A 112,399-nucleotide genomic window follows, 5' to 3' on the forward strand; every position below is an offset into this window, starting at 1 on the left:
TTGAAGGCCATCAAGATGGAATTTTGTCCCAAAAAATAGGGGCTTCTTAAGCCCACCTTGCTTTATAGAACTGAGGTGCAAGGAAGGGAAGTGCATTACCAGGGTTGTCACCCACAGCACCTTTGCTTTGTGAGGGCTCTCCCATCCTTCCCCCAGCAGACTCCTCTCACCTGCCTGACTTACCCCTCCTGGCACTTGACTAACAGTCTCCCCTGGGAAAGCACTGGATCCAAACCTGGTGCCAGTGGAATGAAACTGTCTACTCTGGGGCCTCTAAAATGCAGGACCAGGGCTGTAAAGGTGAAAGCACCTCTCACTTGTCCCAGTTCAGGTGTAACTGCAGGATATGCTCAAAGTTTCTCCCACTTTTTATTTAAAACCCTTCCATAAATATTTGTATTGAACCATATGCAAACATTCTCATCCAAAATAAGACTAAAAGAACATGCTGCTATAGTGTATGGGTGGGGGGTGGCTGTTGCCATTTCCCTTGCAGCCAGCTAGCGCTTGTTCATCTGTGACCGGGTAGGAAGACAGGAAAAGCAGCAGCCTTGTGGGGTGAAATTTTGAGCAGGTGACATCTGATATAACCAAGGAAAGCCTTGCCTACTTTCCCTTTGCAGTTTTTCTTTGTTCTGTTTTTAAATTTTTGATCATCATTCATCTCTCTCTTCCCCTTCCCTTCCACAGACTGTACATTTCAAAGTGGAACTTTTCAATTGGTATCCGCATCCTCTTTATTCTTTTCCCTCCCAAGGTTTATTCCAGAGATGTAATATCTTCATTTCTCCAAGTTTTCCTAATGGCACCCATCACTGAAATACAGTAACTCAGTCATCCTGAAATCTGGCTGCGTAGTTTCCAGTATTTGGGGCAATGATTACATGCTTCAGCTTAGATCACTGTAAGCTTCTCAAGCAGATGGGCCCAACAGTTTGATTGCAGCAGTTGGAATAGTGTGCTGTGAGCCACGTCCCCTTTCCCACCTCCTGCACACTCACAGTTTAACTGATTGGCATAACTGGAACAGACCCAACACTTCCTGACAGTCACCATTTTATGAAGTCATTTGCCTTTTTTTCTTCTGAAAACAGGGTGATTCTCAGTTCACCTAAGAAGGAGCCCGAGGTGCAAAGACAAAATAGACTGTATGCAAACAAGTGTTACAGCCTGAATGACAGGAACCTATTTCCAGGTATTTTCTCTATTGTATCCCAGATTAAACTGACCCGTAGTTTAGAGAAAAGCAGTAGCTTAGTGATGGTATAAGCACACTAGCAATTAACCTTCACATAAAGCACTACTGAAGATACTACAGGATAGACTCAGAGGGACAAGAACGAAGGAAAACAGAGCACCTGCAAAGCTCAGCTATTACGTGATGAAAGGTAAATAAAAGATACTGCCAACTGTAACCACAGCTCCAGTTTGCTGCCCTGTAAGAGATAAAGCATAATCTCTGTAATGCAGCTCAAAAAGTTCAGCTGTTGCCAGTTTCCATCTGATGCAGAGAAGGGAAGGCTTCCTCTCACCTCCCTCCATCTCTTTCCCTAACATTATTCCAACACAGGTAATGGAGGCAAGTGACTCATGAACGCAGGAAAGAGCAGGCTCAGGCAAGGCAATTCTCCCACTTCAGCAGAGGCAGGAAGAAAGGGGAAAGAAAGAAAGAAGAAAAAAAAAAAAAAAAAAGAGAGAAGCCTGATCTGTGCTGGCAGAAAAAGGACAATCCAAGCCTCTGCAGAAATTGGATCTTCACAGTTGGCACCAATAAGCACATCTCATTCCCAACCCAAGACTGCTAAAAAACCAGGAGAATCCTCCTCATTTCTCTACTACACCTAGTCAGGCAAGAGGGAGGAAGACACCAAAACAGTCTCCTATAAACTAACAAAGGTACACAAGTTCAGATATAGCAGAAAGAGAACGTCATGGTATGACTAGGAAAGTATGCTGTGACAACTGATGCCTATAAAAAAAAAATTGAGTTGTTTTGTTTGTGAGATCTTGTTCAAACTCTACAATTTGTGGTAGTCAGACAAATACCAGTAGCTCCATTGGAGGCTTTTGGCTTTCTTTGCTGTCACTGAGTTGGTGGTGTCTCATAAAAACCTCAAGAAGCCAATTTTATTTAAAAATTCATTACTTTGAATAATTACAAGTTAATAAACTGGCATAAACCCCTGCCATCCTAAATCCATTAACACAATGTGAATCTTAAACTCCCAGGGAAGTTCTACAAACTGATTCGCTACAGAATCCACTTCTTCCTTTCAATGCACTTAACTAGTTCAGGTGAGTTGTTAGTTAATTCAAGGTTGAGAACCCAATTGGGAGTTTAAAACAGAGGACACAAACACATGTTCTCAAGTAAAAATTACATGGGGGAAAAAAAACTCTAAAAACACGTCAGCAAAACAAAAACAGATACACCATTGGGAAGTTTAAGTGAAGATGCAGGGGCTTAAGTTTGAAGGTTCCCCCCCCGCCCCCCCCCCCATCTTTGAATGGCATATTCGTTAGTATGTAGCACATTTAAAATAAATAAAACCAGCAACATTTGGCCTTATGAAGCCACTTCCATTCTGTGACTGGTCAATGAACCCCTTCAATGGAAGGCAGCTCCGAGAAATACAGGCAAGGATGGTGTGCTCATGAAGCTCAGAAAAGAACCTAGGCAGTGACCACAGCTGTCACCAAAGAAACTGATCTCAACACCAAGGGGACCAGAGATAGTCTTTGCAGTAAACAAACAGCTGTATCAGTTGAGTGGGTCAACTGGTTACGTAGCTGGCCTTCCCCAAAATCATCAACAGGAAGTATCATCTTCCTGAGCCAGCCACACCAACATGGGGGTACGTGGAGGTGGCCCAGCCCAACAGAGTGAAAAACTGAACATCCAGTAAAACCAGCTCCGAGGAGAGCAATGGGCTTGAGCTGGCTTCACCCCGTGTGTTCCTTCCTGGCAACTGGGACCATCCAACACTGATGGTGAGCATGGCACAGAGATCGGTAAAGGGAATGACGTTCGTATTGCGATTCAGCTATATATACACAATTGCCATGTTGTTTGTGTTGTGATTTCTTCAGCATAATGCTGTATCACTTCTCTAAATCAAAATCCCACATAAATTATCTTCAACTAAGTGCGTTTGTACTGAAGCATTAAGCCTTCCTCATGTGGAATATCTAAAACCACCTCACCAGGGAGTACTGGACTAACACACTCACTTTGCCAGCTGATTCAGTTAGCCCATCGCCTATTTTTTCTAAGCGACTGCAAAAGGGTTATGCAAGAGTTTCATAGACCTGAACAAGTATGTTAAAGTTCTTACTCGCAAACATTCAGCCAGCATGACTGAATGCAAGACTTGTGAAGGGCCAATATTTATAAGCTAGGTTACTTGAAACTATTAAATGAAAATACTATAAAATTATCTGCTATGTGGGTTTATGAGACAACGACACCTCAAAAGAGAGGTTTGATTCTGTAACTTTGGTTCTGAAGTACACGCTTACTTAGGGCGGTGTTTAAGGTTACTCACCCAGCATAAGAATTAGTATACACCAGTGCCGTGCAATTAGCAGAAACACAACTTTTAACCCAGCAGAAATAATTCTCAGCTAGATGTACGTACAGCTAAGCGTTCTTGTTATCAACCAGCTTCTCCCACCGTAACCAACCCTCCTTTTAAGGCATTACTCAGACCCACTGCTTGCTCTCTGTAATTGTTTAGGCTCCCACATTTCAAGCACTACGAGTGGAATTATCTTTGATACAGTAACATTAAACTGAAAAAAAATTAAGGAACAGCAACCGATTCCCCAAGGCACACCGTCTCTTTTACTTCAAGAACTTGACGTGCCCCATTACCTGAAAGTGGAATCAACCACATCTCTTGTTCTTTCAGCAAAAAACAACATTGAAAAGCAAAAGCCTACATGAGGAGGCAAAGCATGGACCTGAAACAGAACAGGCTGGCTGCATGCGTTACGTCTTCCAGTACGTGCTACACGACATGAAGGAACCAGTCTTCATTGCGTGGGCTGTCCTCCGGGTGACCAATAAGCCCACGTACCTTGGGGGTGCAGAACACCCACACTTACACCTCAGACACAAGGATCCAGAGCAGGCTACGTAAGTGTAGACTCAGTGTGCTCTAGTGTCACGGAAGAGTTAGCACTGGAAGGGACCTGTGGCCATCTAGTTCAATATACCTGCTCAAAAGGAAGGTAAAATACAGCAAGCTAGTCAGAAATTATTTCCCCTTCATAAATCCAGGCTGCCTGCTTCCAACCAGCTTCTTAATCCTAGAAACCGCTTCCAAACACAGAACGGCTATCTGCTCTATCACCTTCCCAGGGATCGAGGTGAGGTTGACTGGCCTACAGCACCCCGCATTCTCCTTGCCCTTCTTGAAGGAAGGGGTGACATCTTCCACTCCTCAGGAAACTATCCTGTCACCACGGCCAGTCAAAGATAATGAGAGCAGCCTCGCGATGACAGCAGTCAGCTCCCTCAGCACCGGTGGGTGCACCTTAACAGGTCCTCCAAAGTTCTTTATGCCCAATTTGTTTGTATGTTCCTAACCTGAACCTCTGCTACCAAGGATAAGTCTTCCTTATTCCGGACTGTCCTCAGACCTGGAATTCCAGAAGGCAAGTCTTAAGAGTAAAAGCTAAAGCAAAGGCGGCATTGAGGACCTTGACCTTTCTCACGTCCTTTGTCACTACATCTCCTGCTGCCATTCAGCAGTGGTCTCACATTTTATCTTTCCTTGCTCCTGGTGTCCCTGTAGAAGCTTTTCTTATTGCTCCCTCACCAGATTCAACTCCAGGTAGACTCTGGTTTTCTTAACCTTCAGTGACAGTGTCATCTGTCCGTGCTTCCATCTTCCGTACACTTTTCCTGTGTTTCACTTTAGTCAAAAGCTCCTTGTTCATCAATGCAGCCTTCTTCCCACTTCTGTTTGATTTCCTGCGTGAGGGAATTAAGCATTCTTGAGCTTGGAGCAACCAGTCAGATTTGGTTAGAGAAAGTTCTTGGATGTCAGAGGTTATAGGTCATCCCCAAATTCATACGGGGAAAAGCCTCAAATACTCTGAATGTTCCAGCCTTATTTTCTTCCATCTCAAAAGATCCTTCTTGCCTAATTTCAATGAGCAAAGGGATTAAATGCTTACGCATCTGACTCCAAAAGCCAAAAATACAAATAACTAAAAAAAAAATAAATAAAAATCACAGGTTTTGATACTGCCTTTCTTCTGACAAACCTACTCAAAACAACAATGTATTTTAAACGGATTGGAAAGAGCAGAGGCCTGGAAAGAGTATTCTTGTCTGAACAGAAAAAGGTACATATCTAGACAGCTGGAACTGTGCACGCACATTTATTTTTGCAAAAGCAATTAAAGCTGTCCACTTTGGAAACAGATTTCAGGCTCTGCAGTTTACAAGTAACAGTCCTACACATAAGAAGTTACTTTTTTCATAATCTCTACAGTTTACCATTTAAATCACTCCCTAATGGAAACTAAATTAATTTTGCCACGGAAACTGAATGATGCACATATGTCCCCCCAGCTGTAAGCAACTCTCAACAGATTACATTGATCAGACTAAGAGCTCTCACACAGAATAAAGCATAATCTTAGTTTCACACTGATCAGTGGCTTTTGAGAAAATCTTTTCTCACATGAATTACACTAAAGAGTAGAATAAAAGTCAAATGCCTCATGAGAATTTTAGGCTAGGGCTTAAGCAAACTCAGCCTGATCCTGCAGACTGCATGCTCATTAGCAGCGGGGACAAGAGACACACACCTGTTGTGCATCTTTGGGTTTAGCTTCCTCCCAAAGGAGTCCAAGCTCTGAAATATTCATGACTGGAAGCACAGAGAAGCATAGCACGGCACATGGGATGCTCAGCAGTCACTTCAAAAGCACATGCCACTCTGAACTAAAACTTAGTGTAGGCACACATTTAGAAGCCTCTAAACACTTCCTTTCATCCACAACTAAAAAGTTACTTAAAAACAAAACCCCAAAGTTCTTCGAAGAGTCATTCCCTTCAGAAGTTCCCCACAGACAGCTGCATCTGTATGTTTTAGGCAAAGCTACTAAACTTTAAAGCAAATGCATCGAAACTTCAGGGGTTCTTCATTCCACGCGTATGCAATTTTTCCACATAAGCCACAAAAAGAATCCATCCTGTTTTCCAGTTAAGGTAGTCCCAATGTTACCAAAGCCAAAGATAACCAAAGCTAAAGCCAGTCACCATCATCTAATGGATAATGGTATTAAAACAATTTACTAATGGGATCTGGATGCCTCAGTTGTACATTATAATTACCACTCTTGCAACTCAGGTCAGTAGGAATGAAGTGATGGGAAACACAGGTACGGAATTCTGCTCTGGAAGTGGAATCAGCCAGCGAGCAGCAAGTTCAGTCATTTTATAAGGACCTGGAAGAGAACTACCACGCCTAAACAAAACAGAATACAGAACTGAATTGGCTAAATACACACATTCCTGGAAAAATTTTGCAACAAAACCACCAGTCTGTTGTTATGTAAGAAAACATTTCTTAGGCCTTTATTTACAAAAGCTTTAAAAACAAATACCCTCTGTTATGCAAATTATTTGTTGTTTAAAAAGGACCACCCGGTTACATCGTTGTAACTCAATGAAAAAAGGTGTTTGATTTTTTGTTGTTAAGTACAAGGTAGAACAGAGTAATTTGGTGAACACTCGGGAGATTTGTCTACTATTGATTTCCATGTCAAACACGCACACACATACACGCACGCACACACAGGCACACAATGTTGCACATTCCATCATTTCAGGCTAGCATTTTAGCTATTCAATACCAAAAATCCTTCCTGCACAACTGCTCTGTACACATGCTATGCAGAGTTAAGAACATACTTTAGGGTCCTTTAAAACAATATATCTAAAATATATTGCTAAGATATACTCAAAAATAAACTAGCATTACACTCCTCAGGTAACTTTATTAGCTATAAGTTATTTATATGTTGTTGTTTTACAACAAATATCTGTAACATCTGTCTTCGTAGCAACTACAAAACCCCATGATTTAATTGTCCTTCTAATTCAATCAAATAGTAATTTTTTCAGATCTTTGGGTTTTATCTTCAACTAAACTTACTTTCAAAAATCATGAAATCAAGTACATAATAAATATGACTTCATAAAAAACATCTGAGGTGTACATTACTAGAATAAAAGCTAGCAAGTTAATCAAGGGAAGTGTGCCATTACAAAACTCCTACTATTCCAATACCCTTTGATGCTTATTGGCAAAAATGCTAAAGTCATAGCTGTTCTTTTCCTGAAGGGTGTAAAGCTGTTTTTTCAAGCTTCTTTCCCCCATCACAGAGCGGTTTTAAAGCAGCAAGCCAACCAGAAGTTGACATGTGCAGGATGCGTCTGAAGATGACTTGAACACTAGTAAAATAACAGTAGTTACTATGATTTCAGTAGTCTGTTGTGCTTCAACAAACGGAGGTTGTGCAGCAAGTCGTGGTCTGTGGGTTGAGATACCAAGGAAATACAGCATGAAGCTGTTTAACTTGGCAGATGATTGTTTTCTAGCTGAGGGCAAAAGAAAAACCAAACCAAAACTTCAAATAAAACAGAGGATCCGAGTCAGAGTCACTCTCTAAAGTGCAAATTTGATGGTCCACAATCTTGAATAGCTAAAACGCCTGCATACTGGAAGGAACAGACATGAAAGTGGAAGTTAGTTACAATCAGTGCCAGTTCATTTGGAGGCGGGAGGGGAAAGAGACAAAAACTAGATCATCAATATAGTTAAGTTTACCAGACTATTCATTATGATTTAACTTTCTCCTCTCTGCCACACTGATTCTATACATGCTTCTTTACAAATGGGCTAGTTATGAGGCCAAAACGTAATCCAGAAAATTTTACATATCAATATTAAGATCAAAATCTGTGATAAGAACAGTCAGGTTTAGTATGTAGAAAGGCAGAAAAGAAAGTGTGCTGAGAAAAGGGGAAAAAAAGCCTTATTGTCCAAGGGGTTCAACCAGAGATAAAACCTATATACAAGCATGTGGAGGTCAAAAAGATGGCCTTTCATTTCATGTCATGACTGTTTGTTGGCTTCTTCTTCATATGCATTTCCTGTGCCGTTTTGTACGTAAGATGACCCCGAACCAAGGCCATATAAGTGGCCACAATATTTGGCATCGTCAATGTGATCTTCAAAGAACATCTAAAAAGTTAAGACAGACACAAATTATTGGCAAAGAAAAGGCTCAGTTTAAACAACTATAGAAAAGCTTTAAAATGTTACTTTCTTTTTAACATCAGACACCAAATCCCAAGGCGCAAAAGATAATATAATTAACACAGTAACGCACTTAATCTCAACACATTACCAAAATGTGCTACATGACATGATTCTTTAAAGTAAATCTGCCAAGGAATACAATCAGCCCTCCTGTGCACCTTTCCTGATGAAATGGCCAAATGCAATGTGTTGGTAATTTTGTATTATCAGTTATCACTTTTCTGCAAGTTCAACAAAGATATTTCTCCAACTGATTTCTGCGGAGTTTCTTGCAACAGGCATGTGCTTGGCACTCATCTGTGCCCATACCCTACCTACACCTCAGCGCTGCGATTTTCGTCATGCTCTGTCTTTAAATGGAGGTATGCCCTGACGTATACTATAGAGGTTTGGGGGCAGGGACAATGTTTGATCACAACACCCATTACAGAGTTTAGAGAAATGCAGAAAGATGCATTTCCAGCTAGCTCCTCACAGAGGGTGACTTTATTTAATAAGGTACAGCAAAATTAAAGTAAATGCCATACTAAGACTGCATTTACACCTCGCAAGTCTTAACTGCAAACAGAACCTTTCAGTGGAAGACACATGAAACCCCGTAATATTCTGATATTGTGTGAAGACACACATGTACGCAAAAATTTTTTACCCTAAAAACTTGACAGCAACCCTGGATATCCCAGTGGTTAACATTCTGAGTCATCGCCAGAATCATGCAGAAGCAGGGTGAATGCAATACACAGTCTAAATGCAGAGGACTGCATATACCACACAAGCTGAAAACTTCCTTCAAGCTTTGCTCTTAGCAGCATGGTCTGAACGGAAAGTTCTGTACTGCAGGAATTGGAGACCTCAATCAAAAGTTTTAAAGCCCCTAGCAGTTCTCGAAGAAATAAACAGGTAGGAAAACCCTAGAACAACAGCTCTACTGTAGTAGTATCAGTATTTAAGTATTTCTGAGGGGGGGGGTGCGGGGAATCAGTAACTTTTTGGCTGGCCCTCCAATACCCAGCAAGTTGCAACTCCAGCACAGCAAGTAGTAACAACATTTTATACCTCCAAAAGCATTGAAATGAAACTTTTTCACTCAAACTTATTGTTAAACAATGAGCTCTACTGAAGAGGCTTTAAAAATACACATTAAATCTATTTCCTCTGCTGACTGCTGTACCCTTATTTAGAAATGCTGTATTTGCAAAGAATCTCTGAAAGTACCGAAAAAAATCATCATCGTTAATCTATCTCTGTTGGCTTATTTAAACAAGTGTTTTGCACTAAAACCCCCTCAGATTTCTACTGTTCCCAATAACAGCTTTTGGTGAACAAATTCAAGCAGCTAATCTGCCATCTAACACAAATGGCACCTCATTAAAGAAACAATCACAGGTTTCAACCTTTTCCTCTCCAAGCCTAAGATACTGCCTTTCCAGTTAGTTATGTTTATCATACACACATTTCCCCTTCCCCTTTATTTGCTCTGGATTTTGTTTCAAATTAAAGAGTGAAAGATTAACAATACCAGGCAGATGGCAGCGAGCCACGCTGGGCTTGGACTGCACCAGAAACGCAGTCCTCTCTATTGCATCTGCAGCCCATGGCCCGCTTGTAACTGTGGGTCCCAGCTGAGGCAGAACAGCGTGTTAAGATGAGCACACCAGCTTCAGTCACAGCATTTATTTTTTACCTGTTCTCTCACCAGTATTTGTCAGAAACTTGTGGTCATTTTCTCCTTTATACAGAAGGTAGGTACCACAGCATACAATACTAAACCTTATTAAAAGATGACATTTGCTATTGCCATCTGTTTTGACATGGTAAATGACGCTGAATGCTGGCAGAATGCCACGTTCAGATGCACTGGCATTTGTCCAGTGCAACTGCTTTCCAGAAGAGGCCTGTTCAACATTTGTTTGCTCTGCTAAAGGAGAATATCTTCCTGCTGTATGCGGACAAGTAGCAAGGAAATATGAAACTTTCAAGACCCGATTTCCCTTGCTGCAAACCTTGAATTGAGCAAAGCACAGATTAACTGAGGTTCTAAAAGATTATACTTCAGTCAATAGTAAAGGAACAAATGCATGGACATCTTCCACAGCAGCCTGAAAGTCAGTATTTAATATACCTGCAGCCTGGCACAGTCTAGAAACGGGAAGCAATACTCACTCAGAGCAGCTAAGCTGGGAATCAGCAGGGCTGGTTCACACTTACTCTGGGGAAAGCACAGGTGGTCTTATTTTTGTCAAGAGAAGTGGAACCCCTGAAGCCTTTCAGAGACCTCCCTAAAATATTGCAGACTTATCGGAATCAGCAATTCCATCTGACTATCACAGCACGTTACTATCATGGAGATAAACCCAATACATCCACCTACTTCTCTCATTTTGAAAAAGGCCATTCCTGTGAGTAAAGAATCAGATCCTGCCTGATGCTGTGGTCCTATCCTTTCCAGCTCTAACTGCTCAGCCACTTCTTGTAATCCACCCTGAAAAAGAAAACGTTCTTGTTAACTGCTGAAAAAAAAATAAATCAGAAAACTGAACAGCTATATTTGGGAAAAAATCCGTTACACAAGTCATACAACCTCAGGTATATTATAACAATTGCACAGTAGCTGAAACAGTCATCATAGTAGATAAATACACACCTGGATAATCAGACTTTCAGTATCAATAGAAGCATTAGAATTCTGTATCAGTATTGATTAAATAAAGCCACATCTGTGACCAACAGAACCACTACTCTCTCATGTTCCATCCTCTCCAGTAACCAGTTGTCATTACTTAGAGAAAACAATTTCTTCAAGATGCTGAAAAGAATGGCAACACTGAAGAAAACATGGTGTTCCTGCGCTCCTTCTATTCGAATGAAAATTTAGAAGGTAAAAACCTTGTTCTACAAACAGAAGGATTCAAGTGCTTAGAAACAAAGCACCCATATTGCCTCCATGTGTTAGTATCGAGGTTTCCTTTGCAACAGACATTTTTCTTTCCACTTACCTTTCAACAATTGAGGCATTTTCAATTTCCCTTCACAAAAACTGAGAATATCTTAAAGTATCTAGAAGACTACAGGGAGTCCACAAAAATGGTTTCTAAACACCTGCTCTGTAACAAGTGGTTAAGTCAAAAGAGGCAAAAAGTGCCCACTCCATCTCTACAAGACATTCTATCCCTCTTTAAAGTTTGTTTCATTAGCTGCCATAAGAGGACAGGGATAAAAACATGGGGGAGAATCCATCGCCTGCAACTATTTTCCAAGATACTGCAAATTCCATGGCCTAGCCAGCTTTTCTGTTAGAGATGTATATTTAGTAGTCATACATATAATGAAACCTACTGCTTAAAAAGTATATAAACATCTCACATAAAAAAAAAAAGGGAACAGTTTAAAACAGTCATTGCCTACTTTGAATGTTAATACATCGTTTAAAAGGACAGGCTGTGAAGCTGTAGACATCACTCCAAAGCTGCAAACCTACCTGCTCTTAAAAGTAAAACTTCTCCAGTTTTGAAGCAAATATTCCTCCCAACAAGCTTATGTCCCCTTAACTGCAGCGACTATATACACCTCTTTTAGTGCTCCCCAAACGGTAACGAAGCAAACCCATCAGAAGTTGATTTGGTTTTACACAGGTAACAGATCAGTTGCAGGAGAGACATGTTATACTGTAACTGCAATCTTTTAATGCTCTAAGTACATAATTTTGTACATCAATTCTTTCTGTCAATCATTAAGCCATAAAGCTACTGGAAATAAGACTAAAGCACATGCACATTCTTTAAGATCTAGGAAGATCAAAAAAACAAAGACAAAATCATTAGCGCTGCCACGATCTTTGCAACGTGAAAATGTTGCACAGAGGCAATGCTTTGAAAGACAGGCTGCCTAATATCCAAGTTCAACTTTCCTTGTACTCTTAACCTGTTTCAAGTACAGGAAGGAAAGCAGTAAGAGGCAAAAGCGTTACAGTCAAAGTTAAAACTTACAGAACAATAAAAGTAAAGTCTGCCCTCTAAATCAGATCAGACGCTATTAAAATTCCTGTGAATCTTACGGCAACAGGTTTGGGTCCAGGTTTTTTTTTTTGTTTAAGAAGAGGGAAGCTTCAGCAATGATGTTTCTAAGCAATGTCAACAAACCAACATGAAAACCTCGTACTGGTAAAGCTAGTTTTATTCTAGCTTGAGCAGCAGCAATAGTTTACGGAAGTTTAAAATAAGAGTGAGTCTATACACCACATAGTTAAGCACTGAAGCTAGCTTGTTTTCTTTATGAGCTTGGATACAACATTTCAACACTGCAAACATGCTCAAGTTAGTTAACTGACATTGTCCAAAACGCGCTGCAGGTTGGTGGGCAGCACAGAAAGGTGCAACTCAGATACAAGTACGTTCTCTGCTTTCTAACTTCAATAATGAGCTGTTAAGAGGTTAGCACCAGCAGTTAGGCCCACACCCTTCCAAGGCACCATTTCCTACACCTAAACCATCTACTTCTACAAGCTATGAAGCAGCAGTGCCATCAGGTTCTGCTAGCTGAAAGAACATCTATAGCTTCAAATAACTTTGAAGAAAAAGCACTTAAGAATAAAAATCAGTAGCATCTACACAGCAGCTGCAAGCTCTGGAATGTAGACTTAGTAATTAAAAATTTACATTAACAGCAGCCTATAGAAAAATGCTCTGAAAATAGTGCTTTTAATGGTACATATCTATTTGTAAATACATCACACACCACTTGTGTGTGGAACTTAGTCTGTAACTGGAATAACTATGGAATAAAATTTGGTTGCCTCTGAAAATTAGTAGGCTATTGAAATTCTTTCAGACAAGACTTCTGCACTCCAGATAGAACATTTTACTCTTGGAGGAAGAGGACTATTTCCTAATTTTCAGAGCATCGGTCTTTCAAGGAAAGGCCACAGAATGATTTACACAATCACACAACCACAGTCAACACAAGACCCGTTCAAACTCTTGCTTCATGGCACTGGTAACAGAGTTCATTGTTCTGTACAAACCCCCGTATTAAAATCTAGTTTCCAACAAGGTCTGTAAGTCTACGTTACTTAGAGTTGCCATTACCATCAAAAAGTTTGCAGCTTTTCAGAGAAAAAGCAAGAGTTTAACCTATACTACGTTACTATCTCAAGTCAATTCCCAGTCTGCATGCCCGTAGAGTACATTCACACTCATGCAAGTTAAAGAGTAACATACTATAAATTCACAGACTACCTAATTCCACAATAACAGCATCAAACAGCTTCCCAATCCAGAAAGGTATTTCTGTTCTCAATGCCAAAAATTCTTTTTGGGGTCTGTGGGGGCAGGGAGTAGGTAGGGGACCTACAGCAGGTCAGTGACTTTCATATGAAAAGTTAAGACAAGTCAATAAAGGACAACTGCACAGCAGTTCAATTCACTGCAATTTAATAGAGATTGAAAGTGACACACATTAGGAGACAGTGCATGCATTTTTAGAGTCACAACACTGAACGTTTAGCCATTTGTTTCAGACAGCTACGCAGTATAGTACAAGTCCACCATCATTTCCCTGCTGGTAAATATGGAGGGGTAGGACAATTCACATCCCTTCCCCTGCTGATTACCAGCCTGCAGGTTAGGTGACAGGATCAAGATTTATTGCAGGAAAGCTGACCTTTTCAGCTCTGAAAAAGCAAAACGCTTATTCTTAAGCTTTGTTGAAATAAGACCTGTGAAGGCTTTTTTTTTTTCCCCCCCAAAAAAAAAAAAATTAGTGTCCTAAACAATACAGGCCACACACAACTGTTTTAATGAAATGACAGGAATTACAATCTCCTCCTTCCCAACCCCCCTGGGACTGTCACTCTGGAATGTTGACACAAAACATCATTCTGTCACCTTTCCTACATGGCTAAAGTTGGATTATGCTTTCTGTTCCTGTTAAGTGTGTTGCCATCACTAAGACACCAGATGCTTCATTCAGAGTAAGAAAGCGAAGGTGTGTTTTGTTTGGTGTTCCCCCCAATCCTCCCTTAAGACTTCTGAAGTTTATGAACATTTCATTTTTTCTTCTGGCCTCTGTACAAAAAAACCCAACAACTTGTTTCTACAACATGTTCTCTAATACTCAGCCATTTCCCCAGCTGATTACACCAATAACAACTCTAGATGAACACAGGTAGGTGTATTTTTCTTACTAACTGGAAGGGAGGTCTTAATTTTCAACATTAATTTGATTAACAACAGGATCCACACAATTTACTTCCCACATGAGTAGGCTGCTACTTAGAAGTAATACACTATTAGTTTATCTCAAAACCAAAGAGGACTACAAACCCCACACAGATCACTAGTTCAGCATGACACAGTGACAAGCGATGCCTTAGTTCGGATTTGGTTGTACTACAGTCAGTGTTCTCTTTTTCCTGCACGTTCTCATTAAGAAAGCCTAGAGAATTGAGTTACTTTCCATAAAAGCAGCAAGTCATTAATTGCCTCTGATGAACGACGCACCTCATTCCAGTAGCAGTCCAGACTGTTAAAAGTTCTTTGGCAAGTAAAGCTGTTAACAATCCCTGCAGCATCTTTCTTTCACTTGCTGTCTTCCCCTTCACAACCTTAAGTTCCAGTTTCCATTCCTCCTCCAGTCCAATAAAGCATCCAAATTTTATGTCTGATACAGTAAGCCAATTAGTAGCCCCGCTGGCCTGACACGAGAGATTAGTTTCTAGTACTGCATTTTTTTCTCCTAGAAGTCACATGTTGTCCCTGAACATAGGCTGTTGTTTATCTTTCCTTACGGGGCCATCTGAAACATTCTTCGCTCCATTCCTCTTCCCAAGACACTTCCACAGCATCATCGTTGCAATTACCTTTGCCAAGGCGACTGCAGTCCTTTAGTGGACTGCACAATGAGGAAATAAGATTACATGAAACCCATCAATTCTTATAGCTTAAGAAGTGAAAGATTAATTCCAAACATGGGTTTATCATCTGTCAGCAAAAACCTGGCACTGCAAATATAGTATCAACATGTTATTTTTAACGGGTAAGAAGTTACAAAAATTGCTCCTGCCTCCTTCTATCAATAGCCTTTAATATTAAATATACAAAGCTTCAGACAGTGGTTAATAGGTATTACCAAAACAAAACCAGAAAACAAAAATATAAAACCTAAGTATTTTTAAGCACGAAGTACTCTGTCTTCAAACCCAAAATTTGTTCTGAGCCATTAATAAATTACCTACCTTCAGATTTTTGCAGCTCTTCATGAGATATTTTACATCGTAAATGACGGGGAAAAACAATCGCAGTATCTCAAAGAAGTCCAGCTCTTCTTCAGGTAAATTAGAGTTTGTCAGGATTTTGATTAGATAGCCGAAGTCATATCCGCTGCAAATTAATATCAAAAACAATATAAGCACATAACTTAGAAGCATCCTTCTCACTTCCTACAAGACTTTATTACACATTAACCGGCCATTTTGCTTAATTTTGATGCAATTAAGACTGACTCTCACAAAAGACTAAACCTCAGTGCAAATGGCCCCATTGCACATTCCAGAGAAAACATTTTAATTTAGTCTTAATGAGGCCAAGTGAAACAGCAAACAGATCTGCCTAGAGGAGTTTCTCTAAATCCTGAAACAAGGTAGTGCTGCTGGGGCTTCATCTGGTAACAAAAACTTACAGAAAGACTCCTAGCTGTTTCCTTTGACACAGACTAGAATTTCTCACTACAAACTGAGCAACGACAGAGACTTCTGCAGTTTTTGAAAACTGAAAGATTCAAGAGTTTCCAGAGCAAACCCATGTTTATGTCTGGAGGCAAGTTTCACCCTCAGCAGCTAAGAAGAGGTGACTGTCTTTCAACTTCCCCAGTTAAATCAGCACAGTCAGACAACTGAAACCTTTAATAGCTTGTAAATGATTACTCTTTTTGGAGGCAAGGACAGAGTAAATTGAAAAAATTTTGTGTGCATGCGTAAGTCAGCAGAAAGCAGCAAGATAACAGAGCATTACAAGTTTGGTAGAAGAAGCTGAGTGTGTGCGTGGTGGAGAGAAGAGTTTGGAAAGACCTTCTCAATAGCTTGACTGAGGAAGGAGGAGGACACAGGAATGAGGTATGGCAGTAAAAGGGGAAAATATACTTTTACAAAGGGTTATGAGAGGAAACAAAGGATTTAAAGCACAGGAAAGACAGATGCTAAATATTAAGCTGGACTGAACACCCCAACAAAAAGCAGTGATAACTAGTTATCTTTTTTCCCTAGGAAGGCAGAAATTACACAACAGATTATTCACGATCTGATCGTGAATCAGACTGGTTCTGATCCCTTGTACTTGCAGGACTGCTCATGCACAAACGCACAGAGATAGACAGGGGACTGATGTTCTCTTGGTTATTAGGTCTGCATCGAACCAAATCAGTTCCTAGACTTCGCTAACATGGAATTTTAAAAATGCCCATACTAACAAAAATTGAGACATGCAGTGTGGCTGCCTCTACTGAAGGCTGCATCAGTTTTGCTGCTTGAAGTTTAGCATATAGCTGAGAGAATTCAAGTGAACTGGTGGTCACCACAGACTCCGAATTCCCAGTTTAAGACTTCATGTTTGTTCTTGGTTATAGGAGGATCATACTTAAACCCAAGAATTTAGCAACGTGGTGAATACTGACCTAGATCACTGCGATGAACTAGAACTCTGAGATCAGCAATACAGAACACAAATCAGTTAAGAGCCCTGTACTACTGATACCGTGGATATTTAGCACGCACAAAGAATGGTGACTTCTGATGTAGCTCAAGGCTTTAGCTTGCCTACTCAATGTGAAGAGGATTGTTTTTTCTACCTTTTGTATACAATGGGATTCTCTGCGTTATCTCTATCTTAAGAATTTCTAGACAAAGGGTAGGAAGTCTTGAATATACTGGGAATGAATGGTTTGCTAGAAGTCCATTAATGCAAAATATACAAAAAGTACAAACTATTGCAGTTCTCCCATGGGGGTTTCCAGTGCTCTGAACAGGAATTTCATGTCAAATGAATTCTGCACTGCATCTGGTGCTTTGAAGCTGTACTGGCAGCACTCCAATCTCCACAGCAGCAGCCACTGGCCAGGGAGCAAAGGAGTCAAAGATAAAGAAGGATTTCAGCCGAGTCTCACAAAGTAAAAACCTGTAGTATACTTGCAAAACAGTAGTTCAGAAGGTTAATTTTATTAGATCACCTATTGGGCCGGGAGGGAGGAAGAGATAGGGAAGCCTGTATCAGCATAAAGCCCTCTATAGAAAAAGAAAATAAAAGTGCCACATGAGCAAAAAAGACTGTTCAGGATTAAGGACACATATGACATGCTCCTCTAGAGATTAGAGAGTTTATTAACTCCCTGAGTTCCTGACACCAGTCATCCTTGTGGCTCAAGTGTAACAGCCATATTAAAACCTTTACACTGAAGAAACAGTGTTCGTGCTCCTTTTCTTAAAAAAGTTATGTTTTTTACTCCCCTCCTCTTCCAAAAAACAAACACACACACAAAAAGATTAATTTACTATTTGTATTGAGAGGGAGCAGGCTATCACAAATTTGCAATTTCTACGAATAATTTCCCCCCTCCCTCCCCTGGAGATTGTAACAGATTCTTTCATTCTGGGTCTGCATGCAGAAAGAGGGAACAGTGGATTTAACAGGTATGACTACCCTTGCATGACAGCATTCAGTCAGGTATCTGTTCCTGGATCCCAAGCATGGGTTAGTTTTAGTGAGCTCAGCCAAATGATGTCTCACATTCTTTAAGTTCCACCTGCTGACACTTAGTTCCATTGTGCTCCTCCCTACAATCATCACAAACCACACTTTACTATCACAATGCAGTATCAAGGCATTTGCTTAATCTTTTTAGTATACTTTTCAGGGGTAGTATGCTACAGTCATCCAAGTTTACACAAACATAAGAACTGTTACCCCAATTCAAGACTAATACATACCTAGTTCAAAAATCTTTGAGTGACCACTGCTGAAAGCTAACAGAAGGGTAAGAAAGTCCAGCGAGCAATTACGGAATTACCTGCTCATTAAAGAAGTTTTCTTCTGATCCTTGAACAGGCAATTAGCAGTTGGTTTACACCCTGAAGCACATAGGCTTCCTTTCCTTGAAAAGCTTTCACCATTTCCACTATGATCACCTAAAGTTACTTAGTGCAGCTTGCCACAATCCCTGGAGCTACACATCAACTTAAACACCCTTACAGCCACGTTTCACTCTTTTTTTACTGAACAGGAACCGCTGTAGGCAACAAGGCCATAGAAAAGATCAAACATATCTGTATTTCTTTCCCTTACTATACGGAAATAATTCAGATAGCCCATTAACAATGACTTCTACTCAAGCACCAACCATCTCTGACATAAATCAAAACCTGACAGAGCTGAGAAAGCTTTACTTCATTTTATAACTGGCTAACAGAAATGAGCCAACAGATCAAATTTTTCTGAATTCAGTTAGACACACATGATTATTGAAGTAGAATAGCTTGGAACTTTCCAGATTCCCAAAACCCTCTGGGTTAAGAGACATGTTTGCGCAGAGCCTCCAAAGGTAGACTGAGGAGGCTGCACACAGGTGAACACTCAAAGCTTCAGCAGACCAATCAACTGAACAGCCACAAAAGCAGCATCTGAGCTGTTCTGTTTTATAATTCGTTAAGACTGCCAAAACACTGAAGCTCTCTTGACTGTGACAAGAATCAGGAATCCTGGGCTTTTCCCTTCTCTTCCATCAACTCAAATACATTTTAAACACACACAAAAAAAATTGTTATATACGGCAACTGCATCAACCTGTGACAGTGCAAATGTTTCTTTGCTCATGCCTGGCAGAACTGCAGGTCCACACAGATTTGCCAATAGGTCAGGATGCCAAGGGAGCTACATCAAACACAGAGATGAAATGCGCACAAATGAAATTATCTGAGAACCTAAAAGCTTAGAAGCAAGCTATGTAAGAGTTCAAGGAAATCAAAGACTGGGAAATGAAACTAAAACATAACCTCACAATGAGAAGGAAGTAATTCCCCTCTGCCCACTTCCTAAGAAACTCATAAATTTTGAGGGTTAGTAGAGATTAAAGCATTTTAAGGAAATAGCTGCTGACTGTGCTATTGCTGCTATCAAGCACAGTTTTTCCAGTAGTCAAAGAAATATTGCCAGGAAAGTCTACATGAAAAATTTTCAAATGAGCTCTCCCCCTGTTTAACTTTCCAATGGTAGAACATAATCAGCCCAAGACACATTTAGAAACAGCTGTTTACTGTTCTTTGTGGCACATTTTATGTGACCCAAACTCATTTATAGCTTTGTGCCATCTTAGCTTCCTCAGAACGTAACCCACCACCCCAGGGTTTTGTGCTGCAGATGGTAACAACATGCTCTGTCAAGCACAAAAGCCTTTAAAACACTCTCTGACTTGAAGCAGGCTTGCAGATAATCAATGTTTGACAAACACTTGCTGGAATAGCTGTCTTCAGAGGATTTCTGAAGACATTTTCAGTCAAGTACACAACAGAAACTCATTTTAATACAGACGACACTGGACTTTTAATAAAGCCATCCCAAAAACCCTCCACAAGCAGCACTAGCTAAAATGGTATTATTGCACATAGTATACACTACACTTCAACCAGCATACTAGTTGGGAATCACGCACAATCAATATAATTATGCTTTAAAAAGAATCTCTAGTGTAGAAATGGCTCAAGTATTCTTTTGCTAGGATAGCTTACCCTGGGCCCTTAAAGCTATCATGCAATATTCAAAAACCACCACTTTGTAGCTGTAGCTGCTTCTACGTGGCAGTGTCTGTTGATGTACCGGTCACACACCTAACATGCCTCTGCGCCCCTTCTCCTGAACCATCCAAGTTACTTTACTGTAGTCAAGTGTAAATCACAAATACACATGTAAGAGCCTATAATAATGGGTTTAAGAAGTTGAAAGGAACTTAATTCACTAATTTAGCCTTTGTAGTTATTTTTGACACAGTTCATGGCATTCTTGTTCCAGTACTTTTCCCCAGGGTGCTACCCTAGTAGCAAGAGAGCAAGAGTAAGATTATTTTGGAGTCATATTGTGAGTTGAAACAGCTGCAAGTGGAAGATCTAGGCAGATTAGGTGACAAGCATACTCAAAAGAGGATTCTCTTTTTTTTTTTTTTTTAACTGTCTCTTCTTTTTTTCTCCCCTCCCTGTGGGAAGGTAGTCTAACACTTTCTACAGAGCAAGTCAAAATGATGACTTCTGCAACAGGCTGTTATATGCACTTTCTACTACTATTTTACATTCCTTGCTGAAGCAATCCTTATTTTTCAGTTGGTTAGTAACATAAACATTTCTCTAATTCCATGTGACTTTCTCTCCTCCAAACCCCCCTCCAAGATTTAATACTTAAAGATGAAGAATTTGAGTTTTTTCTAATTTAGTCATCTCCATATTACCACCTACTACCAATGTAGCATGCATGATAGGAATAAGGCTGTAAGGAAACGGCTAGTCTCAACTAGAGATTCAACTACCTTTGTTGACTTGCTTGGCAGCCAGCATTTAAGATGTCAACTTGATGTCACTACATAGCAACAAGCCTTTAAAGACACTGTTGCTTGCAAAAAGTGCAAAATACCTCTGGCATATAGTTGACTATACAATGACTACTGCCTGAGTTTTAAAGTGTTAGATCTTACTAACACCCAAAGATCTTTTGCAACTTGATAGATTAGCATTCGCATTTCTGTTTCTACTTGGAAGATGAGTTCCTGTGATGGAATAAATAGTAAAATATATTAATTACTGCAGCTAGAATTAAGGCTTATCAGAGCTCTCCTTCCAAACAGTAATTTTCAGCTGTCCAGATTATCAGGAGATTAAAAACAAATTTAAAAGTGCTTTATAAAACTCTTCACTGATAAGTCTGCAGTCTCTCCCATGAGACAAACAATATTTGCTCACGAATCACTTAGGAATAGTTTGCTTTTATCGTTGTTATTATTACTTGCACGTGTGATACTAAAACTTACAGTGCCACCTGCTGGGTTAGGAGTTTCATGGTTTTCTGGTTTACTGTTCCCTGGTTCCAGCATAAACACCAAAAACAAAACACCAGTATAACCCTGCATGGCCTATACTTCTGATACAGAATGGTGCTATAGGTATTACAGCAGAAATATTTTCTAAGTCTTGCCAACCAAGATATACCACTCAACACAATATGCGAAATGCAAGCTCTCGAACTCAATAGTCAAAATTGAAAACACAAATACTTAACATGCAGAATTTACCTGTGAAAGGAAAGCCACTTGACTCCTTCACACAGTACAACTCCTGATGTCATAAGCAGTTCCGCAAAGTACTGTGTCTCAATTCCTTCTTCTTCATGCTTTTTAAACTGAATACCAGATGTCGTCAACAGTTCGATAGAGTCCTGGGCATACATATCTTCTCTAGAGAAAGAGAAAGGAAAAGTAAAAAGCTCAAGTAATTACAAACCTAGCAATATTTCTTTTTTGCTGTTCATTCCACAGACTTCACCAGGATAGAGCAGGAACAATTTGACTTTGTTCTGTGATAACTGCAGAACCAACCAACTAGCATTTCACCATTCCCAGCACCTCCATTCTCACCCTCTTCATAATTATCTAGTTCCTTCTACTCTTCCAGTTACCTAGAATTTCCCTTTCACAAATTCACAGAGAAAAGTGAACATATGAATGCAGCTATTTCAGCTAATAAGATCCATTACTTGAACTACACCAAATGTAAATGTTTAGACACATGCTCATCAAAGTTTCCTTCTCCCTGCAACTGGAAACTGAGTACCTGCTCCATTTAGTCGATCCTTAAAATTCAGATAGCCTAACGTTTTCTTTCTAAACAACCAACCTCAATTTTAATAGCCATGTTTTGGACCTGAAATTTAACAGAATAGAAAAAAATTCCTCCATGCCTTGTATGATCCCCTCTTATCCCTGTATTTATTCCCTTTACCACTAACATTTTTGAAAAGTCTTAAGGATTCTGTGATGAAATGGATGGTGGTCTTTCCCCCCGCCCCCCCCCCCTAAGGTTTTATCTATAGCATCATAACAGATACACAGAATGGTTAACTGAAAAAACAAATGCAAAAGTGGGTCTATTTAGAAGATTATTTGCATTACTGTTCACAACATACTATTCCACAAAGTCTCTTCAGTGTAGTTTTCAGTTCTAATAAAAAAACAACCAAAACAAAACACAAATAACATAACATAGACAAAACAACCAATATATCAAACAAATATTAGATTCGGTCATAAACTTAATATTCCTTATTCCTAATAGCAAGTCATCATTCAACAGAACACAGCTATGTTCTCAAGATGTGTTGTATTTTTTGCCTTCCCTCCCACACAGCTGCTCATTCCGTCTCCAGCTTTAAAGAAATTAGATTCCCAACACCTGTCTATCTCCATAACATATTAAAGAATTCATCCAAAACAAACATGCCTGTTTTACAAAACAAAATTTTAATTCTAGTTTGTTGCTCTGCACTAATCAGGTGGATAGTTAGTTTAGAGAAATATTTATGCTCTTTAAGAAGCACACTTGAACAAGATCTGGCTGGAACCACACAAAAAAAAAAAACCTTCTAGGAACAGCCAACAGCTGTTTTGCTTTAGGAGCAGAACACTTGGCATAGTGCCACTTCCCAAAAGGAAGTTTAGAAACAGACAAAAATAAGTCATTTCTTCACCCACGTGAAAAAAAGCAAACCCTCATGTTCCATGCAGCACTTACCTGGTTTACCTTTTTGTAAAAAATGCCCCCAGTGAACTAGTACCAAGTTAGTTAGGCGACTACCTGTATCTTGCCTTACTGAGCTGTCCTATCTATGCAGCATCTAGCACAAACAGATGGAAAACGACTTTTGTTTTCAGTTGCTTGACATTAAGTAGACCTTTGAAGGTCACTCAGAAAATAAAACATAACAGAGGCTCTTCTTCCCAGATCACAGTCTGGAATTTATTCATTCCTCCTCCTTCTCTGTAGTTAGCAGAGTTAGTGTATTCTTCTATCGAGACAGACAATAGATAACGTCTACCCAGCATTTATATGGCCAGGTAAGTTTAGAGATACCAAAATATCCAATTTGCACTTCCTTTTAAGAGGTGCTTCAAACAAAACTAAAAAGACTATGACATTCTTCAGACAAAATTGATTTGTGACAAGCCACAGGAATGCTTATTTCAACAAGCAGAAAGATCAAGGGAGCGCGCAGCAGATTTTTTCCTTTTAAGAACCCTGATTACTTTGAAAACAAGTCTTTTTATCTGCAGAAAATAAAAGGTCTGTTCTCTAAACCTCCTTTGTAGACTGCAGTTTTAACTCATGTATCTCAAGCTGTCCAGTGATCAGCTTGTAACACAACTGCCAAAAACCTAAAGCCTTCAACACATTTAGGTTTGAGAAGTGTTTGCACTGATAGGCAGGCCCTATGAAAACCAATTATGTTTACTTTGGGCAAAAAATTCAAGATACTACTAACCTCGTCAACTACCTGCTAAAGATATGATTAGAACTCCACCCCACATTAGAACTGTCTCATTCCGCTGGAACAGTTAAGTTGATCACTGATAAAAACCACATTGTGAAATAAGGTTCACAATACTATTCCCACAGATAGCAAAAATCTTTTTTTAAACGGGAAATATCAACTTTTAATTAATTTTGAGTTTCAATTAACCAACACAATGCAGAACAAAAGTCTCCACAGGAGTTATGCTACAGAATCAATAATCCCTTTCAACCTATTATGGAAGAAAATTAAAATAAAGCAGCTTAATAGCATCAGTTGGTTTGAAAACACAAGAAAAGCTGCTGCAGTATTAAAAGGTTGGCAGTATTTTACCTAGAATATTATCTAGAACTTGATGTGAGTCTTTTAACAAGAACAATGTTATTTTAAAGAGAACAGAGCACAGTTTGGAACTTGCTGATAGCATTTGTAACACTCAGTAACTTTACTTTTTTTTCTTCACAAGTTGATATTTCCGATTTATAAAATATTCAAAGAAACAAGTGACTTCTGTAACAACTAGTAAGAGTTAAACCAAGTTAAGGTAGAAGCGCTCTGAAACATTAAATATGAGAAGACAGAGCTAAATCTTGCGCTAAGTATAAATGCCTTTTTAAAACTTCTATTGAAATTGCTTCGCATCGTTTTACCAAATTACCAACAGTAAGAGACTACACAGAAGTGAGGGAAGAAAACACATGTTCGGCTGACACAAGTTTTCCTCACATAAAGAATCTATGGTATTCCAATCAGACAGAAAGAGTTGTTATAGCTTTCACAACTTGTAATACATTTCAGTAAGCCAGAAACATACATTCAACAGCACAGACATTTAACACTTACGTTAAATTAAATTTAAAATTAAACTGCCAAGTTGAAGTTCCTGGAGGGTATTCTCCTTGCTCGTTCATAAATGTCAGTCCTAGTTGAATTATTTTTAGCAAGTCTACATTGCAGCGTAGTAACTGGTACTGATAGTCTGCATTGCTCCTGAATTCTCCAATAGGCCTTGCAACTACTCCTGGGAATTCTGTATCCTGTAAGAACAGAATTAAAACTTCAACTTCAATAAAAAATTACCTTGACCATTTTTAATAAAACATATTTTAAGCATCTAACAGTTTAATAGCTGAGGAGCACTGTGTGTAGATTTAGCTTTCAAAAAGGCAATCGATTAGGCTACTCATGCTCCTACAGCATTAGTTCAACATTAAGAATCCATTATTCTTTCAATGAAAAGTGATGAACAAGTTTATAGCTTCGTTTTACTAACATAAGATTAAGTAAACACTTTTTTTCCAGTAACGTGCCAGATAAACATGAAGTGCCCACCTACCATAGCTACATAGTTATACTTCCGTATAACTTGGCGAATTTTCTTCATCTCTTCATCCAAGTTACAAGCCCAAACTTCACAGATTCTTTGGCTATGGTCTACGGTAGCTGCTGGCATAGTGGGGGGCTTTAGAGACCATACATCAAAAGTTACACTTGACCGAGGATCAGTTTCATAAAGAGAACTTTATATTTTTAACCTAAGACACAAAGAAAGTATCAAAGCGTAAATTTTTATTCTTCATAAATCCTAAACGATACTTAAAACACCAGGATCGAGCTTTACTCTTCAGAATTTCATAAAAGCAACACAACATCACCACCGATACGACGTCAACTTTAGTTGGGGGAGCTCAGATTACTATCAGGATCTAAAACCCTACGATTTTGTTACTAACTTTATCTCTCGCACAAGGCCAGGCAAACCAGCAAGGCGCACTAGTTCAACAGACAACAGCGATACCTGAGCCCACAAGCGTTAACTCCCCCCCGGCTTCGAAGAGCAGCACGTTCCTGCGGATCCCGCGGCTGCGCGCAACATGAAACGAAGCGGCAAAGCGACTGTTAGCGCCACGCCAGGCTGGGGGGCACTGCGGACGAGAAACGGCCGCCCAAGCGTGCGCCTCCCCGGGCAACAGGGGCTCTTCCAGCTCGTTACGGGCCGCACCAAACCGGCGAGGGGAGCCAAGGGCCCGAACCGCAGCGCGAACGCCTCGGACCCGCGCCCCGCCTGGGCTCCCGGGCGCCTCCCTGCGCGTACGGGGCCTCAAGAGCGCCCGCGGCGCCGCGGAGCCCGCCCCGCACGGCGGCGCCCCTCCACGGGGGCAACTGGGGCGAGGCCGGCCCGGCTCACGCCCCCCGGCCCCGACCCAGCGCGGACAGGCTCCGCTCCCGCCCCCGCCGGCAGCCGCGCGGCCCGCCAAGCCATCCCCCCGCGGGCCGTAGCGGCTGCCGGCCGGGCCGCAGGGCCTCCGCGGGGCTGCCTCGGGCCCGAGCGGGGCACGGCTAGGCCGAAGGGAGAGGGGTACCGGGCAGCTCTCGGGCCGCTCCCCCCGCCCACCCCCGCCCCCCGCTCACTCACGCTGTCGGCCGGGCCGGGCCGGGCCGCGGCGGGTCTGGCGAGGCCCCGCGGCGGCCCCCGACGCCCCACAGCCGCCAGTCGCCGCGCGAGACGCAGGAAGCGCTGCCCCCGCCGCACAAAGCCATTACATCATCGCCGCGCCGCGGCCTTTCCCCCCTCACCTCTGACCGGCGGCGGGGGCGCCAATCACCGGCCGCAGCGCCCTCCCTCCGCCCCGCCCCCTCTCCTCCGCCCCGCCACGGCGCGGGTCACGGGCGCGCGGCGCTGACGCTGCCCGCGTGCCACCGGGGGCGGGGCGCCGCTGCCCGGCTGCGGGGCGGGGCGGGGCGGGGCGCCGCCGCGCGTGCGCCAGCACCGGAGCGAGGCCGGGCCGCGGTGCCGCCGGTGCCCCCGCGCCCGCCGGGCGCCGCCGCGGCGAGGATGAACTGGCTGTTCCCCTTCGCTAAGGGCGGCGGCTCCTCCTCGCCCGCCGCGCCGCTGCCCGCCCGCACCAGCCTGCAGCAGCAGAAGCAGCGGCAGATCGAGTCCCTGCGCGGCGCCCACGCCTCGTGAGTGGCCGCGGCCGCGGACGGGGGGGACAGGGCGGGACTCGGTGGCGGCCTGTGAGCCCCGACCCGGGCCCGGCGCCCCCTGCGCCGCCGGGCCTCGGTGCCCCGCAGGCACTGCCGGGAGCGGTGCCGCCCCTTCCCCTCCCGGTGCGGCCCGGCTGGGTCCCGCCGGCCATCGGCCGCGGCGGCGCCTCCGGGTAAACAGGAAGCGGAGTCGCTCCGGTGCGGCCGGGGCCGGCCGAGCCCCGCGGCGCTTCGGGGGCCAGGGGCCCGGCGGGGCGGGTGCTGCGCTGGGAAGCGGGCGGGGCGGGCCGGCCTCACCGGCGGGGCTGCGGCGGAGCCGTGCTCGGCTGCGCCGGCCGCCGCTCCGGGAAGGCAGCGTGGGTAGTTGATGGGGTTTAACGCCCGCAGAGAGCTGCGGAGCGCGTGTGCGGCGGTACCGCCCGCTTTGCGGGAGCTGGCGGTAGGAGCGCGGTTCTTCCAAGGCTAAGGATGAACCGGGCGGGGGGGGGGGGGCGTGTGTCGCGGCGCTCTCGCCGGCAGTGGCACAGCAGCGCTGCCGGCTCTGCAAACTGGTTTTCCATGTGCAGTGCGAATTTGCTCGTGCCTGACTGTTCCACAGAAACTGGTGCGATTTAGAGGCTCACCGGAGGGTTTTTGACGCCTGTTCAACAGCCACGCTTTTTACGGCAAAACACTTTCCTTTATCCCGAGACGCCCCAGCTGGGCAGCATGCTGGCCAGTTTTGCCTACTTCTCAGTCTTCTTAAAAGTGTTCATATTTTAAAAGGTGATCCACCCTTCATGTATTTCGAGGTATATTTTCAGTGAGCGTGTAAGCGTTCATCGTGCTTCCTAGGAGGTCTGTTGAGGTGTGATGTTTATGTCTGTCTAGGATGTCTGTTGTAGTGGAATGGTAGATGCCTTCAAAATGGTCCAGAAAAAGGAAGGAGAATGTTCTCTGGTATGTCAGACTGAGACTAGGAGTGGAAGAGATACTTACTGTATTTCCAAGGTTAGTAATTGCAGGTGGCTAGATATCCTAATATTCTGAATTATCACACAGGGCACGTAAGTATGGCACTACTGCCAAGTATTGTTGCTCGCTTAATCTGTTTGGAGCCGGTTTCACAAATGGTTTTGAAACACAGCTCACTTTTTGAGGGAGCTGTCTTTGGAGATGCAGCAGCCTAACTAAGAAAGTTTTGCTGTACTGGCCTTACTTGGCCTTTTATTTCTCTTTTTTTTTTTTTTTTTTTTTTTTTTTTTGTAACAGGGAGTTTAGCTCACCTCAAGCTAAGTCCTCACAAAAGGTGATTGGTTTTTTGTCAGTCGGCTTGCTGAACTGGGTTACTAACTGTTTGTGTAGGCGCCAGTTCAAGCACAGACAGAGAGCGAATGGACCCTGCAGCCAGGAATGGAGAGCAGTCTTGGGGAGACAGTAGCTGCTCAAATGTGACTTTGCAGCTGTGTTTTCTAGCATACCTGATCTCTCTTGACAGTAGGTATAGAACACCCAAAAATTAGGCAAGGGAAGGAATACATTCTGGCAGAGTGTACTCTTCTCTTAAGAGAAACTTATTACTGAATAAATCTGAGTAACAGCGCCTCAAATGCTGGTGCTTTTTTAAAGGTGTGGCTATTTGTGCAAGTTTTCAGAAGTGCAAAGGTTTTTTGGGGTGGGACCCATGTGCTTGCTTATGGACTCCATAGCAACACAGACCTATAGGATAAGAATATGCATTAAGCATTGCAATACAGTTGTTTCCTAAGCAATGATTGAATAATTGTCATTCTAGGGTTTGTTTTGTCCGATAAGTATATTTAGTCATTCATTTATGTGTATGCCAGCTGTTACTCATGAAATGCTCAAAATAAAATTCTTAGCATGGTGTGTTACCTGAGTTAGGTAAGTTTGTTTTGTGTTGTCTTAAGTCATAAAAGCCCAGTTATATGTGATCTTAATTTTGTTAATGTAGCTAGTCTTCCTTTTCAGGATCTGTTATGGGTTAGAAGCTTGATACCAAGTTTTTGTGAAAAAACTGTTTTCTTGCGATTGCTGCTGTTTTAGCCAAAGTTAAAATGTGTGATTTTTCCAGTGTATCCATTCCCACTTGGGGAAGGGACGACTAACTTGATCGGTTCAAGGTTTTGCTTAAATGAGGTTAGAACAGTTCGAACAGTTCTGGAGATTCTCGATTTCTTGTTTCTCTCTCCTTGTTCTCTCCCCAGTTCCTACAGGTTTTGCACATGAGTGGAACATAATTATATACCCTTCTCTAAAGGATTTTGTAGCAGGCTATTAAAATGCATAACAGATGATTACAGGGCAGGAATGTGCTTGAGAGATTCCAGGAGAATCCTTCAGTTAATAATGAGGAGGTGGTGATTTCAGTGGGTGGTGTATCACAGTAGAGCCCTGAACTCCGATTTGAATGGTCCTGTGCTGAAGATACCTGATAGTTTCTTCAAACAGCGAGTCGTTTCACAGGGAAAGAGCAGATGCTGAGTTGCCTGTGAGAGGAGTAAGGTCAGGCTGCAGAAAGCAAGGTGCATAGCTACGTTTGTGTCTTATTCCATTTATTCTCAAAATCCTGAAAACCACAGTTTTAAATTCTGTGCATAAATAATGCTTTGGAGGGGTACAGAATACTACTAGCACTACGCTTAACACACATTTGCAGGTAATGTGTTTGGGGTTTCTTGAAGAAGTAATTGTATGGAGGGGCATTTCTGAAGCTGGGTGCAAAGAGGCTTTCTGGGAACACCAGGCTGCCATTATTGCCTTTTGGAGCTCTGTTCCCTCCATTTATAAGGCGGCCTTAGAGAGGTGAGGGAGGAGAATATTATTGACCAGGTACAGGCAGGAAATATATATGGAAGGGGAATCGATCTGCTTTTTAAGTTTGTTTTGGTTGAGGCATTGTAAGATGAAGCTAATTTTCTGTTCTCCTTTCTCTCCCAGTCCCAGCTTAGGTATGTCTGTATTGTTCAGAAATTCTGCTTCAGAGCTAAGTCTCCTCCTCCCCCTCCTCCTCCTTCTCCTCCTCTTCATTCTTTGGGATGCCATCTTTCAGAACAGTCTTGCTGTGCGTACAAATTGTAGAGTGCTTTGAGTATTGAAACAACTTCCTATTAATGCAGCTGATTTAAAGATTTTTCTCAATAACTATCTTGTTCCAGGAGAAGCAAATTTGGATTTGATCTTACCAGATTTCATAAGATACATGTTTCTTCACTTGGTGCTTTTCAGGGGGGTCTTTGTTTTGAGTGTCACTGGATTACAGAGTTTTACATTCTTTCAAGTAGCTCTTCTCCAGATTATTTATTCTTGAAAATGTCTGTGCAAGTGCATAGAACTTGGTGCATGTGGAAAAAACTACTATTAAATAGTAAGCTAATCTGTTAAGGCAGAAGGCCTAGTGTGATGTATGTTCTAAGTACTGATCTGTAGGCAGTGTTGCAGGACAATAGTTGTGAACCACGTGTAATGCCTTGGCAAAGTAAATGTTTTATCAGAAAAAGTCAGTATATGAAAAAAAATCACTGATCTGGTGGCTTAAATTAAGCCACTAAGTGGAGATATATAAGTTGAGATTGTTGTCAGATCAGCAAGTAGCACAATTTCTCGTACTGTATTTCTATTGCTTGGGATCATGTATACGGTCTGAAAGTTGAATCTACTATTTTTTTGTTTTAATCTCAATATTCAGTGTAGCATTCTGAGGCATATTAACCAGGCTTATAAATTTTCTTCTCACAAGGCTTTTCAAAACTAAACTAACTACGAAGGTCTGAGGTGATGCCCTTTTTCAGACTTCGGGCTGTTACATTGACCATGAATCGGACGCTAACAATTTCTTCTTTGACAGCATTGCAGAAATTCAGAAAGATGTGGAATATCGACTGCCGTTCACTGTAAACAACTTGACAATTAATATTAACATGTAAGTAGAGTGAAATGCACATCTTGAAAATTAAAATCGTTCTCAAAAATAAGTAATAATAGAACATAAGTGGCTCCCATCTCATAATTAATTTCAGGAACTGTAACCTGGATTTGCATTAATAGTTGTAGTGATACGGGTGAAACTAGTTCTGTAAAAGATGAAGATGCTCAGCTTAAAGCAAAACTATATTTTGCTGTGCTCAGCTCCTAAGATACCTGTGTGGTTTTAGTTGAAAATAAGTAGGAGAAAAACACTCGAGGGTTTCTGATGACTTTGAATCCCCCTAAAACTGAAACTAACCTTAATTAGTAATTTACTAATCTGCTGTAACTCCTAGCTCTTAACGCAGTGAAGCTTCTGGATCGTAAGAAGTGATTTACTGTAACATTTCCTATTAATTTACTTTGGGTGGTGCTTTTTCTCTGGCAAATATTAATGGTATTCCAGTCACAAGTTTTTTGTTACTTTAGCTTGATAACTTGCCTGATATTCTTACAGATTATGCTGCATTGTCATTGCAGTAGTAACATTTGTATTAGAAAATAGTTTCGTTATGCTACAGCTTTTTCTTTGTCTGTGTACATAATTGCTTCATTGTTATACTACAATATTGTAGTAAATGCTCTCTTCAGTTCCATGGAAGCCCAGTATTCTAATATGTCTGACTTCCAGTTTTGTAATTGAATAATCCTTTTGTGTGCTTCATTGACTGTATTTCAGAGAATCTAGAACGGTTTGGGTTGGAAGGAACCTTAAAGATCATGTAGTTCTAACACCCCTGCCATGGGCAGGGACATTGCTCCTTAACTCTTATCACAGAAAAGTAATTTTATGTAATTAGTAGTACTTTTTCTTTGCATAAGAAGCCTTCTTGTGCAAACTTCAGCATGGGATGTAGCTGTAGTAATGATTATTCTTGTATTTGCAGCTTGCTTCCACCTCAGTTTCCTCAGGAAAAACCAGTTATCAGTGTTTTCCCACCTGTGAGACATCATTTAATGGACAAGCAGGGAGTGTATGTGACCAGTCCATTAATAAGTAATGTATGTATAATCTGTAGTTTCACATATGTCTGCTGTTAATAGCAACTTTAATACATGTCACACTACAGTATTGCTAATACTTCTGGTAAAAAAAGACTAGTGCAGATCCTTATCCCTCTCAAACTGTATTTTGAATGGTCTGAAAACAAAAATCCAGTAGTGTTCAGTATACTGCTATTTAATCTCCTTCTGCTACTGAGTATTCCATGTATTTAAAACTGTTTTAAGTTATGATGGCTTAGAAAGTTTCTATCACTTTTCTTGTTAGTACCAGTAGCACAGTTCTTGTTTCTGTACAGTGTATTCCAAATAAGGAAGAAGGATGCTTTAAGACTGTTTTGTAATTTAGTTCTTTCTATGCTATTAGAAATAGCGTAGTTCTTTCTATGCTATGCTATCTATTAGAAAGATGTCAAGGTTTTGGCTCTAATACTCAGGATTTTAATGTGCTGTTCTTCCTTTTTTTTTTCTTCCTCTTTTCTCTGCCAACAAGGATGTAGTAGTTTGGTGGGGTGGGGTGAGGTTATGATTTTTTCAGAGTGCAATTAATGCTTTTTGTCTCAAATCTTGATTTCTCCCCTCCTCCGCCTTTGTTTTCACAAATGTAATTTGGTCAGTAAGGTGGGGGGTTTGGGTTGTTTATTGGAAATGTAATTGATTAATTCTTGATTGGTAATAGAATATACAAAAGTCTCTTAGTTTCTGTTCAGTTCTATGTGGTTTTATCGTTTTATTTGGAGCTGATGTATACACAGTTTACATTAGCTGATATGTCTCTGAAATAGCTTCCAGCACTGCCTTGTGGATATAATAAACAGTCAAGTTCAGCACATTTGGAACTGTTGGATTCCAGGTGTAATTTTTCTTTCGCATTGTTTTTTTTTTTACCAGTTTACAATGCACTCAGATCTTGGAAAAATTATTCAAAGTTTACTGGACGAGTTTTGGAAGAATCCTCCAGTTCTGGCTTCTAGTTCAACATCATTTCCATAGTAAGTATCTATAAACACGATGAATGGAACTATGTGTATTAACTTACTTTTTTTCAAAAGAGATGAAATCAAGTATTAGGAGGGCAGGAACAGACATAATGTAGTGGATGTATTGGGAGATGTAGATTCCCTGCTCTTGTAGCATTTCATGTACGTGCTTGATGGAATGATTACTTTGAGAAGAAACACTAGATTCCGTTGGAGTTACTGTATTAACATGCTGATGTAACTTCGTGCTTCTGTTTTCTTGAAAAAGAATAAATGCATATGTTATCAGATGAAATCTTGAACTTGCTGTAGACCATGATCTGAGCCATTGTGTGTCTTCATGCTCTGGTCATATTCTCCTGGGCTTAACAGCTTCTGTTGCACAACTACGCAAGAGAAATTGTGCAATTTAAAGAACTGTATGAAATACACAAAAGTGGTCTGAGACATTACAGCTTTATCAGTAGAATTATGGTTCTCATGGCTGACAATGATACTGGGTTTAGATGCAGCTGCAGTTGTGAATGTAAAAAAAGAAGTAATTTGTGTTATTTAGAAGTAATTGTGTGTTGCCCAAGCTGTTAAATGCTATACCATAAATAAGAACTAATGTATGACACAGATGCATTTTTCAGGACTTTTACATGGAAACACTTTGTATTTAAGTTCTCATAATTTTTTGAGAAGTAGTTTTCGTTTTAATTAAGAGTGTGAGTGTGTATTTGGCTGCTCTATAAGAGTATAGTTTGATGAAGCTGTGTATTATGTTGCAGTTTAAGACATAAAGTAGACTTACTACATTGGAAGTAACTGGAAACAGACAATGCAAAGTTTATGGTTGTTTAAAAATTCAATCCTGTGTCATGTATGTGGTGTAGTGATTATAATTCAAATGGTAGGATGTGCTGTAAGCAGTTGGTTGCTCATGGTTGTGGTTTTTTATTTGTTTTTAGCCTTTTCAACAAACCGGCTGGAATGCCTCCTTATGCTCCTCAGGGGTTTCCATTTCTTCCTCCATACCCACCTCAAGAAACAAACAGAACAATGGCAGCCGTGCCTGTTGCTGAATCAGTTTCTTCAAGCTACACTACAGACAAGCCTGCTGCTCCCTCTTACGGCTTGATCCCTGATCTGCCGCTACCTGTTCCGACAGCAGAAGCAGTGCTTCAGGTCTGTATGCCGAGTTTTGGTGCTTAAGCTAAAGCTGTCAGACACTGGGGATAATGGCACACAGGGCATTGCTGCAAAACTCAAGGGAACATTCAGAGTGACTGCACTTCATTGTTTTGCTGGTGCTAGGAAAAAACCTGTTATTTTGGCTTTGATGAAAAGTTTTTTAGGGCAAACTTGAACTCAGATTTGTCTTTCTGAGCTTTAATGAAACATGTTATGGTAAATATCTTCGAATATACTTTTTTTTTGGAGCTGCAGTCCCCCATAGTGCAGCTGTAACTGTTTCTTCAGTCATAGAAAATGAGATTCTTTTCTCTATATGGCATTTCCTGCCCAGAACCTATCAGGTGAGAATGATGTGCAGTCTCAAGCCTTTATGTGAATTTATTTCTCATTTTCATGCTTGAAATAGCTTCGCTTCATGGATCTTGTATGTGTGTACTCACAAATTCCCTTTCACTGATGCACTCTGGAAGGATTTTTTTGAATATCCTCTGTAAAAACTTTACAGCTAAATGTTTGGTTTTTATAAAGTCTTTTCTTTAGAAATGAAAACTTTCTTAATCTTGGAAGATGCTTTTGTGGCTTTGTAGAATTTAAAATTTCTACATTCTGTGAAGACAGACTTTCTTTTCCTTGTCTGAAAACTTTTTCCCATGGGATTATAACTTTAAAACCACATGATAGAGATCAAAATGTCAGTCTCTTTCTCTGTGCTCACTTCCTTGAGTTATAGTCCTCCTATGTGTTTCATGGCTCGTTCAGCTGTTACCAAATGGAGGACGTAGCAAGACAGGTTATTTTCCTCCAAAAGTGACTCGTCTTTTGTGACATGCCACCTCAAACATCCCCAAGTATTTTGTTGCCGTGGTTGAGTTGAGACATCTTTTTGGAGGCTAGTGCTACTATTCTTTCTGCTTTTCCTACTTTTCTTGTTGCTGGCAAATACTCATCTCCAGTTTTGGATTAATCAGGTTAAATATCACAAAATTGCTCTTTGAAAATCTGCTAAGCATTTCTAAACTTCTGTTTAGGTTGGCCAGAATGGATTTACTTACAAGATGCCTGATGTTCCTGAGACATTTCCAGAACTCTCAGAATTAAGGTAAATTTTCAGAAGGTGCCAAAACATTCCGTAGTCATTAAAAGGCAATTACCACTGGTCTGTATCTGATTTTTGTCAAAAGTCTGTATACATCGCTGAAATGTTTTTGTAGATAACATCAATAGGAGAACTACGACTTAACCAAAATTGTAGAGTTAGGAAGTAAGCCAGCCCTGCATTCAACTGTGCTGCTTGTTTAGGATTTTCTCAACAGGAACAATACTTCAGGATTCAACACCAGGTAAAAGAGCATTTATTTTTATATTTCCTAACATACTAGTGTTCTGTTGTCTTCCAGTGACTTAATTTCTGCTAATATGGTAAGCATACCTTTTGAAGGAGGAAAGGGGACAAGGAAATGGACTTGAGACTGGTTTACAGATTGCATTCTCTTAATTCACAAGGACTTTGTGAGCAGCTCAGCATGTGCAGGGCGGTTGGGTCAGGTAAATCCAGGTGGTAAACATGCCAGGTGTCCCAGTGCAAATCACTTCCACATCTAAATACTTCATACACATATTACACAAATACTTTAATCAAAAGCATGTCCTGTCACAATTCAAAAAAATTGTATTAGTTACTGTTCCCAGCAATTTTTTCAGGTCTAATGAGACAGCCTCCTGGATCATTTATCTGGGATTAAATAGATTATACAGATTAGCTATTAATTCTGAAAGGATCTTAGGAAATTGGTTGCTTTCTGATCTCACATATTTATGGTGTTGTCATAGTTCAGCACTTGAAAACTCCTTTCAAAAAAGAAAAAGACCTTTGTTGAGAAGGTCTTCTGTTTTTTGGGGTATTTTTTGTTTACCTTGACACCTTCCTAAGAGCCTATTTCATTTAGCTAAATCAACTGTAAGTTCTGTTGTGTAGAAGAAAGCTAGGGGTTTGGGGAGGAACTGTAATTTGTTTTAACAAAACATTCAAACCAAGTTTGGTTTTTTCAAGACGACTGGATTAAAATTCCATGAATCTTCTGGTGGTGGTTAATCACAAATGGTAATGCAGCTGTTCTGCATAGCTCTGTTGTGTCTAGGTGGCAAAGGTTTTGGTAGTTGGGGGTGCTGCATGGGTGGCTTTTGTGAGAAGGGGCTAGGGGCTGCCCCTGTGCTAGGCACAGCCAGCTTGGCAGCAGACCCACTGCAGGACAGCCGAGTCCGTTGGTGAAGTGAGTGGTGCCCCTATGAAAACACATTTAAAGAAGAGCAAATCCTGCAGAGGCAGTGAGGATTGAGGGGAGGGAGTGGAAAATTGTGAGAATCCTGCAAACGACAAGGTCAGAGAAGAAGGGGAAGGAGGTGATCCAAGTGCCAGAGCAGATATTCATCTGCAGCCCATGGAAGTTTTGGAAAAGACCAGAGTAGAACAGGTGTTTCCCTGTAGCCCACGCTAGAGCAGGCTGTCCTGCCAGGAACTGCAGCCTGTGATGGAGAGGGACCCGTGCTGGAGTAGGGGAAGAGAGCGAGGAGGCAGGAGCGGCAGAGACAAACCGTTACAGATGGGGACGGCCACACCGGCAATTCCCCTTCCTCCCTGCACTGATGGGGAATGAGAGTGAAGTTGAGCCTGGGGTCAAAGGGGGTGAGGTGTTTTAGTTTTTGTCTTTCTTTTTCATCATCTTAATATAATGGCAATATAATTAATTTTTCCCAACCTGAGTGTGTTTTGCCTGTCGTTGTATAATTGGTAAGTGATCTCGCTGTCTTTATCTTGACCTACAAGCTTTTCCCCTATATCCTGTTGAGGAGGGAGACTGAGAAAGCAGGTGGGCGGACATCTGGTAAATGGCCACGGTCAACCCACTGCAGTAGCATCAAAAAACACTTCATAGGAAGTAAGGCTTGAAATGAGAGGTACTTTTTAACATTAAAGCTCACTGCTGCAGATAGTAGAACCCACGGTCCAGGAGAAAGGGGAAAAATAAGCTCTGGTCATGTTGTATATCTGTAAAGTCCCAATAAATGCCTCAAACTTTTGACTTTTGGCAGAAATTAGTAACTCTACACGTAATGTTTGCTGTTAGCTTTAAATGTGCTTTCTTTCTGTTTGAATGTAGTATATCGCAGCTGACCAGTATGAACGAGCAAGGAGAAGTGCTACTGGAACAGTTTGCAGCTTTACCACAACTGAAGCAAGTCATTACTGATAGAAATGAGTTAGTGAAAAGCATTGAAGAGCTGGCAAGTAAGATGTTAAAACATTAGCATCTGTGTCTGTTCTGCACATTGAATCCTCTAAAAAAAGGCAGTAATAGTGATTTTGTTTTACAGAAAAAAACTTGTTGCTGGAGCCTACTCTCGAGGCAAAAAGACAGATGGTGTTGGATAAAGTAAGTGGACAATAAAATCTTTTTCAAAAATACTAGCTGTAACATTCTGTTTTTTTCAGGGGGAAAACATTCTTTTTCTTCTTCCTTCCAGTATGAGCAACTGACACAGATGAAAGCAGCCTTTGAAAAAAAGATGCAGAGACAGCATGAACTTAGTGAGGTATGATCTCTATATCATATTATCCTTTAAGACTACTTCAATAAAACTGAAGTTTTGATTTGGGTCTTTAACCATAAAGAATATTCTTCTAGTTAAGCCCTTAATTTTGTATGAAATAGATTCACATCAAGTATGAAATGAAATGGAATGAAGTACCAAACAGTTGGAAAGCAAAACAGTGTTATGGTTGCACAACTGGGGTTTTGGGTTGTGGTTTGGTGTTTTTTCTTTAATGCTACAATACAAGCAAAGTTGGAAGAGTGTGATGAGCTTTTAGAGCTGTTCATAAGTACAATCCTGGGTCAGACCAGTTTTAAGAATAGAAGGCTTTTTAAAGAAGGTTTGTTTAAGTAATGATAACCATTTAACGTAATGAGTTTGTAAAACCGTACCAGATTAAAATGATTCAAACGATTGCTTCAGAAACTTAAATTCTGTGATTCACTGGGTATGCTTACTGTGGGCAACATGTTATATGTGCTGTCAAACTTTGTACATTCTAAAGAGCAAATAGGGTAAAGTCATAACTTCAGAAAGCAATTTGGGGAAGGAGAATGATTTCTTAGCTTGTTTACCAGAATATGTCTTAGAAGATGTAACTTCTCATAAACAATTTCTGTGCTGAAATCATCCTTATTTGCAAGATTTGTCACCTGAGAATACAACCGTCCATCAAAATATAACATGCATAGTACCTGAATATCAAAATGTCCACAAAGTAGCAAAATAACAAACAGAAAGTTACGTGACAGCAAACTGACTGATTTCATAGGTGATCTAAATGAATTAAATGATCCCTCACTTGAAAATCAGAATAGTCTGACTCCTATTGCCTCCTTTCTGTGTGATGTAAGTTGGCTTTAAAGTGGGTGGAGGTAGTTGGCATTGAGAAACTTTCTGTTTCTGTAAGAAGCCACTTAAAAACAGGACATATTACCCCACTGCTACATTACCTTTTCTTTTGTCTAAGTTAGATTTGCTGGTTGAATTTAACGATTGTTAGGAGACTGTGAGTTGAGGAGTTGCAGATGGATTTTTCTGCTGTTTTTCCACATATGTGCTGTATCTTCATGTATTGATGTTCACTGTGCGCTACCTGGTATCTCTTGTTATCTCCCCTTAAAAGTTCCAGACAAGTCTTTTTACTTGTACTGTAGATGAATTTTAGTCATCTTCTATTAAAGCAAACAGTCCTTATTTTGCACAAGATTAATTTAACAGGAAATTTCTGATTGCAGTTTTATAGTACCTAAGTAAAATATTTTTCATGGGGTAGATGGACGGTAGTCCGAGCAACTAAAATCCATAAATACCTTAATTTTGCAGTTCTGGCTCTGTACAGACTCCTACTGAAGACGTGAATCATGTTCTGATTAACTGCCCAAACATATTAGAGGAAAAATAATGAAATTACATGCAATAAACACAAGTAAGGTTTGAGGAACAGAAGAATGAGTATACTGGTTTAGATTAGCAGGCCATCTACTTCTTGAGTAGGTGCTTTTTCCTTTCCTGTCTTCCTCTCCACAGTCATTTCAAGGGTATTTAAAAGCTGAACGGTAAGTGCTATTTTACATTTTTATACTTCTCAGGGTCGCTACTGAGTTTCAAAAGTAGACCCTATGTATTGAAGTCACTTGAAACACTAGTTCTATTCAGAAGTCACATTTCCAAGCTCTCTGCTGTCTGACAGTATAGGGTAAAAGTTGAAAAGCTTTATACATCTTTTAGAATGACTGTGCATGAAGACCTAAACTAGCAATGCTTTTCTCACATTGGATCCTTTCTAGTTTAACAAGCTGTGCTGTTTCTTGGACGTTAAGCTTCCATCTGGTCACTTAGGCTTTTATGTAATAATAATGCTCTTCACATAGTTCATGTTTAGTCATTTATCTTTCTTACCGGAAATGTAGGTTTTGATGGACAGTTTAATATTACATAGGAGTTTTTATTTTCATAGAGTTGCAGTCCAAGTGCTTTGCAAGCCAGACTTAAAGTAGCTGCTCATGAAGCTGAAGAGGAATCTGACACTATTGCAGAAGACTTCTTGGAAGGCAAAACAGAAATAGATGACTTCCTTAGTAGTTTCATGGAAAAAAGAACAGTACGTAATATACAAATTATTCTAATCTGAGAGATCTACAACACATAGTGAATAAATTTAAGACCTAAGAGTTTGAGCAGTTCTGTGGTACACAACAGTGCTTTAATAAGCTCCAACAGAAGAAAATATCCCTAAGTGGCTTCAGTCTGTTTAGAATATAATCTGTGTTGTGAAGGCACATATTTTTTAAGGCAGAAGTGCAAAGGTCTCCCGCATTAGACCCTTGTCATGTGTTGTAGGTTTTTTTGTGCCACTGTCTTCTATAACCTGTATAGAGATACAAGGAAGGTAGCCACATGGACAAGTTTAAATTTGGTAAGTTGACATAGAATGACACATTATATTAAGCAACCTTTATGTTTAATTTATTAAACTTCTTAAACTAATTATTCTGTTGATGGCTATCACCAAATAAGTAACTGAGGTTCAAAACCCACTGTTCTTGCTCATGCTGTGACAAGAGCAATTTACTGGGTAGCATACCTTTCTTTAGAGGTGCCTATAAATGCATTTCATAACATAGGAAACAATTCTCTTGTAAGCAATTGTGAATGGAATTATCTTACCAATACAGACCGTTGTTCGGCCTGAAGCTTGGAAGGGAGGGGGTTCACAGGGCTTTCTTTTTTTAAAGAGCCTGCAAGGTAGCTAAATTATTAAAGAGAAAACATAGTATGCATTATAGAAATATGCCTTTCAGGATTCACTCTTGCTATGTCTTGTTTTGTAGCTCTGCCACTGTAGAAGAGCCAAAGAGGAAAAACTTCAACAGGCAATAGCAATGCACAGCCAATTTCATGCTCCGCTATAGGTAAACTGCTGCTTTAATATTTGCCGTTAAGCTTTCTGTTTTTTAAATAATTCACCTCATCGTCACACACCTACAAACTGCTAACTGCAAATGAATTTGTTGCAATGCTCAGTGTTCTAATAATGCTTTCTGTGCAAATCAAGTATGTACTGCATCTGTTGTTATGTTTTAAATAGAACTAACTTCTGGAGAAATTAAAATATCTAATTATAGAAATTTGTCTTTACAGACTTCCTGCAAACTACACCTGCCAAGAGAACAAGTGAAAAACCCAATAAAGCACACTTTTTAATAACTATTATTTGCAAATAAGCATTTCATCTTATATGGTTGTATTTATAGAAGAGATTGTATACAGAGTTGGGATGGTTTTTGTACAAATTAGAATGTCTCTTTATATTCTCATTGTACTCAAGAATCCTTCTATTGCAATCTTTGCACTAATTTCTTGTATTTATTGTTGATAGTTCCTACTATATTTAAGTTCCTGCTGCTATACTCCATTCTTCAGAGACTGATTATCTAAACATGTAATTTTGACTAGCTTTTTACATTTTTATAAAAACATAATTCATATCTTTTTTGTATTTTGAATTTTAAGCGTAGATTTGGCTTGATCTGTGGAAGAGTTTGAGATAAGTGGTGATAGGGCTTTGGAAACTGAAGAAGTTCATAATTTGAGATTGTTAGTGGATTTGATTCACAAGCTGTCTTTTCTTGAAGCCAAAATGTTTAAGAACAAGTTTTTTACTTTTAAGTAATATTACAGAACTGAGTATAGCCTGTATTGTGTTTTGGATAAGTAGATTTGGATTAAGCAAAGGATGTGTTAGAACAAATTATATTGGAATCAAAACAGAATAAATGATCTCTGTGTAGATTTGGTATGTTGCTCAGTAGCACTGAAGCGCTTGATTTCAGGAGTGGCTTGGTACCTACTATAATTAAACACAATTTTCATCTCACAATTTCATTTTCACATTTGTTTTTGCTTATAGGAGAATAATCAGATCACCTCACAGTTTCTGTTTTATGCAATATGAGTATGTTCATCATGTGAGGAACTCAAAAGCACTTTACAAAAACTAGTTCTGAAGTTCTTTGAAGTAGCAGTTATTTTTTTCCTAATTTTAAGCAGCAAAGAAACTAATTTGGCTGGAGTTGCATAGTGTGTTATGTTAAGGCCAGTGATTAAATTTGGAAGTGAGACTTAATTCTGCCCTTTAATCACTGAACCTTTCTTCTGGTGAGCTGTCTTTTTTTAGGGTGGGGGTATATCTGGTGAGAATGGATAGGACCAAGTGCAGTATTCTATAGGAGAAAAATACAGCCCCTACAGAGATGCATGTGTGGTCTCTCTTGCTGTTGCAAAAAGACTCATTCTTTTTCTTAACCTTGTCAGCGCATTAGGTTTTCATGGAGACAGTCAAGTTCCAGAAGAACAGAAGTCGTCGTACAGTTCTGAGACATAAATAAGATAAAGCACTGATTAAGTAATGTATCAGGAATCCTGCTTCTTTCTGATCAGGAAGCAGTCTGGAGATAAACCTCTTAGCCAAGACACTGGCTCGGTGTTACCTAGATAGGGTCACAGAACATCACGGCTTCAAGTCTTAAACTAAAGCACGTCAATCCAAGCGAACACTTTTCTGTATCACTAATCTTCAGTCAGCCCTAAACTTGATGCTCTTCTAGCAAAACACAATAAGGTATTTTTTCTGACTTGGCGAAAAGCAAGTAAATTTTGGAGCTGGGAAAATCACTTTAAGTGCAAGAAGTCTGTTCCACAGGCTAGTGAATCTTCAAATGGGGCTTTAGTTCTCAGCCTTATCATACTCTACAGTACTGTGGTTGTCTGTCTTAAGCTACTGCCTTTCAGGGTGAGTAAACTATTCACTGGTACTTGATGGGATTTTTCTTTGTAGAGCTGGTCCAAGTTCTGAGATTAGATGTTCCAAGAAAACAGAACTGTGGTCCACATCAAAGAAGATACTTGGGTGCCTGAAAAAATCAACAGGTTGTATGTGCCATGGTTAAGCAATAATTTTAGACTATCTTCCAAAAAACGTTTCTCCTGACGGTGCATAGTACTGCATGAATATTGACATAGCACTTTTGCTAATGTGCTAACTAAAGCCCTAATTAAAAATGAGATTGCTAAGGTTTCCAAGCAGTTCTGGACTTGGGTCTCTGAGTAGTGGGACTTCAGCAGCTCTGGAGAAAAGTTAGATTTAAGTCATCAGTGTTGCCTTCTTGGCAAACTCCGTCTGGCTTTGCGCGCAGTGTACAAGTTGGTTTGGGTCTTACTCAGAGTATCTAGCTAACAGTCTTTATTAAAGACTAGATACAAATTCTCTACAGGGCTGGCTTTCTGTTGCAGTTTCTTCACTGTAAGGAGAGAAAGGTACAGGTGACCAAACGTCTGGTGCTCTTCCTGAGTTGGGCTAGTATCTTTATACATTCTATAATGGCATGAAATGACAGACTTCTGTCCTCATCTGCTGCCTCCTGTTGAATGTTGTGTGGTGTATTATGGTGCTCTACTGTGACTGAACTCTCCAGCCAGGTCACCTACAGGAGATTTGCTTCCCAAACCAGTACAAGTTCTCAACACTTCAGCTTTTCCTTACACTTTTGTGAGCAAGTTTACAAATACAGAACTTCTCCCTGCAGTCCTGATGATAGTGGAGGACAGTCTAGAATAAAATGTCACGATTCAGGGCAAGTTCTTAGTACAGTGTTTCTTGTTCAGGGATATGAAAGTTTAAGGTCTTCTCTTTTCTCCCTTTCTATTCTCTCTCCTATCGTTCCTATTCATAAGATTACTTTTTTCCCATATTTTTTTAGCCCCTTCTGCGGTCACAAACCCATCCTCTAGAAAAGCAGCACAGAAGTCTGTATTCAGTGGTGTGCTAGGTTAGCTACAGCTATCCTGTCGCACACAGGAGCAGCCAGCCGGTTTTCTGGCCTTTAAAGGACAAGCCAACCTGCTGCTGGTTTGAGGTTGGTTGGTTTGTTTGTTTGTTTTTCTTTTAGTCCTACACTGGTTGTGCCAATGGGAACATTTTTCTTCATAGGTAATCATCATGCTTTTACCAGAAGACTCAGTAGAACACTGATAATGCTCTGTCAAAGTTTTAGGGGGGGGTTGGCTTCTAGCAAGTGAAGCGCATTCCTTGCCTTGTTTTGCTGAAACATGGTGAGTAGGTGTGTACCCAGCTTTATAAACAATATCCTATGAAGTGTAACAGAACAGCAGCTGCTGCTAGATGCATATTCTACAATCTTTTAAAATGTGTCAAGCGAACTCTTAAGCAATCTGGAATGGTAGGCCACATACAGTGACTGGTTTCCCGAGAGCCTTGCACTGTGTCGTACTTAGGCTGAGGTGTTCTGCCAAGTAGAAAAGTGAAATAAATGAGCGAGAAATTAAAAAGTAAGGAGGTGGGTTGTCTCTTGCGTTGCAGTAGTTTGGGATGGGGTGAGGGTACATTCTGTATTGTAACTGCTAATTGAGTCTGGGGTTTGCCTAATTTTAATATCTGATCTTACTGCTAAATATTTTCTGTGGCTGAGTTTAGGCCTCTCGTTTCTTCCCTTAGTCTTAAATCCAGTACTGAGTTCTCCATGTAACAGGTGTAACTGATGCTGTTGCAGACCAGAGAAATTTTAAAATGTAAGTCTGAAATCAAGTAGGTTTTGTTTTGGGGTGATCTTGTATACAACTAGTGTTAATGGTACATTCTGCTGAGGCTTACGGAAGAAAGGTTTCCTGGATTTCAGAGTGTAATGGCATGCTAACCTTTCTGAAAGATGGGGATTATCAGGCACGTACAGCTATGCTAGCCACTACTACAAGCCAAGAGACTATAATAAAGTTCTAAGCAGTATCTAATGATCTACTGTAGTTCTGTTTGCTCTGTACATACTCCTGCAGTTTTGCCACTTTGGACCTTGACCAGATGTGGACGTTAGAAATCTTTCAGTTTTTTGTCCAAGTTCCTAGTCCTGCTCCCTTCAAAGACTTAAGATAAATCTTTAAAAAAAAAAAAAAAAAAGAGAGAGACCTTCAAGTAAAACTGAATCAAAACGCTGGCAAAAAAGTCCGTTATCACAACCTTACTGTGTACATTATTCTGAACAGTAAATACTGTAATGTGTTAAACTTAGAAATAAAGGCTTTGGGGTTTTTAATATGTCTTGTAATTGTCTAACTTAAAGATAGAGTTGGTCATTGCAGGATACAGAATTGTGTAGGAAATGGATGCAGTAAGCTACTCAAGGACAAACTTCTACTCTTTGTGTGTAGTGATTTGAGCTTTTCCTGTTTAACTCTTCTAAAAGCAGTAATTCTTGGAGCCACCTCCACCAAAATGGGCTTTGAAAACTCTTATTCATCTCTGGCTACTGCTTTTCTAAATGCCTTGTTTTGGTCAGATGCCTGTAGAGATCAAATTTATATGTAGTAATAAGCTATAAAGAAAGTTTGTGTATCAATTATAAGGGAATACCTTAACATAAAGAATTGTGTTCTTTAGTCTTCAGAAACAGAATAAATTAATCTGAATAACCATGGCAACCAGCAGACTTAAAAATGAGTCCTTCCCTGATTTCAGTCACAACAGTTCTGGTGGACCTGTAAGAGTTCATTAGCATCTTGCCAGAATGATTTATATTGAAAGACCACTAAATGTTACTTTAAGATTTAACGTGATTTGATTTGCTGGCTCCAGGTGCTTTACTGGCAATATAAATAATATAAATAAAGTTGAATGCTTATTTTACCTTTCCTTCGCATCACCCCAATCTCTGGCACGTTTCTGGCTTCTCTGAAATTGGGGTCTGCTGTATGCTTGGCCGGAGATCTTCGGCAGGGTTTTCACTAGTTTTGGTAATGTGATAAGTTTACCTACTTTTAACTTATCCCACTACACGTTCCTCTCTTCCCAAATAAATTGTCAGTGACTTCACTGTCCTTGGACAATTTTTCAGTCACTGCGGCATTTCCCTGTCTCTGCACTACAGCGTGTAAGGGTGACTAGCTAACCTAACGGCTACACTCAGCCTTCAGCCCATGCAACCTTTAGCCCAACCCTGTTGCCTTGACTGTGGTGTTTGTGATATACTTGAGGACTCCTGCGTGTAGATCAGGGCAGCGTCCACATAAAATCATCAAGTTAGCTGGTCAACAGTGGTGAAATGCTTATCTTCATTGCAAAGGCTGCCTCCTTGTTGCTGGATTTTAATTGTTACTAGCTTGTATCATCAGACGTCTTGCATGCTATGCAAACTGGTGCTCTGGCTTGCCACAGGCTTCAAAGAATGTGGTTCCCTGCCTTACTGCTAAGGAAGTTTACTTAGAACTTAAAAGTTCTTTACTTACTTAAAAAACTTTACTTAAAAAACTTTAAAGTTCACAAAGAACTTTACTTCCCTGCCTCTCTCCTTTTACTTACTTTTTTCTTTTTCTCTCCTTACTTTTAATGATATTCTTCAGTCTGGGTTGTGCCCTCCAACTTCTTTATTTTTCATCTTTTCAGAATCCATTACCAGTTTACCAGCTTCATCTATGTCTTATATAGAGCTACCTAGAAAGAAAGCTTTACTAGCTGCTTTTATGTTCTTTAGATGGTGACCTTTTGTAGAGGAAACTTCAACTGTTCTATCCCATTGCCATCAGTGTCCTTTAGATGCCCATTTTCATGCTAAAGAACAGCCTGAAGCTATTGAGGCTAAAATGACACCATTGATATCTGTAATGCTCTTTAGTCCTTTCTTCCCAGCAGTTAGGTTCCTGTGTGTCCTATTGCAAATTACAGTCAGCTTATGCCAAATTTGCAAGGATTTGCAGCAGAGGGGAGACCCCACAAGGCTATGAGAAATCAATGTAGTTTATAGTGTGGTTTTCTCATGCTTCTTGTTTTGCATTCCCTAAAAAAAACAAACACAAAAAACCAACCCCCCCAAAAAAATAATAAAATAAAATTAACTAAATTGACAGTTTTCTTAGTTAGATTTCTCTACAGCTTAAACTAAAGGATTCAAGTATTGAAGGAAGGAAGATACAAAAATCCCTTGATCTCAGTGACAAAGTCACTGGAGTAAATGAACTGTATTACAAAAGTTGGGAAAGCAAACCTTTGTTTCATTCACTGGTGTGAAATAACATACACTAAATGACCCAAGTGTTTATTTGGAAGTGTTTCTCAGCAGGCTAATAATGGCACACATACATACATTACAATGAAAACAGTAGTAGCTAATGCTAAATTCCAAGGACTGAAAGACACATCACAGAGAGCTGCTAAGTAAAGGCATAATATAAAATGTTAACATGTTAATATTGTAGTTGTACAGCTAATTACGAGGAGTTGCATAAGCGACATGAAGACAGTGCTTTGAATCTGCATATATTGCTGTTCTGCATTTATTTCTGGACATGTCTAATAAGGACATAATACAATCATACAGAATTTTACATTTTGAAGATATGCAATAATATTGCCCATTTTCAAACTCATTTTTAGGCAGAATATTTGTGAGGTTGTTTTCGTTGCTGACTTTGCAGCATGTTTCTTTAGTTTGAGAAAACCCATTTAAAATCTCCTTTAATACGATAAATTTTACAGGCTGTGTTCAAAATACGAAACATTTTTAAAAGTACGATTAAAATCGGGGCTTCGTTTATTAAAAATTCATAAAGATTAAAAAACAGAAGGCTAGATTCTCAACAGAGTATAAATTATAGCTGTATTTATTTCAGCTAAGCTACAGTGATTCATCAAATTGAGTATCTGACCTTTCCAGTATAATACTAAGATAAATTTTGTTGTTAGGTATTGAATTCTTTGTTCAAAGGCAGCAGCTCCCTTAAGAGGGATTTTAATAATACTGAAGTTTACCTAGTCATTTTTAATAACATCAAGTTCATAGAACAGAATGAAAAGCTATTCCATAAAAGCAGACTGAATAATAAAATCTAGAACTTCTGAACTGAGGTATATTTATATAATTTAGTTCTGCCTGTAAGTCCATATTTGATGGACTAGTATGAAATGCAATCAAATTAAACTTACATTACTACTGCTTTATTTTACTAGAATTCAGTACCACATTGTCTCCAAGCAGGTAAGAGCAGCCATATGAATTATATTTTTAGCTGTGTGCTTTAATTAGAAACAAACAAACAAACAAAAAACCCCCCACCAAACACTTGGAATAATTACATCCCAATATGGAAGCCTTTTTAGTGAATTTCAAAACATCCCAAATCTTAAACATTTTTCAGCGGTTTACTTCCATACCTATGATTATGAAAGCTATTACTCCCACTCTTAAAAAAATACAAAAATTCTTAAACCAAACCAGATTAACCTTTCTGTTATGGTGAATCAGTCTTCTTAAGTTAGCATTGCCATGCTCTGTTCAGGTTGGCAAATGCTAAAAGAGAAATCTTGTGTGAAGATAAAGAAAAACCCCTTGACTGTAGTTAGTTTATTTTGAACAGTAAAATTTGGAAGAAATAATTGTTTAGAACAGTTCCTTTATGGGCATAACCTTTCTGTCGTTCTGAAAGTGACACTTTTGTAAGTGATTTCTGTAAGTGATTTTTGGATTCCTTGTTCTCTCTACTGTGTATGTACCTCAGTCACACTTAAATAAAACATTTCTAAGTAGGCATCAAATAGGCTGGAGAATTGGGGGGTTTCTTACTTTAAAATTTTACCTTTATATCTTATGTAGGCTGTTTGGAACAAGGGTAAGTTACAAACAATCAAACTTGAGAACAAACCATAAAAGAGGCTAGAGTATACTGCCTAACACACCTTTCATTGTAAGGGATGCTTTATCACAAAGGCTGTGAGTATCGTTATGTTCCTTGAAGTTTTGCTCACAGAAACTACTGAACTTGCAGCACAGGTTGAGAGTTGAGTACACACGGGATGCATTCATGTGCAGCAGCAACAGCTTACTAAAGGCTATTTTTGCAGGATCAAAGCTTCATTTGTCCCCTAAGAAAGCATGTCCATTTGTTAGTTTTACTTTGCTGTAAAGGATTCTAGTAGGAGAATATGCAAAATAATGGTTGGAATTCAAAATGTAACACTTCCCACAAAAAAAAAAAAATAGGTGAGGAATATACACAATATGTCTGAAGGCAAAAGAACTCTACAAAAGTAAGTTTTGACTGATTCACCAGTAAGGCTAACACTAATGAATCTTCAACCTCGTCCCTGTGTGTAAGAGAGTACTTTGGAATTTCACGTCTTTGGAGAAGAACTATTATTTTGTACAATAAATAATTATGGAAATGTACAAAGGAATAATTATGTACAGCACTGATAAAACAAATACTACATTGGCTTGACTACTATATATAACAGCAGTTATTACCTTCCTTTAGCATTATGCCCTAAAACTAATAATGGCTTGTTCTGCTTAGATCTTTACTTACACAATTGCACAGTAGTTCCCTTTCTTTGGGTTATTTCTTTAGGCCACATACCGCTCCCATTCTTCACCCCATGAAAAGATGTTGTTCCAGACTGTGAGGGACTCGGCTTCACCTGGATCCTTGCTGTTGCGAAGGTATTTCAGACCGCCAGAAACACAGCCTCATCTGAATCCTTGCCACTGTCTTCACTAGGCAAGCAGCCACCCCCGCTTGGGGACCTACAACTTAAGTCCTCCACGCCAGACTCCTGATCACTGTTAGCCGAGAGGTCAGGATCCGAGCTTTTCAGGTTGTCCTGTGTCAAAATCAGGGCTGAATCTTCTTCATCCCCTTGCGAAGGGCTCCACGATGGGAATGATTTTAGGTCGCTGCTATACTCCTGCGGAGTGTTAGCTAAGCTGTTGCTGGAATTAAAAAGCCCTAACTGTTTGCTTTGGTCTTGTTGCTTACTCTTGTCTTTATCATTGTCTAATTGTGATTTCTGAAGATTCGCCAACCTCTGAAATAAAGGAAACGGTGTATATATTACAGGGATACATTTAGGGCCCAGAAATCCTCCTATGTGTCTTTGCCTTTTAAAAAAAAGAAGTAATAATCTGAGTTCAGAGCCCAACCCAGTTAGCAGCCTTTAAAACTGCCTGTTTGCATTTATGGAGTATGAGAAGTGCACAGTTTGTCACAAACTAATGCCAAATTACAGCATCACAGTTCCCTCTGAGCTACAGACAGATATAAAACTTCTTCCAGGAGCAGTACTTGGTGCACTGACAGAGGAGAAATTTTATCTCTAAAGAAAAAAAGAAACCACCCCACTGTTGTGTCTAAAATGCAAAATGTTCATACTAATTTGTGTGAGAACAAAGATGATGGCCGAACATCCTCATGGCAGAAAAGAATGTAGCGTGTAGGGGACTCCACAGAGTACAGAGTTGGGTTTCAATTTACCATCAGTTGAGTCTGGGACATTTGAGATCAAATGTTTATTACCTCTTGTAAGATCCCCAGCTCTTCTTCCAGCTGCTGAGTTTCTTCCTTCACTGCCATCAGGTAATCAGTAACTGACTGTCGAGGATGCAGCCCCTTTTCAAAGCGGTTGTACATACCGCTCCAGAACCTGGAATTGACAGGCAGGTCAGCAGCTTTCTCATTTGGGGAGGTGGCCTCAGGAGACTGAAATACACACTTATTTTCTCTTCAGACACACATTTTCCTAAATGATCCATCCATGGATTATTTATCATTAGAGTGCATACACGTAAGTTCATTGAATATTTGGTAAGATTTTATGGTTCATTTGCATTAATTCTGTCCTGAAGGTGCAACTCTATAGACTTACACAGCTTAAACAAATTCTGATACACAATGGAAAGAAAGGTGAATGCCCCTTTGACTTAGATCATGTGGCTGAGGGTGGTTCACCACTGAACACAAACTTCTGCTGTATTATTTTCTTGTCCTACGCTATGGGCTTTAGAGCAACGGTACCTATAGAGCAGCCAAGGTTAAAGACAGCTTTTTGCAATCCCAGTTCTCAGCTGTTGTTGAGCTTGCCACGAAATCAACCTTGAAATTCTGCATGCGTGTTTTTGTCTGGGGCTGGGGGGTGAGATGCAGCTAGTTAACAGGTGTTTTCCCCCCTGTAAAGAGTTAAAAATTGGGAGTAAAAAACAGTATGGTGTCCTGTTCTCTTAAAATTTAAACTGACATTTTAAACTGGCCTATGGGAAAAGCATATACATTGGCAAGTTGTCTTCCTGTTCTATGGAATTATTTGACAAACCTTTAGTTAAACAGCTGAGTTGATTTTTCATTTTCAGGAGGAAAGTACTCAAACTGTAAGTCCATAGCTTACTCTAGCACTCCTGCTGTCTCCTATCTTTGTGGTAATACATGGCCGCAGCCAGACCCTGAGTATGTAATGAGTTGACCAGACAGGATAAGTAACAGAGAGACCCGCTGCCAGCTGCAGCTGTCCAGCCAAGTAGCTGGCAGATACTTTCAGAGCACATACATGCGCCTTGGTGGTTTATTATTCCTACCCCATTAGTATACTATTTAAGTCACATTCCCTCTTAAGTTTATAATTTGATAGCTCATGCTTGGAAACCTTTGTGCCCCCAAGTATTAACAGGATTACTCATCCGATGGAGGATCAGTACTTCTTTTATAAATCCCACTATCTTAAAGATTACAATTAATGACTGTTTTTAAATTGTTCTAAAGTGAATGTGACCTGGAATAGTAGAGGTGAAAGGATTCTATTTCTGTCATTCAGGATATTTATTGATTTTTTAACAGGTGCTTTTACTTGCAACTGGAAAACAAACTCATCAGTTTTACTTACATCACAGTTTTCATGAGTTTCTATTCAAGGTCTCCTGAAGTTTGTTAAGATTAATGGCACAATTAATTACTCAAGTCAGAATGAAAATAGTAACATTTCTAAAATTACGGTATTTTGTAACATTTTGAAAAAATTACCAAGTAAAATTCACTGTGTATACTTTGAGGTATAACAACATGGGAAAAGTCTGCTTTTGCTTTTACTAAACGCTTGTTTTAGCAATGAAACCATATGATTTCGTGACATGCCCCTTGTTTTTTACACCAAATGATCCAAATGAATATCACAAAATCTTGGAGTGGAAGATGAAGCAACTCTACATTTAGAAACCACAGATGTATACAGAACTGAAAGAGACATTTCTCAGTGGAAGAAATGAGTAACCATGAAATTAGGACACACAACTATCAATATAGCTTTAATCTTAAGCTTCTTTTCAGACTAATACGCTGTTGTGGAATGGCACAGAGGTGTTGACTGACTATGAGCACACAAAGAACAAACACATCTGAGACTGATTTTATTCTCTGTAAGCTACTTCATGGAATGAGAAATAGTTAAATACAAAGACATTCTGTTCTGTACTAACACATCCTACAATTCTCAGTAGCAAGTGATACCACCTACTTGTACAAGAAGTTGCATGGGGCCATCTGTGGGTGCAGGGTCCCTTGGGTTTGACTGTGGTCTGATCTGTACAAAGGATTCAGGTAATCGGCACGGTTCTTCCACAAGTGAGCCCACAGTGAATATGTTCGTTCTTGGATTCTGGGGGGGGGAAATAATAGAAATATAAATTCTCTACTACAATTCAGGTATAGCTAAAGCTTAGACGCAACATTCTAGTGCTCTGTACTACTCATTCACAATCAGTTTTGTAATTCTTTAACAGAATTAGCCTTAAGTTATAAATGTAGAAAAACACAGACCCATATTCCTTTGTTGGTCACTTAAAGGCAAAATCCAATCAACTTCCCATAACGCCAGAACAGCTGGAGAGAGGAGGTGGAGGGGAGGCTCCTTGGCGAGATGGGGAGGGTCGCTTCCATAAAACTGGTTTTCAGACCAATCTCTACACCAAGGGGATCCCTCCATCTGAAAGCACTCCTACACCATCGAGCTGCAATTTCTCATGGAATTAGGTCTTGAGATATGATGGCCTGTGAAGGTTTTGATTTTTAATGGACTATGGCACTGAGGTTGCCCTGCATCTGAGCAGTGAAAAGGACCAAATGGCAGCAGCAAGCAGTAACTCCCACCTTCCTCCCGTTACTACTGCTGACACGGTCAGCTTGCACCAGAAAAGTGGTGGGTACCGTGATGTACCTGAAGAGCCAGGGCCCTAGGAACCAGACATGAACATCAGCACTGCCAGGAATTACATTAATTGTCTCCGTTTGGGCCTGAGGGCAGGTAGGTTAATTCATAACTGCTTTGGGGCCAGACAGCAGAGGGATAGTTTGCTGACTCAGTCCTGGGGAGGGCTACTAGACAAAAAGGCTGTTCGTAAGAAAGCATCCCAGAGATCAGGGCTACAGTGTCCTCGCGTGAGATCCAAAGCTAAAACAGAACAGCAGTGACTCTAAACTGAGAACTTACCTAGAGTAAGTATTAGAGCTACAGTGACAGCTTGCCTCGTATGCTGTTAATGCTGCAATAAAAGCAGGGCCACAGCGCTGAAGGACTAATGCTCTTGTCAGTTTTCACTAATCCCTGTCATGCACACCGTGGATTACACTCCCAGCACAGCCACACTGCAGAGGATCAACTTTTTTTGGTATTAATCTGTGTGGCCAGAAGACAACAGCCAAGAAGCCTACACTGCACCCTGCGCCTTACAAAAGGCACGTACGTGTAGACTGGGAAATGCCTCGACTCTTCAATACACCGCCACCCACAGATCCCACACGTAAATATGCGACTAAATAAAAGACTTCCATACTTCAGCTCTCTTCTCTCCTTTTGGCTGTTACACAGGAAATTCCCAAACTGGCAAGAATAGATATGATGCTGTATGTGGATGAGGAATCTCTCGTTGAATTCAAAGGCACAAGGTAACTGCTCCATTAATTGCCAAACACACTCAATGAACTGGTCAATAACAGGGGATATCTCCTTTGGATCTCCATCTAAATTGCCATACCTGAAACAAAACAAGATACATTCAGTTATAACCTGAAATCCTGTAGGAAGTTAACACTAATGAAAACAAACCCCTTGCTTTTAGCATGCAAGTTATATCGTAGGCATTAATTTCTAAAGTCTCAACCGCTAGTATTTTTTACTTACAAAAACGATGCAAGATTCATAAAGTAGAATGAGGGCAGAATTTATCCAATACAAACAACAACAAAACCCCTTTTACTGGTGTCTTGTTGCCTTACAGCTACTAACATCTGGCTGCTGCTTAGCCATATGTTAATGCTATTAAGTTATACCACAGGAACAGAAGTTATCGTAAGAAAGACTGCAATGACTTAATAGCAAAAATGTATCTTTGACAGTTTCTTAATGGCAGACCATTCCCCAAACCAGAAAACTGAGCAGGAGAGGAACAGAATAACCAGAAAACTTTTTCAGCTGCCCGCTCTTCGTGAAATTTTTAAAAAGTGGGAAGTGTTTACATGCTACTATAACTCAGGTGAACATCAAACTTTCTGTCTATAAAGATGTCCTGTGGAACCACTTACAATGAAGAAAGGAGCCTGAAAATATAAACCACATAGAAGTAAAAAATATTTTATAAGTCTACATAACAGGAAAAAGCTTTTTGAATTAATCTGCTTGTCTAGTGTGTGTGTACATATATATGTGCATATATATATCTATCTATATATGTCAACAGAGTGGAATCCCAGGAACGCCTAAAATTGAAACTTCTAATTCTACTATGAGTATGCATCAAAGAAAATATAGCAATATGGAACTGCAAACCACAGCTATCCGTGGTGATTACATTGCATTATATCTTTCACCACTGATAATAACAGACATCTGACAGTATCATATTAAATGTAGTAATTCCTGATGGAATTTCACAGGTGGCGTGGAGCTGCACAGGTTTCCTGAAAGTTTTGTTGTGTTTTTTGAAACTAGAACAAATTTATATTCAAATCAAGCAATATGATGTAATTAAATACAAAACCTGATTTTTTTTTACTTTTACAGAAACTAGAAGGAAATACAACAAAGAAAGAAAGCGTGGATATTTATCCATGTTTAAAGAAATGAAGTCTTCAAAGATTTTCATTATATTATAGCATTTATATAATGGATGTACAAAATAACTTGTCCAAATAGACGCCTTTCTGCTTTGCTTTACCTGATGTTTCTGAACATATTCTACTGGTTTTTTTAGAACAGAGTGAAATAGGAATGGCATATTTTATGTAATAGATAACTCACAGACAAGCCTAAGATTAAGTACCATCCTGGAAGTTGCAGACTTTACTGAACAGAGACCTACATGAGGAGTCTTGGCACTACTGGAAGATCTGTTGGAGTCCAAAGCGATTTTGCAGGCCGCATACACGCTACTTCTCTCTCACATGGATCTCTCCATGCTCGTAGCAACTGCAAGACCAGCACTCAAGATTCCCAACACCAGTCTTGGAGTGGAATTATAAGAAAAAACTGATACAAAAATATTTCACTTTGATTTTTCCCGTCAGCTCAATTATAGAATAGGAGAAAAGGGTATGGCGGTTTCCTGAGGGCATTCTGTTGATACGCTTGTAAAGCAACAAGGAAATAATACTGGAATGGCAGCAGATACTAACTACATAAAAACATCTATAGGAAAACCGTAGCACTGCCTTACCTGTGGTTAAATTTGTGACCAAAGGAAACCCAGTCTTTTTCAATCAACACCTAAAATGAGAATATTGCATTCAACGCTGTGGAGCAGAGCTGACACGTGTTGAAGCAGGCAGAAGAGTAGTGTAAACAAGCAGTATTGGAATCCCAGTTAATTCTCAGAATAAGCAGAAAAGTGACAAGCAGGAATGATGCAAGCAAGCAATATTAGAATAAGCAGAAAAATAATGAATGATTAGCACTGCCACCAGCTCAAGGGAAAGTGGCACTCTTCATGGATGCAGATAGGATGCTGTTATTTCAGCACATCTTCAATTAGCTTGATTCATCATTTTCCAAAACAGAACCTAAAAACATCTCAAACATCTCTTTAACACATGACCAGTAACTAGATAAGCATTCCTAGATGCTTTACTAATGCTGATTTGCTTGGGAAAGGAACAGATTTTCCAACACAGCTGGTCATCGCAATCTAATATCTAGGGAGCACACACTACTGACACTCAAAACTTCACTGACCCTGAAAATGGAATACACAATCTTGCTTGCATGAAAGCTCCTTGGGCTGCAAGAAAGTTTCTTGGTCAAGGTTAGGGAAAAAAAAAAAAATGGGTGCCCAACTGACCCCCATCTTTGATAACATTTCATACAGAAACTGGGAGACTGTAACTTGGATAGAAAAAAACCCCTTCTGACAGGGGAAAAAAAAAAGGTATATTGAAGGAAAATTTCTTTTCCATTAAACCCAAAGATATTAACCTTAAATAATGCCATAATACTTTATTTACTCTGTGAAAAAGAACCTGCTTACCATGAATCCCTTCACAGTTCTGTAATACGGATCCAAAAGAAGGCTTGCTACAGAGCAAACCTGGGCTGTTCTATCCCAGCCATCAGAGCAGTGAACAAGCACACTCACACCTTCCTCAGCCACAGCCTAAGGATACAGAAAAAGTCAGAAATTTCACAAGCAGGGAGAAAAGCAGTGGTAAGAGAGGGACAGTGAGACAGTGCAATATAGAGAATATTAATTTGGGAACAGGGAAACCTTGTTCATTTTTGATTCTGCCACAGAGTTCTTGAATTAAGCTGAGTGTATTCCTCTCCTTTGAAAGGGCTTCATTTCATTTCATCTCATCCCATCCCATCCCATACAATATGGTGGTTGCAGCCTCACCTGTTTATGCTCCGCTACTGGAGCGTGTGGGATCCATTTCAATTAACACCCATCAATCTGTCAGAGCAGACAACTACCTAAAGCAGATTCAGATGCGGTGAATCTTCTAACTCACATAGCAGTAACAGAACAGCCATACTTGCAATATGGCTTGTAATTTCTCATCTTGATGGTAGTGTCAGTAACAGCAATGCCTGCTTCTGATGCCAGCAGTAGCACGGATATTGTTACAGCACGCTGCATTGCACGCTGATGACATACTTGTAAGGGTTTGTGGGGAAGCCTGTGGCAGTGGCAAACTTCCACATCTAATAAACAAGATTATAACAGTATCTTTAATGTAAATAACTGGGGAGAAAGGTTCCCATTTTATATATAAACACATAAAGAAGAGATATACAAAGTTCTCTAAAGTCTGGTGTGGCATTATTTTTGGAACTTGAGGGCTTTTTTTTAATTCTAAGGGTTTTGGCCTTTGTCATTTCTAAAGAGAACTGGATTTAGAATGCAGAGAAATAAAATAGGTTAGGAAAGATATTTCTTAGGAAAACAAACATTTAAGTTAAGTTTGGGCTTAATAGGGAACAAGGAATATTAATAAATTATCTGTTTACCTCAAGAGACAAGTAATTTCTACCAAAATAGAATCCCTGTGGGCAGGAGACCAACAACTGGGAACTGTACAAATAAGAACGGGTCAAAATGCATGTGTAAGGAGGCACAAGGCTAGCAAGCACATGGACAAAGGATAAATTTTTTTGGACAGTATTTTAAGACTAGCCACTGGGGAAAAGTTGGCAAGAGCTAATGTAAATGACCTGACTTCTATAAGCTAATTAAAGCTCGTAGGGCTGGGAGAAATAATAACATGTGCATTCATCCTACAGCTGCTTTTCTGGTAAGAAACTACAGTTGCCTGCTGAGCAGGAAGAAGCAAAGCAAGAGAAGCAGCTACTGAAGAGGGAAACCCATGAAGTTTTATCCATATAGTCATACGTAGCAGTCATGTGAATAAAATGGTCTAGGAGAAATTGTAATACTAATCTCAAAAATAAAAACTGAAATAGTAAAAGGCAGAGCACAAGGAAGGGGGTAATAAAATCAAAACTACTGTTGGTAGATGACAAATACCTGCATTACTCTGGGTGGGATTAGGAGAAATAATTTCTCATCAAAGCCAACAACTGTTTTCTGAAACAGTTTTTGAGTATATAAGAGTAGAAGCTTCTAGAGAGTTTGGGTGTGGTGATACACAGGAGTTAGTTTAGGGGGTGAATTTCGCTGGTCGCTGAATAACTGAGAGGGGATACCACAGCAGGCAATATTCCTATATGACAACGACCATGCAAAGAAGTAGTCCTCAAACAGAAATCCTCAACAAAGAAAACGTCCAGAAACCAGTTTAGGAGGCAGGGAAAATAGGGAAAGAAACAGTGACAATCACTGCTGGGGAGTAAAGATGGGACAATCAAACATCTTGTATAACAAGATACAGGCTAGTAGAGGCTTTAGTACATTTGAATTCTTCGGTGAAAAGAACAAACTTTTTTTTTTTTACCATATTAGCAAAATGTCCACATGACAGCATCTAGGAATCATCTCTCCTCGTGTATGAAAGCATTGCAAGATGGGATTTTTCAGATACAACATAACTGAAGATAGCAGAAGTTACCCACAAATGGAATTTGGGCCTCACTTTCTGTATCTGGTTAGTCCAAGTTTTGGTCTCATTTTACACACTTTACCTTTGCAATGAAAATGCCAGCATCCATAATGGCTTTGATGTGCTTCAGCCAGCCAGAATTTTCTAGGCCCCACAGAAAGTCACTCATTGAAGGTGATTTCAGCTCACAAACTGTAAAATAAATTACATCTGAAACGTACAGTAATTGTAGTCCCTTAAGCTTTCACTGACTGTTGAACCTAGGAGTTATCTCTTCAGATAACCCCTGTATAAAACATTTGTCTTTTGAAAAGAATGGCTGCTTCACAGTCAAATTTTACCACTGAAAAAAAGTATAGATTTAAGAAATGGGGCTGGGTCAAATTTTACCCAACATGTTGATTTAAGTTAAAAGGAGAAGCTGTTACAAAGGCTTTTGCAATCAGTTTACCAAATACATCCTTCTGTGCAGCACAGATTTTCCAAAATTGTGTTGGGAGCAAAGTCTTCAAACCCCTGAGAGGATAACGAGGGCTTGGAAACAGAAAGCACACGATTTCTGCTGTCAGCCAGGCGCTGAACGGTGCCACCGCCTCCCGTCACCAGCCGCGTTCGCTGGTGACGCTCTGTGAGAGCAGGCCCACCAACCCCAGCCTCAGCATCCCCGCCGATGATGGTGTTTGAGTTAAAGCAATTCACTCAACAATTCTCCATCCCTGAATGAAACCTTACTAAAATTTCACTAGTAGTCAGAAAGTATTCTGATGGTGAGGAAAAGCCATTGTTCATCAAGGAAAATATTTTCCTGAAGACTTTCCAAGCTCTGTGCCATGTCTAAACAAAAAAATTAATTTCCCAGTTTTTACAACATTAAGTTTCTATCCTCTTGTGCCCCAGTGTCTATTTTTTATTATTTCAGCGTTTGTGACATCAGAGGGAAAAAAAGGCAATCAGAATCTAAACCATATACCTCAATTCAGCAGCAAAGAAAGTACAGCGTTTGGTGCAATCTGTTTTCAACAGTGAGATACTAAATTCACCCCATAAATAGACTATGCATATATTTTGATCTATGTAGAATTATACTATCTTTTAAGTAAAAAAGATACTAACCAGTGAAACTCCTTCAAAGAATACAGTGAAAAATGTCACAGTTTTTACTGACTTAATGTATGATCTGTGAATTAACAATGTCTTAGTAGGTGTCTTGTCCTGTGGAAATCTTCTAAAAGACTCAGTTAATTATGGCCCTTATGACCAGTGGTGTAACTTTAGTTTCCTTCAGTGTAATAGGAATTTAATTTTACAAACCAAAATCAGAGTTTATACCGCATCTGAACGTATCTGACTGTCTTAACTCCATTCAATTCGGAGGCATAATAGCCTAACGCGTCCATACAAAATTTTGCAATCTTTGTATATAGAGCCTCTTCCAGATGGTTATTTTAAAAGTAATTTTTGAAGGATATTTATAAAAATGCATAGGCAGCAGCACTGAGAACAAACAGCTTTTCACATGATTAATGCCCCTGTGCAGATGGAAGCATGACCAATTAGCAGATGAAGCTGCTGTCTCTGTTTACCAAAGCCCAAGGTAAGGCTGAAATAGTGCTTCGCTCATTCCCACTACCAAATTAGAGTCAATATTTACTGACTACTTCACTGAGCAAAGTTCAGACTGTCCTAAAGGCATACACTGTATATTTCACATGATTTTGGCTACCAATCTGGACCTTAATACTGAGTTCAATTATTACTTCAATCATGAGGCTTATTCTAAGGAGAAAAGGCATTTCCATCTCAGCAGAAAATGTACCAAAATCTTGGAGAAATAAGGTCTGATGCACCTGCTGGGTGAGCACAGGAAAATCAAGAGCCCTGGGGCAGAGCTCATAGCAATCCAGTGGTGCTCCCTTCCCCAGGAGGGGAGGAACAAACAAGACCTGGTGGAAACTGCCTCTTCCACCAGCAAACGTGCCAGAGGGGGATGCTGTACCGGTTCCCTATTTCTGGCAGGATGGCCGTAGGTAGAGGAAGGAGTAAATGCTGTGGGCCCAACCCTTATGCTCTCTTTCTGGATGATCCATCACCGAAGTCCAAGGATCAGAGGGCTGCTCTTACATCAGCACCTACTGCTTCTGGTATGAGAGGAGGAGAAGCTCGTATTTGCTGTTTAAATACAGACAGGAGCACCTGGGGTCGTCATCTCAATGCACAATGAAAGGGGGTCAAGTCTTGGTTGGCCCTGGATGTATGGCAAAGCTCACCCCATCAAAAATGCCAAACAGCAGCCTCAGTCAGCCCTCGAATCTTTACTGAGAAAAGTCCTTGTCCAACATTTCCTTCTAATATTAAAAATTGTTTCAAGGAGGTTGTGTGCAGGATCAAAAATATCACAAGGATCTTCATATACACCTCTCTTTAAATAATAAAAAAAAAAAAACCAAACCAAAAACCAACAAAAACCCAAACCCCAATACTTCACTAAAGTAATATGAGGCAGCAGAGAGAAAAGTAAAACAATTTTTTTTTTCCTGGCAGGAAATTCCAGCATGTTGAAATGCATTTTACTTCCAGAGTACAGTCAAATCTCAACATTCTTTGCATATTCTGAGAAAATTCTCACTATCCTACAAATGTAATCACTTCATAATGCTGATATATTTTGCCAAAATATATTATACAAGAGTAAATACATGTTAAATTTAAAATAAATAAAATTGCTAGAATTACTGTAAAATAAAAAAGCTGAAACCCATTTTTTTTTACCTACTCAAATAACTTATTGACAGTATTATAAGTATGAATTAATTTCTTCAGCTTTTCCCTGCAGAAACATCATCGAAAAGAACACATTCCTAATATAAGTGCATTTTCCAATGGAAAACTGAATAGTTACTTTTTGTTCACCTTTCCTCAGCACTGGAAGTTATTGACAATTATATATTGAAAATAATCTGCAGTCTCTCATGTGAAAAAGATTATCCAAACTTCACTTCTGCTTAATTCCAGTAAGTTAAACAAAATCGCCCTTGCACTCCTGCAACACATCCAACCTGTTATGTCTGGATGTCCTCTTTTCCATGATGCACGCTTTCAAGCAATAACACAACACACATTAAATTAAAATCAGTTTTCATCAGCCTCATTTTTCTTTCCAAAGGTTGTTATGTACCTTATAACATCTCACAACAGATCACGAGCAGCAGACATATTTTGTAATGTTTGTAATGTAACGCAATGCTTTACCTTATTCACCTAGATATGGTTGAGTACTCCTTGATAAAAAATTAAAGCCATGTTAAATATGTTATCGACATCCTTAACAGCCTTTTTGGTTCTGGTCCCCTTTGTATGTGCACATCAGGTAATAAATACCCATTTAAAGGCCACCAAAGAAACAGATGAAGGGACACTGATACCAATGGAAAAATAGAAAAACAGTGCAGCACCTTACATGAGAAAACGCCTGCTCTTACACTGAAAGTCATAAGATTAAAAAAAGAAAAAGTACTTGAAAGCCTCAAGTGCTTGAAATCACAGATTTAACTTCTCTAATTTCTAATCATAACAGCCAGGTCACTAAATACGGGATTTCAACAAAGCAGATACAAAAACTATGGAAAAAGCAGATGTTTTGAGCATATGGCTAAGTCACGCTTCCCAAGCAGCCTGAAGTGTTAAATGCTTTAGAAATCACTTTGTTACATGTCAGTTTGGGCCATGGGCCTGTCTCATGAAATCTGGCTCAAAAATAATACACAGCACTGTTCCATGCACCCAGGCTGGTTGTTTACATTTTAACTTTGATGGTCCGAAGCCAAACAAATGAAGGGACAGGTTTACTCACTCAGCCTCTCTCCTAGCCAAACAATTCTTTGCAGTGAACTAAAATTCCTTCTATTTTCCTTCCTGAGACCCTTAGACTAAGGAGTTAAGTACAAATACATCATGAAGGGAGTGTTTTACCTGCATCACACTTTACTTCTAGTTTTCATAAAGTGCTCTTATTGGAAAATAGAACACAGATCTCCCATCATGGAAAATTTAAGCCCTTCTTAAATCTAAAATTCACATTTGCATACAGTTGATGGGAGACAGATGAAGAACAAAAGAGCTTGGGCAGAGCGTCAAATCAGGAATAGCTAGATGAAGACAGAAGGTGGTGATTCTATACATGAAGAAAACACTGAGACATTGTGGAGTGAGCACTATTTACTATTTGCCTATTAAAAATCAACAAGCTTTTGAGGGTCAAGGATGGCTTATTTATCCTTAACCTTCTCCCAGAAGGCCTCTAAACAGTACTATGCTCCAAATATTAAATGGCAGTAGAGATGTGCTGGTTTATACACTGCTAAGTATCTATAAAGAAATTAATTTCCATGGGATTATGAAGCTGCTGAACGGTTACACATATTGACTGTGAGTTTCAATAAATGGACCTGATGCGACGTGCTCTGTACAGGGCATGAATAACTTTCTATTAAAATTCACAGTCTAAAATGCACGACTACCTTACTGAACACATACAAGAATCAAACCATAGATTTTCTGAGCTTAAAAAAAATTCCCTGGCATCAAAGCCAGCTGTAAGTATTTTTTTTCATTAAACAATCGAAGTGGAAACTGCAATAGAAGATGTAGTAGCAGTAAGATGTATTGAAGTCAAATGAATTTTGTCATTAAAGTAAATGATATCTGGGTTTCACCTATGAAACAAGTGTTTGCACAATTAGGAAATCATCTCTAGTTGCGATGATGCTCCATTGCGCAAGCCCCATTAGCCAGCAGGCAGCTGCATGCAGCTGCAACAGGCAAAGATCTCTTTTCCTGGCTGTTTTCACTGCAGCTGATTTCAGAGCAGTTATCCTGATTTGTACGACAGAAGGATCGAATCTTTCCTCTAGTTTTCAATAAACAGTATTACCTTCAAGCATTTTCTGCAGACTGTTTCTCATGACGTGGATGTTCTCAATGCCTATGAACTGAAACTTGATGTTCGAGTAGTTGTCTTCATTTTCATATCCTTTCCCTGCTGCTCTGTTTGCTATTGCGTTGAGCTGAAAAAAATAGGGAAAAGTGGACGAAAACCAGTAGCAAACAGATTCTTCTCAAAACAAAGCTTGTGGTCTACTGCAATACATCAGCGTGATTTAAGTCAGGCACAAATAGGAAGCATTTATCTTAGTATCAACACAGCAGGTTAGGAATCAGAAATCTGTTCACAGCCTATTGCAGAGCACTGGGTTGCTGATGCTCTGACCTCCATTTCACACACTTCGAATGAAACTTTGTTAGTGAGGTTAGACACAAAAAACACAGCTTATATAGGGCTCCCCTGCAAGAGCAGAGGTTTTAATTGGTTTCTAAAACGCTATTCTGATTTTATTTTTGACCAGCATTATGCTTACTAGCAGAGTATACCCAGGAGGTGGCAGTGTCTTATCTGCCATGCATACGTACACTGTAACGTTGCCCAAGTTACTGTGTTTTACTGCTCAAATAATCAAAAAGTTAATACAGTTTACTCCTTTGAAGCTTGGAATAATGAAGAGAGAGTTGGAGTAGTTTTTCGTAAGTGTATGGTATCTTGGCTTTAGTTCTGTAAGACCATGAAAGATTTAAACTGACAAAATTACCACAAATTTTTTCATCTGCAATGCAGCACTATCAAATATTTTGCTGTGTTTCAGAAAAAAATACATTCAGCTGGAAGCTGGAGTTTTCTCTTTGAATCTGTTACTTGCTTACTGGCATGGGAAAGTCACTAAATGCTTCTTTATTTCAGTTGTCCCAAGCATAAAATTATGGGATTTTTTAATGCTTATTTCCCCCCCTTTTGAGATTCTGGGGGAAAAGAAAACTATCTGTCAAGGCCCTTATGCCAAATGTTGATTTCTGAGCTGAAAACTAGAGTGGATAGAAGTGAATTAAGTATTCTTACTTTATTACCCTAACTACTAGGTTTGGGTTTTTTAAATTTCCTATAGCAAAATCTCACTGTCCAATAGAAAGAAATTGTCTTTTTGCATGAAGTCCCTGCTCTTCTATGAAATGCACACTGTAAGGCTGGGGGAGCCTTTCAACTTCCTAAGAAATATGAAGGTTCCAGGAGGAACAAAGTGGCCCACATGGCAGAACCTCCGTATCGCCAAACACTTACCAGCTTCTGCGCAGGAAAGATATAAGAATTAAGTAACCATGGATATTGCACATCCAGACTGGAGGGCACTAACAAAGCTTTTGTAGAGACTTTCTGAGGCATCAATTGGACAAAAAAGTGACTAATCTTCATCCCAGTGAGAGCCAATGCTCATGAAAAACCAAAACAAAACAATGTCTTAGGCATTGCCTAGGGAACAAGAGGCTATGCAAGTAACTGTTTCCAGTTTATTTCCCAATATTGCAGGCAGTGCTACTTATTTGCTGCTTCTGTGGTTGCTTCTGAAACTCACAATAATATACTTGAGTACTCATCTAGTGGTACCATAAGATACACAAGAATGTGTCCCTTCCTGATCTCTTCCACCCCAGACACACACACTCCTGATACTCAGTTTTAATTTCGAGCTGAACGCATTGCCGTTGAGTGAGCATCACCGACTGTCTGCTGCCAACCTACCTCCAACTGAGATGAACAAGTCTATGTCATATGTCAAGATAGGTTTCCATAGACCAAACGTAATGTGTTAACTTTCAAAGGAAACAGCTAAAGACTAAAACTCTTTATGCCATATAACTTCATTTTAGATGCATAAACAGAGAGGCGAGACCACTTTTCCGTTCTGTTATTCTGTCCAAGGTAATACGTGAAGATAGGAGATTTTTTTCCCATATTCACACTTTCTAGCACATCCATTCCCATGATGAGAACTTGGCAATAGGAAAACACAGTTACCATTTGTGGACCACCATCAGGAATTGAAACATTGCATGAATTTCATGATAAAACAGAAGAAACCATACTCTAAGATAGGAACCTAGGCAAAAACCCAGCATTTTTCATTTACTCCTGTGGAAAACTCCCTTTAACTTGTAATATGCTATTCAGGAAGAAGCGCTGGCATAAAAGAATTCTTGTCTATCAACTAGCAGCCTGCTAATGTTTTGACTATCAATGAACAATTAAAAAAAAAGATACAGCCTGTGAAGAGCATGTCCTTTAAGGACAGAGTCCTCAGTGGGACTTGCTAGAAAGATATAAATTATCTGTTGAATCCTGATATTTCTCTTTTGAAGTGGACGTCTGTGTTCTGGTATAAACAAAATGAAGCAGTCTCTCTCTGCAACAGCATATAGCTTCACAAAGAAAGATCTGTATGCCTGAGTTTAAGCCACCACAACCCCCTGAAACCCTAAATGAAAAAAAAAAAAAAATCTAGCCCCTAACTGACCTAGTCATCAGTACAAGAAATGTTGTTAACTGTCTCTACAGCAGAGCAATTTTATAACAGAAATCCTTTCTTTCTGAAATAGCCCTCTTTAAAAGTAAATAAATATCAGGTTAAATTTGCAAGACTTTCTGACACTCATTTATTCTAAATATTGTCAGTTGCCAAACTTTGCAGCTGCCACTAACATTTACTAACATGTTTTCCACATCACCTACCAAAATTCCATCTGTTGCTCTTAAAGCAGTTGTAAAGCACTCTAAATTGTGCCTGTCCTCGTTTAATCTCAGTGAATATGAGGATACAACCTCTACAGGGATAAGACCTCACTTGCCAGATTTCCTGGCATCTCCTTTAATATGGAGGATAACCGAGTCCCGTCTTGTTATAAAGAGTTATAGAACTAATTCGTTTTACTCATAAACAGTAAGTTTATATCAGCTTCTTCTGTAAACACATAGAGGAAGGAGAAAATTAAGACAGGCAGTAGTCTAAGTAAAACTCTGCATATGGTCATCCCGGTATGTTTAAATGAACTGGAAACAAAGCTTTCTTCTGCAGCCAGATCTTTTGTTTTGAAAATTATCAAGCACAACAAAAGACAGCATAGGAAGAACACTTTGGAATGCTGAATTGAAGGGTCCATCAATATTCATAATATTCTCAAGGAACCAGTTCTGATGAGAGAAGAGGCAGTTACTTTTTTAGCCTCCTAGAGCAATGGGAAACCTTGCATCAGGCTTGGTATCTTACATTTGCATTTGTTAAAGGTTCCCTGAGGAATGCCAGGAAGAGCTTGCACTGATACCTGTCACTTCCTACATGTTCTAGATTTATATATGCATTAAGAGGTGCAAAACTGTAACAAGGCTGTATTTAGCACCTGGGATCACAGGAGCTTTAGTAAATCAGTCTGTTCTTGCAGCTCAGAGAGACGTAGGAATCTGTGTATACACATTTCTTTACATAAAAATCTTTTTTTTCTAGAAAAGTCCAGCGAAAACAGTGTCTCCTGACTGGCTCCTGAAGAAGTCAGCGTTGCTGGAAATATGCCAACATTCACATCTGAACAAGCCAATTTCACTCTCTCCACTTAAAGTACAAGCTTTTTTCATTGCACACAGGAGGTGTCTCAAAGTCATTTACCAGAAAAGTTTACAGGATGAGACCTTCATGTTAACACCTTGTAAAACATTATTAACAGCCAAGTCAGTAAGTTGTAATAAATCCCATCAGTAAGTGACCTCCTTAATTAGGGCAGAGTACCAGTATCATCAGCCAGGAAACATTATGCTACATTATGCTGTAACTATTATTACACACAGAAAACTGTTAAACAAGCATTATTTAGGCAGCTAGGTCTGCACTTCTTATCTAAAGCCTGTTCTCAACACAGTGGTACCAGTCCTTCCCTAGTGCTCATCACAATTTGCTTGCTTCAGGACGATGACACATCCTTGTCCTCCCAGTAAAAAAGAAGGAACTGAAGGTCAAAGTCACCAAATTATAAAGTGCGATGGGACATGCCAAGGCCCCGCTTTTCTGTCAACTGCCTCCCATGACAGCTGCGACTGCCCAACACTTTCTCACCAGCTCCAAGGTCACCAAGCAGACAGGTTCCTTGTTTCTGCCCCAGCTCTGCCAGGTTTGCCCTTCCTTACTCCATCCCTCATGTTTCTCAGCTTCACCCACATTGACCTTTCAGCCTCTGCCTCCTGATGTCAGGATACTGAAACAGCTTCCTTGTTCCTTTTCCTCAGGCCTTTGTTCTTTCCCACGCTATAACAAACCTGTATCTATTAGGGATTTTGTGGAGATTTGCCCCTTTGGTTTCTTTTCTTCAGGTGCTTTAACTTCAGCAAGGGAAGATACTGATAGCGCAAGAACAAATCTCTGCTCCCACCTCCAGACACTGAAGCCCATCTATTCCTCATCACCTTGAGCTGTTTGCTAGCATGCCAGTTTGGGCACAAGGGGGTTTTTAGCTTCTCTTCCAGATTCTTACTGAGTTTCTGTGTTTGTGCACAGCATTATATTTTTCTAAAGCTTTTATCTTTGCCAAGGATTTTTTATTGTATTGTATAAAAAATATAAATTATATTAATATAATTTGTATATAAAAATATAATGTATATTAATTATAGATATGGCATCTAAGATCAGTAGTTACCATATTTCAGAGTCTCTCTCAAAAACAAAAAAGTGCTGCAGACATTCAGAGAAGATCTCCTCAATTCTTGTAGCCTCAGTAAATGGTCCTTAGCCTTATGCAGAGGTTGTTGAGATTTTCCTACTTGCAGGAGAAATCTTGCATGGAAAATTTTAGTATAAGCAGGCAGATGTTTGCAACATTACAAACTGTAAATACAGTTTTATAATGTGAATTATTTTTTGCTAGTAATATAGTTAGTGATAGCTCTGCTGTGTGTGGAAACGGTTACTATTACAAGTTATTTACTATGCTATATCTTTACATTTTGTTAAGAACAAAAAAGATCAAAGCTCAGTGTAAATGAAACAACTCTAGAAGAGAGAAAAATGTGGGCAAGGCTCCTAGTTAAGACTCCCCTAATAAATCCTAATTTACCTGTGGAGTTACACAGGTGAAACTAAGACCAGAAGTATGGTCAGTCACTTAGACTGCGCACCTTCCCAAATGTATTCAGCCCAAACTCAGTCTGGCTATGTGTAAGAAATTTAATGTACTTACTTTGGGCCGAGTGTCAACAACATATATGAAATCACCTCCTGGATTTGCTTTTCTAATGGCCTGGAGCATCTGTTCATCCTCAAGGCATCGAGCGCTAAAGCCAGACAAAGGCTGGCTGCTTCTGCATATGGAGGCCTGCAGGAAAACGGACAAAGGAAAAACATCAGCAGAGTTATTAAGCAGAAATTATTTAGCATCCAGAAGCATTTACAAAAATAGTTCATTAGATGTTTTCATATGTGTACAGTTACATGGGAAGGACAGAGTGGTAAAAAGAATTACATGTTAGTAAATACCTTATTTTTAAAAGGCAAGGAAATATTAAAACAATACAACCCCATTGGCCCAAGTCTAGTCTTGAATCCAAGCTTTAAAGATATTTTAAATATAGTATTTCCCTAGTGTGGAATAACACCTGAAAGGTCGTCTCTAGAGGATGTGGTGAGTACAACACTGTAATCACAAAAACACTGATACAACACAAAGAACAGGTCCTTTTGCACTGCCATCCACACCTACCAGTTATGATACTGATTACACCCAACTTACACCAATGCATGCTTTACTTAACAGCCCGAAATCATGAGTCCAAGAAATAAAAATGCCTAACATGCAGCTGGATCACTGACAGTGGAGCATTTTAGCACTGTCTTTGGAGAAAGACCTTACTGCATGGGAAGTGGGTCAGGCAGCCTGACTCCTGGGGTACATTTATTAATCAGTGCTGTTGAAGAAAGCAAGAGTGTTTCACTACAGACCCATCAGGATCAGACCTCCAGGTGAAACTGGGAAAGAAGGAATAGCATACGAAATAGGTGAGCAGGGAGGTTTTTATTTCTGCTAGGCAGAGGGCAGCCAGATTTGTAGAGGGCAAGGGGGCTAATACACGCACTTTCTAAGCACTGAACATAAGCATGAAGTAAATCTGCCTGCTGAAGATTGTGACCCGTGCAGACTGCCCTACACATCACCTACTACTGTGAGAAAGGACCTGCTCTTTTTCAGCCAAGGCCTGGAGCTATCAGTAGTTCGTCAGTAAAACACGGAACTTTAATACAGTGTTGTGGTTTAACCCCAGCCGGTAACGAAGTGCCACGCGGCCACCCGCTCACTCCCCCTCACCCTGAGGGACGGGGAGGGGAATCGGAAAGGAACGTAAAACTCAAGGGTTGAGATAAGAACAATTCAATAGTTGAAATAAAATAAAAAGGAAAGAACAATAATAATAATAACAGTTAAAATGAAAAGGAGGGAGAGGGGGAGAGGAATGAAATCCAAAGGGAAGGGAGGAAAGAAAACAAGTGATGCACGATACAACTGCTGACCACCCGCTGACCGATGCCCAGCCAGTCCCTGAGCAACAATCCACCAGGCCCCAGACAGTCCCCCCAGTTTATATACTGAGCACGATGTCCCATGGTATGGAACACCTCTTTGGCTAGTTCAGGTCAGCTGTCCTGTCTGTGTCCCCTCCCAGTTCCCCGTGCCCCCCAGCCCTCTCGCTGGCAGGGCCTGAGAAACTGAAAAGTCCTTGACTGAGTATAAACATCACCCAGCAACAACCAAACCCATCAATGTGCCATCAACATTGTTCTTCCACCAAATCCAAACCACAGCACTGCACCAGCTGCTAAGAAGAAAATTAACTCTATCCCAGCTGAAACCAGGACATACAGAAACCATGAATTGTGTAAGAGACTGTTCATACGATTATTAAGTTTTTGCAAACAGATTATTAGTTATCTAGAGTCTTGCCTGCTGATCAGCACACATTCCAGTGATTTAATATATGCTTACACCTCTGTTGCATGAAGCAAAAGGTATGTATTCATATGTCCACAACCCTCCTCTTTAGCAGAAGGAAGACATGTCTGTCTCATGTGTAGTGTACCAGTCACAAGGCAGATACAGACCTCAAGATTACGCTGAAGTTAGGATTGTGGATGAAGGTTAGGATTCAGGGAAGTATGGGCTGGAGCCCCTTACATTCTATCATCTTGGGGGCCCAAAAGGCTAAGGTATGTGCTGGCACCAGTATGAGACAATTGCTTGTCTGTCAAGTTAGGCTTGGGGTTAAGATCATGTTTAGCCTCAGCTCAAGAAACAGCTGCACTGCCAGTACTGCAAAACTAGGAAGATAAGCTGACCTAGTCATCGTTAGGTATTATAAGTGGGAATCATTACCCATGATACCCATGAAAAGGTATCCTGCTGACCCAGACAAATTGCTTAGGATGAGCTACATCCATAAAATTTATTGGGCTATGTTTAAGAGTAGGATAAGAGATGAGGTCATGTTTTGCTATTGCCCAGACTGAACAGATAGTTTCAGACTTTTATATTATCATATTCACACAGATACTGCAAGACGCAGAGTAAGCTGTCACATCGTCATTGAATTTGTCAGTACCAAAGAGCTATGGCAAAGTTCTGGATATGAAAGACTGGATGAGTGGCACCCATCTTCTCTGCATGCTGCAGACCTCTTCCCACCCTGCTGTTACCATAGCTGTTCAATGTCTACCATCACAAATCTTACTCCACTCCTGCCCATCCCTCTACTAGCTGGCAACTCATGCCAACCTCCAAACTCACAAGACGGTAGTTCCTCCAACATTCCTGACCCTTTTCCTAGCCCTTTGAACTAGGATCATGAAGGAGTAAACACAACACTTCAGACCCTGGTGGTCTGAAACTTGACCTGAATTCCAGCCGCAACAGGGAAAACATCCAGGCTGAAACCATGAAACTCATCCAATTTGGATCACTGTGTATTGGAATCTACCAGATCCCTGAGAGCTTTTCCTTCACTGAGATTTGGAAATGAGAGCTTTTCCTTCACTGAGATTTGGAAATGTCCAAGTGTTTTGAATCCTAGATATTTATGTTTGGACTTCGTCCATCATGCAAAGTAATTAACTTTGAAAATTCTGGCCCTAATGAAATATTAAAGGTAACAGTGATTTATGCAGAGACTGTATTTACTATTTAAATCTTCTTATCCTCCTGTTTTGTTGCCAAATTCATAGAACTTTATGGAAGCAGGATTCTGATGAAATAAGAAGGTAAAGAAGGAGTCAAAACAATGTCTTATTCTTTCCTTCTGAAGCTTAAACCTATGACAGGGGCCACTGTAAAGATAAGATTTCCATGAAGACTGTAGCTTATGATTCCTGCTTGTGACATCCTACGGGAATATCTCCCATCCTGCATGGCAAACCCTGCAGACACCCTGTAATCCCACACTAGCCCTGTCTCTTGGGAAGTCCTGGCCATCCCTCAGCACTAGGGAAAACCTTTCAATGCATTTGCCAGTCTGGGACTGAAACAGGAGGAGATATTTGGCACACGGATCCTTTGTGAGTGCAAAAGGGGCACCATTCTCCTAACTGGTACTGACAGCTGAGCTAAGGCAGGTTCGAGGGGGCTGGGGCACAAACATAAAAACACCCAGTCCATGGGATCCTTCAGTGCAAGGGTCTCCTTCACCTCAGCTGCCAGAAACAGAAATGTAAATAGTCTAGGTACAGGTTATTTGCAAACGGTTACAGATAAGTGAGGCAGTTCATCACCTAGCCCTGAGAATACCTGTCACAGAGCAGAAGGTGGGACTCCTCACTCTTACAGACAAGAGCCTCTTCAACAAAGCCATGACATGCTGCTCAGCCAAAATTTGGTTGCCCTTTCATCCATCCTTTTTGGGTCTAGTCACAGATCTTCTCTTGAAAGGCTACTCCTGATTCTCTAATTGCTGCAAGTATAATTTTTCTCCTCCTCACCTTGCTTTCAGGCTGTGGCTACCAGATCCTAAACTGCTCTGTTCTCCTCCCAGTTGCCTGCTAAGCTGCCTGCTACTGCCCTTCACTATTCAGCCACCCATGCTTCAGGACCTTTTGTACAAATCCACTTCCTTGTGACACAGGGATCACACTTTTTTGTGTTAGCTGGATGATGAAGCTGGATAATTAAGTTTAAATGACTGCATTAAATGTCTATTAATGAACTAACCGTAATTCCAGTGTGTGCCCATATGCACAAGCCATGCTAACCAGACTACACTAACAATCTTTTATTTATTTGATAAAACAATCACTGATTTTTTCTTGTGAAAGCTTACTAGAAGCACTATGAAAGCAAGGCCAAAATAAGCAACCACTTCAAAGCTACAAGTTCACACTTACATTGTTATCTTTGCAGAAGTAGGAAAGAGCTGGGAAACGCCTTCGGCTCCGAAATTTAGAGCTCCCCACTATGATGTGTGCAGTTGCAGACTTTGGTACGTACACTTCTGTTGGATAGGAGTCGCAGACCTGTGAATGGAAACTCTGCTTATTTGGCCTAAAAATACAAGTAATGTTAGCCATCTCCACAGCAAAAACAAAATACCAAGGAACTCTAATCTCAGGGAACATTCCATCATTATCATATACACATCACTGACATTTCTGAAAACAGTCTTTTGAAGCTGGAAAGTATTAATTCTAACTTACAGATGGCAAAACTGAAGCAGAAGGGTTGAAGAGCTGTACTTCCAAATGCTAATTCATGCTGTGTTGAGAACAGGCAGATAGAACATACATTCATACCAGAAAAGATTCACTGCTACGTACACCAAGGTTGTATGTACAACTGCAGATTCCTCTGTAGCAGAATTTGGAAGTAAGGATGCATGGCAGTGGGTTAAGGGCTCAGACACCCCTCTCTTATAATGGGAGGGAATTATAGACCCAAATTTTCTAGCAAATTTAGTAACAAAAAACTGATGATCATGATAGGGGCTTGGAGAAAAGAAATTAATCCGTATGAAATGAGGTTGCCAAAAGGCAAGCAGCCCTGACAATGCCTACCACTTCTGAAAGGAATCTAAGGAGCCTGCAAAAAGGCCCAGAAGTTCCTCTGGAGACAAGCGGGACCACAAACAGGGTCCTGGTCTAATTTCCTTTTCCTGATACAGCCCGTGGTGTTCTGGCTGGGGTCAAAAGAATATCCAGTATCTCCCTTGGACTTCCTGAGATGACTAAAAGTATAAGGATGTTCGGGGAGAAATTAGGTTCTGAGAGAGTTAGAGATATGTAATGAAAGAGAAAGAAAAGGAAGGGCTTGTGGTTACAGATGCTGCTGTGGTGAACTGGGTTTTATTCATGATGCCATTTTTCCTACAATTTATCTTTAAAGAGGTCAAACATTTTTTCCACTTGTTTTAACAAAAAGAAAACAAACCCTGACAGCACATTCAGTCTTCTCTGAGAACTTCACAGGCCTGCCTTAACATGGATATGCTCCAGCAACAGAGCCAACGGAGTGCATGGACAAACTTCCTTCAAAAATACTTTGGTTAGTATTTCTCACAATTAATTAACGTTCTAGGGACTTCAATTGTACGAGACTGAACTAAGCAGGAGAGCACGCAGCTAGGAAGATATGTCAGATGACTGTGAAAAACACTTAACAGTCAATCACAGAGGCTTCAAAAGGATTTTGAGGATAACCAGTGAGGAAAAAACATTTGCCAAGTTCACTATTTCAAGTAATTTTTTTCTGAAAATTGTAGTAATTTTATATAACCCTACAAGTCAGGAAAATGCTCATTCAGAAACATAACATTCAGTATGATTAAAACTTCTCCCCAGGCAGGCAAGCAGTAACTTTTAAAACACTGAGGGCATGTTTTCTGTGCTTCATTTCTACGCGTGTTAAACGAAGACACACCCTTTCACCCACTATGTGCCTTTTTATGTGAAAGAGTGGAAGAACTGCACCTTACTACACATGTGTACAGCACTGACCACAAAGGAACCCTGCATCTAAGCACTGTGGTAGCCTGGAGTCACACTGCTGATTTACTTCACAGACAGCCTCTTTAACAGAAAAATCAGAACAACTCACTCCATAGTCTCTGTTTACATCGCTAATCTGCCAATAGTTGTTTGGAATACCCATCCGATTATATTCTTCATTGAGATCAATAAGCTTCCAGCCTTGTTCTCGTTCTTCTTTATCTAATTTTGGATTGAATGAGAAACAATACAGCTCTTCGTATTTCACTGAAAAAAAAAAAAAAAAAAAAAAAAAGCAAACAAACAAAACCAGTTAACCGCTTCAGATTTCTCATCCTGAAATGACACTGCAAAACCAGAACTTGCCGTTGCCCTTTATGCAGTTTCTTTTAAAATAGTATGCTTTGCTATGTAAAAGCACATATCCTGGTCTACAACTATTTTAAAGTATACTTCACATGCTCTTTTGTTATTTGTATATGTTGCAATATATGTGCCTTATAAGTAGCGCTACTTAAAATACACCTCTTCTCTATGAATTGCAAAAGTCTCCCCGAGCCCAAAGACAAAATGCCAGTGATAACATGGTTTCATCCAAAGAAAACTGAAGTCAGTGCCAGAGTAAGCACTTGTTCTGCAAAAAAATTTGCTGGCCAGAAGTAGCTTAGAAGTCCCTTTATTAACCTAACATCTGTCCTGTGACAAAGACTGAAGATCTGAACAATGGACTATGTAGCACAGTCTTCCAAAAATTGGACTAACTCAGAAGTCTTTGTCCCTAAATAAGGAAGTTACGAATAGATTAAGTGAAATCTTAGTTTTGTGGACTGCAAAATTCTGTCCTTGCATTATTATCAAAGGCATTCAAGATATAGATGTTGTAATAGCATAGAAATAGCATATGTTGCATCAACCATTTTATCAAGACGGTGAAATTGTTCAAGTAGCTATGCTACCTGTCACCCTTGGTCAAGGACCATATAAAAAGCTTTGCTGGTGCTGGAATTTTTAACCTTTTTAAGGAGTATGTCTGTATTTATGCTAATGAGGGTCTTAATCCTGGTGACCGATGGTAGTCAGACACACATTGCCATTACATGCCAACTGTCACTGATTTGAATAACTATTCAGCATATAGCTTGAAATTAACGTTCTCATTGATACTTATATTGTTATGTTCTGAGGGTATGTTTCATCCTGTTGCTCTAAGTTCCTTAAAACTTTCCGACCAACAGGTTTTTAACTTTAGAACTGAAATAAATCACAAGCTGAGTCCTCTCTGATTTCATGGTTCTCTATTGATACACGTGCTCCACAATATAATATTAAAAAGGTCAGTAAATTTAAATACTGCACTTTCTTTTTTAATAATATACACCTAACAAGCAGAGTCTTAGACACTTGCTCCACAATATAATATTAAAAAGGTCAGTAAATTTAAATACTGCACTTTCTTTTTTAATAATATACACCTAACAAGCAGAGTCTTAGAATACTAGGGTAAGGAACTTTATAGCTATTAAAATAATAACCAGAAAACCAACCACAATATTAATAATAATAAGGCTCCCACCGATTTTATTTTGATTATGCCTTCTAAAGGTTTAATTTAAGTTATATTTTGCTTTTTAAACTTCTTTAAATTGATTGTATACACACACAGGAGTACGAACACAAGGAAAGAAAACATGTTAACTCTCTCAGCTAAGTACTGAAAGCCAACTAAATCATGAGTAAGGAGGAAGAAAAGAATGGTTTGCACAATATCTGACAGTTTAAACCCCTTCTGTATTCTCTGATTTCAAACTTTTGTCATGGCACAGATTTGGCAAACATTCTGGTTTACTTCTCACATGCTAACATGAAGTTTTAACGTAATACCTAAATCCAATCTGACCTCTTTTTAATTAATTATTTTTGGTAGCAATTTGAGCTTTTGTTTCCACTGCTTGGTTTTTCTGCATCTGGATTTTCTTTCCAAGTGAACCTGTTATTCACAGGCACATGGGAAGCCTTTAAAAATCCACCTATTAGAATATATCTGGGTTATTTATGACTGAAGTCTGCCTCAACGTTACAAGCATTATTACATGATGGTATCTATAGGTGGTAACAAAAATGTTCAGCTCTTAATAGTCAGTGCCTTAAAGTTCAGTTATCACCTCTTTGCCTGTACTTATTGGACCTTCCCTAATCTTTCATCGTTATTTTGACATAAGCATCTGCAATCCTGCTATTACACTTGTAATAACTGTTACGGTCAGCTTGTTTCACAAAGGGGCTTAATTAAACAAAAAGGCCAAATTCAGGTGACAGCCTGACCTTATTAAAATGCTATTAACAGCTAGCAAGAATAAAATCAAACACAGATTTGCTCCTTTAGTGTAACTAAGACATCAGATAGCATAGAATATATTAAGCCAGTACACAACATGGGCTTCACTCAGGTTCCCCTATGGTGGAATGAATGAAAAGAACAGGCATAAAATGGAAAATAGAGCTTGAATGAGTCGAATTTTCTCTTCACAGAGTAAAGAGTACCTTCTAATGTTAGAGTAACTGTATTACCTAAAAAAAATACAGCTTTGCGCCCAGACAAAATGGCATGGCAGAGCACTGTCAGGGTAATTTGGCTCAACTTGCAATCAGAGCCTTCTAGTTTTAAATAAGCAGGATTTTATCCTGCCTCGCATGAAGATCAGATAGTTTGCTGGAGAAGGAAAACTACTGTGCAGCTGAACTACCCAAAGAGCTAGTTCCATGGTGCTCTTATTGCATCTTCTTCATTTGAACCTTCTTGACCATTGCAGGCTGCCACTGGACGTGTATTCAGGGTCCACAGCTATTTTTCTCTTTGCCATTCTGTGTGCCTGTATTGAAGGGTCCTATTCTGGTGCAGAGCAGCACACACACCTCCTCCTGGCTCCAGGGAAACAGCACTACACAACTGCATTCCTTCCAGCATGCACGAACACATACTTGCAGCTGTGGTCCGTGGAATTAATCCAGATGTACACAGCAGAACCACTGACTAGATTTGTCTCATTGTTTTTAAATTTATCTGATTACTTTCATCTTGTATAACCTAGCATATCAAGTTAGAACTGCTGCAGTTGCATATTACTACTAACCTAATTATAGAAGGTACTTTAGGAAGTTCAGTAGCTGTGCTGGCTGACACTGCAATTTTTTCCCCCTCTACACAGTAGATAAATTTGGTGTAGTCCTAGCAAGATAAAAATTAAAGCCAGCGTTGTCAGGTTTGTACAGCCTGTGGTAGACATTTTCTTCGCAAACTGTTGAAACAGTAAAGGACAGAGGTTGGTTTTGTATTTCTACAGTTATCATTTAAAATATACAATCCAGAAGCCTTGTCAGCTAGATCTTAGAAGAGCAGCTACAATGCAGAGGATGGGGTTTTGGACTTTGATGCAACATTTGGATTTTCATTGAAAAGAAAAAAGGTTTCAAAAGGATCTTGATCGGAATTCAGAAATTCTAGAAGGGCACACTCAAAATGTAGATAATAACAGGCCGAAACACAGGCAGTCCAGTGGGATAAATCAACTACTTGCTGCAAAACCTTTCACTGATTTTAAGAAATTTATGGACAGCACAGAAAGGAAAAATTCAAATCATGACACGACTGCTAGACATAAGTCTTTTTGTCACAGCAGGAATGTGAAAGTTCCCTGCATTTAGAGGCTTGTTCACACTTACACAAGGCATCCAGTAAACAGTTACACATAAAGTATCATTTTAATGTATTTTACGGCCCGTGATACCCTAGGGTATTATTTTAAATAAGAGTTCATGTCATACTTCATGGAATGAACTACTTGTTATAATGTGCTTTCTTGATGGCTCCATAAATGATTATTCTAATATGTTCTGCTCAGAGACCTTTTGTCTCGTAACACATCTCTAATGAAGCCTTTTCTGCAAAGGACAAAGATGCACAGCTACATTTCTTCCATTATGTTTTCCCCCTTCAGGATGAGGACTGACTTTTGTGTCAGTTTCCTTCCCATACCTGGTCGTGCCAGACGTATCAGAGATATGTAAATGTCATGGCAGTCTCGTTCCTGAGGGATGACCAGCTGGATAACCTGGAAGTTCTTGCAGCGGATCAGTAATGGGCAACCAGTGGCAGTGGTGGCCTGCTTCTCAATAGAGGAAATTTGGCTGTGAAGAACCTGCAAGGGAATTGAAAACATTTATGCCAAGTGATTCAAAACTTTAGGAAGAAAAATAATTACTTATAATGGAATGCCAAGGCAGGCACAGTAGCTTCCGCTACTGCTTGGGAAAATCCCCACACTCCTCCTCTTGAAGTTTTTACTCCTATCTCCAGTTTCAGGCTCAAGCAGTGCCTGGTACATCACCTACAGACAAAGAAGTGCTTCTGGAGTGCTTCAGCTGCTCAAATATTAGTCTGGTCATGCTATCCAAAGCTTTTTGTTTGTTTGCTTTAGTGTAAGCTAGCGGCTGTCAGGAAAAGAGTTCTTTTCAGCTGTCTGCACAGTGGAAAGATGAACCAACATCAGTTAGATAAGGCTAAAATGTTGGGCTTCCTCACTGGCAGAATGGTAGCCCTGATATAATTCTAAATACTGCATCAGATGAGATGAAACATTACAATAAAAATCGGGAGGGAATAGTGGGACCAAAAGAGAACGGAGTTAATAATTAGTACAAAAATGGACGAAGGATTCATAATTAAGCTACATAAAAGACTCTCAAAGGGTAAGCCACCGGTGCTTTATCTGTACCTGTCTATATACATGCACCATATGTTATCAATCCATCAAAACAGAGAACTCAAAATACTACATTATAAAAAAATCAAAAAATTAAACCAACAAAATCACTGATCCAGCACAAAAGATCAGGGAGAGAGGCAAGAGCTCAGTGAGCGAAGGTAGTAATTCACATTCAAATCATTTATTCTCGGTTCTTCCTGGATGATAGGAGCAATACTGTAGTTTACAGAAGCTCTTCCTTGATCACTCACATCTGGTATTCTTATGGTGAAGGTCCTTCTACTCCTCTTACTGTGTTGTGATATCCAGAATCCATTGACAATTTTCAAAAATTACCAGGCTGGAATTTCACACACTCTGAAGTTCCAAAAGCATCCATACAAACTAATTTACAATGTTTAAACTGTTTTGCAAGTTATTTTCAAATTACCATCAATGAAGTGCCACACACTTACAGCTAACTGGAAAAAAAAAAAAAATCATACCCAGGTTTCTTTACGAGTTTCAGAGCCATTCTCCACAAAGATTACATGGGTAGCTGTTAAATACAAGGTTCCCAGTGCAGCTTTTCTTGAAGATAAACGATCAAGTAACCGAACATTTTCCACCTATACAAAGAAATGATACAGAAATAATCAGGCTATGACATAGCTTGCCATAGTGAGTTCTCAACATCCACATTTTGTTCATTACAAAGTTAAGCTCTTTCCGGTACCATATGAAATGACTTATCAGAAAAGTATAACTATATGAGAAAATGCAATTATATTATGTGATCTATTTCCAGATCTACCTTAGTGTTCATTTTCCCCCCTCTTGCGGTACCTCTGTATCCAAAAATCCGTTAGCAAAGACTTCCAAAGATAATTTCTCACTTGACCTCTTTCCTCCTATCTCACCTTACCAAAACCCTGTGATAGCAAGGCAGGGCCCAGCCTTCAGCTAAACTCTAGCTCCACGTCATCCATTCAAGCCATTCCAGAATTATCAGTGATACATAGGAAGCTAAATTAAAAAAATGATAATAGTGATAATGATGATGATGATAATAACAACAACAACAATAATAATAATAATAATGTGATAGTGGTAGAGTGTCTTTCTTCAGCAGGTGTGGGAGGGGACACAGCCAGGACAGCTGACCCAAAGTGACCAAACAGATATTCCACACCATATAACATCTGCTCAGACATAAAAGCTAAGAGAAAGGAAGAGGAAGGGGAGGGCATTTGTTATTTACAACGTTTGTCTTCTGGAGCAACCGCTACATGTACCGAAGCCCTGCTTCCCAGGAGGTGGCTGAACATCACCTGCTGATGGGAAGTAGAGAATAACATCTTTTCCTTTGCTTCCATGCATGCAGCTTTTGCTATTGCTTCATTAAACTGCCTTTATCTTGACCCACAAGTTGGGGTTTTTCTGTCTTATTTCCTCCCTCCCTGTTCTGCCAAGGAGGGGAGTGATAGAGTGGCTTGGTGGGCACCTGGTGTCCAGCCAAGGTCAACTCACCACAAACATGGTGGCTCATCTTCTCCACACCCTCTCTTCAACTCTTCACTCAAGACTTAAGATTTCTTTTATACACCCAATTATTTTCAGAACTTGGGGCTCATAACTGTTGAAGGGATATGCCCCCATTACAATCAAAAGGGACTAGCCTTGTGTTTGAAATACGGAAGCTGACTTAGGGGGAAGGCACGGGAAGAGCAAAGTTAAAGACCTTACCACTCTTGCATTGAAATCAGTGTAATTTCCCACCAATTTCCTGAAAATTAGAATTGGGTGCAACAAATACAAAGAAAAAAAAAAAAAGGATCAACAAAATCAATTTGCTTTTAATAGTGTAGAGATTCCAGATTAGAATGACAGAAACTTCCCAAAATACCCTCAGAGATGAGATGCAGCCATGTATTCTCAAAATTTTGCAGAAATAATTCCACTGAAATAACACCAGAAACAGAATGATGCCAGCACCTAGGAATTACATGTTTACAATGTGTATTCCAAACACATATTGCACTAGTTTAAAAATAGGAATAAAGAAATCCTTAAAATCAAAATAAGCCAGTTTGGTAGCAAAACGCTTAAAATCAAACAGTTAGTAAAACCAAGTCTTCTCCCTCAAGGCCAGTTATAGTCTGTCTGCTTTAAACAAAAATAAAACAGCTAGAAAGCAAGGAAAAGTCTTTTCCCAGGACCATCTACTTCAGAGGTCACGTTGTGGGGGGAGGAGGGATGGAAGGAACACAGCATTAACCCAGCCAGCATCCAGTAGTAAGCAAAAGAGGGGATTTAAAAGAGCAGGAAGGATACAAAAGTAAGATCAAATTGAGGTTTGTCTGGACAAAAAAAAAGGTGCCCAGGTGGCAACGCAGACAGCAAGGACTCTGCTGCACAGGCACGGACCGCGCGCCAGGGAGCTCAGGCCACCAGACACCAGCAAAGCAGAACCTACGCAGAGGGGCAGGGGCTGAGGGATGAATTTCCAGGCCTCCCAGTCACATCATTTCCCCACTCATCCCTCAGAGACCCACGGCTGAATAATGCTAATGAACAAAGCTCTTGTTTGGGTTGTGGGGTTTGGTGGGGGTTTTTTGGTACAAAGCTATAAATGAAACAACGGTTGGATCTGAATTAAACAGGAATAATTGCAATGAGAACTGCACGGTAAATCCTATTTCATTAAAGGAAATACAACGGCTGCACAGAGTGAGATCAGAGATTCACCTGGCCCGGCCAGTCATCTCCCAGAGCAGGCAACTGCAGCTGCTGAGGGAAAAAGAGTAGCAGGCATGAGTGTGCTGGTGCTCCCTCGGGATGTTATCCATGTGTTCTAAAAAGCAGCAGCTCTAGGGGCTTCCTAAGCTGAGGTCATAGTTTTTCATATCCCTATCTGCATTTTAATTCCATGAGTTTTGTTACACAACATTTTGAATTCTTGTAACCTACTGGCACCCACAACACCCTGTGAGTGAACTTCACGTTCCAGCTATGCATTGCACACAAAAATCCCTCCCTCTTGCTTGTTTTGAACCTGCCACCTATGGCAGGTGCACCATGCATTTGGCGAACAATTTAGTAAACAGAGAATGTTGCTTCTCATTTGCTTTCTATGTGCTGCACACGCTGTTGCAGATCCTTCCATCCTCACATTCCCAGACTGAAGAGTCACAACTTTATGTAGTTGTGACTTTTATGGAAGCTATTCCAGACAAGCTCTTCCATGCTTCTGATTATCCTGTGAGAGGTCTGTTCCCTGAGAAGAGAGGCCAAAAGCGCCAACAGAATTCAAGATTTGGGTGTACAATAGCTTTGTATAACAGAATGGTAATGTTTGCCGTTTTGTTCTCTATTCGGTTTTTAAGTTTTCAAACCTTGCTTGCTTTTCTGTCCCCTGCCGAGCACAGTGGGGGTTTTATAATTACTTAATTATTTGTTTTTAGAACTAGCAATTGTAACTCCAAGTCACGTCTGCATACATAAATTAAGACCCACCCTCTATGTATATTATCTTATATTTATTAACGATTAATTTTGTTCACCAGTATCATGAGACGTTGCTGCAAGCCCCCGCAGCAATCTTTCATTTCTGCTACCCTGAAAGACGTTGGTACGGTCAGTGAACTTTACCACCTCTGGCATCTCCTCCCCTCCCTGTATCTTTCACAACATTTGAAGTTGAACATAGGGGCTCTTACAGATCTGTTGGATCTCTAGTGACGAGTTCCCTCCATGGCAAAAATGGACAATACTTTCTTACTATTTGTTTCTTATTTTTTAATTAGTTATTAATGAGAGGCCTATACGTCTTATCCTATGATACTTAAGCTTCTTCAAGAGCCTTTGATGAAGGACATGCTCAAATGAGTTTTGGAAGACCAATCAGCTTCTATCAAATGAATCACCCTTGTCCATACGTTCAGTTACTTTTCCAAAGAAACTGTAGAGATTCTGGGTTCCTCTATTGAACCTATGCCAGTTCTCCCCCTTTTTATCATACTTATCCATAAATCTAACGACTTAGAAGGGGGCCTATAGAGTATTGTAGCTCCTACAAATTTATCAGATTAGGTGTCATGTTTATCACCTCCATTTTTTTCAGATCAGGAAACTTTTAAGCATTACACCAACATTACTGGCTTGACAGTTTTGTACTTTAGTTCTTTTAACTTGCATGGATACCATCTGGTCCTGGTAATTTTTTACTGCTCATTGCTGCCAGTTTCTTCTGGTACCTTTTCTTACAACACTTTTATTGTTGACAAATCTTCTGATACATTCTTGACAGAGAAATATGCCAGAATGGGCATATCTCTAAATACCTTACATACTTGGATCGTTTATTAATCCTGTAGATTTTGTCAGGATTTTACCTACTTAAAGCCAGCTTGAAAATGGTTTTACTAGTAGTTTTTGCCAAGTTGTTCTTCAAAATCTCTTTTGGCCTGCCTTATTGTGTTTATATATTTAACTTGTTTATGCTTTATTTTCCTCATTTAGGCACAACTTCAACTTGAAGAAAGTCCTTTTACTTCTAATAAAAGAAGTCTTTTTAATAAAAGACATCCTCTTACTCCTTTACCCTTCTGTTTAGCTATGCAAACCTTTTTTGGGGTCTTTTAAAGCCTTTTTTTCTGGAAGTTGATTTGCAGTAAGCTCCCATATTTAAACAATCTTGATGACTCCTATAAACATTCTGAATTTTGGCTCTTTTTCTTTTTAAACAGTTTTCACGTTTTTATGCAGTTTGCTCTTTGAAGATAAACATTGCCATGGGAGAGTTTTTCCCCTTTTCTTGCTGTTTCAAGAATACTGCATCATTAGTTACCGTCAAGAATACTGCATCATTAGTTACCGTCACACAGAGGTTCTAGCTGTGTTTTGAATGAAGTCTTTCTGTCATTGTCTAAAACCAGGTCCTAGATTTCTTTCTAATTACTTAAAATTGCCTTTTTTTTTTTTCAAGATTAAAAAAATAGCCTCCGTATAAGCAATTATTTAAAGAACCTTAAGTTTTACTCAGAATCACACACACACACACACAGAGCGCATTTACCCAATATCAATTTATTAAATGATGTCTCGCACTGTTACTGCATCTCCTGTCTTCATGCCCCATTTGATCTTGTTTAGGTTGTCACAGGCAATGCAACTATTTAGGAAGGACAGTCGGTACTACAGTCCTAATACTGTACTGCAGTCCTGTGGTGCTATGGTTCTACTTTTCCTATTTCATCTTGTAATTTCAATCTGTAGGGACTCTTTGCTTTTGTGATGTAGTTACTCTATGAGATTTGACTCTGTTTACTTCAAGACAAAAAAAAAATCTGCTCTTTGACAGGCACGACTTTACCTGTCTTTCTCATGTAATTTGTCACTGATGTGCCTGTCATTGTTTATTTTTCTTCCACTGTTTCTAACATGCCTATTACATCAACATTCTCATTTATAATCAATAACTTCAGTTTCAACATTTTTTTTTCAAACTTCTAATACCTGTACTGAAACACGCAAGTATTTGTTCCAGTTGTCAATGTTTCTTCGCTCTGATTAAGTGGAACACTAGGCAACTTCTATTTATTTGAGAATATAGAATATTTTAAGCTGACAAATTTTTGTGTGGCACAGCACAACATCCACAATATCATACATTTTCTGTATTCTAACAAAAGCGTCTCAGTTTTTCAGTACTTCAGTGTGGATAAGCACAACTCAGAACCAGCTCTCCTAGCAGGCTCAACAAGGAAAAAGTACTGTTTGTGAGATGATGCAGCAGACTGAATATTTAGCTAGCCCTTGTTTCTGCTGGCCTCAAAGAGTACAGTAAGAGTGAACTCAAATTAGTGAGAATCTCTTAGCATGATTCATTGATTAACCTTGCCTGGTTCTCACATTATATATGTCAATCTGTGAATGTAGTATGAGAAAAATATAGCATTTACTAATAACTTGCCCCATGAACCACCTTATCATATCTACCATCATTTCCAAAGGGAAAGGGAATTGCTTAAATCTAAATTCTACCTGAATTCGAATCCTCAGCTCTGGTTTATAGTGAGGAAGTAGCACGAAGTGCCTTCAGTAGCAGTAAGGGTCTCTAAGCTCTCACAAGCTTGTTCTAAAAACTCTCTGCATATATTTACACGGTTTTAATCTGAGCTCCATCTATGTTTCTTCTGCCTAGTCTCCAGTTACTCAAACTTTCTGAAAAAGCAGTGTATTACACCCATGGACAGGAGGAGAGGGGAAAAAAAAGTAAAACAGAGCTAGCCACAATCTAAGATTTCATTCAGCTGATCAAAGGATTCAGAGAAGGAGCCTTGTTCCTCTTCTCCACCCTCCCAGTCAGGAAAAGAAAACCAAGGCAAACACCGTCTTTAAATGGTCTAGAGGGAATGGCAGCATGTTCATTTCCACAAGAGAGGAACAGACATTGTAACAGTGGTTTGGAAGAAGTTGAGGTTTTCTACCTAAAAAGTAGAAGCATGCTGAGATATCAGCATTAAAAGCAAAATAAATAAATAAATAAATAAATTGAATATCAGAGACGCCATAGTAATTTGTCTCCTACTTTTTCTCCAAAAAATGCTCCATTTTTTCACCAGAACTACTGTAGACTTTACTGGAGAACCTAAGAAATAATGTATGTACTGACACACGTCAGGAAAAAGCATGCTGCATATGTGCTTTGCCTAAAATGAACAGCTAGTGGGAGAGACCAGATCAGAAAATATCAGGTAAAGAATAAAAAAAAGAACAAAAACAGCCTGTAAAGCTGAGAGCTGGCAGAGCTCAAGGAGCGAAAAAAGAAAGCATCACCCAAGCTGGTCTGGAGAGTGGCATCTAAGTATAAACGTCAATAATTTATTTGAAGCTGTTGCCCCCATCATTTATTTTTGCCTGATGACTGTGGTTGTCTAGGCTTAAAGAAAAGACTGCCAAGAGATTTACTTCAATGATTACAGCCCCTTACATGGGGATAAATAAAGTTGGACAGAAACTCTATTTTCAATGCAACACAGATGACAGAAAAAAGGAAGCAAAAATAGAAGTTAAAGGGAATGCAGATTAAGAACAGATGGAAGGCACTTCTTACTCAGAGAATGAACATGACAAATGACTTATGAACAAGGTTGCCAGGAGGTCATTCAAGAAAAAAATGGCATATTAGGGAAAAGCACGGGTCAAAGCTTCATTCCGGCACAACTCCTACCAGTTTCAACAGGACTCCCACCTAAGGAAGAATGGCAAAGATATGACCCTGAAAGCGTTCAGAAGAGTTGTCGTGCTAAAATATTATTCCTAAAAATATCCATGTACCCTAATTTGTTTTCATTTTTAGTATAGATTACTTCTCGAACAAGCTCTGACTGCATGGCCTATTTTTAAATGCTTCTTGAATATGCTACCTTCGCTCTCATTTTTTAAGATGTTTCACTATCTCCACACACGGCAACATCATAAAAAAATGCAGAAGTGACTGCTGCTTTTCATGCTGTCCATAACTCCACATGGGAAAGCTCTTTCAGATAAATGCAGGATCAGTTCTGACTATGGACTCAGACTCGAGTAGGGAAAGGAGAGAGAATCGGTCAGACTGGGAAGAACCCTGCCTTCAAGCCAAAACTCAGTCCCACACCTCTCCACATCACTCTGCGTGTACAACAGGGAGGTGCTGTCCGACACAAAACGGTCTCTACTGTAGGATTTTCAAATAACATGAAATTCTGAATTCAGAAAAAACATCTCAAAGAGTTTTATTTACACTACATAGGTTTTCAGGCTCTGTGTTTGCTTCCCATGTATTAGGTGACCTGACGTAGAAGACGCTTGAACGTCCTGCCATGGTAATCACCGAGCTGCCCGTCACAATCATCGCTGTGCATCCGGAAGGAGAACACCAGCGGAAAAACCTATCGGGCAGCCAAGAACAAAGCAGCTTTCCTCTCACGTATCATCAAGTGCTCCCCATGCCTTTAGGAGGAACAGTTACCAATTCCTCTAATTCCTTATCACAAAAAAAGGAAGAAAGTCCAGAAAACCCTCCTGGGCCGGAGAAAGCCGCTAATTAAAGGCAAAAGCAGGGAATGTCCTAGCTCAGGTTACAGTCTCAGGAGCTTCTCTGTTGGTCAGCAGTTAAAATTCATTGTTCTACAACAAAGGCCCACTGCAGCAAGTTCCAGATAAAAGCTGATCAAGTACCTTAACATTTGACTGCATAGCGGAGTTTCAATCATTCTCCAAATGTAAAGAAAGACCGCTTTCATGATGGTCTGTGCTGCTGAAAAGGCTGACCCAAAGCCAAGGAGCGGGACTAGGCTCCTGGCACATGCTTTGCCCTAGAAAGTCTTCTCCTTGTCCATCCAGGACTTGGTTTTCCCTTGGGCTCCTTGACCACCTGGGGATTTCAACCACCTTCCCTACTCACCTTGCGATGTTAGACACGTGAGTAAAAGCAAGAAGAAACTGAACCCTGGGAATTAGTGACAGGATTCTGACCAGCTTCAGCACTGCAGGCATGCAAAAGCTAAAGGAAGAGCTTGTGCAAGCCAAAAGCCTGAGCCTAATGAGAAAAAAGGAGCACAGCTGGTATGGTTTGAAGCCAAGTGGAATATTTGAGCTTTCTTCACCCTGGTTGACCCCAGCTATCCATGTGTTTAGCATAATTCCTGAGGGTGAAAAACTACAACATGCAAAAGAACAAATACTAGGACAATTTTTTTCACACAAAGATAGTATAGTGTCGTACCCATTACCCAAAATATACAATATGTGATCTTTTTGCATAATCTTGGAATAAGAATAAAGCAAAACTGAATTGCCAGTTGATGCTTCCATTTAATGTGGTTTCTATTCTGTTTCATAAGAATCATGAAAACTGTAGTAGATCCATGTAACTTTTTTGTATTTTCTTCTCTAAAAAGATTTCCCAAGTGCAGTAAAATAACGCAAAATCAATCTGTAACACCAAGTCGGATGGCTGCATATGTCAAAAGAATCAAACTAGGCCAAAAATACCAAAATCATTAAATTTAAAGACACCTTACGCGTGGCATTGTAAAAAGTTTCCTCAGGGCAAACCTGACAAGATGGTAGAAAATATTCAAGAAAAATCTAAGCAAGTCTAATTTACTAAAGGGCTAAAGTGAAATGGGAATACTGGAAAAGAGCTGAAAAAAAAATTGAGGAATTACTCTTAATGTTAGCAAGACAGTGAACAAATTACCTAACAATTTGGCTTGAAAAAACCCTATTGTCTGCTAAGATCTATAAAAAGCGGGAGGTCAGTACCACATTATCAGATGTAGCCAAGTAGTAGTTGTATAATAGGTGCAGTCAACAGTAAGTTATTATAAGTGTGTATAGCATTGCAATATGGTGTCAACATCATAACACAAAGTCATCCATAAAATGTTTTCTCTTTCAATCTATATTAGATCTCATTTATCTAGAAAAGGAGAACAGCTGAGGAATTTCCAATTTTTTTCTGCGTTCCACTAGAAAACATATTTAACAGTTTTAATTTAGGGGCAAAAAAGTGCTTTGTCAAGTCAGTAAATGTTACTACATTCGCCAAAATTGTTTAGATTTAGTTCTGAAAAAATATACAGAAAATCGTTGCATTGCTTACAGCAGTAAGCTGAAGTAGGGGGAAAGAATTCTGCATGCAGCTGAGGGACACTGAAAAGAAATGTATGTTTAAATTCCTCCATTTAATACAGGCTTTTCTGCACGTTCAAAATTATGCCAGATTCAGCAGACTGTTTTAGAGCAGCAGTACCAGGCCATTTCAGCTGTGCAGGCCACGGAAGATTTGTATTAAAGATGGATTTGTAGGACTCCCTTTTCTCATGGTAAAGATCTGTCTTTCTCAGTTTAGTACACCTGCACAACAGGAGATGTCAGTGTGTGTTTTTTGTTGCAAATAGATTATTCCTTTAGCTTACAGACACTGATAGATCAAACACCACCCACTATAGTCCATTAACAGCAGGCTTAGAGATTCCAGCCTTGACCACTCCAAAGCCAAGCTTCCCAAATCCTCCGCTCCAGCTCCAGCCTCCTACTATGCATGAACAGAAATCAAAGAGTAGCCCGCAGACATGCTGTCTTAATGATTTTCAGTACCATTTTTAAAGTGCAATAAGTTTTAGAGTTACTGGTTTAGATGTGGATACCAAGACAGCAAACTAATGTAGTGATCCATGGTTTTTAAAGCTTCTTTTATGTCTTTATCCAGCTGCCTCTTTATTGACGGTCACGTTATTGAAAATATGAAAGTCTGGGATAGAAGATCCAAAGGAGGCCTGCCAATTCCAGGATTAAGAAAATATTTATATTATTATGGACTTAACAGAGCAGTCTAATTCTAAAAGGAACAGACACAAGACTAGAAGTCTAAAAGACAAATTACCTTTCCAATTAATACAATGAGTCAGTATACAGATCTCACAAGGGAAAAAGTGCATTCCCACTCACATGATGTGGGAAAAACAAGGTACACAGAGAAAGATAACTTGATTTAAAACAAAACAAAACCAAACCCAAATAAAAATAATTTTGAAAACCCACTACAACCAAAACAGAAGTAAAGCATATATTGAAAACAGGCATATGCATGAAAATCAAGTTTCAAAAGTTAAAAAGCATTCAAAATAGAAGGGCCCTAATGCTAAGGGATATATAAAATAAAGAAAATAGGATCAAAACCATAAAAGACAAAATACTAAATCCTGAGTCAGAGGCCAGAGGAGTTCTTTCATTTCCTTAAACGACCTTTGGATTATGACCATTGGCTCCATCAGTGTTCATGCTTTATGTCATGAATTTGGAAGCATCTCCCCAGATGGATCACGCTTTCCTTCACTTCCCTTTACATTGCCTGTTAGTATTCTGAATCAGATGTTTTGGTTACAAAATGAGAAGCACCACCAGTTTGATCTACTAAAACAGATCTTGTGCTTACATGGTAGTCATTCACCTCAGAAGGGTCATTATGCTCCTGGGCTCACTGTAGATTAGATAGAACCAGCAAACATTGAATTAGCTATTGTTTAAATGGTCAGCTATCCTACAGATGCTTACTACCACACAGGCATAGCGTTTTGAGATGATAAATATATGACATGTTTTAACAGCTTCACTTGGTTCAAATGACACTTCCAATGGGATGACCAAGGATTAAGAACAGAGAGATGGATGAGGACCAAAAGCAATTTTCTGTTTTTTCAAGAGAATGTACATTAATATATCAGTATGAGAACTATGACTCACATTACAGAATTGAGACAACAGATCTGAGTAGCAAACAGATGAAAGTGGTTACTATAACACAAAATTAAGAAGGCATTAATGTTATCCAAGTTTCAGTACATTAGTTAGGTAACTAAGTTAGAAGCTTATGCACATGAAGAATAAATGGTGAATGAAGACTGTGGATCTAGTCTAATGGGGTTCTGGGAAATTCCTTTGACTATGTCCATGGTGGCTAGATAGTACTAAATAGTAAAAATCTCATCCCGTAAGTAGTGATGCCCAAAAGGAAAAAACAAACAGGAGAAAACAAACAATGCAAACTTCACCCAAATAAACAGAAAACGGAAACTGCACTCCAAGGTTTTAGTTCTAGTCTTCTGTCACAAACAAGCTACTTGAAAATACACAGTGGCATACCATCATCTAGATAATAGTTCATTATGTTGCCAATACAATAATTGCAACCCACTCTAACAAAATAGGATTTTTATGGATCATGTTGCGATTTTACTGTGCGACCTATTCCAGGCTCAAAGAGAAGGGGGCAAATTGTGATAATTTTCTGATATTTTGAAATTCTGCCAAAAGGATGTAGGGGGTGTCTACTGCTTCACTAGAGTAACACTGTTGGGCCAAACACATTTTTAATACAAAGAAATTTTGCATACAAAATAAAATTAGGGAAAGAGAAGGGCACAGAAGACATCATGACTGTGGTGTGTCCCTGCGCTGAATCTGTCAAAGTTGGTTCAGCTCCTTGCCCTAAGCAATGTACACCTAACGCTTGTGGGGCAAGTAGAAATAGCCAGTGCCTTGGATCACCCTGGCTTAGTTTTTTCTTACCCCTCCAGAATGTCCCTGTTGGTGCAAGATGAGGTTCAACCTGGCATGTTAATTCCAAAATCTATCTATGTGGGAGGCATTTCCAGGGCAATCACAATACATGAAATATTTTATTTATTCACATTCACATATTCCAATGAAGTAACAGATAGGTGCAACTAACAGAAAATGAAGTAACTATTGATATGATTCTGTTTCAGTATGAAAAATTTTGCCCTCCAAAGTTTTTCACTTTAAATGAAGAATTTTTGACTGTTTCAAAATAGTAACATTTCACTTTGAAAACTTTGGTGCAACATTTCACAATTTGAAATTTCATCTCTTAACCTGTACTTTGATAGATTCCCATCTCACTGACAGCCCTCCCAGAGAGCTGGCACCCCGAAAATACTGAGCACCCTGAAGCTCAGAAGTGAGGCTTCCAACTCCAAGCTCTAGAAAGGGGAGAGGTTTGGGTTTTGTTGTTGTTGGGTTTGGTTTTTTTTTTTTTTTTCCTGGGGGGGGGGGGGGAGGAAGGGCTTCAACTTGCTTGAGCCTTAACACATGGAGACCATATTGGGGTCCTAAGGGTGAACAAGCCTGAATTACCTAAGTTTCCAGGTTCTTAGTTTCATGGGGTGAGCCAAAGCTCCCAAGTCCACAGCCAAATGCATGTGTCCCAGATCTTTTGAGATGTGCTGGCTCAGTGAGGGCTATGAGAGCTGCAGGACATTGGCTGTGGACCCAGGAACCAAGAGGGAGCTCTGGGTAGCTATGGCTAAGTCTCCAGATTGAAGAACTGACTTAGGACTGTGGAGGTCAGAAATCTCCAAGTCTCCAATTTCACTGCTGACTTGGAGGAAGGACAGTTCTCAGACCCCCAGTAATCTCCTTTGTAGACGGCCAGGAAAACAGGCAAGTTTTCATCAGAACCCTGCTGATGCTTTCACAGAACTTCAATGACAACAATAGCCTTCTGTGAATCATTTTGGTCTGGTAAACAAGAACATGTCAATTTAAAACTATTTAATTGAAAAGTTCCTGGTAAGGAAAAATAAAACTACAAGAGCTGAAGAACGGAAGGAAGGTGGAGTCCAACAGAAACACCCCAAAAGAAGGAAAATAGTAGCTCTACAAGCTGATAAGCCTGTGAGAAAGAAATCAGGCATCCAAATCAATGAACAAGAAAAAGGAAATACTGCTCAGGGAATAAAAGAGCAGCCAAACTCTTCCAATATAACAAGACAAAGTCTAGTATTCACATTTATACAGTGGGAATGAGCCAAACTAAACCCATGATGTGGGGGAGGAGGGAATCCAAGACCCAAAGAGCAATTCTGGCTATTTGATTCACTGAAGTTACACATCAATATTTTTTTCTTTTGAGCGGGAGTTAGCTTTATTTCATTAATAATAAAATTACCTTGAAACCCACCCAAATCAAAGTCAGCTCTGAATCTCCTCCAGTCCTAAAGAGACATACTAAGTGCCTTAAATGATAAACAAGATGAGCAAACTGAGGCTCAGATGGGCAATCCCCAGCTGGATCATCAGGCAGTCAGGTTAGCTATGAAAATATAATCTATGAGTGAGTTGTAAATGTTGTTTGGATCAAGTTTCTGGTCGATACTGTAATGAGGGTGTAGTTCTGATGTCCAGTCAAATACAGCTAAAGTTTAAAAGTCCACAGTTCTCTGAGGTAGCTTAGGGGGGAAAAATACCTTTGTGTTTAAATTTAATTAAACAGGTGTCATGAATGCATAATAACTGTGATTTGCAAGACCTTTTGACCATTTTCTGACCAAATATTTCGAGAATAATGGCTGTTAAGAGATTTTGTTTAAATCTAAATTCACTTTAATCAGTATGTCTCTTGATGACTCTAATTCAAAGCACATATTTTAGGGGCAAATTCCAAACTCAGATTTTAAATCCAGTCCCACATCATCTAGATATTGTCTACAGTTCCTGTTTTAATTTCATCCACCTCCAGTCTTGAATGGCAAACCACAGAACACTTTTCAGCATAGTATATTACAAAGCTCATTTGCATTAAATGTATCATTTTTGCTCAAAGTTCCACAGCACAGAGATGGAATAAATGGAACCCAAATAAAACTAAATTGTATTCTAAATAAAGACGATTTATTAACAAGAAAAAATCTACAATGCACAAGATCAGAGTCAAAAGTGTCCAGAATTAGTGTAGATGTTTTAAGATGTTTTAATGCATCATTTTGAGTATAAGCAGTCAAGTAGAAGGACATGTTTGAAGTCATTAAATGTCACTGACCCCAGAATAGGTTAAACATTTCCTAACCATGATGTAAAGTGAGAAAACAGTTATGGAATCAGAAAGCTCCAACTGAGCTGTAAGGTGCACTAAGGTGTATACTTGGAGGAAGGAACAGAAACAACCTTTACGCAACACTTGAAAAGCAGAAAATCAGCTTGGCACTTAAGAGGTTGCAGTAATGTGTCTACTGTTGACCCAAAACACCAAGAAAAGGCAAGGGCCATGCCAGCCTCATCTCCTCTACCTTTCCTAAGTAGCAAACTAAAGTTTAGCCAAGTGCTAGGACCAGTACAGCAAAGTGTCTGTGGCAGTCCATGCCCTGGCTTGTAGGGGAAACAACCAGCCCACATCCCCAGGTGGCTCCTGATACTGCCTCAGGACTGCTGCCACCTTTCTGCATCACTGAAGTTAAATCAAACCCAAAGGATTTGTAGTCTAAATATGGAGAACTTAACTATAATATCGCCTCTTATCTCAGCAGCAATGGTAGAAATGCCAGCTTAGCTTAAAAAACAGCGGTGATCCAGCAACCCAGAACATGTAGATGGAGAGTAAAGATCAGGCGTGCTGGGTTCTATTTTGCCATTGACTTAGATGAGCACCTGGACAAATACTTTGCCATTTACATGTGTCATCTATAAAGTGGATGTTAATTATATAGGTATCCTGGTGGAAAACTGACACATACTATAAAACTTTTTGAATGAAAAGCAAGAACTATGGAAAGGAAAATAGACTGAAAACAAAAGGAAACAACTCATTTACACATGCTGGAAATTTGTTTTGGAAAGTAATACATCTGGTAGAAAGATTTTGTCGTTATCATGAGAAATGGCAGTGTATCTTAAATTCTGCCCAAGAAAGGGATCATTGAAAAGAAATGCCTTACCAGAACATCACAACAATGAAAGCACTCAAGCAACTCAAGTCATTCCAACTATTGCGTTAACAAGAGGTACGGAGCCAAATTAATTTCTGGGCTAACTCCACCGAAGACAGCTGTTACACCAGGGATAGATCTGATATACTTTTTATTATAAGAAGGCCATTCAGTAGGTCTGCTGCCAATATACAAAGACAAATGATATGGGACAGTGGTAAATAAAGTAACTGGTTAACAACAGTGCATGAAGTGCCCCTGTGAAGTAAATATATCTTCAGAGCTCTTTAAGTGTCAGCCTGTCCATGGCCAGACATATCTCTACACCTGTTAACAAGATGTGCTCCTAGTCTCTGCGGAAGTATTGCTTATTCATCTTTATGACTGCTATGAGCACTTTGTCAGATTTCAGGTTTTGAGAGTTATTCTAAACTATCTTGCTGCCCAATCCATACTCACAGCACAGAGTGGGTTTACTGATTTTTAAAAGATTATTGGAGTTATATATAATTCTGTTTAACTATGATTGACTGCTAGCAACTCTTAAATGTACTCAGATTACAGCCTTCATACATAGGATAGCATTTACTTTGTGAAAATACCATTACTGCATACGCATGCACATATAAGCACACATCATGCATGCACTCTGCATTCTATCTATACTATAATGATACAACAATAGCGTTCAGTACATAAAATAGTGTGTTAGGAACTCATCTATCTAGAAGGTCCAGGGAAGGTCCAAATGGTCTAAGGAATACCATTTCAAGAACAATGAAGAATAGCAGTTTTGTCTAACAGACAACTCTCAAGAGATCTGGTTTCTATTTCTGCTGTTGGCTTGCTACTTTTACTTGGTAAGGAGAAATAGCAGTTTGTTTCTTCAGAACTAGACGTAAAAGTACCAGGCCTTTTGGTGAAAGACTAGGCAAGGTGTCACTAGCAAAATTATGTAGTTATGTCAACAGCATGTGAAAGAACAGGATTATCAAGCAGATGGATACACACAGTCTGTTGGGAAAGAACCAGAATGGCTTTTGCAGCAGGAAATCCTGCTGAAGCCCTGTGATACTGTCATGAAGCATGTGGGTAAAGGTGACCCAGAGAACATAACATATTTTTGATAAGCTTTTGATAATTGAAGGTTATTAGAGAAACTAAGTTGTCATGTTAGTGTAGGAAAGGTCCATTTACAGACAAAGCTGGTTAAAGGACAGGAAGCAACGACTAGGGCTTAATGGTCTCTTGTCAGGATGGAAAAGAATCAACAGTCAAGTCCTACAAAATCTAGTGCTAGGACTGGTTTTATTCAGCTTTCTCAGCGACCTGAAGAAAAGAATAAAGTAAAATTTTCAAATGTTTGGATGATCATAAGCTGTCTTAGATAGCCAAATGCTTTATCTGTTGCACAAAAACTCCAGAAGAGCCCTGCAAAACAGATTGTGTGGGCAAAAGTGACACAGAAGAGCTTCAACACAGACATAATGTACCTATAGGAAAAACAACCTAAACCATATCTGCACATCCACAGACTCAGAACTGGTAGTTACCACACAGGAAAGAGGTCTTGGGATCATTGTTGACTTTTCTCTGAAAGTATCAGAATCTGGTGGATTGTGATCAAGACTTACGGTGAAGGCATGGACAAGGTGAACATGGAACTGTTATTCACCAAACCTGTGAAGCTAGAAGCAGGGAGTACTGCATGAAACTATTAAGAACTTCTTAACAGATAGAAGAAAGTTGTTGGTTTTTTGTATAACCATGATCTTCTGGAACCTGATTCCATGCAGGCTGTAGAGGCAGACGGTGTCAGCAGGTTTAGAAAGAGCTTTGGCAAACTCATAGAGAGAGGTTCATAAACAGACATGAACTGAACTAGGAAGGGCTGAACCCTAATACAACTGTGGATGCTCAGAGGTTGCAGAACGTGGCCAGGTTTATATGCTCTCCTTCCGTCACCTCAGACACACAGTAGGGACCTGAATGAACTACTGGTCCAGCTGGTATGGAATTGCTTTCTGTCTTTTTAGCGACTGTTATGTTTTATAACATTTATTTTAATACCTATGAACCATCACTCACTACAGTTCTATTTAAATTGAAATAAAAAACAACTGCTAAGTTCTAATGGATGTCATGTGATACAGACATTTTTTATTCCCTTTTGAAGGAAAAGATTTCAGATATCATTAAGTTAATTAATTTTCTAAGTATGGGATTTATCTTGAATTTCCATTTGGCTGGGTTTGCAAATCAAGGAAAGTGCCAGTTTTCTCTCAGAACAAAACTGGAGTCAGGAATGTGACACCAGAGACTACCACACGATACGGTGAGACTATCTCTATATTCACATAGCTTTCCCTCACTTGATTTAACGTTACTGGCATTGGACATCATTAAACATTAAACTCCAAATTACAAAAAACAAATTCAGTAAAAACAAAACCCCCCAAAACCCCAAAACTGTACTGGTGGCTAATTTTAAGCCAAGTTTTGGGGTTTTTTTTTAGCAAACCAATCAAAGATACCAATTCTGTTAGGTAACTGTAGATACGCTGACTTGTCTGCGTATCTAGGAGTAACTGGAGAGATGAAGTACTTCAATAATGACTCATGTTGAATGCCCTGGATTTTCTACATTCATGTAAGAAATTTTAAAGGATTTTTGTATCATTTGTACCTTTAAATCTTCTTCTAAACTTCTTTATTATATTATTTGTAATGTAAGGGAATGTCTGGAACCAAGACTGCAGAATCACCTCACACTGAGTAAGATTTTCAGCATCTTCAGTGATCAGAACAGTGTCTTCTCACAGCTGTCAGACACAGAAATGGGTTTTACATATGCATAGCAATATTTTAAGGGTTTGCTTATAGAAAAGCTAACAGATAAGCTTCCATTGCCTGCAACAGGGACTTGCATGAGCCTTCCACTCACAGTAATTACAACCGTTTATATTCAGGATTTTTTCTACCCTTATAAATTTGTTTTCACTGTTTTCTGTGCTTTCAGCATTCTTCAGCTAATGGTCAGAAGCATCTGTTCAGGCAAGTTTCACTGACAGTTTCCTACCTGCAGTAGGATACATTCTTACAATTCTGAGATTCTTCCTTCCCACAGAGGCAGGTAACAGATTTTGAAACCAGGTGAGAGGAAAGGCAGTTGTTATAAATGCCCTGGGTTTGTAATATATTTGCAGCTTAACACCTAAAGGCCCAAGAAGTCAGAAGAGGCCCCAATCTCAAATTCATGTCAACATGCTAAATACTGAAAATAAACAAACAGGCACAAATCAAACATGAGTAAATTCTTAATCATGGTGTTTGGGTTAATAAATAAATGAATACATACGAAAAGATATCCCACCTCAACTTATATTGCTTTGGTTCATTTTGTATGAGTAAATTCTTTATGTGTCAAAACTGAGTCTTCTTTTTTAGAGCAAGATGGCAATTTTGTTAACAGATCCAGGCCTCATGCTTAGAAAGGATTATTACATTGGCCAAGCGTCGGCAGGCAAACCCTGAACAAATTCATCACCAGGTCTGAAACACTGGGGTAAACTAAAGGCAACCAAAAAGCGGGTAACACACCTCTCATGTTGGATACCTGCAACCCACGAGCGGCCCCCGCCTTCACAGGAGGGGCTGAATAACGAGCAGATAAAATGCCCGACAAATCCCCAGCCCCCACGGCAACCCAGCGGCCTCACCTCCCGGCGTGCGCGGGCAGATTTCACAGCAAACTGGCTGGGAAAAGCCCCGCAGCCGCTACCCAGCTCGCAGAGGACGGCTGCGCACCGCCCCTCCCGAGGGCTGCGGCGGGGGCCCGCGTCGGGCCGGAGCAGCCGCCGCAGCGGGGATGCTGCGCGGCCCGGGGCCCCTGGCGGCCTCTCCCCGCCGCCGCCGCCGCCCGCCCGGCGGGACCCACCTTGGGCATCCGGATGTGCTCCATGGCGGCGGCGCCCGGCCGAGCTCCGCAGGCACCTCCCGCCGCCGGCGGAGGGGCAGCCCAACGCACCTGGCCTCTCGCCTCGCTTCTCCTGCCAGCCCTACTTTAAAAAATAAAATAAAGTGAAATAATTAATATATCTGTGTTTTATTTTTCCTCGCGTTTTCCGGCGCAGGCAGGTAGGGAGAGGGGAGCGTTCATCGCAGCGGATACCGCGCCCCCGCCGGGCAGCGGGCAGGCCGGCGGCTGGCCCCACCCCCGGCAGCTGCCATGCTGCCCCGCCGGCGGGATGCGCCGCGCCCGCCCCGGCCCCGGCCGCCGCGGCGGGGACCCCGGCCCTCGGGGCGGCTCGGTCCCGCCGGGCACCCGGGGCACAGCTCGGAGGTGGCTTGGCCGCCGGCTGCTGGCTCATCCGAGATCACCTCGCTCTGCCCGTCCTTTCCGCGAAGATAACGTCGGAAGCATCAAAGGCAGCTCTGTCCGAGATCGCCTCCCCCGGGTTGGTTTTTTTTGTTCCCTGGCGCGGCATGTGCAATAAAAGACAAAAGCCGCACTTACTGAAACGGAGGCGCTGATTTTGTTTATCTCAAGCCCTGTGTGTCTTGTTTTTCTGTAATTCGTGATTTTGCTGCATGCCGGGATTTGCACAAGAGGAGATTTTTTGTAACACGCAATTTTCAGTCTTGGGCCTGAAATTCCTTGTCCCGCCTTTTGCTTTACCCGGTCCAAGAGATGTGTTACCTCTTGGAGCAGAAAGGAACACCGCAGCACCGGTTTCCCCAGCTTACCTGTGCAAAAGATGAAGAACAGGTATCTAGCCATCTTCAACTCACTATCATATTCTGAGCAAAAAGAGAATGTTTTCAGTGTTTATGCCAATGTGCAAATGATCAGAGCTGCTAAGACGTTATTTCAGATGAGCCATAGTCTTTGAGGCTTGTAAAATTGTGTTGATGAACACTTTCCAGCAATTCTTCACAAATGGGGACTAGCCTTGTCAAGGGGTAGAAACAAATGAGACCTGTTGAACCACACAAAGGCCACTGCAAGAGTGTTCTGCTCCAGAACTGTAGAAGCTTGCTACATTTCCTTCTCTTGCCTGCAAAGAACAGATCAAGCTTACTTTGTTTTGTGAAAGATAAAACATGGGCTGAAAATAACACAGGGTTACCAAAAATGTGAGTGCATTTTAACTTTGGTTAGAAGAGACAGAAGCTGTACTGGTCATGAGTGGAATATACATCATCCTCAGATTTGACCATTCTGCCTCCTTCTTCTGTTTTGGCCCGTTTCTTCCCTCTTTTCTCTCAGAGTTCCACTGCTGTTACTGAGCAGCAAGGGCTGGTATGACCATAATCTGAGGCACCACCAACTGGATGAAAATTCTTCTCTTGGAATTTTTAAGCATTCCATTTCACTCTGTCCACTCAGATCTGAAATAAGGGTTGGAAATAACATTTTCTGTTTGAAAATTCACTGAATAGCATCCATAAAGGTGCATAAATCGCATAAAGTGTGGACTTGACAAGACTCTTGACCAGTGGCATATTTTGCTCTCTATTTTAGGCCAGAGCTATCAGAATAAATTAAGAATTAACCAACCATGAAATATGTTTCCTTTGTAGTTAGGGCTGATGTGATTCAACTGCATACATTATCATATTTTGGCATTGGCTACTGCCAGTTAAGTTCGAAGAAAGCACGGTTATCCTTTTAGTGCCCAAAGATACTTTTTCTCTGGTACATCTTGTCATTCATTACAGGCAAGTTCAAGTCCTAGTGTTGATAGCAAGAAGACTTTCAGACGTAAGTGAGCCTCTGCTTCACATTCATCAATAGCTGGCAAAAGTAAGACATTGCTCAGAGGAGACTGTTCATGTAGCAATCCGTTGCTCAACAGCCTGTCAGAGTTTTTGACCTGCCTGGGGCTAGTAAAATTATTAATGGGTGAGTGAGCTCTAAAGAGAACTTGCATTTAGATAAAAGTTATGCCTACTGCGATTGTCAGGGAAAGCTGCAGTAAGCGCAACCTTCTAAAAATTCACTAACAATTTTCATTTGCTTTTCATGCTTGTGGAAACTGCTGTATTAACAATCCCAGGGATGAATTCCTCTGTCCACAGTAGAGGTACAGAGAGGGTAACCACAAAAAATGACACTCTGTAGTCTACTGTTCTGACTTAACCAAGATGTAGGGGCAGGAAAATTAAACTACCATGGCTACATAGGTTTTGACCTATCTGCTGCAACTGCCAACAAAGTTCTAGACTAACATCACATGAAGAAGGCCAGTCACTGATGGCTAGAATACCAGTGTGTTTATTTCCTATATCCATAAGTAGTAGAGTCACCTTTCAGCCTCATCCAGTAAAACCTGAAAGCACTCATTTCACTTCCAATATGTAAAAAAATTCTGTTATATTCTATAAACTCACCTGAATGCTCAGACCTTTGCATGTTATGACCTAGCTGGCCTGGCCTGGAATCATCATGTTAGACCTGGAAGGCTGTATAGATTTATTTGTGTTTTACAACTATATTTTACTAGCTTAAAGGTGGTTTTCTGTAGGCTGCATTTTAGTATAATACAAACTCAAAGAATAAATGTATGTACTTGTATTAATACTTATTTTAAAATGTAGGCTACAGATGGTCATTCAGCTTTATAGACATATTAATTACTATCATGTAGGGAAGAAACCAACTGGAAATTGGTGGTGTAACAGCTTTGTTGCTGGGACAACTATAGCCAATGTGACAGAATCCTCCACCTGAAGAATCTGGTATGTGGAATGACATGAAGGTTGGGGTCAGCCCATGTTACTGTGGGCTAAAGGCTGACAGTACTGGTTTGAGTGCAGCCCTGGATTTATGGATAAGGAATGGAGAAAAAAATACCCGCTTGGCATCTCACTGAGGAAATGCTTCTGAACACCTTGTTGGCGAGAAGTGGTTTGTGGGCAACATCACTTCCTCCTGCAATTCAGCATACAGGTCTCCATACATTTTTTGCTAAAATCAACAAACAAACCAACCAAAGTTATGTCAAAGTCAACCAACTTTTTAATCAGTCTTCTTCTAATGGAAATATCCAGTAAGATCCATGGCAAAATAGACTTTTTTATATTAGAAAACAGGGAAACAATACTGGTTTTTACTGCAAAGTAAATACATTAGTGCATTTTTGAAAATAATGTATCTACACCAGTAATACACTAAAGAATCATATGACTCAAACTGGTAATTATGGATTAATGATTACAACACATCATAACAATATGCATTTTAGATACATTATAAATATAAATATATATTTATATACATTATAAACATATTATATACATATCCACTTTGTAGTTTGAAATTTATTTTCTTCCACCATTTTCATAGTGCTGCTCTACTGTTTTAACCCCTTCATTACGTGACAAAGTTATAATTTCTTATTTCCTTTTGTCAGGGTTTTTCATGCCACTTGTCAAATGATTAATTCTTCAGGAACATGCTAGTGGAGGATACTATCACAGCCTTTTGAAATACACTGACCAAAACCCCATAAATTCATGTTTGTTTATTTAAGGACTTTGAACACTAATGTCAATGGGAGTGGCAGAACCTCCTAGCAGAATTTGTTAAAGGACTTGTATGACCTAATATGGACCAACTTCTCACCTTTTTTAATATCCCAATACACGAGAACCCTAGGAAGACCCAAAATACAAAGATGTTGCTGAAAAACAAGAAGTCTTTTGAAGAAGATTTTTAGCCACCCTCTTTCCAACACAAAACCACATTCAGTGCCCTTAGCAGGCACTGTAGCTTTGCAGTGCTACAGCTTCTTTCCAGACGAGCTTTCTTTGGTGCCAAGATCCCAGAGAAGTGATGCCCCAACGCCACACTACTGTATGGGGCTGTAACAGGGTTACAGTATGGCTGAGCTGAACTAACTGTTGCCAGTGCGGCAAGGCAGAGCACCAGCTTGGTTTTGGTTTTCTTGGCCCTGCAGCTCCCTCTGCCTATGCTCTGGCTTGGTGTTTATCTGGCTTTGGTGTCTGTAAGTCAAGTGAACTTGCTGTGTTGTTTGCTTTGCTTTGGTTGTCTACTTTTCAGTTATTTTTCTGTGATGAACAGGCTTCCCATGAAGATACAGAGGAAAGGGGACCAGCTGAAAGTGAATGGTGACAGAACCAGGTAAGTTAAAGAGTAAAAGAGGGAAATGAAAAACTCAAGGAAATAAATCTAGAACAGTTGGGCTGGGGACTGGTGAGGTGGGGTAATTTCATTCACTCAGGGGACACGGCAGGCATTCATACACTGTAGCATCATAACTCCTGTTTGTCTGTTACCTATTGCCTATTGCCACTACCAACAGCAGCCAAAGGTGCAAATGCACATGTGCAATTCATAGGTGTCTTGATAGTGTTTACACCCGGGATAATCAGTACCATGGATTCAGAAACAGTGTGTCTGTTTATGTTTGTTTCATAACTTTTGAACTTTTTCAGGGAACATGCAAGTTTCTTGAAGCAAATGCACTTGGACACACAAACTTCTCCCCCAGTTAATCTAGCAGGAGCTGCATGTGACAAGGTAAAGGATGCAGGGAGCAGCTTTCACTTTATTGTTTAACTCGGCTAACTGTTGCTAGGTTTGACCTTTTAACATTTCCTTCAAGAATTACTCAAAGCAATCTTTAATTTTGCCTTGTTACAAAACATTATTGCACTGTTATAAAAACAAATATATGCAGGAAAGTACACCAGCAGACCTCTGGAAATTGGAATGGGGTTGATCCTATTCTGTAGACAGACAAACTGATGTGATACATGATATATGATACATGATATATTATACATAATACATGATGCATGATACATGATACCTGGCTAGATACATGATAACTGGCCTAAAATGAATGAAAATGCTGCATTTTTCATGACAAAGCATATTAGGACAGCCAGCTGGAGAGAACAGTGTTGGGATGTAAGCCGTGACATACTTGAGCTCGTGTATGTCATACCACCTATAGCATTTAAAGGAATGGGCCCGTTATTACAACAGGGTTTGTAGAGGAAAAATGGAAATAAGTGCTTCTCAATATAGCCAGTTGAGAAAAAGACTCTGCCACAAGATGATTCAAAGTTCCTTAACTCTTGAAGTAGCATAAATAATACTTTATTTGTATGAGATTTACCTTGTTCTGCAAATCCACATATATAGACATTTCTCCTTACACTCTTTTGCCAGTTAGATAGTTCAGTGAAAAGCAATTGCTTGATCTTGCCCTTTGCTGTTTCTCAGCAGGACACTGCTCTAATGGATGACTATGCTGGGGGGTGGGGAACAGGGAACATGTAAGAGGCCCCCACCTCCCCCATACATTAGTTATGCTCGAATATATCTGAGCAGGTCTGCTCCCAAGTTAAATGTCCAGCTATTCAGAGAAACAGAAGAAATTCTGATAATTAATTTTAAATAACTTATTTTTCATTAAAATCTAGCAGAAAAATGTTTCTTCCACTTGAAAATGGGAATTGGATATTTTACAAGTGACTTTACTAGAATCAAGAATCAGCCATGAGTGACAGTGAGTAATTGAATTGTCTTTGAGAGGAAGTGCTAGGAAGCTATCCCAGCTCCTAAAGAGTCATGTAGAGATTCTGCAAATTGTAGCATCTGTGATACTCTGACTACGTCTACAATATCTCATCTAGAATCTTAGGCAGATAATATTCCCTTAACTGATATTTTTTTAAAAAAATTTAAAACAGAATGCATTTTTATCTTCTCAGATCCTTTCCATTGAAACATTCAGTCACAAGCTCAGCAACAACTTAGGAGAAGAAAATAAGACTACTGAGTTCAAAGCAGACCACAACTGTGTGCAGTCTGAAGCAGTATTGTTCAATGAAAAACAAAATCATGATAGCAATGCAGCTTCCAACATTTTCACAGAGAAATTTTTTTTAACTTATGGGACTGTATTAATGGTCTGCCTAGAGCATTTTTCCCAACATGAAGAAAAAGAAATGGACATGTTATGTTTGGGTTTAGGAAAAACAGAATAGAAAAGAAAGAAAAAGTGGATAACAGAGGAAATATATCCCATGAACTTTGTATAATAATTAGCTAAGCTCATGTTTAAAATGCTGAAGAGTTAGTTTCTCTTGAAAATCCCCATTGACCTGTGATGATCATAATTCAGTGAAGCAAATGTGGTCTTTTCAGTTACAAGATTTAAGATTTAATGAGTTTGTGATGGCAGTAAATTATTTTTGATTACTCTCCAAATTTTAGAAAAGCTTCAATGTTGTATGTAGGGAAACAAACAAACAAACAAAAAAAAAAACCAAAGAAAAAAAGGCATTAGCTTCCCTAAAACACATACTAAAAACTTCACTGAAATGCTGCTTCATAACCTAAATTCACACGATATGAAAGCATATTTTTGAGATAAATAATTTGTTTCTCTCTGCACTTCAAAAGGAAACCTTAAGATCAGGCTTTGTTTTGGTTTTATTTTTAAATAAGGTGCTAAAGTGAAACACAAATCTTTGAATGTCTGTCTAAGCGGAACAGCTGAAAGTGATGTGATTCCTACCACCTTACTGACAAGCAGCCATCACAGTAAGTGGCCAGAATCAGTTCTGGCTGACTCAGGCCTCTTGAAATCCTTCTGAATTTCAAGCGATTGCCTCAGCCCCTTATCTACCATAGTATTAAGGAGATAAGATGACACTGTGAAAGCTGTCACTGACGTCTCACTTACTAATCTTCTGTGAAAAGGACGTTTAGATTACGTGATAATTTTTAAGCCACTGACAAGCAATTTAGTTTCTGAGAAATAGCTGATGAAGCAATGGTCAGAGAAACTTCAGTGTTCAGACTGAAAGGGTGTTATGATCGAATTCACATGTGTTTTTCCAAAATTTGTCCAGCCTTATACTTGAATTCAGTTTGTTTCACTTTCATCTAGTCAGCATTTTTCAGGTTCCATCACTGCTTCTTGGCTTTAGGGAAAAAAATAAATTTTGGGGTGGGTGCTGAAGAAAGTTTGAACTGGTTCTGTTGTTTCTGGGCTGTAAGCTCTGAGGCTCGGGAAATGTCATTTCTCTAACTGCTGAAAGTTTCTCACCCTGTGTAGTATTAGATTCGTGTTCTTGATCTCTGTCAATTATTTTCATGGGTTATGCATGAGAAGACAGTGTTTGACGTGATCTGTTCCCAGAGTGGAATGTCCAGGGTATTGTTCCAACATACTTTTGCTTGCTGGTCACAGTCAGGGTGCATGAATTATTATGGCTGAAAGGTCCTCATCTGAGTAGAAAGGATGCAATCTCTAAAAAATATATGTGTGAGATGAGATGTATCATTAACTGCAGATAGCTACAGATATGGTTGTACACAACAGTCCGCTCTGAGGCTAACAGTTAACTTGTAGTCAACACATAAAGCATATGGTCTACACTGTACTTTTAATGCGTGCTACAACATGAACCACTGAACTGAGGGAGCTGTTACTTCTCTAATGCTGATCTGCTTCTGTACAAGTCTCAAGAGAACCATTCACATCCTGCTGGCTCACCTGTTATTCCATGGTCTTGGTGCCCACACAGGGCAGCCCTCTCTGTGTCTAGGCTTGCCAGCCACCTGCCTCATGCACATTATACATCACTAGGTTATGTAAGAGCAATGCTCCAGAGTCTTGTCCTTTCTGGTCCTTCCATCTGCCTTGGAAATACTACTGCTCACTACTGCTGTTTTGCCAGCCAGGCTATGGCAACTGGCCTGATGCTGTTGGACCATGTCAACACTTACCCAGATTTGATCATCATGCAGAAACTGCTGCTAAAGCAGCTGGAAGAATCTTCTGAGGAAATAACTCCTTAAAGAGAAGAAAGTTGGGTCCTGGTCTGGGCTTTGGTTAGAGTCCACTGCGGTCTCCTCAGAGTCAGAAAAGATTTTGTCTCTATAAAGCTAGGAATGTGACTGTATCATTGTAGCCCAAGCTGACTGGCAGAGAGGAAGAACTCACAGATATGAAGGCTCCCATCTGAAATTTCTAGTTACTACTTGCCCTTCAGCACCAATGTACTCCCTTCTCATCATTTATCTCTGTGGAAAAGCAGGTGACCATGTTTGTAGACCTTCACTACTGCCCAGTCATGCTTGTAGCTGGCCAGCCAGTTTCCACATAGTGTGGTCATCATGGACAGCTCCTATCATTTGGTCAGCATTGGCAGCATCCCCAAGAACATAGCAACTTTCAGTCATTGTTAAAATTCACAGTGGTAGAATCAGCAGGATTTGCATTCTCTCCCATGTTGTCCCCACCTAACCGACACATTTATAGGCTTGTGATGGCAAGTTCTGTGAAATTTTTAATTTTTCAGAGACAAAGAAGCTGGCATTCTCTTCCCTCTGGGGTCTATCATCATCTAATGAGCTAGACACTTCTTGCAGTATAGGTTTCCCTGCTACAGCAGGGGTATTCAGACAACCTGCAAGCTTATGGCCAGCTCCCTCTAGACCCAAAAGGAAGCATTAATTCCAGCACTTTACTTTGTGTTGAAGGACTCTAAAAGATAAACTAGATGCTGGTAGTCCAATGCCAGCAAAATTATACCTGCCTGCTGCACTTTATCTGTTGCTGCTTATTGGCTTCAGACAGCCCAGTTGAATCTTAGGGCAGGAGCAAGCCTAAGCAGAGCAAATATCCTTATATCCTCCATAATATAATATATTACTGCAGAACTTAGTCACAAAAGAAAACTTTACTATGTTTGGTGCTTGCATAGCAATACCATGGTAAACGTGGATAGTAAGTGCTGTCAGGAATGTAATACCATATTAAATAGTATTATAGTCAGCAGAATTAAAGAGAGATGGAACCAAACTGGCCAAGTAAAATAAACAAAGGTCTATGTGTCCAATGAATAGAAAAAGGAAAACAGAAACTTTCTTCTCAAAAGGATTTAATAAAGTGTTACATCCTATGTGGCTTCCAAACAGCTGTTCTTCACTCAGTTTGGGCTGTGGAGGTCATGCTCTGGCACTGCCTCCTTCCCAGCTGGTGTGGGGATAGGATCTTGTAGCAAAGCCATCTCTAGACTCTTGAGGGCCTGAAGGATCTGGTTGGTGACTACCCCAAGAGGAAGGCTACCATGAGACCAGATTAGGAAACTGAACCTGATGTGCCTTAACCTGCAGGGTCATGAAACTCATACACCTCCTCCACAATGGCCTTGATCTCTTAACTTGTCACCTCTTTGACTTCTTTGTGAATCTTTGCCATGAGTCACCACACTTAAATTTTCATCCCATCAGTGACCATACTGGTAGAGGTGGACCGTTTCTGTAAGGAAGATGATCTGCTTCCATAGGGCCTGCTCCTTCTTTCATTTGAGGTCCTTCCTTCTGTAAACCTATACAGGGTGCTGTCTGGACATTGCCATCCCTGCCACGCCAAACAGCAACTGAACACCAGTCATGCAGCTGCTAGAAGCTACACAAAGTGCTCAACCTTTTTTCTGCTGAACTGTCAATGGTACAAGGACTCTGACGATCTGCACGACCCACCTTTGGATCAAGGAGCTTGCCAGTGTGACTGAACCACAGGCAGGCATTTCCCTTGACTGTAGGACTACGGGAAAAGATATCCCTGACTTAAGGTCCCAGTATGATCAGGAAATGTTAGTGAAAACAGAGCTGAAAAGAAGAGGAGGCATTGCAAATGCTGCTTCACTGTGTCTTTACTCATGAGCAAACACATGGCATTCCTTCCGGTTGCAATTGGTGTGGCTTTTTTCCATTTGTGCAAAGGTGTTTTCCATAATCCCAAAGTGCAGTGTTACTTTGGCAGAGGGAAGCACACTATCAGGGCAGGGGGGACATATGCATGCCTATATGGACAATTTTTCATTAGGAAATTACCAGTGTGACTATAAATGTCATCCATAGTTGCCACAAAGCCAAGCTGGCAGTGCTCTATACAGCAGAGGAAACTGCGATTAAAGACTCCTGTTCTCCTATGTCAACATGACATCTATGTCAACGTGACGTATATAGAAGTCCTGAAAGCTGCTTGCGGGACTCATGCCCTGCCCAGCAAAGGGTGCCTGCCTCTTCCCCTTTCTGTTCTTCCTGATGTTGCAGGGACAGTGACTGGGGAGGAGGTTAATGATTCAGCTGCTGCCTCTCAAATTTGAAGGAATCCCAGATGGGCTAGAGTTGTCAGCCTGGACCATCACTGAAGATTTAGGTGATAAACCCTCTGATGTAGTGTCATCTTTCTTGCAGATATGGTCTCACAGCTTCTTGTTTTGTGAACAGGTTTGTCAAGCTGCCCCAGGATACCTGCTATGGTTCCTGACCTGCTTTTGTCTTCAGTATGAATCATAACCCCTTGATGAGCCTGACATACCCCAAAAGTAGAAAGCCATTTGGCTGTCTCCTGTCGACAACATATTCAAGCCCTTTCCTAACACAACTGAGTAACTACACGAGTTTTTTTCTGGTCCGCAGGTCAGTCTTCTGTGCCCCATAGTCTTGCTGAGAATGAACAGTACAGTAAAGACAAGGGCCAAATCCCGAACTGCCTGCTCTCTGGCATGCAGAACTTAAGTGCTTTTAGCATACTGTTTGGTGGTTCTCATGAGGAATGAGGGCATCTCAGGGGTTTCCTGAGAACAGAATGATCTGGGAAAATATTGGGATTGTTTCAGAGGGGAATAGAACAGCACTTGGCAATACATCTTTCTCCACTTTCAAGGAGTGCCCTGCTAAAGAAATTTCCTCCCAGCAGTCCCACAGTAAGTCTGAGGTGGATCTAGCTCCACTGTCTCTGACTACATCTGATGGGCAGGGGAAGAGGGAGGAAGAAAAAGCAAACCAAACTGCCAAATTGACAAGGTAGAAGTACTTTTGTGGGCTGGTGTTCAGGGAACAGATTCCCTGCCTTGTTGTTTCACATATGCTGAACTTGAGAAATGTCTGTCTGTAGTGTTCATTACATATCATTACATGGAAAATAAATTTCAGAGAACAATTTCTCTAAATCTCCCAGTGTATAAGCATAGCTTCTGTATTACAGTCTCCATGATCTTAGAAAATATTTATATTTAGTTGAATTATTTGAAGTCTTACTCTTACTGTTGTAATTAGCAAGAGGGAAAGTTCAGCATGTGTTTGCAGAATTATGCAAGTTAATATTTGGGTTCAAGATAACTGTCTCTCTTAGATGTTTTGGCTTTTGGTGTTCTGTGTTGGACAAGGCCTTTACTGGTGTATTTCCCAAAGCAAAGGAACTAATGAAGTTATTCCATATTCTAGTGAATTTAAATTTTTTTATCCTTAATTCTGTATTTATGGAAAAGTATAGTTTGTTTGGCTTTTGTTTCTCTTCTCAAGGCAATGCAAAAATGGACAAAAGAAAGGTGAACTAGATGAGAGAAACACAGAGGCAGTAAGAAATATTCCTGGTACATAGAATTTATAAGAGCCACAAACCTCAGAAAACACACTTTTATGGAAAAAGCTCCAGATATCCTATGGTTAAACATTTATTTGAAGTTAAGGTCTCTTTACAGAAGTGAACTTTTTTAGCATGACAGTAAAAAATTACTTACATTAAGAAAGATAAGGGGGCTCTCCACTGATTGGTCTGAGACTTAACTGAGTTGATTAAACAATGCAAAAATGCAATTTTGGGGAAGACATGATGTTTTTACTAGCTTGTCACTTATTAACACCTAAGTATATTTTTACTGTGAAGGATTATGTCATTGTGACTTTTTTGTGACAATTTTAATGTGAACATCAAAATATAAGTTTTGGTAACTGACAGGAGAGGCAAGCAGAAGATATAAAAAGCAGATGCCCAAATGAAACTACACAGAGTCTTCATCTCTATTGTCTAAATCTCTTTTCATATTTAATATTGGCAAATATATTACAACAGTATATTTCACAGTTAAAAAACAATCAGTTAAACAAAGCCCTTGAGGGCTTATTTAAATAGAAATACGTGATGTGGATTTAGTAGAGTAGAAATCCAAGGTCTGTGTAATTTAGAACCTTGTGTAATTTTCCAGTTGTTAAACCACATGTAGTTCTCCTTTGCAACAGTGACCTTGGTTAGATTTCGATATGGCAATAACTGTAGGCATAAAACATAATAAACTTTATGCCTCATCATTTTTGTAAAATCAAATATTCACAATCTACACTGACTTCCATCATAACTCATTTTTCCAGCATTCATTACATTAATAATTCATCAATCAATTCTATTGCCATATGATCCAATACATTATTATTAACATAAGAAAGTAAAATACAAAGTAAATTACAGACTAAAAGATTGGGGTTTTTTTCTGACCTTTGAGAAGTCCACTTGTGTTGCCAAATTCTCTGTTTTGTGTTCTTTGTTGATACATATTGAAGGAATTAGGAATTCTGTCTGTCATCTGGTCAGCTTAACATGTACTCAGAGCTTGTGTAGTCAGATTCTTCTTTTCCTAAATGGCTTTTGTATTATTAACTAGAGAAAAATTACAGGATTAACTGATTTCTGAACCAGTAACCCTCTGCACTTAAAAAGCATGCTAGTTCCCTCTTCACGGAATGAATAGAGGAGCCAAGTTGCAAAACTAGTAAGATACGCTGCTCTCATAGTAGCAAAGGTGCAAGCGCTAGAAGTCTTCAGAAAAAGGTATGCTAAAGTAGCATTGTCCAGCAATAAAACGTCTACATAAATATATGTAAATCATACTACCCAAGGCCAAGCCCTGCTCCAAAAATTACTGTAGAAAGTCAACCTACCAGACCTTGTTGTTCCACAGGTTCAAGCAAAAGCAAGCAAGGAGGCATATAGCTTTTGTGCTCCAGTGTGCAACAAGGTTACAGCAGAGAGTGCTTCTCATGGTTTTGTCCGTAGTTCTCTTATAAGCATACTAAGGTTTTACATCACCTTGGTAACCGTAGAACTTGGAGCAGGTATTTTAAATACTATAAAGACAATACAAGTATGCCCTCCCCCTAGGAAAATCCCACCAAGTTGAACAGGTCCGGGATTCCACCCAAGAAGCTTATTTCACAACACTGAATTAAATCCAGATATCTACTTAAAGGTTTTTCAACAGATTTCAATGCTAGATATTTGTTGGAGCTTGGCACACATTACAATTATTTTTTCCCTGAGAATATACATCTGTCATATCACACTCAAAGGATGGAGAATGCAGTAAACAGAGATAACCAGGTAGTATATCAAAAGAATAACAAAACTGTAAGTTGTTTCCCCATTTTGTAAAATGCATTACCTAGTACTCTGAAAGCTAGGAGGGTTTTTTAAAATTTGCATTTAACAAGGCAGTTTAAGGCACAGGAGTTTTCACGTGTTTGTTCTTACTGGCAGTGGCGTGTGAAGTAGCTGCTTTGTGTGAGTTTTCTAATCTGTACAACTTGAGACATTCCTAGTTTTTAAAAAGAGAAAACTGGTATGAAATAGCTGTTTTTCAGATGTTTTCTGCTACCCTTTCTTCTCTTGAATGTAGCCTCTGGCATAGAACTAAATAGTGGCAAATCTGAGACCTTTTTTTAAAAACATCTTGCTAAAATTAGCCTTATTTGGAGGGTGCGAATGAGAACAGGATGAAAGCTTCTATTCAGCAGGAGGAGTCATAACAAATGTATCAGAGTATTGTTGGGAGGGAGTACACTAAAGTGTCTTCCAAGTTGTACTTTAAAACCAAAAGATGTATGTTAAGTAGTGCTAAGAATAAAAAATATGTTTCTGTTATTGTTGCTGGACAATGCATTGTATAAGGCAGCTGCAAGTCTTCACTTCTCTGAATAATCTCACAGCCTCCTTCACCCTAAACTACTCTTTCCCTTTTAATGGAAGATATTATTTCTTGATTAAGAAAATTCTGCAATACACTGAACTCACCCAGACTCAAGGGCTTTAAATGGGAGGATTAAAGTGCATCAGCACTTTCCAGAGGGGGTGCATGCCCTTACAAGATTGTAACCTGAATAAAAGGCATGTTTTCTTCTCTTTGAGTAAGTTTGCAGTTAGTACATCTATTCAATGAATGACAACTCCTGAGTTGGCAGCTTCAGTATTATGATACTTAGAATCTTTGGCACCTTTTTACTAGTACGTTTTACTTAATATCTCCTACAGCAAGTTCTCGGTCACTGAAACTCATTCTTTAGTCTTTGTATGTTACGGGTCAGAACAGTGAACTTCTCTTTGTACCCTTACGATGTGGGGGTGGAGGGTTCAGCAGTCAAAACTCTTTTGCTTCTGTTGTCAATCCAACACTCTCTCCTTTTGAAAAAGGAAAGAAAAAACCAACTAACTTGCAGCTAGTCATTCCATGCCACACTTCACACAATGCCACTTTAGGCCCAGGACTTAAGGGGCTGAGTTGGAAAGCTCCACGAGTACTCAATGCAGGCTGGAGGGATCCATTCAGAGCATCTAAATTACACTGCTGCTCTGACTGATGCTCTGGGGGAGCCAAGAGCGGA

The 112,399-nt window shown here is 39.9% G+C and overlaps 3 protein-coding genes across 9 annotated transcripts; 1 reads left to right on the forward strand and 2 right to left on the reverse strand.

Annotated features, from left to right (window-relative positions):
• Positions 1–6,563: 6,563 nt before the first annotated feature.
• On the reverse strand, positions 6,564–26,503 carry CNOT7 (CCR4-NOT transcription complex subunit 7). The gene is made up of 7 exons (XM_055796909.1): positions 26,349–26,503; positions 25,269–25,467; positions 24,776–24,969; positions 21,660–21,821; positions 15,577–15,721; positions 10,717–10,827; positions 6,564–8,267 (listed from the first exon to the last, which is right to left on the reverse strand). Exons 2-7 carry the CDS (start codon positions 25,383–25,385, stop codon positions 8,139–8,141), a joined length of 858 nt encoding a protein of 285 aa, XP_055652884.1. The 5' UTR covers positions 25,386–25,467; positions 26,349–26,503; the 3' UTR covers positions 6,564–8,138.
• A 154-nt stretch (positions 26,504–26,657) lies between these two features.
• On the forward strand, positions 26,658–49,184 carry VPS37A (VPS37A subunit of ESCRT-I). 3 transcript variants are annotated; one of them, XM_055796905.1, is made up of 12 exons: positions 26,660–26,896; positions 30,768–30,842; positions 31,774–31,888; positions 32,780–32,880; positions 33,822–34,038; positions 35,076–35,146; positions 37,206–37,333; positions 37,420–37,478; positions 37,570–37,638; positions 39,599–39,742; positions 40,473–40,553; positions 49,051–49,184. In XM_055796905.1, the coding sequence occupies exons 1-11, from the start codon at positions 26,769–26,771 to the stop codon at positions 40,551–40,553; spliced, it is 1,188 nt and encodes a 395-aa protein (XP_055652880.1). In that variant the 5' UTR covers positions 26,660–26,768; the 3' UTR covers positions 49,051–49,184. The 3 variants fall into 3 exon arrangements, with proteins under 3 accessions (XP_055652881.1, XP_055652880.1, XP_055652879.1); XM_055796904.1 differs by lacking the exon at positions 49,051–49,184 and adding an exon at positions 40,783–41,521 and having other exon boundaries at positions 26,661–26,896; XM_055796906.1 differs by lacking the exons at positions 39,599–39,742; positions 40,473–40,553; positions 49,051–49,184 and adding an exon at positions 38,965–39,592 and having other exon boundaries at positions 26,658–26,896.
• MTMR7 (myotubularin related protein 7) lies at positions 49,148–99,395 on the reverse strand. Of its 5 annotated transcripts, none has more exons than XM_055796900.1 (14): positions 97,844–99,394; positions 79,138–79,260; positions 77,923–78,085; positions 73,999–74,156; positions 72,294–72,422; positions 68,113–68,247; positions 62,939–63,071; positions 58,091–58,200; positions 55,980–56,105; positions 55,173–55,222; positions 53,295–53,495; positions 51,980–52,120; positions 49,996–50,122; positions 49,148–49,507 (listed from the first exon to the last, which is right to left on the reverse strand). In XM_055796900.1, exons 1-14 carry the CDS (start codon positions 97,865–97,867, stop codon positions 49,148–49,150), a joined length of 1,980 nt encoding a protein of 659 aa, XP_055652875.1. In that variant the 5' UTR covers positions 97,868–99,394. The 5 variants fall into 5 exon arrangements, with proteins under 5 accessions (XP_055652875.1, XP_027645776.2, XP_055652877.1 ...); XM_027789975.2 differs by lacking the exon at positions 97,844–99,394 and adding an exon at positions 97,626–97,752; XM_055796902.1 differs by lacking the exon at positions 53,295–53,495 and having other exon boundaries at positions 97,844–99,395.
• Between the last annotated feature and the right edge of the window lie 13,004 nt (positions 99,396–112,399).

Source organism: Falco peregrinus, chromosome 2 (assembly GCF_023634155.1).
Source record: "Falco peregrinus isolate bFalPer1 chromosome 2, bFalPer1.pri, whole genome shotgun sequence".
Taxonomy (NCBI): Eukaryota; Metazoa; Chordata; class Aves; order Falconiformes; family Falconidae; genus Falco; species Falco peregrinus.

What these genes read in the sequence shown, in the direction of transcription:
- CNOT7 (XM_055796909.1), bottom strand. Translation starts at nt 25,385, where the DNA reads ATGCCAGCAGCTACCGTAGACCATAGCCAAAGAATCTGTGAAGTTTGG. An exon ending in AGAGCTGCAAAAATCTGAAG is followed by an intron (nt 10,828 to 15,576) that starts GTAGGTAATTTA and finishes TTTCTTTTTCAG; the next exon opens with GGTGGATTACAAGAAGTGGC. An exon ending in CCTTTTTCAAAATGAGAGAA is followed by an intron (nt 8,268 to 10,716) that starts GTAGGTGGATGT and finishes TTAACTTTTTAG; the next exon opens with ATGTTCTTTGAAGATCACAT.
- VPS37A (XM_055796905.1), top strand. Translation starts at nt 26,769, where the DNA reads ATGAACTGGCTGTTCCCCTTCGCTAAGGGCGGCGGCTCCTCCTCGCCC. An exon ending in AGTTCAACATCATTTCCATA is followed by an intron (nt 32,881 to 33,821) that starts GTAAGTATCTAT and finishes ATTTGTTTTTAG; the next exon opens with CCTTTTCAACAAACCGGCTG. An exon ending in CAGCAGAAGCAGTGCTTCAG is followed by an intron (nt 34,039 to 35,075) that starts GTCTGTATGCCG and finishes ACTTCTGTTTAG; the next exon opens with GTTGGCCAGAATGGATTTAC.
- MTMR7 (XM_055796900.1), bottom strand. Translation starts at nt 97,867, where the DNA reads ATGGAGCACATCCGGATGCCCAAG. An exon ending in ATGTAAACAGAGACTATGGA is followed by an intron (nt 72,423 to 73,998) that starts GTGAGTTGTTCT and finishes TTCCATTCACAG; the next exon opens with GTCTGCGACTCCTATCCAAC. An exon ending in TTGTTGACACTCGGCCCAAA is followed by an intron (nt 63,072 to 68,112) that starts GTAAGTACATTA and finishes TATTTTTTTCAG; the next exon opens with CTCAACGCAATAGCAAACAG.